The sequence below is a fragment of the Schistocerca gregaria genome, chromosome 5 (genome assembly GCF_023897955.1).
Source record: "Schistocerca gregaria isolate iqSchGreg1 chromosome 5, iqSchGreg1.2, whole genome shotgun sequence".
Classification (NCBI taxonomy): Eukaryota; Metazoa; Arthropoda; class Insecta; order Orthoptera; family Acrididae; genus Schistocerca; species Schistocerca gregaria.
Window position 1 is genome coordinate 148,065,267 of NC_064924.1, and position 136,129 is coordinate 148,201,395.

The window sequence follows — 136,129 nt, forward strand, 5'->3', positions numbered from 1 at the left end:
AAGGTTTCACGCGCAGATCTGTTACGGGGGTAGTGAAGTGCACGGTTATAATAGTCGACGGGACGATATTTCACAGAATATTGAACACATGAGACTCACGGGGACGGGAATGAGCGCACCCGCAACTGAAGACATGGGTTTCGACCACAAACATACGTATGAACGGAGTATCCCATGGAATGACAATGATGTCCTCTATTACTGTACCTAAGAATCGTCAGCCTAAGACCTGGTACGAGAAATCGTTGACTTCGCACCAAAAACCCGAGAACAGCACAAGAAGGTAGTAGAAGATGCACTGCGAAAGAAACAGATTGCAGCAAGAGGAGGAAGCAACGCTCTGACAGGAAAGCCTGAGAGCGAAATTTTCCATTATACGAAATATTTTGCCCAAACCGTTTCGCCTCTCCAACAAACAGAAGGAGTTGTGCCACAAATCCTCTACCGTCTACAGCGGACCAGTACGCGCCAAAAGAATTGCCCACCACAATGTGTTGAACTTGAAACATTAAAATCCAGGAAGTCGATCGGTGTCACCTTGTCAGCCACATAAAACATTTCATAGAATAAGGGAGAGTGTGAAAGATGGGATTTTTTTGCTATAATGGGAGCTTGTATGGTTTTAATGTGTATTGTAGTGTAGATTATCCTTTAACAAGCTAGTATGGGATACAAAGGAGAGGATTTTATCTAGTACATTATGGATGACAGTGTGTAATTGTGTCATTAATAAATTGGGTATTTGTCCAGTGCACCAATATCGCCACGGAAGTTTCAATTATGTTTAACTAGGTTGTTCACTGTATATACAGAAAACAAACAGTTAGGTTGCAGTAATCAGAATCAGATGTCATTGCTGTGACTTTTATGGACAGATGATTCAGGAAAGTGAGCTGGATCATTACAATGTACTCACACTGCGTATTACATGAGGGACTTTTGTTGTCGTGATCCATATTCCGTGTTACAAACTATTTACGTTCCGTGATTTGGTCATCTTTCCACTGAGAGACCGCATATTGCGTTCCTTTTGTCTCTTTGCATTTAGCCACTCCACTGAAGCGTTCTGCTTTAGATTTTCGTGGATGTCCTCAGATGTGTCTGCGCCAGGGATGCGTGTGTTATTCGAGATGAGCCCAAAGGGCTACACTTCGCCGTTTTTCGCTGATCGCTTGGTTGGTATTCCGTTTCCCGCCAATGTGTTTGGCCATGCTACTGACGCGATGTGTGGTTTTTTTCCACCGTGACTATTTTCATGTGTCCGTTCTATGGGAGTGTGTATTACTCGAGGTGAACCTAAAAGGCTTGGTCCCTGCAAGGATAGCGGTACGATACCGTCTTTTGTGATGTGCGAGAGATCTGCGAACGCCACGTGTCCCAGTAAGCGTACAAGGCGATCGCACTGTCGCTCTTCCCTCTCTAGCTACAGACGTCTTTTATCGCACACTGAATGCAGGTGCCATTAGTTATGATTCCACGAAACAAGGAACCAAAAAATAAGTCGACGAAGAGGTGAATTTCGACGATTTGGTTCCCATGGAAGGAGCAGCATTTACTATGTTTCACAAACGAACACCGTCATGCATGTACTCGTAATGTCAGATCACTGAACTTTGTCTTAGTGAATTATGAATGTGAATTATTTGGTTGACGTAGCTTTGTGAGTTTCAGAAACAAAACCATGACCGTCATCTTACATCCAAATGGGCGCTTCAGTCATATAGCCACAGGAAAATCAACCTGAGACACATGATATAGCCACCTTAATCGGTAGCTATGCACTGAAGGGTATGAGGGAGAAGCAGGATTTTAACCAGACCATTATAGGCGGATGTAACATGTGGATTTGCAGTTTTTTGCTCTGTCTTGTTCGAATTTCGGCGGTGGGCATATTGACAGCACAGGCCTATTAGCAATCTTTATCTGGAATTTAATCTTCACTACAGCGAGTCCATCTGTCCTACAGTCCTCCATTCCGACCGACCTATGTCGTAATTACATCCAGCTAGCGGTTCACAATGTCGCTCAGTATCACACATAGAAAGCGTTGTTGCTATTGCCTTGGTGGAGGCATCGTTTTAGGTTTACCCCTTCCCCTTTAGTAAAGTTAGCAGCCATCAATATTACTTGTCACTGCGTATTTAGTTCCGTGTTCTTTTTGGTAATTTGATTTGCATGCTCATTACGTGTTGATTTTGTACTAAATTAAGTCTAAGAAGAGCAATATTTCATTTCAGTACCCTATTCATCCTGACCATTTGTAGTATATTAAATGTTTGTGGCCAGAGAGTATATAATAAGGGTAGGAAGCGTTACACGTCTGCTGGGCTTACAATCTCATGAAGCATGTTCTCCTCCACCCTTTCCACTACATTGCCCATTCTGAGTTGTTAATTTGTCCTAACACTCCTAAGTAGTATACCCCTATACATATACTACACAAATATTGGTTACTTCTCACGTCTGAGGTCAAATCCGAATTACTTCAAGTTTCATTGCTCTCTAGACGAAGTAGCTCGTAGAAGAATACACCGACACTGCGGCCAACCATTGGAATCCATGCCTCGGCGTGTGTGCCTCAAGCACACCCTCTCTATGCCACTGCCACGGACTCCGTCCCACATGCTTCTTATGCGCAGCGATTCTTCCTCTGGTTGCGTGGCGTCCTCGTCATGCTTGTCACCGATGTCTTTCTTCTTCTTCCTCGCGACGTCTTCTTGTTGACTGTTTGGTAAACCTTTCTTGGATCTTCGTAATAGGCACGACAGATTTCCTGTTCTACGTAGATCTCTCCTTGACGTTGTCCCTCGAAGCTGTTCTTGTAGCACGTTGGATTCCTTAGAAGATGAAAGCAAGCGACCTCTGATTATAAGCAGTGCTACAGTGTAGCTAATCTATTTGAAATAAGTCCCAGGATGCCATTAGGATGCATTTGTTAGTAAACAACGTAAAATAGTTTACAATGAACTAGTGGAAACATTTTGTTGCAAAAAGTTACTAAAAATAGAGAGCGTGGTTAAGACAACTAGTACTGAGAACAGATTCGTATTGCATGCACATTCCACAGCCAGCCGACGCTGAAGAACAGGCTCCGAGTACTTCTTATCGGCGAGTGACTCGTCTGGCACGCTGCCAAAATGTCCTGCGTCATTCTTCATACTTCGTAGCTATTCGTACATTCCGTAAGATAACAATACTCATTTGCATACTGGTTTAACTCGTTTGCTGCATAGTGATATACTTCATGCTCAGATAACATGTAACGTCATCCTAGTATTTGATCTGCCAAAAGTGGAGTTCGGTAACTAACATTTAACTGAGGAAATTCTGAGGTTTGCACCGTAGTGGTTCCCTCTCGTACAGATCAGTAAGCAAGATTGTTTCTCATGAACCACATACGCCCCCTACTCCAATTACTCGCCACAGCACCAGACCTTCCTCCTTCATCGATACCTACGTGAGAAAAAGCTTTCCCCACACTACTGCTGTAGTATGTAGTGCCACGTAAGGGAGTAATTACTCCTTCTAGGTGCAGCGTTCCAATAAAATGTCAAATTTAGAAAATAAGGTATTGTCCACAATAAGGCGAACCTCTTAAAGACCCTGTGCGTTTAGATCGTCCACACTGCAGCTCAAGAATTATACAGAGCACTTTTTCGTACAGTTATTAATCTCATAACAAAGCTTCCAGTTTATTTTAAATTTAATTGATCCAGAATAGATTCAGATATAAATATCCTATCCAAAATTATTGTCTGAGTTCCTGATAAACAGCAATTCATAGGCCTAGTTATACTGAGGTAACATTTCATCAGTTTCTATCCACGTCTACTTATATATTACGTCTGTCATTTACAAATTTTCGTGCTGATATTAGAACGAAAGAAATAAAAAGAAAAAACCGATAAATCACGAGATAAAGAAATTAATATTCAAAGATTGTTACACATAATAATATACATCGTGAGACAGTTTTGGCCCGAGATACGTTTGCGTCCAAGAAGGGTTGAAATAAACGTTTGTTTACAATCATCACTTGTTCTCACATTACTAAATTCATACATTAGTTTCATTGGCAGGGTACTGGGAAAATGCAACCACTCTACAAAGCAGATTTCTCACAAAACATTCATACGACCTGGTCCCAGAAAATATTTCACAATTGTGTGGAATCCACACCAAACAAGACACTGAAGATATACAACGAAGGGTAGCACCATGGTCACGTGTTTGTTTGACGATGAGAAAGCATTACGAAAATGCAGAAAAACCTGAGCTGCAAGACACCTGAAATTAAACACAAAGATCTCTCAAACTAGGTATTACGACGTTTCACGTATCAGCATTAAGTGAGGAATCTAGGAATATACTACAATCCCCGACATACTGATCTTGCACTGATCGCAAAGATGCATCTAATTAGACCTTGCACAGTGGTGTTTAAGAAATCATTTTCCCCGTACTCCATACTGTAATGGTACTTAAATTACGCAACCATTACGGCACCTCAATTCAACCTCTCGATACGATCAATATTCTAATGTGTTTCTGTAAAGTAGTTGACATATTTCTGGGACAACATTCAGATCTGATTTCATTAATGTAGAGGTAGTTTGATACATCGACATGTTTGTATTGCAATGATATTATTGATGTGTGTATTCTTTCTTTTGTCACTATGATCTTTGTCGTACTTGTAACTCTCATTTTTGGGTGTTTGAGTTAGAGAGTCGGACCTTGAGAAGGTCAAGTCTTGGAAGTCGATATGAAAAGACGCATATAGTAGTCAGCTTATAAAATATGAACTTTAACAGCGAGGAAGATGTTTTCTAGTATGTTTTGTATTGTGAAGTGATGTTTTGTGTGTTACGTGATATTGCAGCAAAAGTAATAAAAAAGAAGTGTAACTTAAATTCGGAGTGCTTATTATTTTTTTTACATCACCATTGTGCTAACTTTCAAAGGTTTAATCTTCGAGAACGGTTTGTGAAACACTTTTGAATATAGCAGAATAAAAGCTAGACCTCTTTACATCCGAGCTTGGAATCATCACCACCTAGAATTTCGACGATTGATCCGTGATTTTACAACGAGATAAGCGTGGGAAACACGAAAAGATGAGTGCCTAGTTTATTTACTGTTACGTGAAATGACTTTATTAACTGTGCTCTAATGGCACCTGTCACATAATAACTTTGTTGTTGCCCGAAAATGCAGTATTTAGCAGCGTGAGCAACACCACAATCATTATAAAATTTTGACCTTTGTTGTGGTAGGGTTGTTAAAATACCTAAATATCTGTTACAGTGTGCTATGCACTTCACAGTATAGTCCGTTCACTGTGACCTGCAACGAAACAGATACATTCCCACGTGATCGACCGCCACCTGTTCCAGTGGTGTCGAAAATCCTCGGTGCACGCTGTGCAGTTGGCAGGCCGGACTCCGCTGGACGCCACACAGACGTCACACCGAAGCGTGCGTCACTCGTCAGAAAACCTGTATTATGAGCTAGGGCTGCAATGTGATGAAAGAAAGCGTAAAAAACCGACATGTGGCAGTGCATATTCAAACACAAACGATTCTGATAACAATACCTGTTGTAATAATGTTAAAGGAACAGTAAAACTAAGTTCATTCTGTCTAATTTCATTCTGTCTAATTTCATTCTGGTTCGTAACAAAGCGTTATTCTCTCACGTCTATAATGCAGTCTGATTTCCATATTTTAGTTCCAACTTTTTACCCAACATGTAGCAAACACTTGTTCCACTCTTCTGTAGTCATTGTTCTTGCTGCTGGTTCTAGGAGTTCTTTAGCTACCGAAATTTTGTATGCTCTTTTCTTTTGCTGCTGCGTAGCCTTTGAATCTCTCCCAAATTAACACGATGGCGTTCAATTCGCAGTGGTACGGTGGGAATCGAATAACAATTTTCCCTGTGTTATTAGCCATTTAATCTACTGTTTATTCGTTGTGCGCTGTTCTGGATGTTTTAACGATTTCTAATATTTATTTTTTCAGTATACCCAGTCCCATGTCCGCACATCCTGATTTAAGTTTTCCTTAATTTCCCAAAATAGCTTAAAGCAAACCCGGAATGATTCCTTCGAAAGGGCACGGTCATTTTCCTTCTCCGTTCTTCCCTAATCCGAGCTTGTGCTCTGTCTCTAACGGCATCGTTGTCGACGGGACGTTAAACACTTATCTCTTCCTATTCCGTTTCAATATATCGACTTCAAGAGCGATATTTCTAGATTTTTAGCCAGTTTCAGACAACTTGCTTAAAGTAATTCGGATTAGGAACTTTTTCTTCCAGAATGAATGGTGCGCTCATCTTGAAATCATTTAAAGAAAGTATCGACACACATCTCCTCATGAGAATCTCCACTTTTCTTGCAATGGAAAGTTCACAAACAGCCTTCGTCGTAACCTGCTTTGCTCCTGCTGCGTGCGATAATAAGGCGTTTTCCTTTGCTCTGTGGGCCCTTCTTTCCGGTGGAAAATTCTGATCGAGTATAAGAATTTAATAGAGTGTTGGAGGACTTAAGATCAAATAAGGCAGGAGCATAGATAACAGTCCATCAGAATTTCTAAAATCATTTGGGGAAGTGCCAACAAAACGGCTTTTTACTGGCAATATACGAGTAGCATCTTACTTTCGGAAAAATATCATCTAAACAATTCCGAAAGCTGAAAGAGCTAACAAGTGCTAGAATTCTTGGAGAATCAGCTTAACAGCCCATGCATCCAAGTTGCTGACAAGAATGATATACAGAAGAATGGAAAAGAAAACTGAGGATGTGTTAGATGACGATCAGTTTGGCTTTAGGAAAGGTAAAGGCTCCAGAAAGGCAATTCTGACGTTGCAGTTCATAGTGGCAGCAAGACTAAAGTAAAATCAAGAGATATTCAAAAGGTTTCTTGACCTGGAAAAATCGTTCGACAGTAAAATGGTGCAAGATACTAGAAAATCTGGTAAGCTATAGGGAGAGACGGGTAATACACAACATGTACAAGAGCCAAGAGGGAATAAAATGAACGGACGACAACAACGAAGTGTCCAGATTAAGAAAGGTGTAAGACAGGGAAGTAGTCTTTCGCCTCTACTGTTCAATCTATACATCGAAGAAGCAATGATAGAAATAAAAGAAAGGTTCTGGAGTGGAATTAAAATTTTGGATGAAAGGATATCACTCATAGGATTCGCTGATGACATTGCTATGCTCATTGAAAGTGTAAGAGAACGACGTGTCCTGCTGAATGGAATGAACAGTCTAATGAGTAGAGAATATAGATTGAGGGTAAATCGAAGAAAGGTGAAAGTAATGAGAAATAGCAGAAATGAGAATAACGATAAATTTAACATTAGGATTGATGGTCACGAACTAGATGAAGTTAAGGAAATCAACGACCTAGGCAGCAAAATAATCAATAACATTCCTGGCCAACAAAAGACCACTGGTACCAAGTCTTAATTTGAGGAACAACTTTCTGAGGACGTACATTTGGGCCACAGTACCGTAAGGTAGTGAAACATGGACTGTAGGAAAACCGGCACAGAAGAGAACCGAAGCATTTGAGATGTGGTGCAACAGACTAATGTTGAAAGTTAGAGGAAAGGAATATGTGGAATACATACATAGATACAGGAACCATTGGTATAACAGATGTAAACTGCCGTAGATGTGTTGGGAAAGTAACAGAGCTCCAAGCGCTAATAGAAACCACTGATGCTCAAATCGTTATGGGCACTGGAAGCTTGCTAAAGCCGGATATAAGCTCAGCCGAAATTTTTGCGAAGAACCTAACGGTGTTCCGAAAAGATAGGCTAAACACGGTTGACGGTGGAGTTTTTGTTGCTGTTAGAAGTAGCTTAACTTGTCGCAAAATTGAAGTAGATACTTCCTGTGAGTTAGTATGAGCAGAGGTCATTGTTAGCAGCCGGAATAAAATAATAATTGGATCCTTTTACCGACCTCCCAGTTCAGATGATACAGTTGCTGAAAGGTTCAAAGAAAACTTGAGTTTGATTTCCAACACGTACCTGACTCATACGATAATAGTTGGTGGTGACTTTAATTCACAATCGATATGTTAGCGAAAACACAGGTTTAATTCCAGAGGTGCTGAACACATTCTCTGAAATCTATTTTGAGCAGTTAGTTCATGAGCCCACACGAATAGCAAACGTTTGTGTAAACACACTTGACTTCTTAGCAACAAATAGTACTGAGTTAACAACCAGCATCAAAACCGATATGGTGATTAGTGAACACAGGGATTTCGTAGCTAGATTGAATACTGTAAGACCCAAATCCTCAAAAAATAGGCGAAAAATATACCTATTCAAAGAAGCAGATAAAAATTCATTTGACGCCTTCCTAAGAGACAACCCCCCTCACTCCAAATTAATACACTCCTGGAAATGGAAAAAAGAACACATTGACACCGGTGTGTCAGACCCACCATACTTGCTCCGGATACTGTGAGAGGGCTGTACAAGCAATGATCACACGCACGGCACAGCGGACACACCTGGAACCGCGGTGTTGGCCGTCGAATGGCGCTAGCTGCGCAGCATTTGTGCACAGCCGCCGTCAGTGTCAGCCAGTTTGCCGTGGCATACGGAGCTCCATCGCACTCTTTAACACTGGTAGCATGCCGCAACAGCGTGGACGTGAACCGTATGTGCAGTTGACGGACATTGAGCGAAAGCGTATAGTGGGCATGCGGGAGGCCGGGTGGACGTACCGCCGAATTGCTCAACACATGGGGCGTGAGGTCTCCACGGTACATCGATGTTGTTGCCAGTGGTCGGCGGAAGGTGCACGTGCCCGTCGACCTGGGACCGGACCGCACCGACGCACGGATGCACGCCAACACCGTAGGATCCTACGCAGTGCCGTAGGGGACCGCACCGCCACTTTCCAGCAAATTAGGGACACTGTTGCTCCTGGGGTATCGGCGAGGACCATTCGCTACCGTCTCCATGAAGCTGGGCTACGATCCCGCACACCGTTAGGCCGTCTTCCGCTCACGCCCCAACATCGTGCAGCCAGCCTCCAGTGGTGTCGCGACAGGCGTGAATGGAGGGACGAATGGAGACGTGTCGCTTCTGCCTTGGTGCCAATGATGGTCGTATGCGTGTTTGGCGCCGTGCAGGTGAGCGCCACAATCAGGACTGCATACGACCGAGGCACACAGGGCCAACACCCGGCATCATGGTGTGGGGAGCGATCTCCTACACTGGCCGTACACCTCTGGTGATCGTCGAGGGGACACTCAATAGTGCACGGTACATCCAAACCGTCATCGAACCCATCGTTCTACCATTCCTAGACCGGCAAGGGAACTTGCTGTTCCAACAGGACAATGCAAGTCCGCATGTATCCCGTGCCACCCAACGTGCTCTAGAAGGTGTAAGTCAACTACCCTAGCCAGCAAGATCTCCGGATCTGTCCCCCATTGAGGATGTTTGGGACTGGATGAAGTGTCGTCTCACGCGGTCTGCACGTCCAGCACGAACGCTGGTCCAACTGAGGCGCCAGGTGGAAATGGCATGGCAAGCCGTTCCACAGGACTACATCCAGCATCTCTACGATCGTCTCCATGGGAGAATAGCAGCCTGCATTGCTGCGAAAGGTGGATATACACTGTACTAGTGCCGACATTGTGCATGCTCTGTTGCCTGTGTCTATGTGTCTGTGGTTCTGTCAGTGTGATCATGTGATGTATCTGACCCCAGGAATGTGTCAATAAAGTTTCCCCTTCCTGGGACAATGAATTCACGGTGTTCTTATTTCAATTTCCAGGAGTGTAATATAAGTGTAGACCAGACGTGGCTTAAAATCAAAGAAATAGTATCGGCAGCAATTGAGAGGATTATAGCAAATAAACTAACAAACAACGTAGCTAATCCTTCTTGGTACACAAAACAGGTTAGAACACTGTTGCAGAAACAAACATGCCAAATTTAAACAGAAGCAAAATCCCCAAGATTGGCGATCCTTTACTGAAGCTCGAAACTTAGCGTGGAATTCAATGCGAGACGCCTATAACAGTTACCAAGACGAAACTTTGTCTCGAAACCTAGCAGAAAATCCGAAGAGATTCTGGTCATAAGTGAAGTACGTTAGCGGCAAGAAACAATCAATGCCTTCTCTGCGCAATAACAATGGAGATACTAACGAAGACAGTGCTGCCAAAGTAGATTTACTAAACACAGCCTTCCGAAATGCCTCCACAAAGGAAGAAGAAGTAAATATTCCAGAATTCGAATCGAGATCAGTTGCCAACTTGAGTAACGTAGAAATAAATATCCTCGGAGTAGTGAAGCAACTCAAACCACTTAATAAAAGCAAGTCTTCGGGTCCAGACTGTATACCAATTGGGTTCCTTTCGGAATATGCTGACGCATTAGCTCCATACTTAATAATCATATACAACCGTTCGCTCGACGAAAGATCCGTACCCAAAGACTGGAAAGTTGCACAGGTCACACCAATATTCATGAAAGGTAGTAGGAGCAATCCACTAAATTACAGGCCCATATCGTTAACGTCGATATTCAGCAGGATTTTAGAACATATATTGTGTTCGAACTTTATGAATCAAATCGAAGGAAACGGTCTATTCACACACAGTCAACATGGATTTAGAAAACATCGTTTCTGTGAAACACAACTAGCTCTTTATTCACGTGAAGTGCTGAGTGCTATTGACCAGAGATTTCAGATCGGTTTCGTATTCCTGAATTTCCGGAAGGCTATCGACCACACAACCACACATCCGGCTCGTAGTAAAATTGCGTGCTTATGGAGTATCGTCTCAGTTATGTGACTGGATTTGCGATTTCCCATCCGAGAGGTCACAGTTCGTAGCAACTGACGGAAAGTCATCGAGTAAAACATAAGTGATATCAGGCGTTCTCCAAGGTAGTGGTATAGGCCCTTTGCTCTTCCTTATCTATATAAACGATTTGGGAGACAATCTGAGCTGCCGTCATCGGCTGACGTTTATGGACTAATAACAAACTGCAAAACGATTTAGAAAAAATATCTGAATGGTGCAAAAAGTGGCATTTGACCCTAAATAAAGAAAGGTGTGTGGTCATCCACGTGAGTGCGAAAAGAGCTCGTTAAACTTCGGTTACACGATAAATCAGTCTAATCTAAAAGCCGTAAATTCAACTAAATATCTAGGTATTACAATTACGAACAACTTAAATTGGAAAGAACACATATCAAATGTTGTGGGGGAAGACTAACCAAAGACTGTGTTTTATTTGCAGGACACTTAGAAAATGTAACAGACCTACTAAGGAGACTGCCTACCCTACGCTTGTCCGTCCTCTTTTACGATACTGTTGCGCAGTGTGGGATCCTTACCAGGTAGGACTGACAGAGTACATCGAAAAAGTTCAAAGAAGAGCATCACGTTTTGTATTATCGTGAAATATGGGAGTGTCACAGAAATGATACAGGATTTGGGCTGGAAATTATTAAAAGAAAGGCGTTTTTCGTTGCGACGGAATCTTTTCACGAAATTGCAATCAGCATCTTTCTCCTCCGAAAACGAAAATATTTTGTTGACACCGACATACATAGGGCGGAACGATCAGCACGATAAAAGAAGGGAAATCAGAGTTCGTACGGAAAGATATAGATGTTCATTCTTTCCGCGTGCTATACGAGATTGGAATAATAGAGAATTGTGAAGGTGGTTCGATGAACCCTCTGCCAGGCACATAAATGTGATTTGCAGAGTATCCATCTAGATGTAGATGTAGATGTAGATGTAGAAAATACTGACAAGAAGAAGGTGCAGGATACTAGAAAGTTTGTTAAAACCTTATGGAATTATTTCCAAGTAGGTATCTGTAAAGGGTAAAAATTGCGGAGAAATCCAGTGGTTTGAATACACCCAGAAAATAACTGAGGACGTAGGTTGCAAGTGCTACTGTGGGATGAAGAGGTTGGCGCAGGACACGAATTCGTGATCCCTGGCATCAAACCAATTAGAAGATTAATCACTCATAAAAAGAAAAAAAAAAGCTTTACAGAAACCTCGTTTAGAGAATTTTATGGCGTTATCGACCAGACTTTACTGCGGGTATGTCTGGTCTGAGTATTAAAAGAGTCTCCCTTCATCTCCCAAAAATTTAATGGTTCGTAGATAACGTCGGCTCCATAAACAGATCTCGTCCCTATCTCTTAGCATGCTGTCACGTCCACGTCAAACTCGAACAACGCGAGCATCTTCGGAACTCCGCTGTGCATACAGTGCGTTGCACGATGCGAGATGTATTCTGGATCTGTATTCTGACATATTCTGACACCAAATTACAATCTCCGTTAAGTCTGATCTTCATGGTGGTCTGCATCATATTCAACTTCAGTATTGAATATCTGTACAAATGGCTACGCACGAACAAGGAGTGTAGGCGTCGTATGCAGGGAACAACGACCGCTAGAAATTAAAATTTTATAAACCACAAGTCGGGGGCCTGTACACAAATATTTGAAGTTGGAACTCAAGCGGACCTCCACTAAGATCAAGATTAACCGAGATTGCCTACTATTTTTTGTCATCCGAAAGCATGCAAGAATACAAATCGGAATACACCTCGCCCCACAAACCGCATCAAGCTGGCAGCGGAGTTCTGAAGATGTTTGCTTTGATAGTGTGAAACATATCAATAAAGGAAAGTTACATGCGACTTGTTGCTGCCCTTCAAATTTAATTTCAAGCGGTAGGTGTATCCTTGCAGGTGATATACCTGCAAACGCTTTATTGTTTAAAATTGTGGTACTATAGTCTCCCACAAATACGACAGCGAAAATTTCAAACAGGATAATTTTGTAAATCTCTTTCGTCGCAGAAAAATGTATAGGCATATACTCGGGCATGCAGCTGCGTAAATACCACTTCTTCAACTGATTTCGGTCGCGTATACTCTGCCCATCTTTAAAGAGTAACAAGTTGGGCAAGGCTGACGACGAGTGTGTGTGTGTGTGTGTGTGTGTGTGTGTGTGTGTGTGTGTATGTGTGTGTGTGTGCGCTTGTGTCTGGTGGTGGTGGAGCCTTATCACCCTTGGCGATTTTTCTGCCTGTGTGTCAGATAAGGGTGAGGTTACACACTACATTTATTGTTCTTCATTGACATATGTTGGGGACAAGGAGAGGTCCTTTCACGTACATGAATAGTGGGTGCACTTACTTGAGGTTATTTAGTGACTTGCTGGCGCCATGCCATCGAGGATTTGTCGTGGCAGTTTTATATTTGTATCGTTGTCGGGGAAGAATTGTGCATACTATCGCTAACTAATGAGTCCTATGACGTGGAGCGTCGATGATTTCGGCTTTTAAGCCTTTTCCTGAACTTTTGGGAGGAGGTATCTTTTTCCAGTGCATCGTGCAGAGCCCTTATGCTCAGTGTGTTCCTAAGGTCCATCGGAGAAACTGGTGTCGCGCGTTGTGACCCAGGAGGTCGCTCCATAGAGCAAACTGCTCCACCATGGCTCGGCATAGTCTCATTTTCGAGGCAACGTTCAATTCCTCACTCTTGAAGAAACGGGTGAGAGGTCTCAACGTTCTTAGCCCTCTTTTCTTCTAAGTGATGGGCAAAGAGTAGTTTCGTGTGTATTTTACCACAGGGGTACCAGCGAATAGATTGGTTTCCGATGTGGAGCCTAGTACGAAAGACCGGTCGGCGTCTTTCGAAAATAATGGTCACTATTTTGTCTGGGTTGATAGTAATCTTGTGTAGTTTCGCCATCGCTCCATTAGATCCTGCTGTCGCTGCATCCTCGCAATCTAATTTTCTGTCTCTTGTTAAAATGCTTTTTCGTCAGCATTGAGGCCAACTAACGCATGCGGAACTGTAGGTATGTCATTGATATAGATGTTGAAAAGTGCGGGCGAGGTTACGGATCCCTGATGGATACCGATATGGACTGGTTGCTTGGCAGAGTTATTGTCGTCGATGCGTTCACATAATTTCCTATCTGGAAGGAAGTCATCAAGTAGTTTTACATAGCAGTCGTTTATCGTGGTGTGTGGGAGCAGCTTGACTATTAAGCTCTCACGCCATACTTTTTTATCCCAAGCTTTCTCGAGGTCCTAGAACACTCCAATTGTCGAATATCGTTTATTAAAGTTGTCTTGTATGGTGTCGGTAATTTGGAGGAGTTGAAGTTTGGCGGAGAGTTTACTTTGGATATCGATCTGTCCCAGTCGGATCACGTTGCCCCATACCGTAGTGACCTGTAGTCTTTTGAGTAAAACGCGTTCGAGGAGCTTCCCCAACGTTGGTAGAATACTGACTGGGTGGTAATTGTTCGAGAGCAAGACATTCTTGTCGGGTTTAGGCAGCAGTACCACTCTTGCTGTCTTCCACACCTCTGGGAAATGTCTATGGTGAACATAACTATCGGCAGTTCTTGTGATTAGGAGCAGCAGCCTGCTGGAAAGATATTTTGACTCTTCATTGGTGACGAAGTCGTGTCCAGGCGAGTTCTTGGACTTTTTACGAAATTGTTTAATTACCTGGAATGGCAAAATGTGGCTAGAATTGCACAGGGGCGTTCTGGAAGATCATAAGTGCTGCTGTGTGAACCTGCTCCTCTTAGCGTAGGGTTTCATCATATTGTGTCGTTGGAGGTGGCGTTGTGATATGCTGCTGTGTGCGTCGACATACAGGTCCACTTCTGTCAATGGGTCTTATATCAGACCACCTGCGCCACGTACTGCTCATTTTGGTTGTTTTTGGTGACGAAGGTTCTTCACCACTTGCCACTCGCCACGCATTCGTAGCAAGAAGTCGAACATCTGGGATTCCCAGACATCCTAGCATCATTCTATGACACATTTGGGGAGTTTCCTGTTGGTATATCTATCATCAGGATTTCTTAAACTGATCCACCGTCACCGAAAATAATTACGTTATGTTTTGATAGCTTGAGTATTATGGAAAGAGGCCTCAACGTTGTCGTTTGTTAAAAAAATTTTTGTTGCCGGCCTGCGTTTCACGATTTGGATTTAGGACCTTAACGTCCGAACCGCTAAATCGATGAAGGCCCTCGACGAACAGTCTTGTGTTGCACAAACGTTGTTGCCCACAAAACCCTGAAACTGTGCCAGTCGGTCTGACTTCAGCTATGGGGCGGCAGTGGGATGTGTGCGCTCTCCATTATTCCTATTACCAGCAGGTAATCTGACGGTAAGTCGCTGATCATCCGGAGCTGGAGTTTGACGTTGACTTTCTTGACAACCGATGTATCAAAGACGTCTGCTTCCTGGTAGACAATAGGTGACACTCTCTAAGGGTCCTTTGGACTTTCACAGTTATGTGCGTGCTTGACACTGTGGATTCGTTTTTATCGCGTTCCATGCAGTGTGCTTGCCGTTTGAATTTGCCTCCAAGCATTACACTCGGACGAAGAATTCAGTAGGTCTTTAGGTAATAAGTGCCTGTTTGGACTGAAGTACGCACAACATACACGGTTTCCAGAATGAGATTTTCACCCTGCAGTGGAGTGTGCGCTGATATGAAACTTCCTGATAGATTGAAACTGTGTGCCGCACAGAGACTCGAACTCGGGACTTTTGGCTTTCGCGGGCAAGTGCTCTAATATGTGAGATACCCAAGCACGTCTCACGCCCCGTCCTCACAACTTTATTTCTGCCAGAACCTCGTCTCCTACCTCCCAAACTTTACAGAAGCCTTCCTGCGAACCTTGCAGAACTAGCACTCCTGAAAAAAAGGATATTGTGGAGACATGGTTTAGCCACAGCCTGGGGAATGTTCCCAGAATGAGATTTTCTCTCTGCAGCGGAGTGTGTGCTGATATGAAACTAGTGCACTAGAGCACTTGGCGGCGAAAGGCAAACGTCGCGAGTTCGAGTCTCGGTCAGGCACACAGTTTTAATCTGCCAGGAAGTTTCATGTGGCAGTGGTGAAGGTCACCCCCGTAGCTACCAATTGTCGTAGCTAGGAAGTTGTTCTTCGTGACGTCGAATTTCTGTTTTGACTAGGATGGCAGCCCCAACTCATGTTTCACCGACCCGATATGTACGGTACACGGTATAGGTGCGTGTTCCGAATGCGGGTGTCCAATCCTTTAAATGCGTCTCCGAAATGAGTCCTTGAGGCATCCGTGGTCCATTCTAAGACGAAATCTTGTAAGATTCTCTACCAGAGAGAGAATGGTGCTCAGTTTTTGACACAGTGAAGCCTGTAGTGAGGCTATATGCCTGATGACTGTTGTGAAGGAGTCATTGGCGGACGACGTTGGTTCTTTGGAGGGTCGTAGAAGATGTGCATCAGCGTGATTGCGTGAACGTTATACAAGTCGCAAACCTGGCCGAAGCGTTGTTGTCACCTGTGTATCCAGGAGCGGTGTCACCGTTTCTGTCACTGTCGACGCGTGTTGCTGTCCAGTGTTGTGTTGCTCTTCCTGAGTCGTGTTTTGATGACGTGGTGGCTCATTTTGTACACATTTTGGAATGTGTCGCACACGCCGTAGGTCGCGGGATGATCCGTTATGCAATTGCACATTTAGGTTTCTCCGTTTTTGGTACCTGGCAGTCCTCCGTTTTATGATGGTCATCCCATCGGACATATATTGGTGTGGGGACTTGTAATTGGCAGCGTGTACCCAACGTTAAAAACAGTTTGCGCTAGACTGGCTCTTCTTGGAGTTGTATGTTTCTACAGCATTTCCGTGCAGAGGAAATAGTTCAGTTCGTAGAGCTTATGGTTATTCTTTCACTTCGGTAGCCGTACGTAGTACGGCGATTGCGAGACGAGTTTCTTTGTTCTCGTCTCTCTACCCATTTATCGGCGACCAGGGCAATAATAGGAGCACCCTTCAGAACGACAATACCAGCGACGACTGGTTTTTGAGTGGCATTCGAAACAGCTACCTGCGGCTGACGGCGGTGCCCGCAACGCCACTTCTCACCAACAACACAACAACAACACCTACAGAGCTACACGAAGCCGATGCGGGGGGGTAGACAACTCGGCCACTAGCCGCCGTGTCGTCGAACTAAACCACCGCATGGAGGAGGTGAAAGCGTTCAGACATTCGTTTCGCTTATGTGCATTCGGCAGCAATTTAATAACACCAAGAGCCGGCTTTCGTGCCTTATATAAATTAAAACCATTCTCTCTACTTATTAAGTTATCGATTAATCTGATTTCTGTGGCTTCGTTGAAAATCCCAAAAAGAACAAACGGGCTTTAAAACCTTCACCTCACTGTGGTTCATCGCGTGATCCGTGTCTATAGAATATTCTGCCATAGTTGACTTTCCTGGCCGTAGTAAGCGTGTATATCTTCGGTGTTCGATACATCTCTCATGAACGGTATGTTTTGTCTGACTTACATACGACTTACCACAATTTCCGTACGAACGCTGAATCACAGCCCTCTTACGAAGCAATAAATCATGCTTTGCTGAACCGAGTATTGCTGTAATCTTCGTATGAGGCCGGAAGATCACCTTAACACGATGTTTCTCTAGAATACGGCTTATCGTCGAGGAAAGAGGATGGACATAAGGAAAAATGCTCTTGATCTTAAAGTATTATTTTCGTCTTCCACATCACGTACTCGCATTCAAGAACTCTCATTGAAGGTACTGTGAATTTGTTGCTGAAAAATCCGTTCGCTTTAAAAATGCCATTGAGGTGTATGAGCTCTTCTTGTACGCTATCGCATATACAGTGTGCTCTGTGCAGTAAGGTCTTAAGGACACCTTAGGTTTATGAAGGGTGAGGGCATATACTGGCAGGTAAATAAAGATTCGTATGCCTTAATTTAAAATATAGAGCATATCATAATGTGTCATAAACTTTACCACGAACGAAAACATCCAAAACCGGAATGCATACTTCCATATTAAAATTAGTACTAGCATGGATAGTATCCAAATGATCAATAATTGGATGTATTTTGTCCTTCTCTTGAGGTAATATCACCAGTTTCCTGGACGTCTCTGAAGGTAAGTTAGCGAGACATTTGTGGTATGGCCTCATGAGAAGGATGAATTACATCGATTTCTTGGGGACCTGAATTCTGTCCACGCTGGTATTAATTTTACTATGGAAACAGGAATGAAATGGCTGTTGCTTTTCCCACGATTTCGTTAGTTGTAAAGTTGATGGCACATTAGCATTTGCTGCGTAACGTAAACCAAAGCATACCAGTCTATGTTTAGATGCCAGTAGCTGCCATCGCCTTCATAGATCGTAGATGTTCTTAACACCTTGGTGCACAGAGCAAACGATACATCAGACAATGATAATTTGCCCGATAATGATAATTTGCGAGAAGAGGTAACGCATCTCGACAGAATTTTTAAAACGAATGGATATTTCCAGCAACAAATTTGCAGCACAATCGATATGAGTTCTAGAATGTGAGTACGTGATCTGGAAGAAGAAAATAAAACTTTCAGATTAGCAGTGTTTTTTGCCTTATGTGGATGCTCTTTCCCTGAAAGTAAGCCTTATTCTCGAGAAACATCGTGTTTAGATGATCCCCCGACTTCCTACGAAGATTGCAGTCTTACTCTGTTCTGCGGATGATGATTTATTGCTTCGTAAGGTGGATGTGATTCATCGTCCTTGCGGAAATTGTGATAAGTCGTATGCAGATCAGACAACATGCACCATTCATGAGAGGTGCGTGGAATACCGAAGGCACATAAGCTTACTATAGCCAGACAAGTCAGCTGAGGCAGATTATTGTATAGATACGGGAAATTCGATGAACTAGAGTGACATGAAGATTTTAACATTCACCTTTTTATTTTGGGATTCTGTTTTCAACTAAGACATAGAAATTAGATTAGCAAATAACTTAATAAAGAGAGACAATAGTTTTAATTTAGATAATGCATAGAATCCGGCTCTTGGTGTAATTAAATTGCTGCCGAATATACGTCGACAAGCGAGTGTCTGAACGCTTTCACCACAGGTGGCTCGTGTGTAGTTCCATCGCTTTGCCGCCGATCAGTACCTATGATCCTCATACGCAGTTCCGCCGCGGTGCAGCATATAAGGCTGCGCTTGGCACCTTGTATTGCGCAACTGTTCACCCTCTCTGAGGATGGAGGGACGATAGTGGGTCGAAATATTTATTGAAGAAGTAATATTTATGCGAATACACGCCCAACATTTAATGTGTTATTCATTGAGCCGCAAGAAGTTGAAAATGCTCATCTACAAATGCACTTCTATTTTTGGTATCGTCCTTTTCTCATCTACAACTAGAAACCAACTAAACTAAATATTGCAAGCTTTCGTTATAGACCATCCACAGCAAAGTCTCGTCTTATATCAATTTATTCATCTCTTCTACTTTCAAGTACGAAACATACATTCCATTCAATAGTAAGATATGGACAAGAAATCACTCCTTAGCTTTAGTTAAAAAAACAAGCGAGCTACCAGAGCAGGTGATTGTTCTGTGTGATCAGTCGCCACTGAGGGAATGTTGATGTAAGCAGGGTGTCTCAAGAAGTACACTATAACTTCAATGACGTATAGCACCCAAAATAATTAAGGTACTTTCACCACTTTTGGTTTAACTGACACACTATCTCGCAATTTTTTTTTTTTTTTTTGTGGGTGATCCCGGTTTGCGTGAGTGAATAATAACGACAACGGTTCGAAAAACGTATTAGAGCGCTAAATGGTTTATTCTGATCGAATCGAACCCACAAGTTCTACGGACTTCCAAACACAGTGTTGGAAGAGAAACTTAATAGTCTTTTACTTAAACTGAAATAACTGAGAAGGTGAAACTTCTAAATTTAATTCTGAAACTGCTGAATGAAATCGACGTACTGAACCTACGGTATCTTTGCTATTTTATTACTTCAACACTGACCTACTGAATTTGACCTGACAAACAGAATTCAGACTTTTCCTATTCATTAATTACTCACAATATTCAAGGATAAGGCGATCTGACTGCTTTAAAATTACCCCAAACGAATGGCCCTGAATTAGCAGAAATTCTGACAATAACCTCTACATCTCATACGTCACTTACCTTACAAATATTTTCGTTACATGAACTACAGCAATGGCGCAAGCACCAATACTGCCAGCTAAATAAAGATTCCAACTACTGACGGCTCGAGCTACTGATAGGCATGTGGTTAGCAAACGTAAGATTTTGTTGCAAAGCAAACAATATATTTTTACCTTAGTAATGCGACATCCAGTTCAAAAAAATATGTAATCATCAGTTAAAAATCTCAATGACGTATATACATTCAGACCGTCCGCTTGCGCTAAGACAGCAAACCTTCAACACTGCTAATTATTAACCTCTAACCTCCATCGCTGCTAACTACTCATTCCAAACTTCCATCATTGCCGGCTGTTCACCTCCAACTGTCATCGCCGCTGACTGTTAACTTCCAACTGCGAGTCCAACCAGCCACAGAGTCTCTTTCAGAGTGCGCACAGCGCTGTCATAGTTATTAATGCAAAGCGTTACAAAGCGCTGCCAACATACAAACACATAAACAGCCTACTTACAAAAGTTACCACCTCTGCGGACGTGGATACGTAGGTGGTAGGAATTTAATGCAGACAGGAAGCGTTGATGTGAAGCTTTATACTGGAGAACTTGGATCAAGTGAAGCCGACACAGAATGATATTCACCTCAGAAGTCTTTAAGGTTGGCGTCATAGGAACTGAAAGTCCCTAGGGGAACAGTACACCGGATCTTTCTGAAACATTTACAGATGGATCCATACCGACTGCTACTGTTGCACACATTGAAACCAGGAGACTAGCCACAACATCTGCAGTTCGTTGTGGACGTTCTTCACAGTTTATAGGAGGATGGAAAACTTCCAAACAACCTAGCAATTTATGACGGAGCAACACTGGTAAACAAGCACAATGTTCGAACCTAAGGCACAACCAATCCACGTACTGTGATGGAAGAAGTACATTACAGATTCAAAAGGAATGTGTGGTTTTTATTGATGGTTCATCGCTTTATGGGAACATTTTTCCCCAGAAAAAAGAGTTAATTCTAACTATTACCAGAAATGTGATATGTGTCTCGCTTATAATCGCATCAAAATGTGTAAAACCATTGACAAATTTAACACACGTAAGCCTAAACGCAAAAAAATAATTTAAATCAAATATAAGATTCGAATAAAACATGTTCTTAAATCTGATTAAAACTACAAAATAATTTCTCTTCGCCCTATACAGTTCTGATCCATGACCAAGTAGTACATAAAATTTTTGATCGCTCAGAAAGTACTTGTAAGACTTATAATTTAAAAGTGGGGCACTTGCATTAGATGACAGGCTGTGAACTATTCCTTTAATTACGTACTGCATGTGGCCCACGTTTTTCGTTACAATTCTTAGAAGTGGTTTCAGAGCTATTAAACATTCGCAACCACAAGTGTCTAGAATTATCTATTCCCACCGTCTGTTTCTGTTTAGATGTACTTTCTTGTTTATTAGATCAACCTGTAATTCCTTCACAACGACTTTACTTTGCTAAGTCCCTCACTGTAACAAACCGATTTAAAAAATCCTCAGATTTAAAAAAATTCTCAGTTTAGCAGCGATTCTGTAGAAAGTGATGTTGGTGACATACACTACAGATGGTCATGGCTTCCCTCCCGAGAATGCACTCGTTAAGCTAATCTTTTCATGCATTATCTTAATGAACCAGCAAACAGGACTGAAGACCACAACAACATCTATTTACATTCATTTCCTCCTTTTTTATTTACTACCAACTTTCCAGATGAATAGGTTCAGTCAGTACCGTTACAATTAATTCGATGTAAATTTGGGTATAAATAATAGCATAGTCACACATAAGCAAATCCAGATTACACCACCATGTCAGCCTCATGGATAAAATATTCCGTATGCGTCAACAAACACGAGGCTGCCAGAGTTGAACAGCGTGTGGATAAGGAAGCGAGAGATGTTTTTAAACGTAGGTAATATTAGAATTGAGAAGCAAGTATTAATAGAAATGGCAATCAAGGAAATAGTATTGAGGATTACTGACATGATGATACAAGACGGATTTATTAATTTTTGTACACGAAAGGTCCTGATGGTCCACCACCCCGAAATCATGAGTCTTTAGAATGGCAGTATCGCCGTGCATTCTAAGCATGGTAGTTTCATTTCCATCGGTTCTGCTTATTTATGATATAGTTTAAAGGAAGAACACGATTTAATGTCGAAAGGGAGGAAAATCATTAATTAATTATCTTGGAAGTTCAAAAACTTTTATGTTCCATTTGGGTAGAGAAAGAAAATAGTTAATAATATACCAACAGTATTTTGGTGTCTTAAAGAAGTCACATGTTACATGTAACTATGATAAAAATTTATGATCCCTGGAGTAACGGCAAATTTGGAGCCATGATAACAAGATACGGGAGCGGAAAGCCAAAACGAAAGCCACAGTCATTAAAGAAAAAGACTCCTCAAAGCCTTATCAAAAATTTTTAATCTTTTTGTTAGTTTCCTGAATGTTTTCGTTTTTCTGTTCAAACTTTTGATTAGTTTTCTATGAAAATTCACCCATTTTATTATTGGTTGCATCTTTCTTATAGTTAGTTGCCTCACATTCTTAGTTTGGCTAGAAGATTCTTCCTGTATGTTGTTGGTTTTTTTCTAACTGATTTATCAATGTTTCATTATTTGCCTCGATAATTTCTCTCAAAAATTTTTAAAATCTTGGAAGGATGTTGCTTAAAAAATATTCCCTATTTCATTTTTATTAGTTTCTTTCCCATTAATAACAACATGAGCACTTGTTTTAGCAGTATTTTCTGTTGAGTCATTCCATGCTCGTCATTTTCTGTAAATTACACATTGTACATTCATGAATTTCATTATATTCTGCCAACGAGTTTAAGTTAGTAATACTTTTTGCTGAATCAACTTTTCTTGAGAAATTTTAACCTCTACAATTTCCACTAAATTAATCATATTGAGTTTTTGCTTTGTCCTGTCGCTCCTAAGCATCATATCTTTTTAAAATTATTATTTATTTTTTCTTGTATATTATTTAAATTTCGACAAACTTTAGGAAGCGTTCATGCCTCTCTTGATGACATACTGTTTGCAGATTGTGCAGCGGATGCACTGTTGTGTCAAACTCTGACCTACCAAGTGCGCACCTCTAGCTCACCCCTTTTCTGCAGTGGTGATAGACCGATTCCTTTTACCTCCCTTTATGCAGCGAAGCGTCCTCCACCTATGTGACTGCCCACAGCGTACCTTGCAATTTCTCCTTGGTGTTGGTTTGTTATCTTCACATGTAGAATATTGCTAATCCTTGGACGTGATTGGCCATATCCAAAGCACGAACTTATTATATTTTATGACATGTTTTTCGCATTCCACAACGTGCACGATTTTAACTCGATATTGAACCCACAAACCAGAAATCTGAGCCACTTTCAAATCGCAGTTCACTTCGTGCACCTCTTTACACTGCACTTGATTTCAGACTCCAGTACCACTCGTAACACCGATTTTGGAACAGAATAGGTTCTCTCTGACACAAAGTTAACCACACAACCCATACCAAGTGCAAAATTCCCATGTTGTTTTAAACCAACATAAATGTTCTTCAGTTCAGCAACAAATCTGTAAAAAGAGGTATAGGTGACGTACGATATAATTCGTCTTGCCTTCCCATTCGAGACTGCGCTAGTTAAGCTAACACTTTCATGGACTATAGCAATGAACTGGCACATAGTATATCCTCCTACATGTTTTTGTGAATCTCTCTTACATGTTGTCCCTCTAAGCAGTTCTGTAGCGCACTGCATTTTTCAGAGGTTGCAAATAGGGTACCTATAATTATAAGTGGACATCCAGATAGCTAATTTACCTGAAATAAGTTCCAGGATGTCAGTACAATGTGTTTACTTTCAAACATCGTAAACCAGTAAAAATTTTACATTTTGAAACGATTCCTCTCAAAAAGTTAATAAAATCTGTCGCATAAGGGCAGGCTCCGAGTAAATCCAATTATAAACTTGCGAGAGTAATGCGTGGCTGAAATCTCTCTCTAACATTGTAAATCTTCGTAGCTTGTTGTATATCTACGGCAATTTAACAATATTCATTAGTCTACTGAACTGACTGATTCCTCCTAGTTTTGCTGTGTCAATGGTTTACTTTAACAACTAGTATTTAATAAAGGAAGTTTTGAGGTTTGTGCCAGAACACTAGCAGTTTCCCTACTTAGTGACTGCCGAACAAGATTATCTCCCAGAGCTCGCGTACTTCTCACCATACGCATGATTCACCACCATACCATATGAGTCATTGATCAGGAATACCTTCGTGGAAACCAGCTTCCTAGTCGCTGCTATCATACTCTGCAGCACTGGTTAAGGTAGAGGTTTACTTCACTTATCTGTCGAGCTCTAGTAAACGTAAATCTAGAAAATAAAATACTTCCAAAACAGGAACAACCACACAATTTTTGAAAATATTTCTCCTGGAACACCCTTTATCACTATGGTGAAATTTCATTTCTATAGGCTGGATCCCGCTCGTATCCTTTTTTATGGGAAACGAGGTTTCACATTCACAGAGCACAATAGGTACTGCCATGACTTTGTAAAACTTCAACTGTGTCTCTATTACGGCTTTTTTTGCAACTTTTAGTAATTATCACTCAGATTGGGTCATATTTTAAGATCTTGCTATTTATTTTATTGTCGAAATTTCATCTTATGTCGCAGGCGAGACACTCAAATTCCTTATCTGTTCCAGTATTAGATTATTTGTTATAATTTTAGATCTGACGGGTGATTTGCCCTTGAACGTCAAATGCTTCAAATGGCTCTAAGCACTATGGGACTCAACATCTGAGGTCATCATTTCCTTAGAGTTAGAACTATTTAAACTTAACTAACCTAAGGACATCACACACATTCAATAGCGAGGCAGGATTCGAACTTACGACCGTAGCGGCACCGAGGTTCCGGACCGAAGCGCCTAGAACCGGACGGCCCCTTGAATGTCATAACTTTGGTTTTGTCAGTGGAGATTTGTATAATACATTCATAGATCAACAAATTCAGAAGGCAGATGATGCTCTGAAGATTATCTTCATTTTCTTTGATTATTATTTGATCATCTGAATATACTAGTGTACTAAAACATTTCTCCCTGTTGGTCTTCATGCCATAGGTGATATTTTGTTTCCAGGCTGTGACTGGGTCACCTACGTAGATGTTGAAAATAATTATAGGCATTTCACAGCCTTATATGATTACATGTGGTGTTGTGAACTATTGAGACAAGTTATTTCAACTTCGATTATAATTTTAGTCTTTTCGTGAAGAGTTTTAACAAAGTTAATTAGATGCTTTGGGAAACCTCTTTCTTCCATAATGTGCCACAATACCTGTCTATCGACGTTTTCAAAAGCTTTTTAATACTTGACAAACACTATGTGCGTGTCTAAGTTAAAGCCTTTTCTTTTCTCTTCAAGTTGTTTTGTGCTAAAAATACAATCAGTGTAACAGTGTCCTTTTTTGCAACCATTCGCTCTTCTAATAAAATTGGATCAGAGATAGCGGACAGTTTATTATTTGTGATAGTGCTATAGATTCTATAGCCCGCGCCAGCGATGCTAATTCTGTTGTAGTTGTCTGAGTCGCTTATATTGCCTTTCTTGAAAATTTAGAAAATTTTTTCTGTATTCTACTCCTGAAGTATCTTACCGCAGTCCAAAATAGATCTATTGCCTTTCTTGAAAATTTAGAAAATTTTGTCTGTATTCTACTCCTGAAGTATCTTACCACAGTCCAAAATAGGTTAATGTGAAGCTTCCCCTATGTGTGTAAAGAATGACAGTGCTCGAAAAACTCTAACGTTATTTTATTTTCAAACAGCTAAGCAAAACTGAACGTACTCAGACCGTTCTCTCATAAATTTTTCTGATCATCACTAAACTGACACACAATATTTTTAGCGCAATGCAATCTGACTTTTAATAATCTCTACAAAGGAATGGCCCTGACTAACAATAACGTATATCTTTCCTGAATCCCTTACCTCACTAAAATGTTCGTTACTCGAACTACTGAAATACAGCGAGCGCCAATACTGCCAGCCAAATAAAAGATTCTAACTGCTAAAGTCACTAACTACTAATAGACATAGTTAGCCAATATAATATTTTGATAGAGAACCAGCAATGTATTTACCTTAATAGTGTTCAAAAGTCACAAATTTCCTTTTTCTGATGGACAGACGTCCAGATCGTCCGCTCATGGTAACCTCTCAAAACTCTGGCACCTCTCTCCCCGCATCCACCACTGCTGGCGGCTCACTTTCCACTGCCTGACACTACGTGCTGTTCACATCTTTATACCGAGTACTACGTGGCGTTACCAACATAAAAACCTAAACAGCCTACTTACAAATGTATGGTCTGAAACTTATCGAACTACAAGGCACACGCTATCACACTTTTTCAGCAAAAGATTTGTAAATCAAGTGCACGTATTTGAAGCCCTCATTTCGCAGTGAGTGCTGTGAATTATGAGAAGATAAATGGTTTATCAAGAAGCTAAGGTGTTACACTTTCACGTGTACAAAAATCAGATAAAAAGAAATCACGCGTAATAAAAGGGAAAGATTTTCTTTTTTCAGGGGGGTAACACAGTATTTACGGAAAAAAATAACGATGTGGCGCCGTCTCATGATCCGTCAAATGTTTTATAGTGTGAAAATCGGAGAAGTGGAGCTCTCCCCTTTCCCCGTCGCTACCCGGCGTGCTACGTGGGTACTGTGCACAGCAGTTTATAGCAGCTAGGCGCGGGTCGGACCAGTACGTTCCATCCCGGCACGCCCGGAGGTGCACTTTGAATGCAGCCTCACTATCGTGGTGCTTTTCGCGTGATTATCAAAATTCTGGATCTGAATGATAATTACAAATAAGAGAGAAGGTTAATAAATTTTACTTTGGGAATATAGAAAAGGAAGAAATAAGTTCGTGTTCTTATCAACCGTCAGGCTATATCACTGAACTGGTGTACTGCATCCGAATAACGACGTATTTTTAAGTGGTCCGGGGTAGAGTACATTGGTCCATGTCAGATGAGTTGACTCCTAACTAAAATAACAACATTACGGATAACATACATGCTGTGGACCTATTTAGAAATGTTAACTGCATGTACAATGGCTTGATAATACTTGGACAACACTTGAGAAGAAGTGCTACAATTTATAAGGGGCTATCAAAATGTTTCCATATGAGGACGTTGCTACAGCGCACATGCAACGCAGTGTGACTCCGATGTGAGTATTTAAGCATGGATATGTAGGTAAAGGATTAGTGTGGCATTCGTGTCTTTCCATCACGCGTGTGGTAAATGCGGGAACATTAACTATGGCAATGATACTAACTAATGCGTCCAAACAGGACCAACTTGATGTCTTGGGTTTGTTGGGTGTTCAGCCAGATATCAGTGTCGTACTTGGACGCTATTTCGGTAGCGTAGCTCGTTACCTCCATCAGGTGCTACCTGAGACTACTCCTCTAGTGGACATGGTCCAGTATTTATGCCTGTGACCTTCCCCCTTCACCAGGCGCTGCCCCTGCGGTCTGCGCCCGCTCGCTGCGATTTTATGGAGCATTGCCGTTCCTTTTACCGTCCCCTGCAGTCCTCAGTGTTCTCTTTGCGGTCCGCGCCCGCCAGACACTCTCCTGGGTGTTCCATCTTCTGTCTGGTTCGTTTGGAATCCCGTCTGTGGTATCAGGCATACCCATTGTGTCATCCCCGCTCACTGTGATCTGCTGGAGCGTTGCCGTTCCGTTTTCGGACTGCTGCGGTTCTAGATGTTCCCTCTGAGGCACGCGCCCCTCAGACCCGACGCTGGGCGTTCCATCTTCGGTCTGGTGCGCCTGAAACTCTGTACGGAGAAACCATAGCAGTCAATAACGAATATACGCCTAACATAGTGGACGATATCCTAAAAAATAAAAGTGCAAGAACTACCACGCTCAACACCTCATGCACTGAAATTAACCCAAAGAAACGTTTTTCTATTCCTTTCATAGGACCCATTTCCTATCAGATTCAGCGCATGCTTCGAAACAAATACAACTGCAATGTTGCATTCCCTACTAATAATAATCTAAAGAGAAACTTCATTCATAATTTGAAATCTATTCGCTCCCCTACAGAAAGTTCTGGCGTTTATAAGATCATCTGCGATACCTACTCCTCCTATTATATAGGGCAAACTGGACGTGCTTTCACCATCAGATGTAAAGAACATCTTTTGAGAAAGAACGGCACCAGTCCCCTAAATTCATCCTTTGCCGATAATCTTTTAATTACTGGACACGTGCCTACAGCCATAGGCGATAACAATACTCTGCATACCGAATAGAAGGGGCGTAGGTTAGATGTCTTAGAGGAATTGGAGATTTTCAAACATCTCACTCGTCGTAATGGCCTCATTCTCAACGAACAGCTGCAGCTGCGAAATAAAATCTTTTTTGACCGTATGAAGCCATTGCTTGATCTTTGATTCAGATTTCCGCATGCAGTTTATCGAAATGTTGTTTTCCTGTCACATCTTTGCTGTTTTCTTGTATGTCATAACTAAGGTTTTTTTACGTTACAAAATGTATCTTTATTTAAAGCAGATAAATATGTGACTTCATCCCGTTATTATTAATGCTTACGTTATGCCTGAATCAGCTGCACCAAAATTTCATGTGTCTAATTTTGAATGTACAGTGGCCTAGTTGTTTCTGCGGCCACTAGATGCGCTCGTAGGAACACCATGTTTACTTGCCCACACTATCTAAAGTCGGCACCTCAGTCTCGTTGCAACCCTGTTCACAGTACGAGCAGCCCTTAGCGGCTCGCCATCTCACAACTGTTCATGACGTCGCCTTTCCGGCTCAGATCTTTTTTAATATGTGAGTTGTAAGTACTGTATCTTTTCCAGTCAGTACAAACTTTAATTTTATTAATTTACTACATACCTAATATAGAACAGTTAGTCTAATTCTGAATACGACGCTCATAGTAGCGTCGAAATCAGATGGATTTTGACTTAATATTTGCGACCAAAGGCTTATTTGTTCCAATATAATATCTAATTTTCTGGCCAATGTAGGACATGCCACAGAGGCAAGGTATATTATAAATCCCTGGTATCCGTAAACCCAGGTCGTCCTTAACAATTCCCACCAGTCCCCCGATCTTACTGGATGGACAGAAAACACACTTGATATAGTATTTACTGAGGATCCTACTAATTCTGGCAGAAATAGAACCAGCATAGGGCAAATACGCCACCTTCTTCGTTTCATCTGGCTCTGCTTCTGGAACTTGTGGTGTAGTGGTTGGAGAGCCATCTCAATTTGTTTCGGTGTATATCCATTTTTGCAGAACACTGTTTTGAGATGTTCTATTTCTGTCCGTAGACTTTCTTGGTCTGACAGGGCGTTTGCTCTGTGGACCAATGTCTAAAGAACATCGCTCTTCTGTGCACGATGGTGATAGCTGCTGGCTTGCAGATATAAATCAGTGTGTGTGCGTTTTCGATACACTCTGTGGCCAGTTGATCCATCTTCTTTCCTTTTTACTAGTACATCCAGAAACGGCAGCTGGCCATTCTTCTCCTGTTCTACGGTGAATACGATATTGGGGGTGGCTGTCAAAGGACAAAGACCAGTAGACATCCACTGGTGAATTAAGAGTGTGTTAAGACGAAACATGTGGGAAGACCGAAACAACGGGTGCTGCGGCTTCGTTATAACGCACGCCCCACATCGCAAATGTCACTACGCAGAATTCACAACTCAAGTGGGAGACAGTCGAGCATCCGGACTTTAGCTCTCATCTCTCTCCATGAGATTACTACGTCTTCGGTTCCTTAAAAACTACCTTCAAGAGTTGATGATTCTTGTCACACGAGGATATGCAGCAGACAGTTATGGACCTCTTCAAGGAGCAGAAGACGGTGTTTTATCAAATGGGTAGCGTCAACCTGTTGCATCGGTGGAATGATTCTCTTAATTCCCACGGCGGTTCTACCTAATTGGCATGTCGACTCTGAGCTGTATGTGATTCCAACGGGAGCTTTTTAGTCACCTCTTACAGTACAGAAAGAAACATACAAAGAGACGAACAGCAATGACATTTTTATTCGAAGACAATAATTTCAGTGAAGTCACCGCGATACGTGATGGGCACCTTGACTTTGCCAAAGTCGTGACATGACTCCTTATAGTGTGTCTGATCACCACGGCGGCAATGGGTGCCCTACAACGTGCTCCCATGCAGGCCACAAGGTTAGGCCCTCGATTACTCCACCAGTACGGTTCACATCTGCTGGAGGGCGGTTGCTGCAAATGGGCGTGATGCAGTTCGTCTCCCCAACGCATCCCACACGTGTTCCATAGGACTGACGCCGGGAGGACGGGCATTCGTTTAACATCCTCTCGTTCCCAGCGCTCCCCCAACTGCTCAATTCGATGCGGTCGCACACTGTCACCCATAAAAATGAGGTTAGGGCAGAATGCATCCCTGAAAAGACGCATAAAGTACAGTGTCAGAATAACGTTGAACGGCGAGCGTATAGAGTTCAAGGCCTTGGAGATAACTACGTCAATGTAACAATATGATTCCTCACACGGTAACATATAGACCACCAAAAAGATGATGTTCATCAATGTTCCAGTGCGCATTAGGTGTTCCCACCTCTCCCCATGTAAGGATACTTGAAAGATCCAGGAATGTGTGGTTCGAGAAATAATGCAGGCATTTATTAATTTAATTGAAGTGTGGTGCAACGATCGCATTGCACTTTCACCTGCAAGACACGCCAGTATTGCCACGTGTGTTTTGTATCGTTACAGAAGAATAACGATCTTCATTAATAATACAGACAATTTTGTTTTGGTGTTAAGAATTAGTTTTCGTACCTCAAACTTTCCACGCTGTGGAATCTTGTCCATCAATGCCATTTACTTGGACGAACCGAGGTGCCACAATTTTTGTCGAAGTGTTGACGACGCTAACGCACTGTATTTGGTGTTATGAGAAGATATACCTGCTTGATGTAGTTTAAATGATACACTCCACTAAATATCTTAGCAAAGCACATCATTTTATCTGCGATTTGCTGTAGTAAAGTGTGGTGGATAAACATGCAGCAGATATTAGTACTATTTAGTAACTGAGCATCGAGATGAGTCTGCAAACTTTTTTAGACAGCCATGCCACCATAGTTCCGATCAATAAACGTCGGAGCCTTCCTTAAAAGTTCGTTTCTGTGTACCCGTGGTACTTAACCACTAGTAATTCCAAGGGCACAAGTAATAAGAGATGCTCTATTAGCTAGTCAGTACAATTATTTTTTTCTAGTGTAGAACATTATGTGTTATCCTCTGGCCTTAAAATGATGCTTGGTTAGGTCATGAAATTTCGTTTTCGAACCACCAGGGACCTAGCCTCATTATACACTCCTGGAAATTGAAATAAGAACACCGTGAATTCATTGTCCCAGGAAGGGGAAACTTTATTGACACATTCCTGGGGTCAGATATATCACATGATCACACTGACAGAACCACAGGCACATAGACACAGGCAACAGAGCAGGCACAATGTCGGCACTAGTACAGTGTATATCCACCTTTCGCAGCAATGCAGGCTGCTATTCTCCCATGGAGACGATCGTAGAGATGCTGGATGTAGTCCTGTGGAACGGCTTGCCATGCCATTTCCACCTGGCGCCTCAGTTGGACCAGTTGGACGTGCAGACCGCGTGAGACGACGCTTCAGCCAGTCCCAAACATGCTCAATGGGGGACAGATCTGGAGATCTTGCTGGCCAGGGTAGTTGACTTACACCTTCTAGAGCACGTTGGGTGGCACGGGATACATGCGGACGTGCATTGTCCCGTTGGAACAGCAAGTTCCCTTGCCGGTCTAGGAATGGTAGAACGATGGGTTCGATGACGGTTTGGATGTACCGTGCACTATTCAGTGTCCCCTCGACGATCACCAGAGGTGTACGGCCAGTGTAGGAGATCGCTTCCCACACCATGATGCCGGGTGTTGGCCCTGTGTGCCTCGGTCGTATGCAGTCCTGATTGTGGCGCTCACCTACACGGCGCCAAACACGCATACGACCATCATTGGCACCAAGGCAGAAGCGACTCTCATCGCTGAAGACGACACGTCTCCATTCGTGCCTCCATTCACGCCTGTCGCGACACCACTGGAGGCGGGCTGCACGATGTTGGGGCGTGAGCGGAAGACGGCCTAACGGTGTGCGGGACCGTAGCGCAGCTTCATGGAGACGGTTACGAATGGTCCTCGCCGATACCCCAGGAGCAACAGTGTCCCTAATTTGCTGGGAAGTTGCGTTGCGGTCCCCTACGGCACTGCGTAGGATCCTACGGTCTTGGCGTGCATCCGTGCGTCGCTGCGGTCCGGTCCCAGGTCGACGGGCACGTGCACCTTCCGCCGACCACTGGCGACAACATCGATGTACTGTGGAGACCTCACGCCCCACGTGTTGACCAATTCTGCGGTACGTCCACCCGGCCTCCCGCATGCCCACTATACGCCCTCGCTCAAAGTCCGTCAACTGCACATACGATTCACGTCCACGCTGTCGCGGCATGCTACCAGTGTTAAAGACTGCGATGGAGCTCCGTATGCCACGGCAAACTGGCTGACACTGACGGCGGCGGTGCACAAATGCTGCGCAGCTAGCGCCATTCGACGGCCAACACCGCGGTTCCTCGTGTGTCCGCTGTGCCGTGCGTGTGATCATTGCTTGTACAGCCCTCTCGCAGTGTCCGGAGCAAGTATGGTGGGTCTGACACACCGGTGTCAATGTGTTCTTTTTTCCATTTCCAGGAGTGTACCTAAGAGTAACTGTCATAGATTACTGAATTGCCTGTTTAGCTTAGCCACACGTGATTTATACTAGTATAGAACAGTAACAAAGACAGGTTAGACTTGGAAGTAGCATTGTGGCAATTAATTTGCGAGCCCATAGTCAGGTATTAGGCGAGATGTATATCAGTAGTGTAACATGTATTTTGATAAATAATGACGATAGCTTAGATGCGGAAATACTGTATTTTACATCAATATTGTCAATATCTTTATGTATTTTTGATAAGTAATTCAGCTCATGCGGATAATGTGGAATATATCGTTTATGCGGTTCAGGTCGTTCTGATACTTTTGAACATGCCGCCAGTTTTAGCAGTTCGTGTCGTTGAGGCATTTTTGAACATGTGCAAAATGGCGGCTCTGGAGCTACATGCTGTTTGGCTGGTTGAGAGAGAGAGAAGAAAGAGAGAGAGAGAAGGAAATATTTATTGACGAGGCAGAATTTTTGCTCACGAAACTGTTGTCTCGTTGAATTTGACGAAGCATCTGGCTGATTTCCTGCATCTGCAGGTAGGCAACCCACGTGTGTCGTGTCATGTGCAAGGTACTGGGTACGGGACAGTACCTAAAACTAGGCCACACATTAGCCTGATATAGTTCTTTCACCTATTTTAATGGGTTGAATATCTCATATTACCAACGATCTTGGTCCAGTGGTAACACTGGTTCCCCTCAGATCAGCGAAGTTAAGTGCTGTCGGGCTGGGTTAGCACCTGGATGGGTGACCATCCTGTCTGCCGAGCGCTGTTGGCAATCTGCGTGCACTCAGCTCTTGTAAGGCAAACTGAGGAGCTACTTGATTGAGAAGTCGTGGCTCCGGCCTCGTAAACCGACATACGGGCGGCAGAGCGGTGTGCTGACCACATGCCCCTACATATCCGCATCCAGTGACGCCTGTGAGCTGAGGATGACACGGCGGCCGATCGTTACCCTTAGACCTTCTGAGGGCTGTTCGCATGGAGTTTAGTTGAGTTTAGTTTAGTTTAAATGTATTATATTAATTTAGAAATTCTGTACAGTTCAGCACTTGTAGGGTGGCAACTTGACCACTAACAGTACGTAGAGTGAATGTTAAATAAACAAAAATTCGTCACACTGCAGCGTCGTGCAGTGCGTACATGTTTTTCTCCTATTGCAGTATTTTGTTCATAGTTAAGCAGGGTTACACCCGAGGTAGCCTTCGTGTGATGACAGAGCACTCCACAGATAGCAGCATATGTTGTAATTTTAACATTGCTTTCCCGATAGTTATCTATTTCTTCCACTTTGTGCTTTAACGTACGTTGTCTTTTTTTAAATATTCGTTATTGTAGAGACCATATATTTGAATAATGCAGTAACAGAGTCGATTCATCAAATAAAATCACACAAAAATAAACTTCCATCCCGAAGGCAAATCTGGAAAGGAATGTTGTAACCAAAATTGACAGGTGTTCTGTCTTCCTCGCTTGTAATTTCACTTAAGTTGTCTTTTCGTTATTACAAAGAGAATCTATGCGAACACTAAAGTTACATGCTAGACACGTTATAAAAAATCACATAAAAGTAAATAACCTTCAAGGAAGCATTGCCCAAAAATGATTATTATAATCAGAATTTAATAGTGAGCATGTGATCTGCGTTTGTCTCTTTTTGGGAATACAGCTGCTTATCTGCTCCGTTTTACGTCTTGCTTTCTTTACTTCGTTAATTTTTTCAACTCTCCGTCTTAAGGATGACTGTGGCAGCTTGGAATGTTTCAGAAAGTGTTTTAAGATTCTTTATATCATGCATATGAGCACGCAAGTCTAGCAGCATTGCTCTATAGGAAGAGAGTATTTTACTGACGTTACATGAACAAACTATGATTAATATTACCGCACAAATGGCCATCGTCAAGAAGGAGCACTACTGACGCACAGCCGACGTCTGCTTTGAAAATTCTTTTCCTTTTGTAAAACGTCCCAATGACGCTCACAGTACGAGAAACGAATCAGCTGTCTAAATTTACTTAGATGCAATGGTAAATTACATAAGAAACAATCTTGACAATTACTTCATTAGATCCATGCCAATTACAGAAAACCAAATCTAGCTGTAGTAGCGTTGGAGTTAAGATCCTGTGGGTTATAGGATCACTATAACACTACTACACAGCATCTGATCGAACGATGTGACGATGGAAGTTCTCATAAATTACAACAGGGCAAACATTCAAACACAATTTTTATTTTCAATATAAAAATGGTATATGATTCCTGCGGAGTAGGGTCTTACCTTTGAAAATAAATTATATGGTGTTGATTCTAACACAGTACTTAATGTTCCAGTAGTGCGATTTTCTTCCAAACAATACCGCCTTATTACCTGAGACAATACTTTTGTTGCAATAAGCATATCTTGCTGCAGTTGCGCTTTGTATAGTTATGAACTGAAAATTTTTTATCGAAAAATGAATATGAGAGTGATAACTATACACAGGTTTTTATCACAAGTAAGTGCAGGGTAAGTGTTCTTGCAGCTGTGCCCTATACAATATTTTTGGCTCTCTATATTATGTCAGAAGAACGGGCTTCGGAACACTGACTTACTCTCAATATGACAGGCCTCCTATGTAAAGAAATTCACGAATAAGTTACTGAGACCTTGGCCAAACAGAGACCATGTTTGTTTACCCGTAGTTCGCACAACTCAGTTCTTAAGCTCTATAATACACAGCACACGGAAATATCGCTAAGATTCATTACCGACTGTCGCTTCAGAACACAAATTTTTCAGGTACAACTTGTAACAGGTCTATATGACAGATCTCCTCTGAGTGCTTATGCTCTGGAATGTTCACAGTACTAGGAAAGAGATAATATTGTCACATGCTTTTCGCGATTCCAGTGTTCCCTGCGGACACCGCAGATAGTTAGTTAGTGACATGTTTCACACGGTAGCATATTGCACGCAACAGGAACACTGTCATGTATTGAAAGTCATGGCGATTATTAATCGAACTCTGATCAAACGTCAAATAGATTCTGACAGCTCAAATTCATCTCTTGCGGCGACACCAGTGCAGTACGCCTTCGATGAGCCAGGACAGCATCGCTACAGCCAGCAGGAGCGACAGCAGGTGCATACACAACGGGTAATCCTCCGTCTCGTCACGGACGTAGCCTGAAAGAAAGAGAAATGTCATACAAAGTAATAACAGAATGAGATTTTCACTCTGCAGCGGAGTGTGCACTGATATGAAACTTCCTGGCAGATTAAAACTGTGTGCCCGACCGAGACTCGAACACGGGAAAGGCAAAGGTCCCGAGTTCGAGTCTCGGTCGGGCACACAGTTTTAATCTGCCAGGAAGTTTCAAAGTAATAACAGATAAAATAAAATGTTTATGAACCCGAAACGCAGTCAACAATATAACATAAGAATGAGCTTAATTTTTACAGGAACTCCTCAACAGAATAGGAGGACAGACCCATGAGAAATCTCTTCAGTTTCGATTTGTAAGCGCGTGGTTTACTGCTAAGATTTTTGAATTCTTGTGGTAGCTTGTTTAAAATGCACGTAGCAGTATATTCCGCACCTTTCTGCACAACGGTAAAGGAAGTGCAATCCAAATACTGGTTGGATTTCGGCCTAGTATTCTCTGAGTGAAAGCTGCTAATTCTTGGGAATAAGCTGGTATTTTTAACAAGAAACGACAGTAAAGAAATATATATTGAGAAGGCAATGTCAAAATGCCCAAACTATTGAACAGGGGTCGACAAGAGGTTCGCGAACTTACACCATGTATTGCCCGAAATGTCCGTTTCTGAGCCAAAAATATCCTAGCAGAATGGGAAGAGTTACCCCAAATTATAATACCATATGACAGAAGCCAATGAAAATAAGCAAAGTAAACTAATTTCCGTGTGAACGATCTCTTACTTCAGATACCGTTCGAATAGTAAAAATGGCAGCAGTAAGTCTTTGAACGACATCCTGAACGTGGGCTTTCCACGACAGTGTACTATCTATCTGAACACATAGAAATTTGAACTGTTCAGTTTCAATAATATGGCTATTCTGTGAAAATTAAAATGTAAGGTTTTGTTGAATTGTGTGCCAGAAACGGTAAAAACTGAGTCTTAATGTGATTTAGCATTAGTTTATTTTCTACAAACCATGAACTATGCCACGAAGTGCACTATCTGAAACAGAGCCAATGATGCACACAACATCCTATACAATCAAGCTAGTTTCGTCAGCAAACAGAAATATTTTAGAATTCCCCGAAATACTAGAGGGCATATCGTATATATAGATAAGCAACAAGAGTGGCCCAAACACTCGTCCCTGGGGCACCCCCCCCCTTCCCCACATTTGATGATACCCCACTCAGACCCCACATTGTGGCCATTCTCAACACTGTGAATAACGACCTTTTGCAGTCTGACGTTAAAGTAAGAGCTGAACCAATTGTGAGGTACTCCCCGTATTCCGTAATGGTCCCACTTCTGGAGCAGTACTTTGCGATCAACATAATCAAACGACTTAGCTAAATCAATAAATGTGTCCAGCATCCGAAACGTTTTGTTTAATAAATCCAGTACCTCACAGAAAAAAGAAAATACAGCATTTGCAGTTGAAGTTTAGTGATGTTTATAGATATTAAAGCAGGGGTGTTCAATATGCGGCCGCGGGCTGGATGCCACCCAAAGCAAGTATCAATGCCGCCTAACACGTGAGCATCTATCACAGGATCGGTAAAGAAAAAAATTCCATAAAAATCCGTTTACGTAAATTTATAATAAACTGAATAATTTCAATCTAAGACTCCAGTCACACGATGCGATTCTCTCATAGGTCCATTCCACCTTCCTTTTCCTTGTTAGGGTTCCGTGACCCAATTCTAACAAAGTAGCCTTATAAAATAGCTTTGTTGTCTGTTTGTCTCTCCATCGGTCCGACTTTTGATAACTATTTTTTAAGGACCAAATAGGCGTATCAAGTCAAAATTTATATCAGCCTCTTAGTCAATTCAGTCAAAAGATACGGCCATTTATGTCACATATTTTTATACTCGAAAATTCGCTCATCATAATATATAGCGTACCTCCCGTTGGCCTAAAATCATCAAATTTATCAAGAAGCAAGGCTTTAAAGTAAAAGCAAAGGGAAAAATCCGAAATTGTTAATTTGTAATTATATCACACGAAAAAATATTTCTGTTGTCATTTGTTATCCGAATTCAAACTTGAAATTAAAAGTTCTAAAATGTCTTGGAATCCCTGCCAGTGACAATGACGGTAACATGAAAAAGTCATCAATATCCGCGAATGCCGGAAGAAATAAACTGTCTATATAGCCGCAGAGCACAGTCCTACTGGGAACTGGTCAGTTTTGAATACAAAATTTATGGCGTCGAATAAGCTTAATTTGAAGCGTTCTTTTGGGGCACCGAACTGGAAGACAAGCTGGCAAAAGACTCAGTCATTACGGACAGCCATGAACATATTACGTCCCGAATTTTGTTGCGAATTTGAAGGTATCGATAAAGAACCAGTGGGATAACCACTGGAGACCCTCTGCCATCTCTTGGGGGGTGGTAATATAACGAGCTTTATCCATACGTCCTAGCTACATGGTGATATTCCAAACAAAACATCCCACGCTGGGTTTATAGAACGGTAATACGTCTAAAATTTAGCCACGGACGCTACGACAAACATCTTCACCGACTCGAAGGAAACTGACAATACCTGCTGTGAATGTGGAGAGGAAGAAAATCTTAGCCACGTGACTAACTGGTACAAATAACGAAGGGATGAGTTTGATGCCTTACCCCTTCTGATGAGGAACATGGGACGTTGTGGACCATTTAGCGTGGAAACACTCCTGGCAATAACAGACACTAAAACTTTCAGGTGGAAGATCTTCCATAGAAGGGAGGTAAGACCTTAAAGGAACTTTAGTGTCTTAACTAATTTCTCACATGTGTGTTATTGTGCCTTATTTTAATAATTTGTATGTTTTGTCTTGTTTCTATAAGGTTTCATAACCAAGGCAGTGTTGCTCAATTGCTCCCGGTAAACTCGCCATACAAAACTGTGAAATGAATGAATCTGGCCGGCCGGAGTGACTGAGCGGTTCTAGGCGCTACAGTCAGGAATCCTGCCTCCAGCATGGATGTATGTGACGTCCTTAGGTTAGTTAGGTTTAAGCAGTTCTAAGTGCTAGGGGACACATGACCTCAGAAGGTAATTCGCATGGTGCTCAGAGCCATTTGAACTTGAATCGGCGATACCATTATTTCGTGAGTAAACAAGAACATTTTTGATGCACCGTGCATGGCTGTATGGTTGTAAAAATCGAAGTCAACTGAAAACAAAAAATTAAAAAAATATAATATGAGGTGACATTCACAGTTGCTTTCTGATAAACTAGTCATCAGTTCAGCGAACCCTTCCAATTTATTTATAATGCTATTGTTGTTATTACTAAAGTATTATATGGCTTTTCCCTCGATTTCTCCTCTTTCCAGCAACGTTGTTACAGAAAGGAAATCATGTGATGCATAATGATGCCTGAATGAAACAGATGTCACATAACTCTTAAAATAGCGAAATCTACGCATCCTTTCAGTAGCGAAGATTTAGTGAAAGAATGCTTTGTAACTGCAGCAAGATTTTTATATCCACTGCAAACTGCTCGTTTCAAAACAAATCATCTTTCAAGTGGAACGGATTGCAGGCATGTTGCAGAAATGTTGAAGAAGTGCTGTCTGAAATCATATTGATTTATTTATTCGATGGCTATATAACCAGTGTCCTCTTCTTCGCCATATGTACACGGTGGAGGTGATGTAAGAACCGTTTAGTGTAGATGTGTCTCTACGCAGCTGATTGCAGTGGTGCTACTGAAGATCCTTGAACGCTGGAACTTGCCATTCGATTCATTTACTGGTAGTGAAAGGTGTATTTCTGTGTTATCTCCATCTACACATCCCATAGACTCATTTAAATTTTTGTTTCGCATGTTCCAGATAGAAGCTCTAAGTAGTCGAACAAAATGTTTGGCTGTGATATCAAAATGGAGAAGTAAACCATCACATGTGACTTCCTCAGGTAAAACATTACTATTTTGTTTCTACTAGTCCTGCAATGTACCTTCATCCAGGTGTAGCGGACCATCTGTAGTTGGTTGTAGAATATGAGTAGCAGATCCTTTATTTCAGAGACGCGCATGAACTCTGATCCCGTATGGTGCACATGCACCTGTATCCATCTCTTTCACCCAGTGCACACCTCCCCCTGTATCACACCACGCTGTATGTGTGTTAAGGGGGCACGGAGGTTGGAGCTGTGAAAGCAGTACGTGGTGCATGGAGCTTCGTTTCATACTTCTCAACAACATAGAACACAAGCAAAACAAATTTTTAGCATGATTTATTTATTTTTTATGTGCTGAATCATAATAAAATTTATATCAGCCACAAAATGTTGGCATATAGTCGTACACAGATAGTTGCAGATTTTCATCAGTCAGATTTAAACGTAATAGTGACTTTCTTAATTTCGTAAACGATCTAAAACCTCTCGCACACCTATGTTGATGGATACATTGTGGCCTCGTTATGGAGGCGCAGATACTCTTCACGAGTGAAACAAGACAGAACTCCTGAAGAATTTGTCTTTAAACAGGATTTAAACTGCAGATCGACCATTTATATCTGCAGGTGAGCTGGGGTTTTAACTGAAATGGCAAACGGTCTCTAAAACAGCTCAAAAACATATGTGCGACTCGCAATGTTCTAAGACATTTAGAAAACTGTTACTATAATTATTTCGACGCCACAAAGAATTGTTCAAAATTCACCTTTTCTTTAATGCCACTGAGCTTTGGAAAATGGAAGTGTTCTTTGTCAGGAGTTGTTCCTTCCGTAATGCAATTTTCTTATTAAATGCAGCCAATTTCTCCACGAAATGATAAATAAGTCGCTTCTCGCCTTGGGTTATCTTGTATGCCGTCAACTCTGTTTAAAATGCGAGACCTGCCCTCCGCTCCAGATCTTCTAATTTTCGTTTCTGCTTTCCTTTCTCTTTCACAAATTCAGCGTCAGCGAGTCTGAAACCGAAAACTTGTTCCAGGCTTGTCCTTTGACTTAACCAACGTACTTTGCAGTAATCTACAGAGTAAACGTTAATAAAACTGATGAATTGCAGGGAAGGATTCCTGACTATAAATGGGGGAAATAGGTCCTATGAGCACGTAGCCGGAAATGCATCGTTGCCGTTTTAGATGGCACTGACGAACAGAAGGTCCTCTGACCACGTGCCGTGTGTTCCTTGTGTTTTGCAGGCTGCGTGATTGACGCACAGTACTGTAAGCAGCAGAATGGTCTGATATTCATGTCGGGAACAAGCCGAGATGGTGTTTGTGTACGGCCAAGCAGCTGGAAACGCTCGGTTGTATGAAACCAAGCACTGTCACAGACACCAACGACATCCGATAACATTTGAAGCCCTTCTTGTGCGTATGTGTGAGCATGAGTCCTTTCACACAGACGAACGTGAAGGGAGGCGGCGCATTGTGAGTAAACCAGATTTACACTAGAGGATTCTACAGGATCTTGAGCTCCAAATAGTCCGCAACATGGAGTAAGCCAAAGAACGATTACGTGTAGCCTACATGACAAGCGCTAGTATAGCTATCACCTGCTACGAGAGCAAGGATTATCAGCAGCGGCTAACCCTCTACGAGAAGGATTCTGATTCTGTCGATAGTTGTTGGTCCATACCATGAAAATTAGGGTATTCCTGTCGTCAGTCCTCTCTGCCAATGAGGCGACATCAATTTGCATAATCGTCATCTATTGGCTACAGACAGTCCTCGGGCAATGTTTGATGCTTCAGAAGCGGTTCAGCATCAATACGTGGGCAGCGATTCTGGGCGATCTCAAACTTGGACCGGTTATTTTTCCACAACAGCTCGACAAGGAACGTATCTTTACTTGCTGCGGAATTCTCGTACTCCGCCTGGGCTGGTTGAGAACGTGCCTTTGGCAATATCACCAGATGGTTTCTTCATGACGGAGCACCACCGCACTGCTGCATTACTGTTCGCCAACACCTCAACAACATCTTCCGCTGACGTTGCATAGAACGGGGGGCCCTGTAGCAAGGACTGCTAGATCACCGGTTTTAAAACCGCTTGATTTTTACCTGTGGGGGCATCTGAAAAGCGTTGGGTATGCTGAACCACTTCCTGATGTGCAGACCCTTCAATAGCGTGTTCACGACGCCTGTGACGCTATTCGGAGAACTGAAGGAACCTACTAAACGGTGCATCCTTGCGATATGCGAACGGTTGCATTGAATCCCTTGGAGACTACTTTCAGCGTCTGGTGTGACGCGGCTGCGATGTAGCTCTGTACTGTTTTCGTGGACCGTCCATTTCCGGCCACCTGTTCATTGGACCTTCTTTCCTCCACTTCCAGCCACAAATACGTTCCTGTAGAACGTCTCCATACACTTCTTTCAATTCCATCGAAAACTATTGCAACAAGTAATGTAATAACGCGTACGACTTCAGAAAATTCACTACTCCCATCACAAATGCCGTCGTATGTCCCACGCCTGCATGCATGTTTTATGTACAAAATAACTAATCCCGCACAAATCGTCTTTGATCGGTATATTTTTTGACTTTCCTCCTGGTCTTTTAACGTCGTTTCATAGCAAATTTGCGACACCCATCGATATTCAAACTGCATAATAGATATTGAGAACTCTCATCCTTTTCGTTTGTGATTCCCTTTCGCTTTTAGAGGATTACAGAGATACATTGGCAGACTGCTTCTGTTTGTGCTAACAGTCACTGAACTTCCTTTAGGCGACTAATAGTGAATGATAAACAGCGATTAAAAAATGATTCCACCGAACTCAAGAAAGTTCTGCCAGTCAAAATAAGCCGCACCAAATGCTGGGAGAAAGCGTCTCATCGTACTGCTAAATGAAACGTCGCGCTATACCGAGAAGGACGGAGCAAAGCCAAGATGTACCGCGTAGTGCCGAGAGAGGACGATTATCGGACCTCACGTTGGCAATACACTGTGGCGCGTGCAGCGTAACACGCCGTCGCCGGCCCTGCTTTATGTCATGCGCTACAGGATTACAGAGTGAGGTGAATCTTTCGACAAAGGCTCAGAAGTTGAAATAAAAGTGGGGTCATCACCTCATCACCTAAACAATGGTTTTTAAGATCTTTTAATGAGAAATTACGTTGCTGGGTGCTTCGCTAGAAGACCAAGAGTTGAATATGAGTCACTCTGTAGTCGTAAGACACAACGTACCCCTATAGTATCAGGGGCGTTCAAGAAGAAACGAGCCGGAGTCTGGAATGCGCAAACCTGTGACAAGAGGGTAATATCGTGGCGTGCGTAACAAGGTGTGGTTCCGAGCAGAGCGTGGAAGTCCACTGCCCGTTGCTAGAGGACACGCGTGCACGTCACCTGATTAGGCAGAGCTACACTCCTGGAAATGGAAAAAAGAACACATTGACACCGGTGTGTCAGACCCACCATACTTGCTCCGGACACTGCGAGAGGGCTGTACAAGCAATGATCACACGCACGGCACAGCGGACACAGCAGGAACCGCGGTGTTGGCCGTCGAATGGCGCTAGCTGCGCAGCATTTGTGCACCGCCGCCGTCAGTGTCAGCCAGTTTGCCGTGGCATACGGAGCTCCATCGCAGTATTTAACACTGGTAGCATGCCGCGACAGCGTGGACGTGAACCGTATGTGCAGTTGACGGACTTTGAGAGAGGGCGTATAGTGGGCATGCGGGAGGCCGGATGGACGTACCGCCGAATTGCTCAACACGTGGGGCGTGAGGTCTCCACAATACATCGATGTTGTCGCCAGTGGTCGGCGGAAGGTGCACGTGCCCGTTGACCTAGGAACGGACCGCAGCGACGCACGGATGCACGCCAAGACCGTAGGATCCTACGCAGTGCCGTAGGAGACCGCACCGCCACTTCCCAGCAAATTAGCGACACTGTTGCTCCTGGGGTATCGGCGAGGACCATTCGCAACCGTCTCCATGAAGCTGGGCTACGGTCCCGCACACCGTTAGGCCGTCTTCCGCTCACGCCCCTACATCGTGCAGCCCGCCTCGAGTGGTGTCGCGACAGGCGTGAATGGAGGGACGAATGGAGACGTGTCGTCTTCAGCGATGAGAGTCGCTTCTGCCTTGGTGCCAATGATGGTCGTATGTGTGTTTGTCGCCGTGCAGGTGAGCGCCACAATCAGGACTGCATACGACCGAGGCACACAGGGCCAACACCCGGCATCATGGTGTGGGGAGCGATCACCTACACTGGCCGTACACCTCTGGTGATCGTCGAGGGGACACTGAATAGTGCACGGTACATCCAAACCGTCATAAAACCTATCGTTCTACCATTCCTAGACCGGCAAGGGAACTTGCTGTTCCAACAGGAAAATGCACGTCCGCATGTATCCCGTGCCACCCAACGTGCTCTAGAAGTTGTAAGTCAACTACCCTGGCCAGCAAGATCTCCGGATCTGTCCCCCATTGAGCATGTTTGGGACTGGATGAAGTGTCGTCTCACGCGGTCTGCACGTCCAGCACGAACGCTGGTCCAACTGTGGCGCCAGGTGGAAATGGCATGGCAAGCCGTTCCACAGGACTACCTCCAGCATCTCTACGATCGTCTCCATGGGAGAATAGCAGCCTGCATTGCTGCGAAAGGTACTGTACTAGTGCCGACATTGTGCATGCTCTGATGCCTGTGTCTATGTGCCTGTGGCTCTGTCAGTGTGATCATGTGACGTATCTGACCCCAGGAATGTGTCAATAAAGTTTCCCCTTCCTGGGACAATGAATTCACGGTGTTCTTATTTTAATTTCCAGGAGTGTAGAAGCAACATGCATCAATCTTCCAACGTTGCCAGTCTCATTGCATACAGTGACGTGGAGGCGTCAACAAAAAAGCAAAGAGGTATTGTTCGTTTTCTGACAGCGGAAGGAGTAGGAGGAACGGATATTCATAGAATGTCACAAGAGTAGGGCGAACACTGCATGTCCATTGCAATGGTCAAGGAGTGGTACAAGCGCTTCAGGGAAGCACTGGTCTCGTTAGCCTCTGATGCACGTTCTGGAGCACCACACGACATTACCGATGACATCGTCCAGCTGGTGGAAGTACTCATTACACACGACTGCTGATTGACAGTGAAAGCCATAGCCGGCGTGGTCGGTGTGTGCCCAATGGGTACTCCACAGTCTTCAAGCACACCACGAAGCATGTCGAATCGCTCACTTCTTGCTCATGAGCAAGCTGGAAGGGAATGCGTTCCTGGCAGAAGTGGTGGCTGGAGATGAGTCATGCTGCCATGTCTTCGAAGCGTCCTGGACCACCATCACCAGAAAAAGCCAAGGCCACCCACACGAGAGCTGGAAAGGTTATGCTGACGTTCTTCTGTGACCAAAATGGCCCCCTTCTGATTCACTTCCTGCACCACGGGGCAAAAGTGAATGCCCAGCGTTACTCGAAAACCTTGACAATCATTCGCCAAGCGATCAAATCAAAGTGACCAGGCAATCTCACCCGAGGGGTCATTCTGCCTCACGACAATGCAAACCCTCATAAGGCCAACACAGTCGCGGCATTCCTGAAGAAATTCAAGTGACAGGCCTTGGCCACAATCCATGCAGTCCGGATCTCTCTCCCTGTGATTACGCCACTTTTGCTCCCCTTAAAAAGGCTCTGAGGGGCAAACGATTCATCTCGGAAGACGATGCCCAGCTGTGCGTTCGGACCTGGCTAACATCACAGCCCCGGTAATTTTATGACACAGTCATTCGCCGCCTTGCATCACAGTAGGACAAGCATCTTAACAGCCAGGGGCAATTCTTCTAACATACAGGAACTGGTTTGTGTAATTATGCCTCCTGCTCGTTTCTTTTTCAACGTCCCATACATAAGATTGAGTACTGGGATATGTCGGGCATCCAGTGTGTGGCCCCTTACCTATGATGGGCCCCACGGCGAGCAGCATGAAGCCGGTGCAGACCATGTTGAGGCCCACGGCGGCCGGCAGCTTCTCCTCGGGACACACGTCGGCGACGCACAGGTTGTTGTTGACGACGGCGGCGCCGCGAGAGAAGCCGCAGAGCGCGTTCCACACGCACAGTGGCACCATCCCGGTGCTCATCGCGATTGCTGAGAACAAGCCGTCATGACTTATTATATGGTGCAGTCAACAACTGCTATGCTACTTACAATCATGTGCTCCTTTTGTAAGTAAGACGTTAAGGTGTATATGAGTGATGTTCAATAAATATTGCAACATTTTTTTTCTGCCAATTTAGGTTCAACAAATGCGCAATTTGTTGTGAACATCGTGAATTATTCCCGATCCAGTCATTATAAAACAAGCAAACCCCAACGGCACAGACCGGCCGCATTGTCATCTTGAGCATTGAGGCATCATCGGTTGCGGATACGGAGGAGCATGTGGTCAGCACACCAGTCTCCCGGCCGTTATCAATTTTCGTGACACGTGTCGCTACTTCTCAGTCAAGCAGCTCCTCAATTGGCCTCACAAAGACAGCGCGCCCCTATAGCTACATGCTAACGGAGATACGTTCAAAGAAGAAAGCTCCCACTGAGTTTATTTCCACGCAAACCCAGAGCCTTGCAGATGTTCACAGACGCTTGAAGGATATCTACGGAGACTTTACAGTGCACAAAAGCACGGTGAGACATCGGGCTCGGTGTCTCTCCTCGTCGCAGCAAGATCGCGACATGTCCCATCTCACGCGTGCCGCCCGGCCGCATGCAGCTGTCACTCCTGCAATGTTGAATCGCGTCACAAAAATGCACACGAACTTCTCCTTTTCTATTACACCTCAAGACCTCAAACAAGGCTGAGCAATCGAGAGGAGCTTACTAAACGTAACTGGACTATTTGTTTCATCCACCCTAAACCACGGATCTCGGACCCTTCGACTTTCATCTACATGGCCCAAGGAAGGCTGCATTCCGCAGGAAGCAGTATGTGGATGATGGGGAGCGGAGGAGCGGATAGATACAGCAAGATATTGGCTGTGACGTTGACCGGTAGAGTGATGGCATGAGGGCATACAGGACGTACCAGTAACGTGGCGTAAGGTAGTTTCACTGAACGGACATTACATTTGAAAATTAGAGTTTTAGAGCCAAAAGAGTGGGAAGTAGAAGTACTGAACAAAACCAACCCTCTTTCAGAAAAAAATATGTTGCATTGCTTATTGAGCGCCCGTCGTACCTTAGTAACGACACTATTATACGTTGTCATTTTCCTTTTGTTCAGTAGAGCGCATGAGATCTAAGATTAAACGAGAACTACAGAGCGAGGCTACGCAGTGGTTAAAATAATGGACTCGCATTCTGAAGGGTGACGGTTCAAACACGCATCCGGCCATTCTGATTTCGGTTTTCCGTTGTTTACCTAAACCAGGCAAATGCGGGAATGGTTCATTTGAAAGGACAAGGTCGATTTCCTTCCCCATCCTTCAAACCATCCGAGCTTGTGCTTCGTCTCTAATGACCTCGATGTCGACGGGACGTTAAACCTGCTATTCCTTTCTTCTTTAAATGATGACTTACTGGTGAAAGCATCTTAAGCACATCTCATTTTTGCTTACAATTCCAATATTAGTAAGTTTAAATAGACATTAGCGTTCAGCATCGGATAAAGGCCCGGTACATGATTTCATGGGAGAAGACGACGGAGAAATCTACTTGTACTCCATGGCACATAAGAAAAGAATTTTTCTCTGAGAAAGACTGTGCAACAGGCCTTCAAACATAGGAACAGCTCGCACTCCTAAGGAACTAAGTTCGTGACACTAAATATTAGTCACCCCCATAAAAGAGCTTTAACGGTCCCTCTGGAGCGCTGTAATTTCTGCACTACGTCAACCTCCAACACTCGCGTAGGTTGTATTGCTGCAGGGCAATAAAATCGGTCGACATGGAGACGCGACAGCCAGCCGTTGTGGCCGAGCGCTTCTAGACGCTTCAGTCTGGAACTGCGCGATTGCTACGGTTCAGGTTTCAATCCTGCCTCGGGCATGGATGTGTGTCATGTCCATAGGTTAGTTAGGTTTAAGTAGTTATAAGTTGTAGTGGAGTGATGACCTGAGATGTTAAGTCCAATAGTGCTCACTCAGAGCAATTAGAAACTTTTTTTTTTGGGGGGGGGGGGGGATGCGACGCGACATAATTCCAGAAAGGAGCATCGTATGCCATGTCCACATTACCGTACGGTGTGAATGAAGTAGCCTGGTTTGTCGTCTTCCCAGTTCCGTTCAAAGTGTCTACAAGGAATGCCTTACCACTTGATAGCGTACAACAAAATTAACTGCAGGGGTCGTAAGGATATGCTAACCGACAATGACCACAGACGAGTGTCATGTGTTGTCAGTGAGAATCGGTTCCAGCGCCAGCAGGAATTCCTGCTGTCATTGGAGGCAGCTCCACATCAAATATTTCCATAGCCAACGCCGCGATATGAACTAGTGGCAATAACCATTTTGCGTATGCTATGTCGCAAAAGAGAATAGAAGCTTTATAATGTGGTGCTACAGAAGAATGCTGAAGATTAGATGGGTAGGTCACATAACAAATGAGGAGGTATTGAATAGAATTGGAGGGTAGACAGATTTGTGGCACAACTTGACTAGAAGAAGGGCTCGGATGGTAGGGCATGTTCTGAAGCATCAAGGGATCACCAGTTTAGTATTGGAGGGCAGCGTGGAGGGTAAAAATCGTAGAGGGAGACCAAGAGATGAACACACTAAACAGCTTCAGAAGGGTGTAGATACTGGGAGATGAAGAAGCTTGCACAGGGTAGAGTAGCATGGAGAGCTGCATGAAACCAGTCTCAGGACTGAAGACCACCACAACAACGACATGTCGCAAAACTCCACTGCTCACGGTGGCACATAAGGCTGCACGCCTTAGATGGAGCAAGCAACACAGAAACCAGGCAGTGGCTCACTGGATACGTGGACTGCTGCCCAACGAGTCGCAATTTTGCATCTTTTAAAATAATGGACCGTATCGAGTCAATCGAGTCTCCAAGGCGTTTGTGTACGGAACCGTTATTACTAGTGGACGTGCCCTCTACAGTCATAACGAAACTTGGCCAGACATTGAACTCAGTATTTTCCGTGGCGCCTAAGGTTATACTTAAACTGGTATGTAGAGGATATTTCACATTATATCTACATATACCAACGTGCTACTACTGAACGGACTCTCGTACACTGATACGTACTACTACTGAATTGACTCTCGTACACTGATACTCTTTCATCAATGTTTCCGCAATCACATGGAAGTTTACGTTTGAGATTTGTTTTGTGATTCCGAAAATTGAGTAACTCGTTGTATATCTTTTCAGCCACATACATATTTTTAATTTGGTCTCATTTTCTGCATTTGTCATGGGATTTATAAAGCGGCACACCCACATATTGTGGGTAAGGGGGGAGGATAACTAAACGGAAAGCAGTTTCAGAGAATTTACTGGCCTCATATAGATACGATTTTATGCATTTGGACTTAAGCAGCGAGTGGACATTGGTATCAAGGCCGGGGTCGAACCCAGTTCTCCTGCTTACTAAGCAGGTGCGTTGGCCCAAAATTGCTGCAATTGAACTAAGCAATCAGATGTTTTTCACATGACCAACTGAATGTGGCTCTGTCACGAGTGACGTCAGAACGTAACACATTCATCTGTACACATCCTGAAAACGTTATAAACGTAGTATACAATGACATATTTTAAATAGACAGATCTGCTGGACCCTCACTTCCTCAAACTGGTAGGACACTTGTGGTTGTTCAACACCTCCTGTAATCTCGAATCTCAGCACCACATTGTACCTCCTCCCACCCCCTCCGCAATCCTTAAAACCCCTTCACCGTCCGCCACGATAAAACCAGCACGTACCACCATTTTTCATCTTTTAACCTCCTCCCAGAACATGTGTGAACTCCTGATTGGTTCAAATGGCTCTGAGCACTATGGGACTTAACATCTATGGTCATCAGTCCCCTAGAACTTAGAACTACTTAAACCTAACTAACCTAAGGACATCACACAACACCCAGCCATCACGAGGCAGAGAAAATCCCTTACCCCGCCGGGAATCGAACTCGGGAATCCGGGCGTGGGAAGCGAGAGCGCTACAGCACGACCACGAGATGCGGGCGAACTCCTGATAGACAGTCGTACTACGTCTGTTATACTCGTCGTGAAAGATCCAGTCCAACTTCTTCCAGCGTAACAGACATGTAGCATACGATGTTTTTTTAAGAATTCCTTCCTCGTATACATATTTCACACATTTTCACACAACATCGTAGCTATTTCTATCCTCATTTTGGTTCCTTGGTTACCAGGGGCCATTAACATCACCATCGTTATATCGTATCTGGATAAATAACAAATTAATTGACGAGAAAAAGAACCCCTCGCACCCAGTGCCTTGACAATGATACCTAGGTACCAGCCCAATTATGGATTGATTTTGACCGTTCCATTTAGCAGTAGCCACGTATATAACACTAACAGTGTATACTCTGGGAAGTGCTTACGTTCCACACAGCACCTGGTACGATTTCAGACGAAACCTTTTGCATGAAATTCCTTTGACTGTTATCTGCTGACTGCAGTTCACGGCTCGCCAGTTTCTGTTTTTTTTTTTTTTTTTTAATGTTAAGACTTCAATTGGATTTTTTGTGCCCAAGCCTCGTTTTCCATATGGGCGATCGTATCCAGCACAGTAAGAGGCAGATCGCTGAGTTTCTTATGATATCGGTGAGAAGTTTTTACTGATAGTTTGTGGCAGGAAACCTCCAATCACCCGCCATAAGTGATCCATATTTACGAAATTCAGATACGTAAATTTCACTCTTTGCTCACTTGTTCGCTATGTTTGGCCCCAACGTACCCCTAGGATTGGAGATGCACTCATGAACTAATGATATTAAAACAGTACGATATCATGTGTACGTTAAAGAAAAAGTTAAGGTTTTTTCGAAGATATGAGCTCAAATTACATTTTCATAATGTCAACTCTCATTACACTTGAGTTTGGTGGAAGGCCGGCAAGTCACAAGCTGGGTTCTGCGTTTGAGAGTACTCGCACTAACTGCTAATATACGAGTAGCACATCACTTTAGTCTCATAAGGTTACGTGGCACGTTTCTGTTACAAGGTGTTTCCCTGGGAGTTATGCAGAATTGTGTATGTGGCTTGTCTGCTGGAGTAAATTATCGCTAAGCGTGTCCCCTGTTTAGTGTTGCCTTTCTACCAGATACTGCAGCTATTATTACGTGCGTAACCTGTTGATCGAGAGTGGAATTTTGACTGCTTCAAGCGTTCTTTATAGTTGCTGTCTTACTCCCTGCTACCAGCAATAGAAAGTTCTCATTTTAGCTCTTACTTCTTTGTATATGAAATTATTTTGCCGTATATTTCTTAACATTTAAGCAGTACAGCCTATTTCCTTGTGTTAGAAGTATCTATGATTTTTGAAAAGAAATTTATCTGATACGTCGTCAGAAAATATAAGCACCAACCGGATCAGGGCGCACCTTCTTTCTCTCGGCAGCGTTGGCTGCACTCAAATTTCCAAGGCTGCTTAGAGTAATTTATCGTAAACATTGTTGGCATGGTGTGTCCTGTTATTAAAAAAATAAACTCTACTCGAAAAGCCTCTGAAAGCCGAACGGTACCGACCGGCCGCCGTCTCGTCCTCAGCCCAAACCCGTCATTGGATGCGGGCGTAGAGGTGTGTGGGTTTAGCATACCGCTCTCCCGGCAGCTACCAGTTTCCGTGAGCTGGAGCCGCTACTTTTGAATGACGCAGCTCCTCAGTTGGCCTCACAGGAACAGAGAACACCACTTTTGTCAACAGCTCACGGCAGACCTGGATGGCAAGCTATCCAAAGGCTAACCATGCGCGACAAGGCTTAACTTCAATGATTTGACGGGAACCTGTGTATCCACCGCAGCAAAGCTGTTGGCCGTTTCTTGATACTATTTACTACGATTCCAGAAACACTATTGACAACTACTACTTCTGTAAGTCATAAAGTTAACCCAACACCCAACATCTCCCTTGCTAAAAGTATAAATTCACCCGAAAAATATTTGAGACACTCTTATAAGGAGACATTGGTTACTTTCCTTTGCTGTAGTTTATGTAGAAATGGTACCAGATGGACATGCGATAATCCGTCACTGATTTAAGTCATGGCTATCAAGTGGTGCGTTTATACCAGTTGCTTTTATAGAAACAACGCATTAAGACGGGGCGACAAAGAAACAGAATGGCATAAAGGAGCAATCGTGCCTGCTTGTACCCGCGATCACACCTTTGGTTAAGTTGCTCAATTTGTTGGGTTATCAGTGGCGACTCTCCGACCTGTCTACAAGGAATGATGTGCCGCTCGCACAAATCTAACACATCATAACAATAGTTGTCTTAGAAAGTTCCTAACCGACAGTAATCAGAGACGAGCCTCACGCCTTTCAGCGACAATGGGTTTCACAGATGTAGTCAATCGTAATCTGAACCGGGCAACGTTAGTGGCAAAATTTCAGGATGTTAAACGAAAACAACAGCAATAAGCTACTCGGAGAAAGCTTCTTCTAGTAGCATGAAAGCTATTCCCACTTGTATTACCACACATCTATCACCCTGTCTCTTCTTCTAGTAAATTTCTTTCACGCATTCTTTACTTGTTGATTTTGCCAACAACGTCCCTGTTAGTTGTCATTCCACTTCCTTTTTTGCCTTCTTCCCTTTTCTTGAGATATTTCTTATTCTCGTGAGGTCTATTTATGGTAGTAGGAGGCTTGTGTTGGCTAGGAAAGCTCTCCTTACCTCGTACCGTCAGCATTATAAGTTCCCTTCGCTTCACCTGTCACGCATTATTTTGCTTGAGAGGTAGCGAAGTTCACCTTTGCGCGCCGAAGATTGTGGACGGTCGTTGTTTGCTCAATCTATCCGTGAATGATTTAGGACAGAAAATCACTGAAATTATTACAAAACGGCCTCCACCAGGGAATTTACAGTGGCTTGCAACATTAAGTATATACATTTTGTGGTAGACTCAAATGGCTCAAATGGCTCTGAGCACTATGGGACTTAACATCTGAGATCATCAGTCTCGTAGAACTTAGAACTACTTAAACCTAATCAACCTAAGGACATCACACAGATCCTAGCCCAAGGCAGCATTCGAACGCCTTGTGTCCTCATGAAACACATTGTGGTGCCAGTGTTCAACAGTTTAGTGTTGCTCTACACATGGCACGTGTCTCTATGAGCTGTGTACGTGATGTTTGATCATTTATGTTGCTAGCAAGATCCGCAAGTCTGTCCCGAAAAACATGGTTGGGACCATCCTGGGGGTCAACTTCGTCCCAGTGTCTGTATCCAGAATATCAAGAACCAGTTCTAACAGTTGTTGTCGAGGTTGCCTCATGAGAGGATGCAACAGCTTTATACACTCTTCCCAACCGAATCGGAGCTTGCATCTAGGCCAGAGAGCACCCACCGTGACAATGGGCTCAAACTGCTAAGTTCTTCATGAATTTGACTAGGTTTTGCAGTCACTGACATAACATCACTAACCTTCTCAACCTAAATTTCATTTCGCTTCCTACTCCCCTTCTGGATACGTCACCTTTTTGTCAGGCAGGGATGGTAAAATAAAACAGGCCCAGAAAATATTTATAAGACTGACACTCATATGACCGTCGTTAATGAAAAGAATGCCCATTACAAAAAATACTGGTAACCATGGTTTCGAAGTCCCAGTCCACATGCTCAATCGAGGACTTTACTATGTCATTCCGTCTGGACAAGTGAGAAGAACAGGCGTACATTCCTTGTCGTCTGTTACACTGAGCACAATTCGTCGAAAACATTTAGGAAGTATTTATGCAAGAGTTTAAGCCTTGAGGTGCTTTGGCAAACCCTCCAGCACAGTCTGTAATGCACAACGTAGAGGCAATATTACGCTAAGTGGACTCTGTGGGGAATAAAAGCATCTGAAAAGAGTCGGACAACAGTAAACAATACACGAACGGAGGAAAGCCCGGAACAACGTGCAACGTAATTCCGGTGTCATTTATCTTTGGAAGTGGGAGTTAACATGTGGTCGCGTCGAAACATTATCAAGTGCATCTGCATCGTTACAAATATATTATTTTGTGCCAGTTACCGCATCCAAACGATTTTTCGCTTGTTGAGTTCTACCGATTGTTTTTGACGACTGTGAATTGAGGCTTCTGGAATCTCAGATGAGACGTGGTTCAGCCTGTCAGGATGTGAACTGTCAGAACATGTGCCATTACGCATCAGAAAATTCCCGTCAGTACTTTTAAGAGGCTGTTATTCACACTATAACAAAATTCTCTTCGCAAAATGTAAATGCCATCCAGTAAGTCTAAAAACTGTTTAATCCATATATTTGTCAACCCGCAGTAGATACACGACTGTGTGGAATTTTAAGAAAGTTGATGCAACAACAATTGCCGCCCTGACAACCTTGCCAAGTGAATGTAGATAGAGAGGTACAAATTGACACACTTGCTTAGAATGACATGGGGCTTTATTAGAACAAAAAAAAAAAAAAAACACACAAAATGTCCGACAGATGGCGCTGGACAGCAAAACGTCAGTGACTGCGCATGACAATCGTGTATAAAAGGAGCTGTAATGAGAGAGAGAATCAGATGCACCAGCAGTCGCAGAATGTTGACGTTACCTGAAATGTCGCTTTTAGTGGAGCTGTATTATCAGAATGGGGAATGTGCTAGTTCAGCGTTACGATCCTATCGTCATAGGAAGTGGATTCGAACGGGGAAAGGTCCATTGACAAATGCAGCTGTGGCGAGAATGATTTCGAAGTTCGAAGTCAATTGTTGTTTAGACCCCGTAGTGGCCGACCTAGCACAAGGCGTAACGTTGCTGAGACAGTTCAGGAAGAAATGGAGACTGTGAAACTCCATTGCACGACGAGAAAGTCACGGAATGGGTTGGACTTACTACTTTTACCGTTATCAGGCCTTTTTTCTTCAAGGAAATGCGTTATTCTGGTTTTCTAACTGCTACCGTGACGGGTGAGAGGTACGCCGAAATGTTACAGAATCGCATCATCCCCAGCCTGGCTGATAAACACCTGTTGGAACGTACGATGTTTATGCAAGATGGCGCTCCACCTCATATTGCTAGACGAGTGAAAGACCTCTTGCGCGCGTCGTTTGGTGATGATCGTGTGTTCAGAAGCCACTTTCGTCATGCTTGGCCTCCCAGATCCCCATACCTCAGTACGTGCGATTATTGGCTTTGGGGTTACCTGAAGTCGCAAGTGTATCTTGATCGACCGACATCTCTAGGGATGTTGAAAGACAACATCCGACGCCAATGCCTCACCATAATTCCGGACATGCTTTATAGTGCTGTTCACAACATTATTCCTCGACTACAACTACTGTTGAGGGATGATGGTGGACATGTTGAACACTTCCTGTAAAGAACATCATTTTTGCTTTGCCTTACTTTGTTATACTAATTTTGCTATTCTGATCAGATGAAACGCCATCTGTAGGACATTTTTTGAACTTTTGTATTTTTTTGGTTCTAATAAAACCCCATGTCATTCCAAGCATGTGTGTCAATTTGTACCTCTCTATCTATTTATTCCGTGATTTATTCAGCTTTCAAATTGATACTGACTTTTTGATCACCCGGTATACAGAGTGAACACACAAATAAAGAAAAGATGTTATGTGGACATGTGTCCGGAACGCTTAATTTCCATGTTAGAGCTCATTTTAGTTTTGTCAGTGTGTACTGTACTTCCTCGATTCACCGCCAGTTGGCCCAATTGAAGGAAGGTAATGTTGACTTCGGTGCTTGTGTTGACATGCTCTACAGTGCTAGCATCAAGCACATCAGTACGTAGCATCAACAGGTTAGTGTTCATCACGAACGTGGTTTTGCAGTCAGTGCAATGTTTACAAATGTGTAGTTGGCAGATGTCTATTTGATGTATGGATTAGTACGGGGCAATAGCCATGCGCGGTACGTTTGTATCGAGACAGATTTCTAGAACGAAAGTGTCACGACAGGAAGGCGTTCGAAGCAATTGATCGGCGTCTTAGGGAGCATGGAACATTCCAGCCTATGACTCACGACTTTGGAAGACCTAGAACGACGAGGACACCTACAATGGCGAAGCAATTCTTGGTGCAGTTGACGATGACCCTAATGTCAGCGTCAGAGAAGTTGCTGCTGTACAAGGTAACGTTGACCACGTCATTGTATGGAGAGTGCTACGGGAGAACCAGTTGTTTCCGTACCATGTACAGCGTGTGCAGGCACTATCAGCAGCTGATTGGCCTCCACGAGTACACTTCGGCGAATGGCTCATCCAACAATGTGTCAGTCCTCATTTAAGTGCAAATGTTCTCTTTACGGATGAGGCTTCATTCCAACGTAATCAAATTGTAAATTTTCACAATCAACATGTGTGGACTGGCGAAAATCCGTACGCAATTGTGCAATCACGTCATCAACACAGATTTTCTGTGAACGTTTGGGCAGGCATTGTTGGTGATGTCTTGATTGGGCCCCATGTCCTTCCACCTACGCTCAATGGAGCACGTTATCATGATTTCATACGGGATACTCTACCAGTGCTGCTAGGGCATGTGCCTTACAAAAGTACGACACAACATGTGGTTCATGCACGATGGAGCTCTTGCACATTTCAGTCGAGGTGTTCGTACGCTTCTCAGCAACAGATTCAGTGACCGATGGATTTTTAGAGGCGGACCAATTCCATGGCCTCCACGCTCCCCTGACCTCAACCCCCTCGACTTTCATTTATGGGGGCGTTTGAAAGCTCTTGTCTACGCAGCCCCGGTGCCAAATGTAGAGACTCTTCGTGCTCGTATTGAGGACGGCTGTGATACAATACGCCATTCCCCAGGGCTGCATCAGCGCCTCAGGGATTCCATGCGACGGAGGGTGGATGCATGTATCCTCGCTAACAGAGGACATTTTGAACATTTCCTGTAACAAAGTGTTTGAAGTCAAGCTGTTACGTTGTGTTGCTGTGTGTTTCCATTCCATGGTTAATGTGACTTGAAGAGAAGTAATAATATGAGGTCTAACATGAAAAGTAAGCGTTTCCGGACACTTGTCCATATAACATATTTTCTTTCTCTTTGTGTGTGAGGAATGTTTCCTGAAAGTTTGTTCGTACCTTTTTGTAACACCCTGTATATATAAAGTCCGGGACCAATTTCTATTACTTATCTCACAAGAACAAAACATTGTACAGATGTCATACATATTGCATTTTGAAGAAACTATGAAAGTTTTTTTTTTTTTTTTTTACAAACATTCGATATACGAACCTTGAGTGACCCGGTAGACATCAATACGCTAATCGAATTCTTGCCATACACTGTGGCAGTCGCTTCCCGTATTCTCTCCCGGAGCTCTGCTACATCACTTGGTAGAGGCGGTACATACACCATATCTGTAATGTGTTCCCACAGAAAAAGTCACACGGAGTGAGATCTGGTGACCGGAGAGGCCATTACATGAACTCCAACACACAAAAAGATCGCTTCGCACCTGAACTCACCATGTTTGCGACTACCGCTGACTATCGGTAAATTACCAAATAACGGAGTGGCGGTGTAGATGAAGAAAACATTCGGGGTTTCTCTTCAAAATGACATACGTATGATATCTCTACAATGTTTGGAAATTGAAATAAAAACACCGTGAATTCATTGTCCCAGGAAGGGGAAACTTTATTGACACACTCCTGTGGTCAGATACATCACATGATCACACTGACAGAACCACAGGCACATAGACACAGGCAACAGAGCTTGCACAATGTCGGCACTAGTACAGTGTATATCCACCTTTCGCAGCAATGCAGGCTGCTATTCTCCCATGGAGACGATCGTAGAGATGCTGGATGTAGTCCTGTGGAACGGCTTGCCATGCCATTTCCACCTGCCGCCTCAGCTGGACCAGCGTTCGTGCTGGACGTGCAGACCGCGTGAGACGACGCTTCATCCAGTCCCAAACATGCTCAATGGGGAACAGATCCGGAGATCTTGCTGGCCAGGGTAGTTGACTTACACCTTCTAGAGTACGTTGAGTGGATCGGGATACATGCGGACGTGCATTGTCCTGTTGGAACAGCAAGTTCCCTTGCCGGTCTAGGAATGGTAGAACGATGGGTTCGATGACCGTTTGGATGTACCGTGCACTATTCAGTGTCCCCTCGACGATCACCAGAGGTGTACGGCCAGTGTAGGAGATCGCTCCCTACACCATGATGCCGGGTGTTGTCCCTGTGTGCCTCGGTCGTATGCAGTCCTGATTGTGGCGCTCACCTGCACGCCGCCAAACACGCATACGACCATCATTGGCACCAAGGCAGAAGCGACTCTCATCGCTGAAGACGACACGTCTCCATTCGTCCCTCCATTCACGCCTGTCGCGACACCACTGGAGGCGGGCTGCACGATGTTGGGGCGTGAGCGGAAGACTGCCTAACGGTGTGCGGGACCGAAGCCCAGCTTCATGGAGGCGGTTGCGAATGGTCCTCGCCGATACCCCAGGAGCAACAGTGTCCCTAATTTGCTGGGAAGTGGCGTTGCGGTCCCCTATGGCACTTTGTAGGATCCTACGGACGGTCTTGGCGTGCATCCGTGCGTCGCTGCGGTCCGGTCCCAGGTCGACGGGAACGTGCACCTTCCGCCGACCACTGGCGACAACATCGATGTACCGTGGCGACCTCACGCCCCACGTGTTGAGCAATTCGGTGGTACGTCCACCCGGCCTCCCGCATGCCCACTATATGCCCTCGCTCAAAGTCCGTCAGCTGCACATACGGTTCACGTCCACGCTGTCGCGGCATGCTACCAGTGTTAAAGACTGCGATGGAGCTCCGTATGCCACGGTAAACTGGCTGACACTGACGGCGGCGGTGCACAAATGCTGCACAGCTAGCGCCATTCGACGGCCAACACCGCGGTTCCTGGTGTGTCCGCTGTGCCGTGCGTGTGATCATTGCTTGTACAGCCCTCTCGCAGTGTCCGGAGCAAGTATGGTGGGTCTGACACACCGGTGTCAATGTGTTCTTTTTTCCATTTCCAGGAGTGTATATATATCCTGTAAAGATTGGAAGGTAGAAGACGAGGTACTGGCTGAAGTAAACCTGTGATTACTGGTCGTGAGTCATGCTTGGGTAGCTCAGGTTGTACAGCAATTTGCCGCGAAAGGCAAATGTTCCTAGTTAGAGTTTCCGTCCGACACACAGTTTTAATCTGCCAGGAAGTTTCATATCAGCGCACACTCCGCTGCAGGATGAAAATTTCTTTGTGAAATAATTTTACAGGTGTATGGCGCATGGCGCACTGCATAAGAGAGCTTGGAGACGATGTTTGTTTGTATTAGCATAACAATTCTCCCCATCATAAAGCAGCACTTGTGACGCAGTAGTTTGTGAACAATAAAATTTTGCATTGGACCGCACAATGCCCCAACGTGAACTCAATGGGAAACCTCTAGAATGAGTTACAATGTCGACATCACTCAAGACTCCAGTGTCAAACGTCGCTAACTGCTCTGCCTTCGGCAGTTGAGGGAGAATGAGCTCCCATTCCTCCACATACAATGAGACACCTCGTTGAATGTGTCCCCAGCAGAGCGCAATCTGTCGTAAGGCGTATGGTGGACCCACCCCATACTAACAACCCGCAGTACACGTCCGGCCGCTTTTGATCATAACATATACATACATTTCGTCTGTGGGCTTATCATTTTGCGTTTCAGAATCTCCTCACTATGATATGCTGGACAAGGAAGACAGTGGGAATGTAAGTTGTATTCTTTTTTCACATAGATGAAAGGAAATTGAACGTACTACGTTCACAATATCTGCAGTTATTGCAGGCAAATGTAAGGATGTAGAAGCTTATCTCACTAGGGGTAAGATAGATACTGCCTACAGGAAAATTCAGGAGACCTTTAGAGAGAAGAGAACCACGTGTATGAATATCAAGAGCTCAGATGGCAACCCAGTTCTAAGCAAAGAAGGGAAGGCAGAAAGGTGGAAGGAGTATATAGAAGGTTTATACAAGGACGATGTACTTGAGGACAATATTATGGAAATGGAAGAGGATGTAGATGAAGACGAAATGGGAGATACGATACTGCGTGAAGAGTTTGACAGAGCACTGAAAGACATGAGTCGAAACAAGGCCCCCGGAGTAGACAACATTCCATTAGAACTACTGACGGCCTTGGGAGAGCCAGTCATGACAAAACTACTAGCTGGTGAGCAAGATGTATGAGACAGGCGAAATACCCTCAGACTTCAAGAAGAATATAATAATTCCAATCCCAAAGAAAGCAGGTGCTGACAGATGTGAAAATTACCGAACTATCAGTTTAATAAGTCACAGCTGCAAAATACTAACGCGAATTCTTTACAGACGAATGGAATAACTGGTAGATGCGGACCTCGGGGAGGATCAGTTTGGATTCCGTAGAAATGTTGGAACACGTGAGGCAATACTGACCTTACGACTTATCTTAGAAAAAAGATTAAGAAAAGGCAAACCTACGTTTCTAGCATTTGTACACTTAGAGACAGCTTTTGACAATGTTGACTGGAATACTCTTTTTCAAATTCTAAAGGTGGCAGGGGTAAAATACAGGGAGCGAAAGGCTATTTACAATTTGTACAGAAACCAGATGGCAGTCAAAAGAGTCGAGGGGCATGAAAGGGAAGCAGTGGTTGGGAAAGGAGTGAGACAGGGCTGTAGTCTCTCCCCGATGTTATTCAATCAGTAAATTGAGCAAGCAGTAAAGGAAACAAAAGAAAAATTTGGAGTAGGTATTAAAATTCATGGAGACGAAGTAAAAACTTTGAGGTTCGCCGATGACATTGTAATTCTATCAGAGACGGCAAAGGACTTGGAAGAGCAGTTGAACGGAATGGACAGTGTCTTGAAAGGAGGATATAAGATGAACATCAACAAAAGCAAAACGAGGATCATGGAATGTAGTCAAATTAAATCGGGTGATGCTGAGGGAATTAAATTAGGAAACGAGACACTTAAAGTAGTAAAGGAGTTTTGCTATTTAGGAAGTAAAATAACTGATGATGGTCGAAGTAGAGAGGATATAAAATGTAGACTGGCAATGCCAAGGAAAGTGTTTCTGAAGAAGAGAAATTTGTTAACATCGAATATAGATTTATGTATCAGGAAGTCGTTTCTGAAAGTATTTGTTTGGAGTGTAGGCATGTATGGAAGTGAAACATGGACGATAACTAGTTTGGACAAGAAGAGAATAGAAGCTTTCGAAATGTGGTGCTACAGAAGAATACTGAAGATAAGGTGGATAGATCACGTAACTAATGAGGAGGTATTGAATAGGATTGGGGAGAAGAGAAGTTTGTGGCACAACTTGACTAGAAGAAGGGATCGGTTGGTAGGACATGTTTTGAGGCATCAAGGGATCACAAATTTAGCATTGGAGGGCAGCGTGGAGGGTAAAAATCGTAGAGGGAGACCGAGAGATGAGTACACTAAGCAGATTCAGAAGGATGTAGGTTGCAGTCGGTACTGGGAGATGAAGAAGCTTGTGCAGGATAGAGTAGCATGAAGAGCTGCATCAAACCAGTCTCAGGACTGAAGACAACAACAACAACAACATTGCAGGCATTATACAGGGTGGTCCAAAAGTCCGGAAACACCATAATAAAACCCAAATGAAGTAGCAAACAAGGAAACAGAGCCCCTACACACGAGGAACGGTAAGGGGGCGGCCATATTGAAAGCCGCCATCTTGGATTCAGCTCCAAAATTTCAAATGGGAATGTGGTCATGTGACATATCAAACAGATAGAGAATTTCACAAGAAAAACAATACCGTTGTTATTCTAAACATAGCTTTATTCATTCTTAGGTTATAGCCAGCTACATGTGGCAGCAGTGGGATGCTCGGCAGCGTGAGTGTTAGGTACTGAGAAGTCATAAAATGGAGTCTGAAACGGTGCAAAGTGACTGTCCCATGCCTGATATGTTACATTATTAGCTATCATTTACGAATGCTAACGTTTTAATCATTGATTCCTTATTTACATGTTTCAAAACGTCCTTAACACATGAAGAAAGCATCGAAATCTTCTTGATATCAGGAGAAAGAAGCACACGGGTCATTGCTGAGGACCTCAACAGTCGTCACCCAACCAGACAGACCACCACTCACAGCGCAGTTGCCAAGCTTTTGGCCAAATTCTTAACAACAGGTTCTGTCGCAGATGAACCTAAGGCTGGAAGACCAAGATCCGCCACCGATGAAGCAACAACAGTGAGCTTGTTGGCATCATTTAGCAAGATTCCGCAACTGAATACTCGTCGCCTGTCACAAGAATGTGTGGTTAGCCATACCTCCATACTGCGAACTTTATCGCAGCACAAATGGCACCCATACAAAATTCAGCTGCTCCAACACTTGAACGGAGATGACCCAGACCGTCGGGTACAGTTCGCAGAATGGGTGACACAGCAGCTGCAGGTAACCCCTATCAGATGCTGTTCAGTGATGAAGCCAATTTCTTTATCAATGGTGAAGTGAACAAGCAGAATCATAGATACTGGTCCGACACAAATCCGCACTGGATTGATGCTTCCAAAATGGTCGACTCACAAAAAGTGGTGGTGTGGTATGGTGTGTGGGGTACCAAAGTCGTTGGACCTTTTTTTAATTGATGGTACGTTAACAGCCAATGGTTACCTGAAGTTATTGGATAAAGAAGTGTTTCCGTCGTTGTTAACGGAGGATTGGACATTTACGGAATTCTTCCACCATGGTGGAGCCCCAGCACATTATGGGCACAATATGCGAGCATGCCTGGATGGGCAGTTCCCGCAAAAGTGGATTGGTCGTAGGAGTGCTGTGGAGTGGCCATCACGTTCATCAGATTTGACTACTTTGGATTTTTACCTTTGGCGTCATGTCAAAGCACTGGTTTATTCTGTGAAAATACGGGATTTGCATTATCTCAAGCAGCGTACTGCCGATGCGTGTGGTCAAATTCAGCCAGATGTGTTGGCCAATTTTCATCAGGACTGGGTTCGGAGGATAGTATTGACAATCCAACATAATGGACAACATATAGAACCATTCCTATGGCTGTTGGTGTTCTCTCGGGACTGTGTAACATCAGCGTAATGTCTCTTAGGCACATAACACACATACTGTCCAGTGTCCCACTGCTGCCACATGTAGCTGGCTATAACCTAAGAATGAATAAAGCTATGTTTAAAATAACAACGGCATTGTTTTTCTTGTGAAATTCTCTATCTGTTTGATATGTCACATGACCACATTCCTATTTGAAATTTTTGAGTTGAATCCAAGATGGCGGCTTTCAAGATGGCCGCCATGTCGGTGGCATAGCTTATAAAGTTTCCCCCTTCCCGTTACTCGTGTATAGGGACTCTGGTTCCTTGTTTGCTACTCCATTTGAATTTTATGAGGGTGTTTCCGGACTTTTGGACCATCTTATATATAGTGCTAGAGTGGGCTCGTGGATTGTTGTCCCCTCAAGCAAGTACTTGGCATTGTTATCCTAGACTCAACGCACGCAGACGATCTTAAATAAGAATATAAATAAGTAGACAGGAGTTACTTAGAGATTAATAGAAGCACTGAAAATCAGACTACCAAGTATTCTAGCCGTTTATTTCTTGTACTACCACAACGTTAAACATGAGAACCGCGTGTGCAGATCGAGAAACAAAGTCAAGCGAATCATATTTAGCACAGATCTGCGTAAGAGTGGTGAAACTGCACCAGTGGAAAGCGCGTCGTACGGAATAGCAGCAGGTCAGATCTCAACCCGAATTCAGGAATGGAGACCACGAGTTCTACCGACCAGAATAATTAAGTATCAAGAACAAAAACATATCACCAAATTGATTGAGGAATCTCCTTCTGTGTCTCTCTGTGGTGTGAGGTACCTCCCACTCAACTGTCTGTGGTCTCAGTATTTCTGAAGTCAATACACATATCACAAATTTTAAAAATAACTCAAATGGCTCTGAGCACTATGGGACTTAACTTCTGAGGTCATCAGTCCCCTAGAACGTAGAACTACTTAAACCTAAATAACCGAAAAACATCACACACATCCATGCCCGAGGCAGGACTCGAACCTGCGTCCGTAGCGGTCACGCAGTTCCAGACTGTAGCGCCTAGAACCGCTGGGCCACACCGGCCGGCTAACAAATTTTAGAATAGTTGACTAAATAAAGTTTAGATTGCAGTATGAGCGCTTGAAAGCAACAACACGAACAAAATTTATCAGCTGTGCCTGATCCCAATGAAGTCTTAAAATCAACCGTGCAAAGTTCACACACAACAGTACCCAAATAGTCGATGGCTATCATGATGCAAAGATCACAAACATGAAGGACACTCCTAATGCAAGAGTGGGCTTTTTCCTTCATTTCATTCATCAGCACTCCTATCCTGCCATAATGTGCGTAATGAAGCTTGATGAATTTCCACCTCTCAAAGCTTGTGGCAGCTAGATCGCAGATACACTGAAAAGTATCAGCGATCTAGCAGCCACATTCTTAGAGAGGCGGAAATTCATCAAGCTTCATTTCGCATACCATATCAGGATACCAGTGCTGATGAATGAAGGGAAGGAAACGGACTCCTTCGCCACTGTAACGCTATTTCCTCTGTCAACGCTCTTAGCACTTCATTAAGGGGACGACCTCAGTTGGTACTAGCTGGTTAGTCGTACACTCACCTGATCGCGTGAGGGCCATGAAGCAGGCTCCGAGGAAGAAGGTGTACCTCGCCCTGGCCTTGATGCGGTCCGTGATGGGAGGCACGGTGAGACGCGACACGAAGTCGCCGGCGGCCATCATGGTGAGGCAGAGCGCCGTGTCGGTCATCGAGAGACCGACGTGGCGCTGCAGGTAGAACGGCAGCAGCAGCGAGTAGTTCACCGTCGACGTCATCATGCTCGCCGTACCCAGCAGCACGTTCAGGTATACACGGTTCCGCAGCAGGTCCAGATCCATGAAGGCCACCACGCGCCGCCATATCGGTTGCGGCTCTACAACAACGCAAAAACACTGTCAGATTCTGCAAGCCTTCATCTCCTTACAGCGCCTATAGACGTTAGTGAAACCTACATTGTCAGTGAGGAGACGGCACATTTAAGGTACTTATCTAATAAAACTTCTTTTTTAAAATTTAATGCCTATACTACAACTTTCCTATTACAGTTAAAGTACGATTATTAGTTGCTATCTGCAAACATCTTCAGACCTTACAATGTAAAACAGCGGTGAATATGCGTTGGAAACTAACATTAACCGTAGTTACACATTGACATCCACTCGTAAATACGAAGACTGGCGCCACCGTAGGGCACCACACTGGCTAGGTTGTAGGCTTCAAATCGGCCGCGGTCCGTCAGTACACATCGGACCCACGAGTCGCCACTGTAGACGCTAGCAGACCGAGCGCCGCAACTCAGCTGGTCTTACGAGACGAGTTAGCGCACTGCCCAGTTCTACTGCCGACTTACAGCTTCAGGGATCTCATTTGCAGAGACGCTTGTTAGCATAGCCTCAGCTAAGTCAGTAGCTTACGACCTAGTCAGGCACCACATACAGTCTATGCATTGCCCTATTGATCTATATGTGTGAAGCAATCAGAATTGTAAAGATGTATTCATAGTTCCGTCTGTAACTGCACTTGTAAATATTATTTTACAAAGTCAGGATAGACGTTCACCGCTGATGCTCAATTACGGCTAAGTATTTAATTGTATTCCTGTCTACTAACTTTCTAATCGCCTAAGAAGTTCCAGACACATCCTGTAAAGTATAGTTCATTGATCCTCACGTCAGCCTACGTGAACAACTCGTGTAATTAATGGCCACACCTCGTGATCAGACTAAGCGTCAAATTGCGTGACTCAGCCGGGTCACCCTTTCTCTACGTGGCCCGTAGTTTCGTCTCATATATAACAAAGACAATGAAAGTACATAGTTTAATAAACATCGCCGTGAGCAAGACAGATTGCAGACTAATCTCGCAGAACGACGCTAAAAATGAAAGAAAACGGCCGAAAACTGAAAATTCAGTCAACCGACATCGACAGACGGATCAAAACCACCCGCTAACAGGCAGTAAAACAATCGAGATGTGAGTGTGTGGATTGGGGGAGAGATAAAACGGTGCGCTGAACAAGTATCACGGATGATTTCCTTTGAGTATCGGAAAGCGTCACGCCCCTGAAGGGACCCCATGCGCTAACACCGCGTATTGTAATCCAAAACTGTGACATTTCCATGTAAGGGAACTAGGCAGCTGTTTCAATTCCCTAACCGTCATTATGTGAAGGAGAAAGATCTGAGCAATGTGCGAGTAATATAATTTACACAAAATGTAGGTATCTGAGATCTGAATTTTCTGGAGCAGACTGTGAGAACGTCATGGATGTTTCCAGGTTTACACCTTTTATCTTCCCCGTAGCCAGTTTCCAATTAAGTGTAGCCATTTTAAGTGGGAAATGATAATTTATAGCTCCCAAAGACTTAAGCTGGTTGACCACTGCCGCCTGCGAAAAGATGGCATTATCAAAACCCTGTAAATTCATCAACCGACGTTTGCCTTCATTGATGCAGGTACCAGATACAAGGAAGGCATCCACGATAGCTTTGAGCAATAGAATTTCAGCAGGAGAATGGAGTCAATCATCACATCGTTCACACATACGCGTACTAACACCGTCTCGCCCGAGAGTGTCCCTGCTTGTAAATGAACAGCCATCCTTCGAAGGAGGAGCTCAAGTGGTAGAAGAAACAATGACATTGAAAACGGATTTTCCTGTGGAAAATCCATGTAGATGTTGATGTGGGCGTCAGCTGGCCATTGACACCCACTGTAGCTTGGATATGCGTAAAAATTTATGCAAGATCCTTCACGCTTCAATAGCGAACCCAACGACTTCCGGTATTTGCAAGAGGAATCCATGGCTTGAACAGTGAAACGCCTTATCAAATTCCCTCAAAAGTCAGAGTGCAATGAATTGAGGTAAAAGCGGCCACCAATACGACATCCCGGCGTTGAGCTACTGCAATTGCAATATAATGACCAGGGATACAACTTCGACGGTCAGCAACAACTTTCTCCAGCAACACAAACAGCGGCTATTCACCGCCGTCGCCACGGTGTTATAATCTAAATTTAATTGAGTAATCAGGCGAAATTTATCAGCTGCAGCCTTAGAAGTGTCGGGCACCAACCACCTCTTAACATTTCGTTCACAACCAACGTAAATAACACATAAAACTCTTTTGGCGGACAATCCCACTCCGGAAATTTACGAGAAGGCGATGTGACATTCAGATCGTAAACATCTTCACACTTAAAAACATCTAAAAACGCAGCATTAAGTGCAGTAGTAAGACTACGATCCAGAGACCGAACAAGCAAATCGGATGCCATATCGACAGAATACCTTATACAGCCTAACTTAAAACTGATGGAGAACATGCAACACTTTCGTCTGTGCCGTCACAATATTGCCCTCCTTCATCTTGAGAGACGTAATATGTGTAAATCTACGTCGAATATGATGATTTAGAGATGTCATTTCATCCACTACTAAGGAATGTTGTTTGGATCGCATCCTTAACTCTTCCACATGACGTTGCTTCAACCGTAATAATTTCGCCTTTACGTGTCTGATGTCCGAAATCCGTGGGGGAGCCCAATGAGCACCATTAAAAAGACAATAGTAAAATTCTTGCTTCCTACGAAATTAACGCATCAGCCCAAAATTGTATCAAAGCTTTTCGGAGCCTCGCCTTTGCCAGTTGAATCCACAATTTCACAATGGAGGCGTATCGCATCGATGAACGAAGACCACTGTCCCACACTTTCTGAATCACCTCATCTAGTGAAAGATGCAACAAGTGCACTACAAACAGCATCCAAGCCGATAGAAACAATTTCAGCGACTGTCGCTTGTGATTTAAAATACATAGTGGTCAGCGAAGCTGGCGGGGATACATCAACAACCAAAATCATGTCTCGCTGCCAGTCAGATAAATAAAATCTGTCATGTCTACTGCTAGAAGTACCAATAAAAATTTCTCAGGAGTTGAATATTTATAGACGTGAAAGTCTTGCTGTCTCAAGGAACGAACTAGATGTTGCTATTCACGACAGAAATAGTAACAGAGAAAGTGATCCAGAGGGCTTAAGATCACCACTTACCTGAATACTCTGAGGACTTTTCCATAATAAATAAACCACTTCTTCCTTATAAAACCGGTAAAGGTCCAAAGTGCATCTGGAACCGAGATGCATAAAGGAGAATAAAGGCAGGTGAAGAGAAGTATATCAGCGTTAGCAAGAAGTACCGTACCATACTTATGCAACCATCGTTACGCTAAAAGGAAGTTAAGAACCAAGACGCAAAACCTATTTGTCTACTTGTAGGAGATCAAAAACTTAGAGAGACAGTTATCAGAGTCAAAATAGACAGTATGAATCTGATCACATGTTACACGAAGTATCGACAAGCCAATTATGAATCTCCAAAGATCCTGGCTGCACGGAACGCCTGAATTTGTGAGAGCTAAGATTACTGTAGCTCTTCTTGGAACAAACCTGTAAACCATATTCGACATTATGGAGACGAATAGTCCACTACCAGTTGACACACACAAAAATTGACAATGTTGACCAAACGGTGAAGTGATGTGGTAAACACAAAGACACGAACAACACTGAGGAACAACTGTCCAGGTACTCGTAACGCTGCGGTGAGGTGGAAAACAAGAAAGCCCCCACGCTAGGCGCTCAAGGCGGAACTACAACTCGGTTAAGGAGGCCAAGAGAAAGAAATGGCATAATACTGAAACTTTTATCAGAAATCGTTAATTAAATAAATGGTCGTTATCAAGAACTAAACAAAAATAGGTAACAACCGAACAAAATAATAGAGTACCAACATCAAGAGCTGAGAATGGATCTGAGAAACGATCTTACGCGAATAACAATCACTTTTTCATACTCAGAGCGATAAATTTATTATTAAGGGAAAGATGCTGAGGTGGCAGAAGTCTCTGTTAGGCCACAACATCATGAAATCACACTATTGAACCGAGCGCAGTATTCATGATGTCATTGTTGACATGCAAAGGTCATGTGACAGAACCAATTTTGATGTCAAATTGATTCCTCATATGCAATGACGTTCTTCTGATCTTAAACTTATTGTTAGTGAGCTGGATCAATTTGTCAAGGCCGAACGTAACTGCAATGCTGACGTTGATCGAAGTATAAAATAAGATAATATTGATTCGCTACTGCAGAAAAGCTATAATTATATCTCCCACTTGAACGCAATGAACAGCAATTCTTCTACCAACAGATAAATTAAAATTTAATGTTTTTAGAGATTCCTAATGAGGCAAACAAGATTGATAGTTGTGCACAACACTTTTATGTTGGCGACTGCATATGGGGTAAGTGCAGTGCAGAAAAGTTTACATCTGCAGAGTTAGACACAACACATCCAGCTGAATAAGAATCGCGATTGGAAATACACAACAGTTTTGCAAAAAATGTTAAGGTGGTACAGTAGATCGCACGAGACGAAGAAGATTGTTCGCTAATTACGGAAATAAGAGCAGAAAAAGTGACGGGAAAGGGAAGAGGAGGAATCTTCTTACTTACTGTCAAATGATAACAATTCGTGATGACTTTCAAAACTCTTATGACAATTTATGATAGACCGATTGAGAACCCTTCTAGTGCGTCTTTGTACTATTTCGAACTACGCTTGGTCCACTGAAACATGTCATTAACAGCTCGCGTGTGTCTGGCTATACTGTGACTGCGAGGTTGCAGTAGCTGGCACCACACATGCCCACATCTGAGAGTTCCGAAATATGTTTTGTAAATGTAGGTAAGAATCATCGTGTGCATGAGCCATTGGGTAATATTGTATTCATAAGTATAATAAACAACGTATATCTGACAATGGAAAATAGAACTACGAGGAAAAAGCATTTGATAACAGACAACAACCGAAGTTAATGGCACTATTTATAAGTCGTTCCGGACTGTTACCGTAATAGTTGCATATTAAACGTGGTATAGTAACGTAAAGCTAAGCAAAACAATGAACACTCTACCGAAAATAGTAGAACGAAATACAGAAACAGGCTCATACTCAGTTGCAGCAAAAGATTTGTTGTTATTTCGAATGTAAGTCTTGACGTCACTCCAAACCATCTCAACTGGGTTGAAATTGGAGTGATTAGGCGGTAGCGTAATTATTATATGACACTGTTCTTTTGCAGCTTCATCTGCAAAGTGCACAGGCGTTTTATGAAGAATTTTAGAGGAGCTTTGTCTTCCGAATGACCGCTATAGTGTCTTTCGTTAGCACCACTGCACCATAGTTTCATTGCGGTCAATAGTTGTTAGAGTTTTGTCCAATATCACTGAAAGATAAGGTGCATTATACATTAGAAACACTAACCGAAAACTAAAATTGAGTGACTATGTTTTTAACCACTGCAGAAACCGTGACTGGTCCATATTCTTATGGCAGTCACAAGTTCCTCTCGGTCGAAAAATTGAAAATACTTCATGCATAAAACCGTTTGAAGAAAATGGATGGACCACAATTAATATGGCAGGTCTTCCCGTTGGCCGATGAGCGCTGCACTCCGGAATATTAACTGTGCAGCATTTATCAACTCCTTCTCCAGCATTCACCCAGATTTCATCTAACCACATAACTGAATGTATATCCTTCCCTATAATTTTATGCAAAAACAAACTACGGACCGCAACAACGCGAGCTTTTTAGAACAACAGATTTCATTCGCCCAAGAAGGAGAAACCAATACTTTTTAACATAATTTTGAGTTATGTTGCCCCTCCCTCCGAGAAACGTTCTCCACTGTTTTCAGGACATTAGCAACCTCGCTGTTGTGAGGTAATCTTTCCCACTGTAACATCTGTAAACGTGCCGACGATGGCTGAGATGCAGTATTGCACCATAAAGTGTGTTCACATCTGGATATACCAAATTTTGAGGTATTAATGTAGAAACATGTACTCTTTTATGTAAACTAGGTGTCAGAAACCTATTTCCGTTCGCTTTTATTTTCTTTATTCATTTATGAGTTTTACTTGTGTTAATAATTTAAAATACTGTACCTTAATGTGTGTACTTCATGCTTTACGTAAGTAATAACGCCATCTGGCTATGTAATTAGCTAATATTTGTTCATGATGATGATACTAATGAGAGGATGATCCTTTTTAAATATTCATTCTTGAGAATATAATGAATTTTGTTTAATAATCAAGAACGGAATTTACAGCTTTATAATATACTAATTTCTTCTGTGAAAACAAATTTGAAGAGTATCTTGAAAGAGGCATTCTATGTGACACTGTAATTAGTAGCTAATGGATTAATTTCTAGTATACCTTCACTCATTTTATTAACTAATTTACATAAATAACAATATTTATTAAAATTATAATTAAGTAATGGCATTTGTTTCTGTGGGAGACAGTCCAAGATTTTGCCACTAAAATGTGGCTTTTAATTAACAGTTACCTTCATTATAAATTGCTAATGACACAGAAATAAACTCATAAAGTCTGTGATCAACCATTAACTGTTTTTCAAATGAGGGCGTCACAGTGTGTCAATTGCTAATGACACAGAAATTCTGTAAATAGCTGTTAGTTCTTTTTCGATTGACATTTTTCTTGAACACCACATTATTAAGATTTATTTCACTGATGCCTTCTTGTACATGTTTTTTGAAGTTACTTTTTCCTGTAATGATATTTGTTTTTGTACATAATTTGTGTGTCCATCGATTTATCATTGTGTAGTACCCAACTGACGTTCCTTTCCTACAACTGGGTTAATTTCATTTCGAAAATTTAAGTTGCCGTAAATTTTGTGAGAAAAATATTTTTTGACGTAGGGGATTCTTTACCCTCCTACATCAGAAGATTTCTTATATTTTGTGGAACGTTTTCTAAGGTAGTGGCTTAGCCACAGAACTGAATGAGAGATACATTGCTGCAGCTACCACTGGTTAAGCCCTGACCAGAACTTTAAAACTAATCTTTTCTCACTGACATCGTTCTTTGAACTGTGATAGTAGTGTCATGCACGAACTTGGCGTAGCACAGTAGCAGCAAGTTAAAAGTTAGTCAGTCGTTATTGCCGTCGGGCACACTCATTACATCCAGGAGCACGAGATGAACGTTGGGACTATTTTATTGAGTCTACCTATGGTAACAGTTTCAGTGAGAAGCGATTAAAGTTTTATTATGTAATATGGGAGGTTGTTAAAATTCATTGTAGTTAAATTGGTTTGCAAAGAGTAATAAGTTATGTAGGAACTCATAAAGTCTGTGGTGCACCATTAACTGTATTTCAAATGAGCCCCTCACAGTACATTTCTTAAAATTACCGGTAAAAGAAAGAATATAACTGATTGTTAGGAAATGAAGATTTAACACAGATACATTCCAAAGATATTTAAAGTATGTGTCGAAGTCCCTAGTGTGGTCCATGAAGATCGACGTAGAAAGTAAACTACCTTTAAAACTGCTGTTCCAAGCAGAAATTCGGCTTGCTCACACAGTTATGGGGCTGCACACCTCTTTATTAAAAAGATGAATTTAATTCGCTTAGTTATGTAAGGAAAGTAATTTTATGAAGTCATCTATAACTAAAAATAGCTTGCCCGAGAGCTGGTCTATCAAATGGTGGGAAAAGAGAAATTAGTAAATTCACGAATCAGTTAATTGATGAATTCGTCAAATGGCGTAGGACTCCAGAAGATTCAGCGACCGTTCGTTTCAAAAATCCACGCTAAGGAGACGGTTGCGCAGAGGGAAAACGGCATCTCCGACGGTCAGACGAGACGCCTGGTTCCACCCCAGTAATACCATCCTCTGCGCCCACATCTCGTGGTCGTGCGGTAGCGTTCTCGCTTCCCACGCCCGGGTTCCCGGGTTCGATTCCCGGCGGGGTCAGGGATTTTCTCTTCCTCGTGATGGCTGGGTGGTGTTGTGTGATGTCCTTAGTTAGGTTTAAGCAGTTCTAAGTTCTAGGGGACTGATGACCATAGATGTTAAGTCCCATAGTGCTCAGAGCCATTTGAACCATGGTCTGCGTGGGCTGGCCGAACGGCCCGTCGACAGGAAGTCTAAGCGACAGTCGGCCTTCCCGGGTTCGCTCATGTTTGTTGCAGGGACTTATGGCTGCCGCAAGAAGCATACAGTGTGCGACGGCCCGCAGTTTTAAAAACTGCTGAGAGTCGCCCTTTTCTCCCCTCTGTTCGTGGCAGTGCTCAGGAGGGTCAGTTTGTGGTAGTACGCCGAGGGCTTCATTTAGTGACCAGCAGTCATGCTGCAGTCTACGCCATTTTGCGCTGCATGTGCTCGCTTCCACCGCCATGGGAGCAACTAGGCATCATTACGCCCAGTTTTGATATAGCCATTCACGGCAAAATTCTCATAGAGAAGCCGACTTTCTTTAAGATGTAAACATTCGGATTGGACGGACAGAGATTGGCCTTCCGGTTCGATCACCGTTAGTTTGGTAGTCTCCGTCGTGATGCCCCTGTCCGTAAACTCAAAGCATGTTTCCATTGATGGCTCTTTATCATAAATTGTGATTCGAATCCTGGAGGCCATCTTTGTTAAACTGCATCAAAACTCTCCCTAGTCACTGGAATAGCTATACTTGTCTTTGTTCACATTTTGTGTCTTTCCATGTAATTCTGGCTTGGCCGACAGCAACACTGCGTATCCTTCGTGTTGTCCGAAATCGTGGATTGGCTGGTTGGCACCTACTTGTGTCAAGACTGCGTCTCATTTCAATGTGTTTACGAGAATATGTGTGCTTTTCTTTTAGCTATCTGTTAAATGGTTCAAAGGACTCTGAACACTATGGGACTAACATCTGAGGTCATCAGTCCCGTAGAACTTAGAACTACTTAAACCTAACTAACCTCAGGACATCACACACATCCATGCCCGAGGCAGGATTCGAAGCTGAGACCGAAGCATTCGTGCGGTTCCGAACTGAAACGCCTAGAACCGCTCGGCCACCGCGGCCGGCAGCTGTCTGTTACTAATCGGTAATTTCGCCCTGTTACCTGGAATCAGTAATCGATATCCTTGATGTACATGAAGAAGAATCTGACGGCATCACAGCCCGGACAACAGCAGATCATCTCCTGAGATTCTTCCAGTTTCACTTGGTGGTGGTGGGGGAGAGGGGATAGGCAGAACTAATTTATCTCTTTCATTTAGATCCTTCCAAAGCCAAAAGAAGCGAGCAAATTACAAAGACCAGTAATATATCACGACTGTTAATCCATGCCATTGACGGTCATTTTATATTTTATTTGAAAGAACTAAAAATGTTTTCAGAAAATAAAGTTCTTAGCGGAATTAAAACGCTTCCTGGGAAAAATTTAATAAACCTTTCTTAGGAATGTAGTAATAACTTCTCTTGGTAAACTGCTAGAACATTTCTTTAGTATGTAATCAGGTCATATGAGAACAGTCCGCACCCGGCAGCTGGGTGGTTGCCGGCACCGTAGCTCAGAATGTTCAGCCAGAGAGCTGGATGGCCTCTGTAATAAAAAGACAAAAACAAAAAAACAAAAAAAAGTGAGTGAAGAATCAACAAACGAACTTTCACGGATGTCATGTGACGTCCGCGACGACCAAACACAGCGATAAAAAAAGAAAAGACAGACTGTCCCTCCTAAGGGCCCGGGATCGGTTCCCGGATGGGTCGGACATTTTCCTCGCTCAGGGACTGGGTGTTGTGTTGTCTTAATCATCGTCATTTCATCCCCATCGACGCGCAAGTAGCCGAAGTGGCGTCAAGTCGAAAGACTTGCACCTGGCGAACATTGTACCCGACGGGAGGCCTTAGTCACACGACATTTTTTTTATATGTGAACAAAAAAAATTCTCTTATACCTGCAACTGCTCAGATGAGGTGTTGAGGGTAAATTTTTGGTTTCTGGAAACATTTTGGTCAGCTAGCCATGTGCTGCAGCGGCTACTCACTCAGCTCGGTGGCGTCCCCATGCTCTTCCTCATCCTTCTCTTTGGTGGGCCACAAGCGGATGCGGCGGTCCTCGGGCACGACGTCGGCCATGTCGCCCACCTCTGAGCTGGCCAGCGACGCCATGGAGGCGTTCCTCCTGGGCCGGCGCGGCCGCACCTCCTCGCCAGTGTCGGACTCGCCCTTGAGCAGCGCCAGCTCGTTGGCCACAGGGCGGCGCTCGGCGTGCCACTCCACGGGGTGGAAGAAGAGCGAGCCGAGCGGCCCGTGCATGGCCACCCCGCCCAGCACCAGCAGCGCGCCGCTGAAGCCGTACGTCTCCAGCAGCAGCCGCACCACGTGCGGCATCGCCATCTGGCCGCAGTTGGAGCCCGAAGTCGACAGGCCTACGGCGCGGCCTCGCGACTCCACGAAGTACGTCTTGACCGCCAGGAAGCCCGATGGCGTGGAGAGGCCCATTCCCAGACCTAAAATCACCAGTTCATCACACTGTATATATCCAAATCCCTCAAATAATAAACGAGTTATTACTGTTATCATTATTACTTCTTATTTTTATTGGTATAATATTGCCATATACACTCCTGGAAATTGAAATAAGAACACCGTGAATTCATTGTCCTAGAAAGGGGAAACTTTATTGACACATTCCTGGGGTCAGATACATCACATGATCACACTGACAGAACCACAGGCACATAGACACAGGCAACAGAACATGCACAATGTCGGCACTAGTACAGTGTATATCCACCTTTCGCAGCAATGCAGGCTGCTATTCTCCCATGGAGACGATCGTAGACATGCTGGATGTAGTCCTGTGGAACGGCTTGCCATACCATTTCCACCTGGCGCCTCAGTTGGACCAGCGTTCGTGCTGGACGTGCAGACCGCGTGAGACGACGCTTCATCCAGTCCCAAACATGCTCAATGGGGAACAGATCCGCAGATCTTGCTGGCCAGGGTAGTTGACTTACACCTTCTAGAGCACGTTGGGTGGCACGGGATACATGCGGACGTGCATTGTCCTGTTGGAACAGCAAGTTCCCTTGCCGGTCTAGGAATGGTAGAACGATGGGTTCGATGACGGTTTGGATGTACCGTGCACTATTCAGTGTCCCCTCGACGATCACCAGAGGTGTACGGCCAGTGGAGGAGATCGCTCCCCACACCATGATGCCGGGTGTTGGCCCTGTGTGCCTCGGTCGTATGCAGTCCTGATTGTGGTGCTCGCCTGCACGGCGCCAAACACGCATACGACCATCATTGGCACCAAGGCAGAAGCGACTCTCATCGCTGAAGACGACACGTCTCCATTCGTGCCTCCATTCACGCCTGTCGCGACACCACTGGAGGCGGGCTGTACGATGTTGGGGCGTGAGCAGAAGACGGCCTAACGGTGTGCGGGACCGTAGCCCAGCTTCCTGGAGACGGTTGCGAATGGTCCTCGCCGAGCAACAGTGTCCCTAATTTGCTGGGAAGTGGCGGTGCGGTCCCCTACGGCATTGCGTAGGATCCTACGGACGGTCTTGGCGTGCATCCGTGCGTCGCTGCGGTCCGGTCCCAGGTCGATGGGTACGTGCACCTTCCGCCGACCACTGGCGACAACATCGATGTACTGTGGAGACCTCACGCCCCACGTGTTGAGCAATTCGGCGGTACGTCCACCCTTCCTCCCGCATGCCCACTATACACCCCCGCTCAAAGTCCGGCAACTGCACACACGGTTCACGTCCACGCTGTCGCGGCATGCTACCAGTGTTAAAAACTGCGATGGAGCTCCGTATGCCACGGCAAACTGGCTGACACTGACGGCGGTGGTGCACAAATGCTGCGCAGCTAGCGCCATTTGACGGCCAACACCGCGGTTCCTGGTGTGTCCGCTGTGCCGTGCGTGTGATCATTGCTTGTACAGTCCTCTCGCAGTGTCCGGAGCAAGTATGGTGGGTCTGACACACCGGTGTCAATGTGTTCTTTTTTCCATTTCCAGGAGTGTAGAAGAAGATGTAATTAGATGAATGACGAACACTTTCACTTAACGAAGGTTTATTCAGCACCTGCACATACAAGAGCGCAGGTCGAACTGCCTCTGGCCAGAACACAGACAGTATATATACACCTACAGAACATTCCAGTAAAATGATTCTTGACATTTGTGGATTCTTTCTAGCCTGTACTTTGCTGTGGCCTTCTCCACCAGACATCATGGCGCCTACAGTGTCAGCAACCAAACTGATAACCTGCAGCAGCGGGTTGCCCGCCTCGCAGGCACACCGAAGCACTACACAACCGACAGGCAATATTGATGAACGGCCACAGCAACAACCACAACAACAACACCACAGCAAAGACACCAGTGGCCACCAGGGGCCACTACCTGCCCACATAAACATATGGAAGAGGTCGCTGCAGATCCCGAAACAATTTTTCACACGTCAAACCACGTGATGAAAAATAGTTCCGAGGTAATCATTCTCCAAAGCGCTATAATGGCCGGCGCTCGGCCGCACATCGGCAGTTTTTCGACCGCCAGCAGACTTGGATAGCTGCCGCCCCGGCAGCAAGGCTAGGATCTTCTCGCTGATCTCTGGATTAGGCTTGGTATATCGGAGAAGTCTCTGGCGGAGACTTGTAGGAAATTATTTCAGTTGTTTTCTATCTTATTCTCCTATGTAACTGTGATTCGAAGATGGATTACTGTTTTGTGTTGATGCTATAATTGGAGAATTTTTTTGGTTAATAGAACAGTCCAATAAATTGTTTTCGGACTTTGATCGTTAGTTTCTTCTGTTTACGCAGACGTATCATACACGAACCGAATATAGAAATTAAAACTGTACAGTTCAGTTGCGTTCCGAACTCAAGACTCCACGACTCTTGATACAACAGTTTAGTATCATACCCACTACACCACGGTGTTACTCGGCTTCTTCTGCGATCTTGCTCCCTCCTTAAGAGAACTGCGTCCTGGTGTTACATCGTCCTAGACCGGGAACGAATCGTCGCTCCTGCATACTCCGACACCCGATGACTGATTCTCGCCCTGGCAGTGATCTTCTTAGAACTTCTTTTGCCGCTTGGCTCTTCGTCACCTTTCACTTGTTGCCTGTTGCTGGAGCTTTGAATTTACCTTGGGTTGCAGGATCTTAATAGGGCTTCATTCGAAGGACGTTGACCGTATCTATGATCTTTCGTCGTCTTGTGTCGTGGTCGAAATCTTCAACTTCACAAGTAACATCAGACAACTGTGTTACAACCTTATAAGGTCTAGAGAAGCGCCTGACGATCTTCTCAGAGAGACCAACTTTCCGAACAGGAGTGAAGATCCTGACGAGGTCTCCAAGCTGGTAGAGGGCTAGCTAGGGTGGTGGCTATCGTCATACCTTCGTCGATCGTTTTCTTGAGCCTAAAGGGTGTAGAGTCGAGCTAACTGCCGAGCTTCCTCAGCTCTGGTTAACACCTCGCCGATGTAGTCGTCGTCCACGTCATCAGGATGTAACGGAAACACAGTGTCCATCGTCGTCGTCGCCTCACGCCCGTGCACCAGGAAAAATGGCATAAACCCTGAGTATCTTTTTTGGCGGTGTTGTAGGCAAACGTCACGAAAGGTAGTACTGTGTCCAGACTAAGCGCCTGTAACTCTCGCTTTCCGCGAAGCAGACCTGTACAGCGGCCCCGGAACGAGTAGGGGTCAGCCTGGCCGGTCGTCCCGGAAACAAAGATGTTTCCCAGAGACCACCAGGAGGCGTCCACGGCGCCGCAAGAGTTCGCTATAGCCGCGGACCTCTTTTCTACCTCTCGACACGTGACTGCAAATAGAGCCAGCCATATCCAGATCCAAGTAGTATTTAGGATGGCGCAGGAGCCTGTAGAGGCAGTTCACGCCGAGCGAGCCCACTGGTGTCATCGTAGACGACGCGTTATCATCCACCGCCGCCAGCGTACCGGAGCCATCCTCGGAGGGCCTCTACTCTTCGGACTCAGGTAACGGCAACGTGGACTCCACACCGCTCATCAAGAGACGCCCGGGGCTTGGTTTCGTGAAGTTGTATGGTTACTACAGACAGTTTATGTTTGGAGGAATCTTTGATTTAGTTATTGGTAGGCTTGAAGGATCAGTCCTACCTCATGAATATTGTTTTGTAATTTTTGAAGAAAGACTTTAGTTTAAATGAAAACGCTATAACTCACACTCTAAGATTTTCCTATCCACAGACGGCGGATATATTAGGTAGCACCTCATCTCAGTTGCTCTGCTCAACATTGATGAACACTGATGCCATGTCGGCCAGGGTCTTATGAAGGCGTTCAGTAAGCCCGTTAGTTTGCGGATGGTAGGCAGTCGTCATGTGATGGCTTCAACTCGGGTTTCTCGCCACGTAAACGGAGGCTCTGTCGTGGCCTGATGGGAGCTACTGTGCCGTCGATAATGTGCACTATCACAAGTTCCAATACCCAGCGTCTCCATTAGAATAATTTCATGTAGAAGAAGGTGTAATTAGATGAATGATGAACACTAACTTCACTTAACGAAGGTTTAGTCAACACTTGCACACACAAGAGCGCGGAGCGAACTGCCTCCGCCCAGAACACGTACAATATATATACAGCTACAGAACATTCCAGTGCAATGATGCTTGACATTTGGGGATACTTCTAGAATGTACTCGAACCGAATATAAAAATTAGAACTGTACAGCCCAGGTGAGTTTTGCACTCACGACCCTTAATGCAGCAGTTTAGTATCAAATCCACCACACCACAGTGTGTCAACTCCTTCTGTGACAATATGAAGTGTTATATTTAATCTTTCTTTGTGCTATTAAGAAAGAAAGATTAAATCGTGAAGTTAATTATGTTTAATCAATTGCTGTTTTAACATAATACATAACGCTATAAAATCAAACGTATATTGCTACACATTTGTTTCGCCAAAACAAATTAATTCTACGAAACGTATCAAGACAATAAATTCATTATATTATTTAGACTAAAAGATAACAAAAACAATAAATGCAACATAACAAATAAATGAAAAATACTACATATCTGGATTTCAATTTATGGTGTTTTTAAAAAGATTTGTGTACAGTAGAAAACTATTCCAAAAATCAGACTGTGCACTTGTAATACGTCTGCGCCAATGCCTCCACATACAGTTCAGAATGAAGTCTTTGAAACAGATTGTTACTTAGTGGCTGTCCTTGTGTCCAAGTGGAGCCGTAAGAGGACATCTGTTAAGTATGTACAATAAATTTGAAATTTTCGAAAACATTCTCTCTAATTCCTTTCACTGCTATGCAGTAAGTATCTGCAGCCATTTTCAATTGCTACATTCACTTTGAATTGCTCTGTAATTTGCTTACAGGTTATATCGTGAATGTCCTTCTAGATGCAATTTCTAGTACATTGGTTTCTTCAGTTATATCACAAAAATTGTATCAAATGAAATATTTCAATCAAACTATATCTCCATGAATTTAATAGTATAGGCTACTACTGTATTTACTGTAATCACTATAGACAATACAATATTTCTAATTTAGAATACAATGTTAAAAATTAAGAAACAGTGATTACTTAATGGGGATTCACGAATGTAACTACAAAAAATTCTACCTAAAGTATGCTCATTGGAATACCGTGAAAAAAGACATCATGAATATCTGATCGTAATGCACTGGATGTGATGGCATCACAGCCCAAATGATGAAACTTAATGATTCGCTGCTGCCCCTGTAACTAACAGCTTTAACCACTGCTTAAGCCACTACTTAAGCCACTACCAAAAAACGACGTCTCTTTACCGACCTATTGGCCTTATTCCTTCACTGTCAGGAACCTTAGGATATATATACTTAACTAGAAACTACTTGCTAGAAGAAGCACGTTGTAGCACAATATCTGCCTTAATAAAGATAACAGATGACACCAAGTTTTCCATGCTTGGAGATGAGGTGACCATCGCGTGCTTCTTAGACTGCAGTGAAGCCTTTCACACTGTCGACATCGACATTTTCTTGTCAGACTAAGCAGCATAAATTTCTTGCCAAGTGCAGTGCAGTGGTTTCGCTGATACCTGTCGTCACGCCAGCAGTGCGTTGTGTCAGACAAAAACCCCTGTCTCCATCAGAGTAAAATCCTTTGTGTCCCACTTCATTGATCAGTCACTTTCTCGGATTTCTTTTCAGTAGCAGGAACTCAATTCTGGAATAGCCTCCTTTGTTGTATTCGAGAACTGAAAAACATCTCCAGTTGCAAAAGACAGCTAATGACATAGCTACTGAAGCAACAATAAAGACCACCGTCGTCCTTGTACGCACTTGCTACCCCTTCCTTCTTTCCAACCTGATATTCTTTATCTCCTAGCATTCTCTTCTCCTGCAGTCGTCTTAAATTTCCCTTCTCTAGAAGTTGTTCTATCAGAAAATATCTATTTTGTACACCTATAAACTCTCTCCGTATCTGCCACTACAATAATCATAGTGATACTAATAATAGTAATTGCGAGTTTTAAATTTATTAGCTCTTAAGAGGGCTATTTATTGACATTGTGTCTAGTGACACTAAAATCATGTTATTATCATTTGCTACATTAAAATTATAGTTATTCATTAGGCTACTGTGTTATAAAAATAGTCTGTATATGTCAAATTCTTGTTCAATGTAAGAAGGCGCTAACCTGATCAGGTTAAATAAATAAATATTAAATAATAGTAAAACTACCAAGAAAAAACAATAATCGAGCAGTGAATGTAATTTTCCTTCCTGATATAATTAAAGTAAACATAAAACCTGTGTCATTAATGTCGTAACTATCGTCGTTTCACAATCGCACTACTGTTATTTGTTCTTAATTATAGCTTGTTATTATATTTATATTAATTATTATTAATGGAACAGTATATTGTTCTTTAAAAGAACGGGTTCATAGACCAATAAAGGGTTGTGCTTAATTGGACAGTACCATTGGTACTTACTGACAGCCATTTTGTAACCTAGCTGATTTTTGAAAATATATGTATTTCAGTGCTATTTCATGAGTCAAATATCCAAATTTGAATGGGTACATCAGTTGTAAGGTGTCAGGCAAATCCAACATCTTCCATGAAAACCCTGACATGATAGCAAATCCGGCATTATGTCACATAGCTCCGCATAAATCCTGACATTAAATTAACTAAAGTAATATGATCAACAAGTGAGCAAATGGAATATCACAAACAAACACAAAAACGCCTAAATGCATGTCATATCTTCCCACCGTGAAACAGACGCAGTTCCAAGGGGAGAAACGAGAACAGAAGCTGAGAGCAGAGCCATGTAGGGTAGATGGCCCTACGATAAGGGACACCCACAACGACCGCCGACCGTCAAGAGCATCCCTCATCCCATGTTAAAAGATAGAGCCCTCCAGAAGAACAGTATAGATCTTACAATAACACTAAAAGAGCCACACCAGCTGCAAGTTTTGGCGTGAGACTATACGCATCTCTGTTACGTATCAAGCATTAAAAACATTGGCCCACCTCGAAAAGTGTAACATTACTCATTGGATAGACAGAATTTTTGTAGGCGGAGCTTAAGGTTAACATTGAGACCCTGACTTCTTAGTTGAAAACACAGCCACATACCTTTCCTTAAACCAACTTCGGTAAACTGTAGTAAGGGTAAGTTCGAGAGAGTTACTACCAAGACAGCGAGGTGTGTGGAGCTGCGCCGCCCGCCGCCCCCTGACGCTGCCTAAACACCGACAAGGTAATGAACGCACGCGATGCCGCATAACAGCGCATAAGGCTTCACTCAGAACTACAGGAGTCTCATGTGTTACATCCCCTTTTTACGTAATACTAGTTTCGATCGTAAATTAAAGCTCATGGTCTTCACATTTGCTACTTGAAGTTAAAATCTGAAACTCGATGATTTTTCTGTTATATAATTATTGAGAAGCCGCATCAGCCACTGTAATTTACGACAAGTTAAATAAGTAATTAAAAATAATTGTGGGTCACTGTAGATAATTTTTGATAGTTTTCTCTTTTATTAAACTTAATTTAAACCCAGATTATAGATGTGATATGGCCTAGGTCATCCTTCTATCCATTATATAACTTGGAAACCCATTGAGGGAATATTCGTTCACATTTTTGTCGAACGCAGTTGGTTTTTATCACGCTGTATTAAAATATTTCCTTTTATCAATAGTACAATTTATAAACAATGTTTTGTGAGTAGAATAAAATTTCCATTGGTAAACTTAACTGCTTTTTCGACGATATTTTACCAGCTAACTAAAAATAGGAAAGCCGTGAACCCTTTCCACTAAATTTAGTTAGCATTAAGATTCTTTTACAGGGAGTGCAGTGGAGCTGACGCTGAGATCATTTAGTATTTGGTTATATCATCGCTAGTCTCACTGCGCTCTTCTGAATTCTACATGTCATGTGTGGTCTGGCGTCTCCTTACCAGCAACAGGTCCCAGGTTCAAACTAGTCAATTCCCTAAAAAACACGCTCAGAGCGTCGTTGCGCGAAAGTGGTAGCGAGACACGACTTAGAGCAAACAGACACCAAGCAGAATGTTAAACAGTCACATGTAGTTTGAATTCAGTTAGTTACTCAAGATTAAACTTTCATTGATAACTTATGCAATATTTGTCAATATGATGTAGATCTTACTTCATTAATCAACAATTTTAAAATATCTGATGAAGTTAATACACTACAAAATTCTGTACAGAACTGAAATACGTTACATAAAATCATAATTATATACAATTTTTTAACATAAAATAAATAATAAATTATTTACTAGACTAAGAGAAAAGCCACAGTGTAATCTGACTCTGCTTAGCTTGAACTTCGTGGATACACAAAAATTCAAGTTTTAACTACTAATATCTAGTATGACAGGACTCGAATCCATAAGTGCAAAACACGCAACACAGCTGGTAGTCACGGCATATGCTTGGAACATATAAAATTTCAGTGTCGCAACCAAAAAATGATGTGTTTTTCATGTTGCTGGATTTCGATAGCCTTCTCATAGCCCCCATAGTGGGATGTCTTGTGCAGAATTTTTGTATCATCGTATTTCATTCTGTGGGTTTCGAGGCAGTGTTCAGCAGCTGCTGCTTTTGTGGGCTGTTCGGTTTTTCGTGCAACTTTTTTCAGTTGTATGAATAATTTCTCCGACAAATGCTTCCCCGTATTTGCGTGATATGTAATGCAGTCCAGATTTACGGAGTCCCGGCTCCCGTTTTACCGTCCCTAAATGGGATTTGATATTTTCTTTTTGGTGGTACACATATTTGATAGTTTCTCGTAGTAATGTTCTACAGATTTTTCCATACACATTGCTTGCATATGGAATGTAGACTACCTTTTGCAGTAGGACTTCATCGGGTGTTGGCTATGGTATGACTCTTTGCTTGAAGACTGCTCGGATTTGGCGGTCGCTATTGCTGTTTGTCTAGAACACTTCACCGAAGCGGACCAGTTCCACACACAGGGTCAGTAGAGGGGAGTGAACACTGGTATATATATTTCACATTCAGTGGTCCAGGACATCAATCAGCAGGAATAACCTGTTGATGAGGGCACTTTGCGCTGTCGAAAATTCTTTCCGCAACGATCAATCCGGAATCATCCCCGAGATACTTTGAAACATTATATTTTTCCTTGTGAAAAATATTTTAATTTTTATTTGAACATACCATGAATTACGAGGGTGGCGTTAGTCAGAAAAATGGAGAACGTGGTAAACAATGCTGAGGGTTTAAAATCCAAAGTTATACATAAATTCTGCAGTAGAAAACAGCGATGTATAGACTTCATTTCTCGTCACTGAGTAACAATAACTTTTTATTTTAATACATATTTTGTCAATCTGATTTCTTGTTATTTTTGTAAATTCAGCACTAGCCGCCATTGGGCGCCTGTTACACAACAGAGATACTGAAGCTAACATAACTGATCGAGCATGGATTCGAGGAAAGAAAAATCACCGGGGCTGTGTTTATGGATGTACCAGCTGCTGACAACACAGTTAGACACCGTCTGTTGTTATGGAAAGTGTATGTATTAAGTAAATATTATGACATGTCACAAATGCTTAGAAATCTCATCGAAAACAGATGATTCTTTACCGATTTTGAAGGGCAAATAAACCGACGAAAAACACAGGAGAATGCCTTTCCGGACCTTAGTGTCCTGCGCCGTTGCTGTTCAATATCTACACCACTGAGCGGCCGGAAGTTTTACATACACCCACATCCAAACTATATTCCGCGATCAACCTAGTGGTGTGTGGAGGAGTGTACTTTCGGAACCACTCTCTGATCCCTCCAAACCTGTTCCACTCGGAAATGGTGCGTGGGAAGAATGATCGTCGGTATGCCTCTGTACTGGCGTTAATTTATCGAATTTTCTCCTCGTGGTCAATATGCGGCATATATGTGTGAGGGGAAGTTATATGTTTCCCGACTCCTGAAAAGTGCAGTCCCGAAATTTCAGTTCTAAATCTCTCCATGAAGCACAACGCCTCCCTTGTAACATCTGCCAGTGGAGCTTGTTTAGCATCTCCGTGACGCTCTCTCGCCAGCTAAACGATCCCGTGACGAAACGCACCGCTCTTCGTTGGATCTTCTCTACCTCCTCTACCAGTGCTACCTGATAGGGATCTCAGATAGATGAACAATACTCAAGAATGGGGGGAACAAGCACCTTATAAGTCACTTCTTTTGCGGATGAGTCACATTTCCTTAAGATTCTTCCGATGGATCGGGTGTCTGCTTTTCCCACTATCTGTTTTATATGGTGATTCCACTTAAGGACCCTATGGATAGTGACGGCTATTTATTTTACGGCAGACGCTGTCTCCAGCTGTATATCATCAATAGTGTATGTAACTGTACACTAGTGGATTTCTTTTCCTGTGTATGTGTAATACGTTGTATTTATTTACGTTCAACGTCAACTGCCAGAGTCTGCACCAGTCATCAATTCTCTGCAGGTCGTTCTGCAAATTCTTTCTATCTTCTGAGGTTGCTACTTTGTTATAGACAACTGTGTTGAGTTCTATCTGCAGCAGCCTGGAATCCAATCGCAGTTCTGTTCTGATACTCCGTAAGCTCGTATTTGTTTTTCATTAAAAGGCAATGCCGGACGGTGTCAAATGGCTTACTGAAATCAAGGCACACTGCATCAAGCTGAGCGCCTTTGTCCACTGCGCTGTGGATCTCATGGAGGAATAGAGCGATTGAGTTTCGAAGGATCTGTTTGTGGAATCCATGTTGATTTTTATAGAGGAGATGTTCATTTTTCCAAAAACGTCTAATTTTTGAGCATAAACACGTTCCACAATTCTACAACAGATTGACGTCAGCGATATAGGTCTATCATTGTGTGGATCTGTCTTACGGCCTTTCTTAAAAACGGGAACGACCTGCGCTTTTTTTCCAGTCGTTAGGCACCTTTCGTTGCTCAAACGATCTACGATAAATTATTGCTAGAAGGCTGTGCCGTTAAGCTCATGCAAATAACTTTGAGACTATGGAGAAGAAATGATCAGAAACTCTTGGCCACCTGGCTGGCTACTACAAGGACACCCAACTCAAACCGAATCTCTCGATGAGCCAAACGTATGTTTTTCACTTAACAAGTGGTTCAAATGGCTCTGAGCACTTTGGGACTCAACATCTGAGGTCATCAGTCCCCTAGAACTAAGAACTACTTAAACCTAACGAACCTAAGGACATCACACACATCCAAGGCCGAGAGAGGATTCGAACCTGCGACTGTAGCGGTCGCGCAGTTCCAGACTGCAGCGCCTACAACCGCTCGGCCACACCGGCCGGCTTTTCACTTAACAGACTGTTGACAAGGACACTACAAGTATCACGGGGGATGAGCACTCACTTAAGTAAACGCTATATGAACACAAACAAGTAAGTAGCTGCTAGAAACAACATAGTGCCCAGAGTATCAGGCATTACATGAGTTGCACAACTCGGGACAGAAAGGACTACACCATTCTGATCGTGTTAGTCAGTTGTGGAGTATGCATATCGCGTACAGTATAACTCCGTGCCAAACAAGTGAACATAACACTCAACGTACCATGCCCCATCATCACAGACTGTTTGAGACCAACAAAGACTGACAAGCTATACTGCCTAGCCGGTATCGCTCATCCCAGCATCAGACGCGAAGACGCGGTCAAGAAATAAAAAATTGAAGCACTTATTTCTACGGCCCAACCCCTCTTTGTATACCAACTGGCCCTCTGCCAACCTGAATCTATGAGTAGTTTCCTGCTCGCAATAGAAAATTTCACTAATTCATTGCAGAAAAACAGAGTAGAAGCGTAGCAATAAAATAATTTCCAATACCAATACAAACCGATTGAAGAACGTCTCCCAGGTCAAGAGGAGTGGAACACACGGATATCTTTAAAAAGATTACATTCCGTTATTACAAGAACCAGAAGCAGCTTGAGTAGATGCGGACTGTAAGACGAACTGCTGCTGTGCAGTCGTGGACAAGAGCAGTCTACTACCCACCTCATCAAGTGTGAACTCTGCGCAAGCACCTACACTATTCAGGATTTCATGAAGGCTAAACCAGATGTGTTAGACGTACCCGGCGTTTGGTCCAATACATTTTAGTCCCATTATATTAAATGTTATACGTTTTCTTATACGCAGTCTGCAACCAGATGCGTTTAGATGTGGCCGGCTTGTGGTCAAATGTTTCTGAGCCCCATAATACTACATGTTATACCTTTCCCTATATGCGTTTCCAGTTCTACATATTTTATCTTTACCATTTCGTAAGTTGTTTGTTTGTTGGGTGTACCCGTGGTCTAGGGATTGAATAATCAACGAAAGGATAGCCGGCACGGTAGCTCAGCGTGTTCGGTCAGAGGGTTAGCTGCCTCTGTAATTAAAAGAAAAAACTGAGTGACTGGATCAGTAACGAACTTCAATGGGCGTCAGGTAACGTCCGCCACAAACAATTGTAACGAACAATAACGAACAAAATGAGATTACAAAAAAAAAATGTAGCGTCTTTGATTCATAATCAAAACGTCTTCGGTCCCGGCTTCGATCCCCGCCACTGATTAAATTTTGATAAATAATCAGCATTGGCGGCCGAAGACTTCTGGCATAAGAAGTCAGCCTCATTCTGCCAACGTTCTTGTCAAAGAGGGCGGAGGAGCGGATAGAGGTTCAGGGCACTCTCTTGTCCTAGGGGTGGGAAATTGCCCCTAAAGGCGGAAGAATCAGCAATGATCAACGACATGAGGATGCAGAAGGCAATGGAAACCACTGCATTAAAGACATGTAACGTGTATCCACAGGACATGTGGCCTGCAGTTGAAGAAGAGTCATGATGATCTCTCCATTAGCAAAAGATTCCAGAATAGTCCCATATTCGGATCTCCGGGAGGGGACTGCCAAGGCGGAGGTTACCATGAGAAAAAGATTGAATAATCAACGAAAGGATAATGTTCTACGAGTCGGGGCGTGGAATGTCAGAAGCTTGAACGTGATAGGGAAACTAGAAAATCTGAAAATGGAAATGCAAAGGCTCAATCTAGATATAGTAGGGGTCAGTGAAGTGAAGTGGAAGGAAGACAAGGATTTCTGGTCAGACGAGTATCGGGTAATATCAACAGCAGCAGAAAATGGTGTAACAGGTGTAGGATTCGTTATGAATAGGAAGGTAGGGCAGAGGGTCCGTTACTGTGAACTATTCAGTGACCGGGTTGCTCTAATCAGAATCGACAGCAGACCAACACCGACAACGATAGTTCAGGTATACACGCAGACGTCGCAAGCTGAAGATGAACAGATAGAGAAAGTGTATGAGGATACTGAAAGGGTAATGCAGTATGCAATGGGGGACGAAAATCTAATAGTCATGAGCGACTGGAATGCAGTTGTAGAGGAAGGAGTAGAAGAAAAGGTTACAGAAGAATATGGGCTTGGGACAAGGAATGAAAGAGGAGAAAGACTAATTGGGTTCTGTAACAAGTTTCAGCTAGTAATAGCGAATACCCTGTTCAAGAATCACAAGAGGAGGAGGTATACCTGGAAAAGGGGGGAGAAACGGGAAGATTTCAATTAGATTACATCATGGTCAGACAGAGATTCCGAAATCAGATACTGGATTGTAAGGCGTCCCCAAGAGCAGATATAGACTCAGATCACAATATACTAGTGATGAAGAGTAGGCTGAAGTTCAAAGCATTAGTCAGGAAGAATCAATACGCTAATAAGTGGGATACGGAAGTTCTAAGGAATGACGAGATACGTTTGAAGTTCTCAAACGCTATAGATATTGCAATAAGGAATAGCGCTGTAGGCAACACAGTTGAAGAGGAATGGACGTCTCTAAAAAGGGCCATCACAGAAGTTGGGAAGGAAAACATAGGTACAAAGACGGTAGCTGCGAAGAAACTATGGGTAACAGAAGAAATACTTCAGTTGAGTAATGACAAGAGGAAGTACAAACATGTTCCGGGAAAATCAGGAATACAGAAATACAAGTCGCTGAGGAATGAAATAAATAGGAAGTGCAGGGAAGCTAAGACGAAATGGCTGCAGGAAAATGTGAAGAGATGATTGTCGGAAGGACAGACTCAGCATACAGGAAAGTCAAAACAACCTTTGGTGACATTAAAAGCAACGGTGGTAACATTAAGAGTGCAACGGGAATTCCACTGTTAAATGCAGAGGAGAGAGCAGATAGGTGGAAAGAATACATTGAAAGCCTCTACGAAGGTGAAGATTTGTCTGATGTGATATAAGAAGAAACAGGAGTCGATTTAGAAGAGATAGGGGATCCAGTATTAGAATCGGAATTTAAAAGAGCTTTGGAGGACTTACGGTCAAATAGGGAGAAGGGATAGATAACATTCCATCATAATTTCTAAAATCATTAGGGGAAGTGTTAACAAAACGACTATTCACGTTGGTGTGTAGAATCTATGAGTCTGACTTTCGGAAAAGCATCATCCATACAATTCCGAAGACGGCAAGAGCTGACAAATGTGAGAATTATAGCACAATCAGCTTAACAGCTCATGCATCGAAGCTGCTTACAAGAATAATATTCAGAAGAATGGAAAAGAAAATTGAGAATGCGCTAGGTGACGACCAATTTGGCTTTAGGAAAAGTAAAGGCACGAGAGAGGCAATTCTGACGTTACGGCTAATAATGGAAGCAAGGCTAAAGAAAAATCAAGACACGATCATAGGATTTGTCAACCTGGAAAAAGCGTTCGACAGTATAAAATGGTGCAAGCTGTTAGAGATTCTGAAAAAAGTAGGGGTAAGCTATAGGGAGAGACGGATCATGTACGATATGTACAACAACCAAGAGGGAATAATAAGAGTGGACGATCAAGAACGGTGTGCTCGTATTAAGAAGGGTGTAAGACAAGGCTGTAGCCTTTCGCCCCTATTCTTCATTCTGTACATCGAGGAAGCAATGATGGAAATAAAAGAAAGGTTCAGGACTGGAATTAAAATACAAGGTGGAAGGATATCAATGATACGATTCGCTGATGACATAGCTATCCTGAATGAAAGTGAAGAAGAATTAAATAATCTGCTGAACGGAATGAACAGTCTAATGAGTACACAGTATGGTTTGAGAGTAAATCGGAGAAAGACGAAGGTAATAAGAAGTAGTAGAAATGAGAACAGCGAGAAACTTAACATCAGGATTGATGGTCACGACGTCAATGAATTTAAGGAATTCTGCTACCTAGGCAGTAAAATAACCAATGACAGACGGAGCAAGGAGGACATCAAAAGCAGACTCGCTATGGCAAAAAAGGCATTTCTGGCCAAGAGAAGTCTACTAATATCAGATACCGGCCTTAATTTGAGGAAGAAATTTCTGAGGATATACGTCTGGAGTACAGCGTTGTATGGTAGTGAAACATGGACTGTGGGAAAACCGGAACAGAAGAGAATCGAAGCATTTGAGATGTGGTGTTACAGACGAATGTGGAAAATTAGGTGGGCTGATAAGGTAAGGAATGAGGAGGTTCTACGCAGAATCGGAGAGGAAAGGAATATGTGGAAAACACTGATAAGGAGAAGGGACAGGATGATAGGACATCTGCTAAGACATAAGGGTACTAGAGGGAGCTGTAGAGGGCAAAAACTGTAGAGGAAGACAGAGACTGGAATACGTCAAGCAAATAATTGAGGACGTAGGTTGCAGGTGCTACTCTGAGATGGAGAGGTTAGCACGCATAGGAAAGGAATTCGTGGCGGCCCGCATCAAACCAGGCAGTAGACTGATGACAAAAAAAAGGTTGTTTATTGCTGTATAGAGTGCTCGATGCTTCCGAAGCGATTAAATAAATAAATGGCGTACTTAATAGTGTTACTCTCTGTGAATCCACGTAGTTAAAGTTATGCACTCTCTGGTACTTCCACAGTTTTGTATAAGCATGTAATATGTTTTCTTCAAAGACCTGAACACAGGAATATCTGAGGGGCGTAGATATGAGACTTATTTTCGTAATGATAATTTTGATACAAATTGAACCTTTTTGCTAATGTAGGTGTCGTTACGATATAATGATAAGTAACTTTGCACTGGAAAGGAAAATAAAAGAGACAACCTCGCCGCAACACAATACCTAAAGCGTAGAGTGTATGCAGATGTGACAACTATTTTCGGGCACTCTCTGATTTCGAAGTAACACAATGAAACATTACATTGTAAGTAGTACACTATCAATAAATGTGTAAATAAAAAGGCAAACATTGAACAAAAAGAAACAAAAGACGGGACGTCACTGTGATTTGCAAACACAGAGAGGAACTTGAGAATGAACGAACTCGATGAAAGCATTGGAAAAATAAGAACGTCAGTGCAGTTACAGCAGCAGGTCTTGAGTTAACATCTGGATCTAGGTTTCCTGAAATGGCGGAATGGTTTAAAGTCTGAGTACTGTGAAGTCGATTGTGTCATTGATACATGAGTGTATTGATCACGATGAATATCTCTTACCTACGAAGACACTGTAGGTGATGATGATGTGGATGATGGAATTGGCGAAGCTGGTGAGCACCAGCCCGGTCACCACAAAGCACCCTCCGGTGACAGCCACCTGCCGCATCGAGAACTTCTTCAGCAGCGGTCCGGTGAACAGACCTGGAAAGGCACGTATTTTCCAGTCAGATCAAACAATTATACGAGGGCTATCCACAAAGTGCATTACGTTTTGGAATTAAAAAGGAAATAAATTATTTGAATTTTTTTAATTATGTACAAATGAAAGCTACACTTAAATACTACTTTTCTACATAGTTGCCATTTAAATTAAGGCGCTTATCGTAGCGATGGACGACCTTGGAAATTCCTTCGTCGTAAAATTCGGCCGCCTGCGCCTTCAACCACGCGGTTACCCCTTCTTGAAGCTGTGCGTCGTCATCAAAACGCTGCATAGCCAACCACTTCTTCATTGCTGAGAATAAGTGGAAGTCGCTCAGTGCCAGGTCGGGATCGTATTGCGGATGAGAAAACAACTCCCACTTAAAAGATTCGAGAACTTCACGAGTGGCATCTACCTTGTGGGCCCGGGCGTTGTCGTGAATCAGCAAGACCTTTGAGCCCAACTTTCCCCTGCACTTGTTTTATATTGCTCTTCTGAGGTTGTGCACAGTTTGGCAATACCTTTGAGTGTTTATTGTAATGCCTTTTTCCAGGAAATCCACAAAAATCACACCTTTTCTGTCCCAAAAGAGGTAACCACGTGGTTGAAGGCGCAGGCGGACGAATTTTACGACGAAGGAATTTCCAAGCTCGTCCATCACTACGATAAGTGCCTTAATTTAAATGGCAACTATGTAGAAAAATAGTATTTAAGTGTGGCTTTCGTCTTTATATAATAAAACAAATTCCAATACCTTATTTATTTTTATTTCCAAAACGTTAAGTTCTTTGTGGATAGCCCTCGTAGTTACAGAGAAATCGTGTTCCAACATGAAATTGTATCGTTCATAGCTCTTAAGCAATAGAAATTTGAAATTTACAGAAAATATAGGTTATGGTAGAACAGACACTAAGATGTACTAGCTTTCGGTATTATATGATTGTCTTTATTCCCATCGCTGAGGTAATGTCATACTAGAACACTCCATCGAAAATAGGTGGCGAGGATAGCTTGTCTATATATGCTCCGCAAGTCAACGTAATCCATACCCTGTTACTTTAGCATATGGTGCGAGGAAAAATTGTTACTTTTGTTGGTGTCTAGATGCGATATTCTCTCTTATCCGATTCACGGGACTTATAATGACGAAGGCTACCGAAATGCCCCACAATCTACTTTTAATATCGATCTCTGAATTACTCAATTTTATTATCCAATTGGCCGACAGTCTTGAAGATATCTCTTATAGACAGTATGTAAAGAAATCCAAATTACTGTTATACCAGTTTAACGCTTTTATTGTGATGGATCGATTTCGGTTAGTTAGAATATTGGTTATTTCAGGAATACAAATTTGGTTACTGTAACCATATATATCAGCAGTGGTCGCTATCACTCTGTATTGTATTACAATGTCGTATAGATTTAGAATTCTTACGCTATAAGCTGTCTTGTAGTTTACTGCTGATGTTAATTCAATTTCTTGTAATAATTGTAATAATGATGCACAGTTAATAGAAATAAACAATACAGAATCTCAAATCCGTGAGGCAGATTCATACAAAGCAGTGAGGCTTATTTCTGAGAATGGAGTACAGTGCTTTAAGTTAAAAGATGTGGTATGGAATGAGGTATACACAGAAAGAGAAGCCAATGTCATTGCTGGGGAGAAATCGCAAAGGCAGTCCCACAAGTTTCCATTTTGGATATACCGCTATTCTTTACACAGGGTTGCTTCTCCCAGCAATTGTCACCCGCATGTCAAGGTCAAACATTACTTTCATGCTACAAATTATACTGTGGTATTTTAAGGAAAGTTATTAACATGTCAAGAAGTCTGTAGGATGTGACAGAAATTAATAATCTAGATAATAAAATAAAAATTACCTTTGATATTGTCAGATCTAAGAGAGGACAACAAGCCAATACACAAGATATATCCTAACAATTATACTAAATAACAATGTGGTGAATGATAATTCACAAGTTGCGAATAGTTATAACTATCGCTTTATAAATTTAGCTTCAAAAATAGTGTTAAAAGGTTCAGTAGAAGAAGCAGCAGAATAAAGTAAAAATATAATTTCACTGAACTTCAAGCAACTAGAAGTACCACCAACATCCTTCACTGAAATTAATACAATTACAAAAATTGATCATATGGTGGTGATGGGACTCAAAACACAATTATAAAAGGTTATTCTAATAATTAAAGTCTTTAATGATATATGTGGATGAGCGAATTTTCCGAGACAGATTAAAATATGCATTTGTTAAACCTCCTTCTAAAAAAAGTCAAATTTTCTTACTCAGATATTTTTCCAGAATGTCCTAAAAAGTAATGTAGTCAAGAGTAGTCTCACATTTGGATTTCAGAAAGGTTACTCGACTGAGTTTGCCATTATACATTTACTCAGCATACATTACATGCCTTAAATAATAAAATATCCCCAGTTAGTATTCACTGTGATCTTTCCAAGGCAAGTAGATTATGTTACACTCTTAGAAAAACTCAAGTGTTGTGGAATGGACTGTTTTTACAGAGAACTGGTGTGAATCTTACTTAGCAAACCGAATGCAGAAAGTTATGCTAAATAATTCAGACAGTGCTGGAAAGGTAGAAAATTTAAGTGGTTGGGGAGATATCGCAAAAGGAGTCCCACAAGTTTCAATTTTGAATACACCCCTATTCCTTACACAGGGTTATTTCTCTCAGTAATCGTCACTCGCATTTTCCTCACCGATTAGGCAGGTAATTGCCATTTTCTTTTTGCATTGTGTAGCTGGAGTCAGTCCAAACAAATTCTGCTCATCAAGTCTTTCTTGCACGCCCAGTGTCAGTGCAAAGTGCCGGTTTGTTTCCCGTCAGAAATAAAATTATTTTTAAAGTGGAATTGTACTTGTGCATTAGACAGCGGGGACTCAGATTAGTGCAGAGCGATTTTTTTTTTCGGACGGTATTAACAGGAAGTAAACTCGAAGAATAACCGGTACTCCAACAGTGAAAGCCGGCCCGCGATGAATGCTACGACTATGCATGCAAAGCTGCTGAGTCGCTGCGGGTTTGCTGTTTAATCTTCGTGTTTTACTGTTCCTGTTAATCACATTGATGAAACAAATATCGGATTAGATTAATTTTGGAGCGCTCTACCAACGGGCACGTAAAATTCCGACTGAATTTTGTTTTTTAACGGGAAACAAATAGAAGCTTTTTGTTGACAATGTGCGTCAAGTGGACGACGTGAGGAGCAGTAACTGTTTGAGATGACTGCAGCTGGACAACGCAAAAACAAAACTGAAAAGATCTGCCGAAACGCCAGAGAAAATGCACGTGCCAACTCTTTGGAGAGACACCCGGTGTATGTGAAACACTTTCCACTCAACATTCAACTAGCTGAAGTGGTACTTTTTGGAGACTATACTGCTATTACAATGAATCCCATTACAGAGAAAGCAACAGAAGAGATCGTGAATGCTGTTTTTCAAAGAATTACGAATTGCTAATTTGAAAATGGACTCTCCCTAAATTATGAAAAAACACACTTATGGAATTTTGTACAACAGATAAAGTCATACGAACATTTGATGCACCTCATTAAAAGGAATTATTAAATAGGGTAGAATTCCCCAAATTTTTTAGTGTATGTATATATGATAACTTGAAATGGAGGAAGCATATTTAAACAGTTAAGTTCAGCTACTTTTGCTCTTCATATAATAAGTCGCCTTGGAAACAAACGAATTATCCTCCTCTTTTGCACATTTCCACTCAGTGATGGCTTTTGAGATAATTGTCTGGATTAACACACCACTTTGAAAGAAAGCACTGATTTCACAAAAGCCAGCAGTAAAATTAGCATGTGGTGTTCACCTGCAATTATCATGTAGCTACCCCTACAAGGAGTTAGGCATTTTAACTGCACCATCACAATACATAATTCGCTACTCAAATTCTTCATAAATGCACTCCGTGTGGAGGCCACAAGTGGTCCATCGGGACCATCCTACCGCCGTGTAATCCTCAGCTGAGGATGTGGATAGGAGGGGCGTGTGGTCACCACACCGCTCTCCTGGTCGATATGATGGTTTTCTTTGACTGGAGCCGCTACTAATCGGTCGAGTTGCTCCTCAATTGTCATAACGAGGCTGAGTGCACCCCGAAAAATGGCAACAGCGTATGGCGGCTGGATGGTCACCCATCCAAGTGCCAGACACGCCCGACAGCGCTTAACTTCGGTGATCTCACGAGAACGTGTGTATCTACTGCGGCAAGGCCGTTGCTCCAAATGCGTCAAAAATAATCTATCATAATTTGAGAAGAACAGTAATGTCCATATCTACAACACTGCAGAAAAATATGAACTTTATTGTCCGTTATCAGAACTGTCAACGGTTCAGAAAGGAATTCAGTATGTAGCAACACAAGTCTATGATTATTTGCTCACTATAATAAAACAGGTAGAAAAGGAACGATTTGACATATTTAATCCCAAATTCTGGATTGTCTAAGCTGCTGCAGTGACTGCACGGCATTTCACTTGGAGAAATTCCAAATTTTTACTTACTCAAGTAGACAGAGCTCGTAGATCAACTATGGTCACATAGCTTTGACTGAGACACAAGTAACTCAACACCAAATTGAATTACATCAAACACTCAGATTTGACCTGAGGTATGCATGGAGATTCCCTTGGTTTTAAGACAAAACTGTCATATTCTGTTAAGAAACTTCGATTCACCCCACTCTCAGTTCAGTGTGATATAGCTAAGATCCGAGAAATAGCTGAACCTATACCTGCGTACAGCATATGAAGCGACAAAAGAAAGCAACTCATAGAGAACAAAAGAGTAACGCGATCATCTCTCGTACTCACCAGAGAAGTTCATGACTGCCATCATGACGTTCATTATGACGGCTGCACTTGTAGTCTTGTGCCCCATCGAGATCAGCTTGTCTCCAAACAACACGCTGAACACGGAGATGAGGGCCTGGCTAGTCATCTGCAGAGAAACAATAAAACATAAATAGTGGCATCACAAAATTGTCCATTTCCCGACCACGATATTACTGCTCTTGGCCTCCCGTGGCCGTTACCAGAAACAGGCGGGGACGCTACCGTAAACAAGTAGGGTGGTGTCAAAACAAAACGCGTCGGACTGTGATTCGCGTCAAAAATTACAACACAAACAAGTGATGCTCCGATCGAACCGCCTGAACTACCAAACGCAATAATACTGCGGTCGACTAATGCAATGACTGTTGAACGTTACAGTAACGCCAGCCTTTACTTACCATGTATCGATACAGTATTTTTGCTATTCTATCTTCTCTTACAACTCTTTCAAAAGGAAAAAAAGAAAAGAATACAGGCAGTAGTTGGTTGCATACACTTTTGGAGCTTGGTGATAGTTGCCGCCTTTCAAGAGACTATGTATAATGACAGATCTGTATTTAAATTTAACAGCCATAGATTGGGAGACGTAAGCAACGAGCAAACGGTGATTTTCTCTCGAGTGTCGAACATTTGATAAATCGCTGTGCTATTGGTACAGTGTGTCGCAAATGCGAAGCTCGCTTCCCATTAATCACGTGTTGTCAGTTAACTTGCATATGGAAAAGCGGAATGAATTTATTTCAGGAACAATTTCACAATAATTTGCGGAGGGCGATTATTTTGTGAATGCAAGATTCGCCGCACTGTGTATAATGTAGAAATAACGCAACATTTTTCGGAAATATTGAATATCTTGGTTATTAAAGAATAATTGTTTTCGTAACAGGCAGCTGGGAGTGGCATTAACTACCACGCCCCGATCGTTGTATCGTTTAGTTTCATAATTAATTGTTATTGATCCTCTGTAATTAAGAGAGGCGTCCGCTGGAAAATCATTCGATATAAAAAAGATGCAGATTTTTTTTTTTTAATTCCTAAACTTTCGTGGCAGTTACATTGGTCAAGTGTCAATGTCAATGACATCGAGTCACCTAGATTGTATTGAGATTCACACACAGGAGAATGAAGTAAATTGACCGATGTCACAAAGAAACAGTGACGCCTAGAAAATAAATTTGTAGCTTTAGATAAGATTTTTTCGGAACGATCATCAACATTGGAAAAATTTATGTGGAAATTACTCCTATTGCAAGTCACCTTGGATTTAAATTCTTTTACGTCGGTGTTATCTTCAGTGGGTTTGTATTTTATTTACATATCTGCAAAATTTTGTAAAATTAAACATTTTTACACCATCATATAGGTAACATACGAATATCATTATACGAGTAAATTCTGTGACACACATAGAGGTGATAAGTGCCAAATTCAGTGTATGTTTCTACTTTTTGCTACGGCAGTCAGGCTGGAAACCCACAATGAGGGGTTTTCAGTGGATGGCGTAATGGTGTAATTTAACTGTCGGCGTGCCGCAGAGGGAAAGATATGTCGGAAGTCATCTGCAAAGTGGCGTTGTAGAAATATCTGAGCCAAGAGTTGACTATGATTTCAATGCCGCTGGCTCAATTGATGACAACCGTATAAAGAATTCTGTAAAACTGCCATTTTTCCTTCATGTACGATTATTTGGAAACATTCATAAACACTGGAGAAATTTATGCGTAAATTCCGCCTCTCGCAAGGCACCTTTCATTTAAATCCGTTTGCGTTATTTGTTGCCCTCAGTGAGTTTGTTGTTTATTCTAATGTCTGCAACATTTTCCCAAACAATAAACCCTTTTAAAGGGAAGTCATATAAATACACTACTGGACATTAAAATTGCTTCACCAAGAAGGACTGCAGATGATAAACGGGTATTCATTGGACAAATTTATTATACTGGAACTGACATGAGATTACATTTTTACGCAATTTGGGTGCGTAGATCCTGAGAAATCAGTACCCAGAACAACCAACTCTGACCGTAATAACGGCCTTGGTGCGCCTGGGCATTGAGGCAAACACAGTTTGGATGGCGTGTACAGGTACAGCTACACATGCAGCTTCAACACGATACCACAGTTCATCAAGAGTAGTGACTGGCGTATTGTGACGAGCCAGTTTCTCGGCCACCATTGACCAGACGTTTTCAATTGGTGAGAGATCTGGAGAATGTGCTGGCTAGGGCAGTAGTCGAACATTTTCTGTATCCAGAAAGGCCCGTACAGGACCTGCAACATGCGGTCGTGCATTAGCCTGCTGAAGGGATCGAATGAAGGGTAGAGCCACGGGTCGTAACACATCTGAAATTTAACGTTCACTGTTCAAAGTGCCGTCAATGCGAAAAAGAGGAGACCGAGACGTGTAACCAATGGCACCCCATACCATCACACCAGGTGATACGCCAGTATGGTGATGACGAATACACGCTTCCAATGTGGGTTCACCGCGATGTCGCCAAACACGGATGCGACCATCATGATGCTGTAAACAGAACCTGGATTCATCCGAAGAAATTACGTTTTGCCATTCGTGCACCCAGGTTCGTCGTTGAGTACACCAGCGCAGGCGCTCCTATCTGTGATGCAACATCAAAGGTAACCGCAGCCATGGTCTCCGAGCTGATAGTCCAAGCTGCTGCAAACGTCGTCGAACTGTTCGTGCAGATGGTTGTTGTCTTGCAAACGTCCCCATCTGTTGACTCAGGGATCGGGACGTGGCTGCACGATCTGTTACAGCCATGCGGATAAGATGCCTGTCATCTCGACTGCTAGTGATACGGGGCCGTTGGGATCCAGCACGGCGTTCCGTATTACCCTCCTGAACCCACCGATCCCATATTCTCCTAACAGTCATTAGATCTCGATCAACGCGAGCAGTAATGTCGCGATACGATAAACCGCAATCGCAATAGGCTACAATCCGATCTTTATCAGAGTCGGAAACGTGATGTTACTCATTTCCCCTCCTTACACGAGGCATCGCAACAACGTTTCAACAGGCAACGCCGGTCAATTGCGCGGAACTGTATCGAACGCCTTCCGGAAGTCAAGGAAAATGGCATCTACCTGGGAGCCTGTATCTAATATTTTTTGGATCTCATGAACAAATAAAGCGAGTACGGTCTCATACGATTGCTGTTTCCGGAATCCATGTTGATTCCTATGGAGTAGATTCTGGGTTTCCAGAAATGACATGATACGCGACCAAAAAAGATGTTCTAAAATTCTGCTGTTGATTTTACATTAGGTTGAAGATAATACAGCGGGTGGCCACTTGGCAAACCTGGAGCTGCACCCATTGTCTTTAGGGCAAGATGTCGATGTGCGTTGCTATTACCTTATTCTTTTAAATCGTGTGTGCCTAGAGCCTCAGTGTAGTTAAAGATATTTTGCCGGATTCATTAAGAATCTTCTAAGTGGCTTAGTGCCGCCAATCAGTATCGTTAACTCTCTTTTTATTTGAGTAAAACATGTCAGGATTTGGAACCGCGATATAAGTAATCCTGGTGAATGCTCTAAGCGCCAATATGTTCCATAGTTTATGTTAATAAATGTTTTGTAAATGTATCTTCCAATGGATTTCCACTGAAGGATCACTGTATCCAAGTTATCCCGCTCTATAAAATTTTAAAAGTAATTCCATCTACCTTTACCGATTCCGACACCTCCCTCCAGCCTTCCTATCAGTGTGTGTGTGGTAAATGCAGAAACAAGAACTATGGCAACATTGTTACCAAATACGTCCAAAGGGGATCAATGTGCTACTACTTTTTCATAGCTGCTGATAGACGAACACCGGTAGACATCCACTGGAGAATGGAGAATGCGTACAGGTCCGAAAAACGCCGTAGCGGAATGTTGCTCCAAGTTTCGTGCTGGTCGCGATTCGACACAAGAATCGGTCGATCCCAGAGGCCAGCCTTATCGAAATGGGAGACACTCTAGCATCCGCCCTATAGTCCTGATACCTCATCATACGATTATTACACCTTGCGTCCTTTAAAAGAGTCCTTGAAGGGTCGACGATTCCTGTCGGAAGAGGATGACCGGCAGGCAGTTATGAATTTGTTCACACAGTAGTACAGGGTATTTTACCATACGGGTATCTTCAGCCTGGTGCGTCAACGGGGTGATTGCGTCAGTGCTCACGGTGATTTTTGCTAAGGGGCGTACCGATTCTAGACTGTACGGCCTATGAACTGAAGCTTTCCGATCGTCCCTTACACATTTTGTTACAGCAGTCGGGGCCAGAAACATGATATGAAGGATTTTCAGTGGACGGTATAATGCTGAGCCTTCATGGTCGTACGGTGTGTCAAACACAGAATGATTTCTCGTTGTATCTAACCAGTACTTGACAATGACTGTAATGCTCCTCTCTCTGTTCATAAAAATTGTATAAAGATTTCCGAAAAGTTACCTTTAGATGTTACACAAAACAGCCTTAAAGAATAAACGCATTTGCCCTAGAATGAATAGACATAGATGGTCAGTGAAACGATGGCAACATAGGTCTACTGAGATTAAAAATAATACGATGTAGTGTCGCTTGTCTAGCAGCTGTTTTTGTTAACTCGTATGAAAGTGTCATTTCTTATTTATTTTTTTCATGTCTTCACTTTTGCAGGAAACTGTATTTAGTTGCATATCTTCCATGAAAGCACTAATAAGTAATTCCGAGCGGGAAGGCGTGCCGGTCCTCGGTACGACTCCGCCCGGCGGATTAGTGTCGGGGACTAGTGCGCCGCCCAGCCTGTGGATGGTTTTTGGGCGGTTTTCCATCTGCCTCGGCGAATGCGGCCTGATTCCGATTATTCCGCCTCAGTTAAACTATGTCGGCGATTACTGCGCAAACAATGTCTCCACGTACGCGTAAATCATAATCACTCTAGCACGCAAACCTTTGTGGTTACACTGGTCTGGTATGAGACGTTCAAAGGAGAATCGACTGGGGGCCGAACTGCACATAACCCTGGGCTCAGTGACGGGCTGCGGCGGGTTGGGTGGACTACTGTGGCCCATTGTAGGGCTGTGAACGAGTGAGGCCTATGGTGGGATGCAGCCTCTCCGTCGTTTCTGGGTCCCCGGTTCAATACACACACAATACACTAATAAGTGAAAGGTACTCAGCGTTATTTCGGTTGATTTTCAGTGTGTATAACATAAAAATTGAAAATAAATAAACATCTAACATTCTGCGTGGTTTCTGTTGGTTCTAAGTCGTGTCTCTCTACCACTTTCACGCAACGACTCTCTGAGCGTGTTTTTTTTTTAAGAGAATTGACTAGTTTGAACCTGGGACCTGTTGCTTGTAAGGAGACGCCTGACCACACATGACATGTACAGTTCAAAAGAGTTCAGTGAGACTAGCGATAATATAATCAAATACTTAATCATTTCAGCGTTAGCTGCACTGCACTCCCTGTAAAAGAACCTTAATACTAACTCAATTTAGTGGAAGAGGTTCAAGGCTTTCCTATTTTTAGTTAGCTGGTAAAATAACGTCGAAAAAGCAGTTAACGTTACCATTCGAATTTTTATTCTACTCACAAAACATTGTTTATAAATTGCACTATTGATAAAAGAAAAGGATGATGAAAACCAACTGCGTTCAACAAAAATGTGAAATAATATTCCCTGAATGGGTTTCCAAGCTCTACAATGGATCGAACGATGACCTATGCCATGTCACATCTATAATCTAGGTTTAGTTAAGTTTCATAAAAGAGAAAACTATCAAAATAGTCTAGAGTGACCCTCAATTATCTTTAATTACTTATTTAACTTGTCGTAAATTACAGTGGCTGATGTGGCATCTCAATAATTATATAACAGAAAAATAATCGCGTTTAACATTTTAACTTCTAGTAGCAAATGTGAATACCACGAAGTTTAATTGACGATCGACACTAGTATTACGCAAAAAAGGGGGTGTAACAGATGGGACTTCTGCAGTTCTCAGTGAAGCCTTACGCGCTGTTATGCAGCATCGCGTGCGTTCATTACCTTGTCTGTGGTTAGGCAGCGTCAGGGGGCGGCGCGTGGCGCAGCTCCACACACCTCGCCATCTCGTTAGCAACTCTCTAACCTCTCTTTACTACAATTTACTGAAGTTGGTTTAAGAAAATGGTATCTGGCTGTGTTTTCAACTGACCAATCAGGATCTCAATGTTAACCTTAAGCTACGCCTACAAAAATACTGTCTATCCAATGGGAAACGTTATACTTTTCGTGGCGGGGCAATGTTTTTGAAGTTTGCAACGTAACAGAGACGCGAAAAAGTCTCACGCTAAAACTTGCAGCAGGTGTGGTCCTTTTAGTGTTATCGTAAGATCTATACTGTTCTTCTGGAGGGCTTTATCTTTTAACATGGGCCGGGGGCTGCTCTTGGCAGTTGACAGGCGATGTGGGTGTCCTTCCCTTATCATAGGGTCTCCCAGCCTACACGACTCTGCTCTCGGCTTCTGTTTTCGTTTCTCTCCTTGGAAGAGCGTCTGTTTCACTGTGGGAGGGTATGACATGCATTTAGGCGTTCTTGTGTTAGTCTGTGGTATTCCATTTGCTCACTCGTTCATCGTATTACTTTGGTTAATTGTATGTCAGGATTTATTCGGAGCTATGTGACATACTGCCGGATTTGCTATCAGGTCAGGTTTTTAATGGAAGGTGTTGGATTGTCTGACACCTTACAAACAAAACGTATCCGCGCAGAAACTCGACAGCACGGTTATTGGATTACCGTTCTGTACTTTTTCCTCCTGTGCCAACCGCTACCTGGAAACTACGGTGACATAAATGGCTCATGCCTTGCGACCATCTGGAGCTTCCTCTTCTGTCACTATTTTCCACCCAAGCCACAATTTTGTAAATCTGTGATGACGAGCAGGCGCGGTTCCCTTTCCAGCCTGGATTGTTGCAGCGTTTTCCCCTTCAAACGAAGAAAACGAATTACTTGACTTTATAACCGAGCTTTGGCTCCTTTTTTTCTCGTCTAGCTACGCGCTGCGGCACTGTGGCGCGAGAATTTAGATGGGTACCAGGACTGCACACTTGTACCAACATAATATTAATTACTTCACTTTCGTCGACACGACAAATAAAGTTTTGTGACTACCTCTCGTCTATAGTGAGCTAAAAAATGGTTCAAATGGCTCTGAGCTCTATGGGACTTAACATCTTTCGTCATCAGTCCCCTAGAACTTACAACTTCTTAGATCTAACTAACCTAAGGACATCACACAATCCATGCCCGAGGCAGGATTCGAACCTGCGACCGTAGCAGTCTCGCGGTTCCGGACTGAAGCGCCTAGAACCGCATGGCCACCGCCGCCGGCAGTGAGCTAAGATAATTAATAAATAGATTCTCATTTTGGAACTGGTATGGGCAAAAATTTTAATTCACTGTTTGACTATCGTAAAGTTATGTCTGATTTCCACTTCATTAACCACTAAATGTTCTCCACCTATCCCATAACGAACCATAATTGTCCTGATTTCAGAAGTGGATACTAGTTAGCTAAAGTGTTCAGGTGTCAGGATGTACTTACGTAATTTAGGGCGACCCCCAAGACAATCATCCAGCCCCACCCTCCATCGGGTGGAACGATTTCGTACTCAGCTGTTTCCATTGCAGTCATCTTCGCATCTGAAAAAAATAACAATAACCGTTACTGTTGAATGATTAATAGTTTCCGGATAACTTCCGTAGTGCGTTCAGTAAGGAAATCTGCAGCTACTCATAAAATTATTATATGGTATTTTCAGTTCCACATGCTTTGTTACATACTACTTAAAACTAAATATTGAATATTAAACTACTGTTAGCATGTGTTAGACAAATTTAAATCTCTGATCTAAGATATACATTGTCACTGAAACTTGTAAAAAAGGTTCAGGCAATTGTCACGTTGGAGAGGCAGCATTCATTTAACACCAAACAATGAAACACGTGGCTGCTCTTGAATACCTCCTGGGTTTCAGAAGACGACTACATGAAATTAGACACACGTCAGTGGCTAGAACATCTCTATAATTTTTAACGCACATTACAGATACTCAGTATGGCCACCGTTCGTGACGCAGCAGACGCGAACTAATTAAATCTGACAATATGGAGTGAATGATTCGTCTATATATTCAAACGCGCTTTCCCCTAATAACGTATTCTGGAATTACCCCACGACACGACGCGCATTACGAATCTCTCCAGTGACAGCTGTCTTTTTCTGCATGTCTTGTAGGTTCTGCGCAATCGTCATCTGAGAACTTGGAGGTACTAATGAATAGCCCTGCAGTTGTAGGCACAACGCGCTCATTTAATTGCCAGACCTTGTACTGGCACAAAATGGGTTAGAACGAGGATTAAAAATAATTTGACTACAGTCAAATCGTAAAGAGTTCTCGCATGGGTCAAACAGAAGATCAGTCAAGATTTTTGCTCATAGAAAAAGAAACAGTCAAACACCCTCCGAACAGCCCTTGGAGGCCCAACTGAACCTACCGGCTGCCGAGTCATTCTCAGCCCTTAGGCTTCGCTGGATGCGGATACAGAGGGACATACGGTCAGTACATTGCACTACCTGCTGTTGTCACTTTTCGTGACCGCTGCCGCTACTCCTCTACCAAGTACTCAATTGGGCTCACAAGGGCTGAGTGCACGTCGTTTGTCAACAGTACTCGGCACACACGGAAGGTAACCCATCTAAGTACTAGCCAGCCCATCCGGTTAGCCGTGCAGTCTAACTTACGGCTTTCCGGAGTGGCAAGGAGCGCCTGATCCCCGGCACGAATTCACCCGGCGACCTTGTGTCGAGGTCCGATGAGTCGGCCAGTCTGTGGATGGTTTTTAGGCGCTTTTCCATCTGCCTCGGCGAATGCGGGCTGGTTCCCCTTATTCCGCCTCAGCTACACTATGTAGCAAACAAGTTCTCCTTGTACCCGTACACCACCATTGCTCTACAACGCAAACATAGGGGTTACACTCGTCTTGTGTGAGACGTTCCCTGGGTTGGGGGGACGTCCACTAGGGGCCGAAACGCACAATAACCCTGGGTTAGGTGTGGGCCGGCTTAGTGGTGGACAGGTGGACTGCGGTAGTCGTCGTGGGGTTGTGGACCCCCTCCGTCGTTTCTAGGTCCCCGGTTAACATACATACAACGTCCAACACGTACTAGCCAAGCCCGATTGTGTTTAACTTGTGATGTGACGGGAACCGGTATTACCACTGCATCAAGCTCGTTGGCATTTCTTATAAGAAAATGAAGAAGAAAAAGCGGGAGACGTAAGAGTAGGACTCGCCTTTGAGGGTTCCACAGGCACTTGATTATGTATATAGACAGTTCATGTATAGATTTTGAGGAGTCATTTTGTAACCATCAAAATATGTGACGAACATAGCCAAATTTTTTCACTGCAATGACGTACAGGCTTAAAGTTTTTACGTCGTGAAGGACTGTAGACCATCGTGTTTGACACAAATTTCAACTTTACAACGCTTCCGTTCATCAGGAAAAGGGGTCTTAACAGACAACCAAACAAAGATGGACAATAAATGACAAAACATATTTTTTATGTGATATAATTACAAAAAATGTTTTGGGAATTTTTCTTTTCTTGCTTCTTGTCAAATCTCGTGATTCTCAGTCACGGGAAACACCAATAGTGAGATTGAAGGTATCAAAATATGTGACAGAAATGCCGTAATCTTTTCTATTCATTGACTCACAAGCTCAAATTTTGTATTACCTAAGGAACCGTGCACTCGTATTTGAGAAATTTCAGCCTGATACCTCTACCCCTTCCTGAGAAAAAGGGACCTTAATAGACCGACAGACAGACGGACAGCAAAGGTTCCGTTTTCACGTATTGAGGTACCGATCCCTAAAAACGAAAAGAAGTGCACCGACGAGTCACAATCGTTGTGATTATCTGTTCGCTTTTCAATACAATCTCTACCGATTTTAATTTGTAATTCATCTTAGTAAACAATGCGTTAAATTTGGAGGTTTCCACAACTTCAAGGCGATCACCATGTGGAGTTTCCTAAAGTGGCAGCAACGGACTTGCTACAAGATAAACTCGGTAAAACATCGTATTTAAGTTTCGCATTGACATAGCTGTTAACGTTTCGGTACATAGTCTTTTATTGTCATGCAAGCGCATGGATGAACTCGTCAAAGACATGATTTCTTCACGATGCTGTACATTGCACAGTCGAAACGTCCATATGATTCCAAAAGACACTCGATATACCTTCCCATATTGGTGCCACAGTTTTGAATATTTTACTGAATAGTGATCTGCGTGATGCCATTCCATCAACAGTTTTTCAGATTCATGATAAGTTAGTCGCCATCTCCCACAAATCAAGGCATCAGCTACGAAGAGTACAGAATTTATAATTGGCGGATGCTGGATCAGCCATCCTACCCCTATATCGATTGTGGCGAATACCAGGTTGCTTCCTTTGAAAAGAATGAGGCTGATTTACTCGTATACTTTTGTTCAACATGGAATGGTGTTCCACCTCTATGCTCTCGAATTCATGGAACGATAAGACACGAACTTCATTCATTTTCTGCACTATCGTAACAAACTTTGTGCAAAGATATTTTCTCCTTTCAAGTGCTGAACCATTTTAATGAATATTAAAGTCCTTGCGTTGGTCAACATATGACGTCCCCAGTGAGCATGAAGCTTCACATCAATATAGTGTCTGTGATAAGCCAGTGAAAGCCGCCACACAGATAGCTTACAACGCCCACAATAAGATACACAAAACTATTTTTCGTACTTTCATCAATGTACATATGACTTTTACGTTTCAGGTTTAGAGGTAATGATTCCATCAAAGTCCAATGTTTGACATGCTCGTTAAATCCATTTTCCCAAACAGTATACTGCTGGAACAAGGTGATCATACTGATGTTCCCGAAAAGTGTAGCAGAAGGTTAGAAATTCGACGACAAAAACAAATTAAATACTGAATAGTCTATAATATGGTTTACAAGATAAAGTATAGGATATGCTACATTCTGGCAGACTCTTGATCATCATCTAAGCTGTGCTGACAATTCTTTTGAGGAAAAACGTCTACCTCCATAAGCACGTAGAGGAATCATGTGGCGACAGAGGGCGCCGTCAGCCAGTTCATGTCGTAGCTGCGGACATATAAACTACAGTGCAGCTTACCAGTCTGTAGTTAATTTTCCCAGAAGACCAAAAATTGATCGTTGTACGATATGGAACCATATTTTGGAAGTGTCAGCAGAAGACATCATTTAAAATCATTCTCATTTCTTCTGTTGTGCTTTAATGAAAGTTATGTGTCATGGAAACGTGGGTAGATGTCAAAGAACTTCAGAAGTTAATAATAGCGGTGATATCGTGGTCAATAAAAACGGAGCACTTGTTCAGATGGAACATGCAGACTTATTGAATCACCAATCGAGGCATTCACCTCAACTGATTTATGTAAGCATGGAAGACGTAAACTACAATTTGTAGTAGATTCTTTGATCACACTTGCAAACTAAGAATCTAGAGTCCTCGTAACTGCTCCAACTGAAAGTTACATCCATCCTAATGTTCACTATTGTGCCCATAATTCAGTAGCAGCCTAACACAACATGGGGTGATGCTACTCAGAACCAGAACCACTAGTGTCTTGCAGGAATCAGAACCATCGGATGGTAAAAGTGTTCTCGGCCTGGTTAAGCCTGTAAGAGTATGTGAAATCAAAAACTCTCGACACTATAAACCATAAATTCCTTATTATTTTGCTGGACAATAGCTCCATAATGTTGAGATTAATACATTTATCACTGAATCTACTTCACCATTTTAGGGATCAGCTAACAGAAGGCGACAGACTATGCGAATATACTCATTCATTAACTATTGTAACTTGTTTACTTACAGTCGTGTTAAGTGAGTCTTCTTTTGCCTCCTGGTATAATAACACGATAAACACGTGAAGCACGTATCTTACGTTTTTTATGCAGGATTTGTTACAATCTGGTACATATTTTCTGGACCAGCTTCAGTTTGGCGACCCAGTAGTTCCAAATATGAGGTGTCTGGTAGGCCACATCCCTCATCCGGTGCTTAAATGTCCAGTGTACCCATGGAAAATCAGAATTAGTTCTTTGTATTAAATTTTTTAATAGTTTACTGCAATGATGACACACATGAGTGAAACGAAATTTTCTAGGCGCGCAGTCCGGAACCGTGCGACTGCTAGGGTCGCAGGTTCGAATCCTGCCTCGGGCATGGATATGTGTGATGTCCTTAGATTAGTTAGGTTTAATTAGTTCTAAGTTCTAGGGACCACAGCAGTTGAGTCCCATAGTGCTCAGAGCCATTTGAACAATTTTTTTGAAACGAAATTTGTTTACATCCGATTAGTTCCTTTGACCAACATTGTGTTACATTCACGGCAACATTCAGGCTGTACTTTTTCATAAGAGTTTCACCCATACATCAATGTATTACATTTCGTTTCATGACCATATTTTTGTTGACTAGCTGATATAACTTTTTCCAATCTCTCTCCGAGTTTATAAGGATGATTACATTACTGAAGGTGTGACGCATGAAACTAATTTTAATTGCACCTTTCTTGATACAGTTTTGGAAATGATGAACCATAAATGCTTCGCTTTCTTCGCAGATTTATTTTTAAAATGTAGTAGTCGGTTAGAGTTTTACGAATTATGTAGCTGAATTGGGATAATCAGATGTGGAAAACATAGTGTTCGAAAAGGATATGAAACAAAAAGTATCTACACACATTACCGGAGGAGGTGGGGGGGGGGGGGTTGGAGGGGCTATGTTGTTTTGAGAAACAAATCGTCAGTTACTTCTGGCCTTGAAGTGAAATAGTAAATTAATTGTTAATAAGTAATTACAAGAGGAGACAAACGATAAATGCTGGAAAATTGCAATTAAACTTGCGATCAAATAAAGAGCATAATAACCAAGTGTAATAAAACATTAGCCGAGGTGTATTTCCGAAGATGCTTCTCAAAGATAAAATGGACACAGGCATAAGTTTTTTCAAGGAAGCGACGAAGAAAGAACATTCAGGAATTAAAAATGAGTTCGTATATCATGTGTCACGCGGCAGTATGCTAGAAAGAGAGTTACTAGGAAAAACACGACGGAGAAAGACCTTGATTGACATCTTAAATAAAATAAAACAAAGTGCAATTACTGTGCAGAAATAAAAGTGTTTCCTTGTAACGTATCCACGTAGAGACCCGGCAACTAATGGGAAGAATGATGATGAAGAACAAGTTCATGGAAAATCTGTCATTAGTGCTGGAAGAAGAATCTAGAAAAAAAAAAATATACACTCCTGGAAATTGAAATAAGAACACCGTGAATTCATTGTCCCTGGAAGGGGAAACTTTATTGACACATTCCCGGGGTCAGATACATCACATGATCACACTGACAGAACCACAGGCACATAGACACAGGCAACAGAGCATGCACAATGTCGGCACTAGTACAGTGTATATCCACCTTTCGCAGCAATGCAGGCTGCTATTCTCCCATGGAGACGATCGTATAGATGCTGGACGTAGTCCTGTGGAACGGCTTGCCATGCCATTTCCACCTGGCGCCTCAGTTGGACCAGCGTTCGTGCTGGACGTGCAGACCGCGTGAGACGACGCTTCATCCAGTCCCAAACATGCTCAATGGGGGACAGATCCGGAGATCTTGCTGGCCAGGGTAGTTGACTTACACCTTCTAGAGCACGTTGGGTGGCACGGGATACATTCGGACGTGCATTGTCCTGTTGGAACAGCAAGTTCCCTTGCCGGTCTAGGAATGGTAGAACGATGGGTTCGATGACGGTTTGGATGTACCGTGCACTATTCAGTGTCCCCTCGACGATCACCAGAGGTGTACGGCCAGTGTAGGAGATCGCTCCCCACACCATGATGCCGGGTGTTGGCCCTGTGTGCCTCGGTCGTATGCAGTCCTGATTGTGGCGCTCACCTGCACGGCGCCAAACACGCATACGACCATCATTGGCACCAAGGCAGAAGCGACTCTCATCGCTGAAGACGACACGTCTCCATTCGTCCCTCCATTCACGCCTGTCGCGACACCACTGGAGACGGGCTGCACGATGTTGGGGCGTGAGCGGAAGACGGCCTAACGGTGTGCGGGACCGTAGCCCAGCTTCATGGAGACGGTTGCGAATGGTCCTTGCCGATACCACAGGAGCAACAGTGTCCCTAATTTGCTGGGAAGTGGCGGTGCGGTCCCCTACGGCACTGCGTAGGATCCTACGGTCTTGGCGTGCATCCGTGCGTCGCTGCGGTCCGGTCCCAGGTCGACGGGCACGTGCACCTTCCGCCGACCACTGGCGACAACATCGATGTACTGTGGAGACCTCACGCCCCACGTGTTGAGCAATTCGGCGGTACGTCCAGCAGGCCTCCCGCATGCCCACTATACGCCCTCGCTCAAAGTCCGTCAGCTGCACATACGGTTCACGTCCACGCTGTCGCGGCATGCTACCAGTGTTAAAGACTGCGATGGAGCTCCGTATGCCACGGCAAACTGGCTGACACTGACGGCGGCGGTGCACAAATGCTGCGCAGCTAGCGTCATTCGACGGCCAACATCGCGGTTCCTGGTGTGTCCGCTGTGCCGTGCGTGTGATCATTGCTTGTACAGTCCTCTCGCAGTGTCCGGAGCCGGTATGGTGGGTCTGACACACCGGTGTCAATGTGTTCTTTTTTCCATTTCCAGGAGTGTAGATTTGGTAATTACTCAAGACGTTCCGAAAGTCACATTACGGTAAACGTGAGGATATTTCAGCTGACATAGTCCTGTATGTTCTTGTGCTCATAAACAGTGTGTTAAGTCACTACTGTTCAGGAAACACTTTCTGTCATCTTGTTAGTTTTAATGTTCGACCATTCCGCTACAATTTATGAGAAGACCGTTTTGAGTGAAACCCAAATTCCTTGGTTGACAAGTTATACTATTATTTATTTCACTGCTGCCATTGTCTTTGATCTACTGCCTACGTAGTGGAGCATGTAGTATTACACCTGTCATTACAATTTTTAACTAGTTGTAAACGTAACCTACACTGAAAGGTGAAGAAGCGATCCAACTACCTTATACCGATGTGTATTAAACTGCAACTATCTACCGCGTGGTAATATGTTGGTGCTTTATATACTACTAGTAAACTGCCGATTCTTTAAAGACTAGAAATCTAGGCTTCAAACATCTGACTACAAATGGGTTAACGTGCTAAATATTACCTTTTAAGAGCTTAAGCGAGAAAGAGTTTAGCAAAGGTTTGAAATTATGCATAAAGTTCGTTGAATGGCGCTAAGTGCTCTCATTATGAAGCACCAGCGGAATGTAAACGGGGTAATTGGCGCTCTATTTAGATCAAAAGCAAGTCCGTCCCGTATCTGAATGACGTCATATTTCCTGAGCAATGTGCCGTACCGTGACATAATTTTACAAGTACATTGAGTGGTATATGTCGATACTGTCTGCAAACTGCGAATAGAGTTAGTAGTAAAGAAGTAATAAATTAATACGTACGTTAATTCATGCCTGAGGCTGAAGTTAATCTGCTTGAACAGCGAAAATGTAGTGAGTGGTAAGCCTTTTTTCTTTCATCATTTCAGGGAGAAGAAGTTTCCCAAACGTTTCATATTAGCGAGTCATCTTAGTTGGAAATAGCTAGGTGCAGTAATTCTCAAATGATGGATGAATGAAGTACGTGTATTTACGTGCTCTGTTCACTGTCTCAAGACATACAATTTCTGATTGTAGTACTTGTATTATTGTGTTAAAATTTAAACATAAGATTATAGCTCGTAATGAATAGATTGTGATGGCATTTCAGATTTTTAAATTCGGCCAATAACTGAGCGAAATATCAACAACCGACTTTTTGTTGTTTCTACGCTGAAACTGGTACCGTGTCCCGTGTTACCGGTTGAGGGATAGCGCTTTAGTAATACAGACAACAGATTGCCCCAAGCTGCGTCCCCTTGCGGACGGGTTGTATGAGATGCGTTTTTAAACTAAGTACCTTTTAGGAATATGACCGTTGGAGTTCCACTGACATAACACTGCAGATGCTCGGAATGTACCGTCAACAATCAACTATCAAGAAACACCTCTGCAGTAGCTTTTGATTGCCTGAATATTTTTCTATGCGTGATTCAAATGGCTCAGCCGTCTGAAAATTCCGCCTATTGGGAAATACGCACTGTTAATCGCTTCTTAAATGCAACCGAAGCGTTAGTTGCTGAAATTCTTCAGAAGAATTGTGAATTGTGTTGGGAGAAATCTATGAGCATCTCGATGGTTAGAAAACGGTGTAGAGCATTTAAAGATGACCGCATAAATATGTGCGATGAGGAACAAATTGGGTGACCGGCTGTCATTACTGATGACCATTTCTTGGAATGGAGGAATTAAATACAACCCCCCATCCCCACTCCAAAACTGAAGTTCCAGTACACGATTTCAGCCTGAAAAATGAGGTGCACTATGTTATGGGATAGGGAAGGTGTTTTTCTTCTCGATTTTGTGCCTTGGGGCGGCACAGCCAATGCAGGCAGTTTTTGTGGCGTCGAATCCTCTCTACACGACAATGCCCGTCCTCGTTTTCCTCGTTGCCCCCGAGACAATACAGCGCGTTGTGTTTGAGAACAATTTGATCACCCTCCGTATAACCGCATAACTCTGACCTAAAACCTAATCACTATCATTTATTCTTCCATCTTGTCGGTCAGCTCTACGAGTAAGACGAAAACGATGTCAAAATGTCAGTACAGGACTGGTTAAAAGAAATAAGGCTGCTTATATCTATGCTGGATTGCGGAAGCTGGTCATGCGATACAGTAAGTGCCTTAATACAGCTGAATATTGTTCTGAAACAAATGTTAAAGACCAGGTTTGCATGTAAACGTAAAGTTGTTGTACTATTGTATCATTTTCTATTTTCTTTTAAAATTGTACTTATTTTAAGATCGCGGTTCGTAATAAACTCACTTGTTAACGCCTATACCGCTGAATCTGTGCTGTAGTGGCGAATCCAAAATAAAATATATCTGTCCGACTAACAACATCGACGTCATTGAGAAATAAGTAACCGTAGGTAGTTTGTCCGAACAGTGTGAGCGCACGCAGAGTACTGAGCGACGGAGTCCTCGTTTCGTGGCTTAGCGTCCCTGGTGCTAAGTTATCACGTGAAAGTCTCGCTGTCTGGTGAGGAGAAGCGGCGTGTACGGCTATAATTGAGGACGTGAAGAGCAGATTATAGCCAGCAGTCTCTGACAAACAACGCAGATCGCTCCCGATAATGCAGACTCATCATTCACTGACAAGAGTAATTCGTCGTAATTCACCGTGGAAGAACTGTTGTTCCCATTTCTCATTTCTTATTTCCCGATAGGTACACCAGTAGTCATAAAGACTGAAAGCGAGTAAACGTGAAGTATTTTTAAGTTACGAATGACGTACGTTCTATTTTCTCTGGGAATAACAATGTTGTTCGACTTTTCTTATCCTTTTGTTGTTTTGTATGGCACATTTGGTGGCAATGCTTGATTAATACTTTCTGTTAATGTACCTTCTGTCGTGGGGAATGTCACTGCTGCCAGTATCACACTATTTGCATATGTACACTGGAAACTGGTCAGCCGGACACTATTATGAATATCGAAATGTATGAACTATGTCGCTTCTATTCAGAAAGAGTGAGTAAAGAGGACAACATTTAAGTTCTACAAACAAACGGTGGAGGATACATCCGAACTTCACCTCCTCTCCCCCTTCCCCTCAACCACCATGCACTCTCCGTATCTCTGCCTACGGAATACATGTTCACAAACTAGTAACATCGAATTTCTCTCATGGTAATTACGCTAGATGCTTGTGAGTCGAATAAGTATCTTTAAACTCCTTTTTCCAGTATTTTAAGAATAAACGTCACGGTGAGGCACAGCGTCTTATTTGCAGCGTCTTACACTACAACATTCTGATTTTTCAGTAAACAAAGTTGTGTCAAATGGAGCAATCATTCTTTGAAATATCATTGTCTCTGTTTCTCTCTCTCTCTCTTCCCTTAATCGACTGTGAAAGGATCGCTCAAGAGGGCTCTGTAAAGAAGATATATATTCGTTCGATGAGTGAAACACATTTCAGTATTTTCTTCCAATGAACCAGACCCTAGCGCCTGTCTTCTACACTGTAAGATTTAAAGCAGTTCTTCTTGAAGTCGGTATGGGTGCATACTGATTGAGTATTTGACACTCATGGTCAACTTAAATAACGTGTTTTAAAATGAGTGCATTTTGGATTCCAAATAACTTATTTTGCTTGTTTCACATATTGCTAATCGTTGGCGTTTTCCGTCGTCATATCATTGCTACTTCACATCTGAGGATCTGAAGAAGGCAAACGTGGTCACTAAAAATGTGTGGAACAAATTATTTGCGATACAGACGGAACTCATTAGTACTGGTGTCACAAAGATCCTTGTCGGTTACATAGACATTACATCCTTCTGTGCAAAAGTCTAGTCCTGAAACTATTCTTTCAGTTTCGTTACCTGTAACGGTGATTTGAAGTTTATTCATAACAACACTTAGTGAGGGAATTAATCGCAAGAGAGACACAAATACGAATAGCATATATCCAGTTCGTATTCATCTACTATACACATAGCGTGTACGCGATGTTTGGAACGAGCGTGGATACTGGTGACGTAAATATAATCTAAAATTAACAGACACGCCACTAAAGATATATGACGATTAACGTACGCCAACTTATATGATAAATTATGTATTGCTTGATTTCGTATATAGAATTTTTCAGCGAGCACTTTGGTCGGTAACGTCTTAGTTTGTCTTTCTTCTACCGCCCTCGTTTACGTTTTCTGTACAAAAGTGATATAATACTAACACATTTTACTTAATTTGTTTCTCGTTAGGCTGTTAGCTACAAGCCAGTGATAAAAGAGAATGCTGAATGGTTTTTGAATATTCTAAAGAACTTTCTCGTCTTCAGATATATTTTCGAAAACTTGACGATGGACATGACGACTTAGAAGTTGAGAAAAATCTTTCTTCAAATACTATGACGGTAAATGTTTCCTTACACACTGTCTTACAACACATCAGTAGTGTCTGAAAAAATGTCTTAATCTTGCCCCAAGGCAAAGTCACTGAAGTTTTTCGGTGTTCTGATAGTAAAAAAAAAAAATTGTTCAAATACCTCTGTGCATTATGGGACTCATCATCTGAGGTCATCAGTCCCCTAGACTACTTAAGCCTAAGGACATCACAAAAATCCATGCCCGAGGCGGGATTCGAATCTGCGACCGTAGCAGTAGCGCGGTTCCGCACTGAAGCGCCTAGAACAGCTCGGTCACAACGGCCGGCCTATACCTGACACTACGGTAGCGTGTTCCAGCCCTACGTGTGTAAAAAATATCCGGCAGGAGTATACTGCTGAACAAGGAGTCTCAAATCACTGTGGAAAAAGCAGTTACTATTTATAAGAATGCAAATTCCGCAGCTCATTGGTACTATATAAGAGAACTGCGCTGCTTCCATTATGTTGTCAGTGCCTCTTCCGTAGTCGTTACCATCCGTAACGAATTATCGCTACACAGTAACTACTAATTCTTGCGACGCCTATATACATTTGAATACGGTTAAGAAGGTCCTACCTAATTTTTTCAGCAGGTCCCATAAACGCCTGTCATAAAGCATTACAACGTTTGGAGTCGAACTGATGGCTAATGAAGTTCTTTCTTACCTGCAGAATTTTCGTCGAGGCCACGGTGTCCAAACGATAAAGTTGAGTAGCGTCCCACTGTTCTGAAACACTTCAGGAATGCCACTCAGAGTCTTGTTCGAAGTGGGGCTGGTCGCTATCGCCTCGTATCTGACATTAGCTCGTCATCTTGTTAATTACCCCCTCCCCGCGCCACGGACTTTTACCGTGATATCTGATGACGCAGCGAACGAGAGGCCTTGTTGGACTGCGTGTTGCCACATGGATACGGAAAAGACATTTATCGCAGAACTGCATTCCACGTGATTGTCACGTGATCTATCTAATGCGGTGGTATTAGTCATCCACCAGCCACATCATCAGCTAAGGCAGTTGACTTAGTACTTCCCGGTTTGCCACGCCGGCGTTTGTAATTCCTTGTGTGTTTATGAGGTAATTTTACTCTAGTGCCAATAAAGCATCTATTAAACACGGTTTTCCGAAACTCCTTCACCAAAGAAGACGAAATAAATATTCCTGAATTCCAGTCAAGAAAAACTGCTAAGATGAGAGACATAGAAGTAGATGTCCTCGGAGTAACGAAGTAACTTAAATCACTTAATAAAGGCAAGGCATCCGGTCCAGATTGTATACCAGTCAGGTTCCTCTCAGGGTATGCTGACAAAATAGCTCCATAATAGCAATTATATACAACCACACACTGACAGGAAGATCAGTACCTAAAGACTCGAAAAGTGCTCTAGTCACACCAATACCCAAACAGGGAAGTTGGAGTATTCCGCTGAATTACGGGCCTGTATCACTAACGTCGATTTGCTGTAGGGTTTTGGAACATATACAGCATTCTAACGTTATGAAGTACCGCGAAGAAACCGATTTATTGACACATAGCACGGCTTCAGAAAATATCGTTCTTGGGAAACACAACTAGATATTTATACTCATGAAATAATAAGTGTTATTGACAGGGTAAGTCAAATTGATTCCATATTTTTAGATTTCCAGAAGGCTTTCGACACCGCTCCTCACAAGCGTCTTCTAACCAAACTGCGGGCCTTTGGAGTATCGCCTCAGTTGTGCGACTGGATTCGTGATTACCTGTCAGAAAGGTCACAGTTCGTAGTAATAGACGGAAAGTCATCGAGTAAAACAGAAGTAATATCCGGCGTTCCCCAACGAAGTGTTATAGGCCCTCTATAGTTCCTGATCTATACTAAGGACACAAGAGACAATCTGAGTAGCCGTCTTAGATTGTCTGCAGGCGATACTGTCATTTCCCGTGATCTAAAGTTATCAGATGATCAGAACGAATTGCAAAATGATTTAGATAAGACATCTGAATGGTGCGAAACGTGGCAATTGAGGCTGAATAAGGAAAAGTGTGAAGTTATTCACATGAGTACTAAAAGAAATCCGCTAAATTTCGATTACGTGATAACTCACACAAATCTGAAGACTGTAAATTCAACTAATTCTTAGGGATTACAATTACAAATAACCTAAATTTGAACGATCACATGTTGTGAGTAGAGCAAACCAAATACTGCGATTCATAGGCAGAACACTTAGAAGGTGCAAATGGTCTTCTAAAGAGACTGCTTACACCACGTTTTTCCGCCCTATTCTGGAGTATTGCTGTGCGGTGTGGGATCCGCATCAGGTGGGACTGACGGATGGCATCGAAAAAGTTCAAAGGAGGATAGGTCGTTTTCTATTGTCGCGAAATAGGGGAGATAGTGTCACAGACATCATACGTGAATTGGAGTGGCAATCATTACAACAAAGGCGTTTTTCGTTGCAACGGGATCTTGTCATGAAACTTCAATCACCAGTTTTCTCCTCTGATTCCGAAAACATTCTGTTGGCACCCACCTACATCGGGAGAAATAATCATCGCGATAATATAAGAGAAAGCAGGGCCCGGACAGAAAAATTTAAGAGCTCGTTTTTCCCGCGAGCTGATCGAGAGTGGAACGGTAGAGAGACATCTTGAAGGTGGTTCATTGAACCCTCTGCCGACACTTAATTGTGATTAGCAGAGTAATCACGTAGGTGTAGATGTACATGTAGCAGTGTTTGTGTACATTACAGTCAATGTTGTAAGAAATTCTTATCCAAATATACAGGGCAGCCAACACATTTACAGCCAAGTAATTAACAAATTTAGTGAAATAAAACTGTTTTAAGACGCTGTTGTACATATTGCTATAATCTGTAGTTGCAAGACTGGTTTGATACAAATTTCCACGGTACTCTGCACCTCTGCCAAGGCCCATTCCTAGGATTCGGGTGCGCAGTGCGAAGATACCAATTCCTCTTCCTCCCCAAACTCCACCACCCCACCCACGCCCCTGTCTGCAATCCTCTCCTTAAACTTACAGGCGTAGTCAACCTTTTCCACAATGTCATTGTCTGTCATCCATGGCATATCCCACTTACTTACATGAATAAGTCTTTAAAACAGGGTAAGAGACACCACTCAGCAGAACAGAGGTGAAACCTTTGTACTGAGATACACTGAGATGGCAAGTCATGCGATACCTCCTAATATCGTATCGGACCTCCTTTTGCCCCGCGTTGTGGGGCAACTCGACATGGCAAGGACTCGACAACTCGTTGGAAGTCCCCTGCAGAAATAATGAGCCATATGGCCTTTACAGGCTTAAGTAACTGCGAAAGCGTTGCCGGTGCTGCATTTTGTCCACCATCTGACCTCTTCATTGCACCCCATACATGTTCGATGGGATTCATGTTGGGCGATCCGGGTGGCCAAACTGTCCGGAATGTTCTTGAAAAGAATCGCGATCAATTCTGGCCTGGTGACATGGCGCATTGTCGTCCACAATAATACCGTAGTTGTTTGGAAATATGAAGTCCACGAAAGGCGGCTAATGGTCTCCAGGTAGCCGACCATAAAGATTTACACTCAATGATCGATGCGGTTGGACCAGAGGACCCGGTCCATTCCTTGTAAACACAGCCCACACGATTATGGAACCACCACTAGCTTGCACAGTACCTTGTTGACAACCTGTGTGCATGGCTTCCTGGAGTCTACGCCGCACTCGAATCCTACTATCAGCTCCAACCAACTGAAATTGGGATTCATATGACCAAGGTATTCAAATTGTCTAAGGTACAACCGACATTGACACGTGGCCAGGAGATCTATTGTGGCCTGGTGACATGGCGGATTGTCGTCCATAATAATTCCTCATTCGTTTGGGAACATAAAGTCCACGAATGGTGGCGACTGGTCTCCAGCTAGCCGAACATAACCATTTCCATTCAATGATCGATTCAGTTGGACCAGAGGATCCGGTCCATTCCTTGTCAACATATCTCACACGATTATGGAACCACCACTAGCTTGCACATTACCATGTTGACAACCTGTGTGCATGGCTTCCTGAAGTCTGCGCCGCACTCGAACCCTACTATCAGCTCTTACCAACTGAAATCGGGATTCAACCAGGCCATGGTATTCAAATTGTCTAGGGTCCAACCAATATTGACACGAGCGCAGGAGAGGTGCTACAGGCGGTGTTGTGTTGTTAGCAAAGGTACTCGTGTCCGTCGCCTACTGCCATAATTCATTATCGCGACATTTCGTCGCTCTCTCCTAAGGGCTATGTTCGTCGTACGTCCACATTCACTTCTGTCGTTATTACACGCAGTATTGTTTGCCTGTTAGCACTGACAAGTCTACGCAAACGCCGCTGTTCTCGTCGTTACGAAAAGGCCACCGGCCACTGCGTTGTCCATGATGAGAAGTAATATGGTACACTCATAACACTCCTGACCCAGTGGATTTCGGAATACTGAATTCTCTAACAATTTCCAAGATCGAATGTTCAATGCGTCTAGTCCAACAAGCATTCCTCGTTCAAAGTCCGTTAATTCCCATCGTGTGGCCACAATCATGTCTGAAACATCTTCACATGAATCAGCTAAATACAAATGACAGCTCCGCCAATGCAGTGCCCTTTTATACACCACTAGCCTATAAAATTGCTATACCAAGAAGAAGTGCTGATTTTAAACGTGTATTCATTGGACAAATATATTATACTAGAACTGACATGTGATTACATTTTCACGCAATTTGGGTGCATAGATCCTGAGAAACCAGTACCCAGAACAACTATCTCTGGCCGTAATAATGCCCTTGATATAGCTGGGCATTGAGTCCAACAGATCTTGGATGGCGTGTACAGGTACAGCTGCCCATGCAGCTTCAACACGATACCACAGTTCATCAAGAGTAGTGACGCGTATTGTGACGAGCCAGCTGCTCGGCCACCACTGACCAGACGTTTTCAGTTGAGAGAGATCTGGAGTATGTACTGGCCAGGACAGCAGTCGAACATTTCCTGTATACAGAAAGGCCCGTACAGGACATGCAACGTGCGGTCGTGCATTATCCAGGGTAGAACCACGGGGCGTAACACATCTGAAATGTAACGTCCCCTGTTCAAAGTGCCGTCAATGCAAACAAGAGATGACCGAGACGTGTAACCAATGGCACCCCATACAATCACGTCTGGTGATACGACAGTATGGCGATGACAAATACATGCTTCCAATGTACGCTCACCGCGATGTCACCAAACACGGATGTGACCATCATGATGCTGTAAACAGAACCTAGATTACCCGAAAAAATGACGTTTTACCATTGGTGCACCCAGGTTTGTCGTTGAGTACACCATCGCAGGCGCTCATGGCTGGATGCAGTGTCAAGGGTAACCGCAGACACGGTCTCCGAGCTGATAATTTATGCTCCTGCAAACGTCGTCGAAATGTTCGGGCCATGCGGATAAGATGCCTGTCATCTCGACTGCTAGTGATACGGGGCCGTTGGGATCTAGCACGGCTTTTCATATTACCCTGTTGAACCGAGCGATTCCATATTCTGCTAACAGTCATTGGACCTCGACCAACGTGAGGAGCAATCTCGCGACACGATAAACCGCAATCGCGACACGCTACAATCCGACGTTTATCAAAGTCGGAAACGTGATGGCACGCATTTCTCCTCTTTACACGAAGCATCACAACAACGTTTCACCCGGCAACGCCGGTCGACTGCTATTTGTGTATGAGAAACTTTCCTCATGTCAGCATGTTGTAGGTGTCGTCACCGGCGCCAGCCTTGTGTAAATGCTCTGAAGAGCTAATCATTTGCATATCACAGCATCTTCTTCCTGTCGGTTAAATTTGGCGTCTGTAGCAAGTCATCTTCGCTTTGTAGCAATTTTAATGGCCAGTAGGGTACCTTGTGTAATCTATCGCCATATGTACAGTCGTATGTGAATACCGCTATCCCATGACATCTGTGCACTTACTGTACATTTGGAGTTATAACTACAAAATTATGTCAACCAAAATTCAGTTATGCAGATTGCAGAATATATCAGATCTGGTCAACTTCTCTTGTTCTTCGAACAGAGAACAGCGTGCGTGGCAGAGGCAGGAGCATTATAACCACGGCAGGTAAGCAACAAGCGCAGAGTAGAGGCGAATTATGTTCTCGCATTACTTTCAACGCTCAGGGTTTGCTCTTCGTACGGACTGCCTGCTGTGTCGTAAATGAAGTGCGGGAGAGACCGGTTTCGTGAAAGCGCGTATTTACATAAACGTCTATTTCCACACGTGGTCCTTACTTGTAGCACACTACAAAGAGAAATAAGCAATCTCACGCCTACTCACCGCACACTGAACTCTTTTTTCACTGAAGTCGGTGATGCCAACTCGGGAGTTTTTCCTCCATGTTTAGGGAAGAAATGTGTTCCTTTGATGAAGAAATGGTTCAAATGGCTCTGGCCACTATGGGACTTAACATCTGCGGTCATTAGTCCCCTAGAACCTAGAACTACTTAAACCTAACTAACCTAAGGACATCACACACATCCATGACCGAGGCAGGATTCGAACCTGCGACCGTAGCAGTCGCGCGGCTCCGGACTGAGCGTCTGAACCGCGAGACCACCGCGGCCGGCCCTTTGATGAAGAAATGAATGAAACACTCACAGTAGAGCAGTTACTTACCGTAGTCGCTATTTTAAATTACGTAAGACGCGTGATAGTTTCACGGAAAGTGAATCGACGGTAAGAATAGAATAGCAATACAAATATAGGGGAAAACGACACTCGATTCTATATGACATCATCTAGTAACTTGCCATTCAAACTACACTTAATGATGTCACCTATCGCGATCAGCATTTTGGTCCATTGGCTATCATCGTGTTAATGATCTAACGTAATGAACGTTTTTACCTTAGTGACGAGTTCAAGTTGCACGCAAGTGTTGTTTGTTGGAAACGTACCGTTTCACTAAACGCAGTGGCTACTACAGATACCACGAAATTGGGAAAAATATATTCGAGGAATAGGAAGTGAAACCTCTGTTGAAATGCATGTATTTTGCACATATTACTTGTTATAGCTTACTTTTCGATACAGCAGCACTAATTTCGTATGCAGAGGCACTGTTAGATTTTACAAGGCTCAGAGGGAGGTTAGAATTTAGATCTCCTTCTAGATTTTAGCCTGTGAATGCTACATTTCAGCTTAGGGTTATTTTTCCAAAACCATAGCTTTTAAAGACGCATTGAAATTGTGGTTCGTGGTATGAAGTATCCTATTAATTGTATAGAGCCAAGCATAAACACATTTTAAAATGCATCCGACATGTTTTAAAGAAAGTACTGTGAATATTCTTATGTTGTTGTGGTCTTCAGTCCTGAGACCGGTTTGATGCAGCTCTCCATGCTACTCTATCCTGTGCAAGCGTTTTCATCTCCCAGTATCTACTGCAACCTACATCCTTCTGAATCTGTTTAGTTTATCCATCTCTTGGTCTCCCTCTAAGATTTTTACCCTCCACGCTGCCCTCCAATACTAAATTGGTGATCCCTCGATGTCTCAGAACATGTCCTACCAACCGATACCTTCTTCTAGTCAAGTTGTTCCACAAGCTCCTCTTCTCCCCAATTCTACTCAAAACCTCCTCATTAGTTATGTGATCAACCCATCTAATCGTCATATTTCTTCAGTAGCTCCATATTTCGAGAGCTTCTATTCTCTTCTTGTCTAAACTATTTATCGTCCACGTTTCACTTCCATACATGACTACACTCCATACAAATACTTTCAGAAACGACTTCCTGACACTTAAATCAATACTCGATGTTAACAAATTTCTCTTCTTCCGAAACGCTTTCCTTGCCATTGCCAGTCTACATTTTATATCCTCTCTACTTCGACCATCACCCGTTATTTTGCTCCTTAAATAGCAAAACTCCTTTACTACTTTAAGTGTCTCATTTCCTAATCTAATTCCCTCAGCATCACCCAACTTAATTCGACTGCATTCCATTATCCTCATTTTGCTTTTGTTGATGTTCTTCTTATACCCTCCTTTCAATACACTGTCCATTCCGTTCAACTGCTCTTCCAAGGCCTTTGCTGTCTGTGACAGAATTACAGTGTCATCGGTGAACCTAAAAGTTTTTATTTCTTCTCCATGGATTTTAATACCTACTCCGAATTTTTCTTTTGTTTCCTTTACTGCTTGCTCAATATACAGATTGAATAACATCGGGGAGAGGCTACAACCCTTTCTCACTCCCTTCCCAACCACTGCTTCCCTTTCATACTCCTCGACTCTTATAACTGCCATCTGGTTTCTGCACAAATTGTAAATAACGTTTCGCTCTCTGTATTTTACCCCTGCCATCTTCACGATTTGAAAGAGAATATTCCAATCAACATTGTCAAAAGTTTTCTCTAAGTCTACAAAAGCTAGAAACGTAGGTTTGCCTTTCCTTAATCTTTCTTCTAAGATAAGTCGTAGGGTCAGTATTGCGCCACATGTTGCAACATTTCTACGGAATCCAAACTGATCTTCCCCGAGGTCGGCTTCTATCAGTTTTTCCATTTGTCTGTAAAGAATTCGCGTTAGTATTTTGCAGCTGTGACTTATTAAACTGAGAGTTCGGTAATTTTCACATCTGTCAACACCTGCTTTCTTTGGGATTGGGATTATTATATTCTTCTTGAAGTCTGAGGGTATTTCGCCTGTCTCATACATTTTGCTCACCAGATGGTAGAGGTTTGTCAGGACTGGCTCTCCCAAGGCCGTCAGTAGTTCTAATGGAATGTTGTCTACTCCGGGGGCCTTGTTTCGACTCAGGTCTTTCAGTGCTCTGTCAATCTCTTCACGCAATATCATATCTCCCATTTCATCATCATCTACATCCTCTTCCATTTCCATAATATTGTCCTCAAGTACATCGCCCTTGTATAGGCTCTCTATATACTCCTTCCACCTTTCTGCTTTCCCTTCTTTGCTTAGAACTGGGTTTCCATCTGAGCTCTTGATATTCATACAAGTGGTTCTCTTTTCTCTTTATTCTTATATGAAAAGTAAAATTAAAAATTTTTTAGGTATTTGTAATTACACAAACATTTGTAAAAGCTAGTTTACTTTTTCATTCATTCTCAGATTGGTTAGCACCAAATCCATCTGGCCAGAACAGTAAGGAATTGGTAGATGCTGTCATACTTCCGTCAGTGCCTGTAAGAAAGATTTAATTGATTATGAAAAAACAAATATGCCTGGTGAGAAAGTGAAAATGGAATGAAGTGAAAAATCTTCCCAAAACTAATAATGTGAAAATCTCTATACCCAAAATTGCAGTTTTGTTACTCATCACTATTCCATAAAGCTATTGTCACTTGGGGGAGTTTAAACTAAGTTTGATTGTACACTTTCGTTCTAAAAATCTAGAAGTCCACCGCACTAAATGCACAAGGTTAATAAAACATGTCGTCCGTTCCAGTTTGAATGAGGATTTGATTTTAGAAACAAGAAATTATCCTTATTCTATAATTATTAGTGAAAGTACTGACCTTACTACTACAAAACAACTGTGTACTATGACCGGTCATGTTTCCATAGGCAATAATGAATTTGTGACAATATTTTGTTGCCTGTCGCAAGTGACCTGGTCTGCACCCGAGACACGATACAATAAAAAATAAACTAGAAACTGACGTTCTGGTACTTGAACATCTGATAGGAACTGGAGTGTGTGGTGGAAGTATGATGGTTGGCGTGGCTAATTTTTTTCAGATCTGTTGAAACGTGGCCTTCCAAATATAACTGAGGTTAAACATCTTTGTCATTCCGTCCATCTCTGTGCTGAAACGTCCTCTGAAGTGTGATGTATTGTAGCAATTCTAGATAACTTGAGGAAGAAATCGAACAGATACTATAACACAAAAACAAACTCTTAGTAACTTATTGAAACATGAGTATAATAAATACTTCCCTCTGGAAACACTTAGAGATGAAATGTACACTACGTAATCAAAAGTATCCGGACACCCACAAAAACGTACGTTTTTCATGTTATGTACATTGTACTGACACCTACTGCCAGGTACTCCATATCAGCGACCTCAGTAGTCAGTAGACATCACGAGAGCAGAATGGGGCGCTCCGCGGAACTTCAAAAATGGTTCAAATGGCTCTGAGCACTATGGGACTTAACTTCTGAGGTCACCAGTCCCTTAGAACTACTTAAACCTAACTAACCTAATGACATCACCCACATCCATGCCCGAGGCAGGATTCGAACTTGCGACCGTAGCGGTCGCGCGGTTCCAGACTGTAGCGCCTAGAACCGCTCGGCTACTCCGGCTGGCGCTCCGCGGAACTCACGGACTTCAAACGTGGTCGGGTGATTAGGTGTCGCTTGTGTCTTGTGTCTGTACGCGAGATTTCCACACTCCTAAACATCAATATGTCCACTGTTTCCGATGTGATGGTGAAGTGGAAACGTGAAGGTACACGTAAAGTACAAAAGCGTACATTCCGACCTCGTCTGTTGACTGATAGAGACCGCCGACAGTGGAAGAGGATCGTAATGTGTAATAGGTAGACATCTATCCAGACCATCACATAGGAATTTCAAACTGCACCAGGATCCACTGCAAGTACTATGACAGTTCGACGAGAGGTGAGAAAACTTGGATTTCATGGTCGAGCGGCTGTTCATAAGCCATATATCACGCCGGTAAATGTCAAACAACGCCTTGCTTGGTGTGAACATTGCACGATTGAGCGGTGGAAAAGCGTTGTGTAGAGTGACGAAACACGGTACACAATGTGGCGATCCGACGGCAGCGTCTTGTTTTGACTCGGTTCGATGGTGATGGCTGTACCAGTCGAGATGACGTGGAACCGCGTCAGTCGATCACGACAACGCCAATCTGTAACAATTATAAAGACAAACTTCTCGCACGGTTTGGCTATTTTTCAGATACTGTCTCTCAAAACTGATATCAACGTCTCGATGGAGCAGCACGCCGAAGTGTGTGCGCCGGCCTTGCTTGTAATTAAAGCAATGGTGTTCGATGTCTATCGATCTTCTCCACTTATCAATATAGCGACTGCACCACTTTACAACGCGATTATTCCCTTGATCTGAAATGATAACCAAAATTCCTTTGGGTGTTTGCGACAGACTTTTCAGATTACGTGAACTTGCTGACTGAAGTTCTTATGCCCGATTTGAGAATGGGTATTCAAACGCTGAAAATATAATGTCTTGAATAATCAATCCATCACCCAAGCCGATGTCACATCATGATTTTTGCGAGGATATTGAGTTGTTAATTATTATTCCGTCGTCAAGGTGTCGCTACGTCGAGTATCCAACAACTACACGACGTAATTCCACAGATAACACACCCTTTAGCAATGGTCAGAATGCTTTGTATTTCGGTGTAAACTTATTGCTGTTTACAGTTAAATTGTCACTAAATCACTTTTCACTTTTATGTTATCCGAAAAATCAGTTAATTCCACAAATACACATTTAAATGTTTATTAAATGATGCATGCGTCACGCAGAATTAAAGTTGAATTATAGTTTATTGTTCTTCGTAATTACTAGTCCCTACACTGATCACACACACCGATTTTTCATTCAGGGAATTGCGACTGTTAGCATAAGCAATACATTCACGATAGCTTCTGACAACACGGCGCAACTGTTAGTTCTTCGTGATTGCGTTTACCTGTTGCCGACTCAAGTCTAATAACTGAGTTTATGTCGGCGATCAGTCTCTTTCTGTGTCCTTTGATGTTCGTGACTATTAAGTATCACGAAAACTAAGTTCCATTATCAATCAGCAATCACACGAGTTATTTTTCTGTCACATATATCAACTATCCCGTTATGTTTCTAAACGGTAAAGATGATTTTTACTTCAGTCCGAATTCTGACTAATACATCCAACCCCAAAACTTTTAAACTTCAGATCGGTTTTAAAACAAACTAGTAGCGCTTAACTATTGCAAGAGTACAAGAGAGAAGCGAAGTTAACATCTCCATTGCCGAATTACATTGTTACATTGTAGTCACTGCGAACTTACAGCTCGATGCGGCTACAACTCTCTTAGAGGACAAATGGTCAATTTATGGTCTGGGCTTTAACCTTTGTAAATAATAATTTTTTGAATTATTTCTTTAAAGTTTGTTTGGTATCATATGGTATTCTTTCGTTCAGTCCTTTCTTTATGATCAGCGTTATTATTTACATAACATTCTTGTTACTCAAACTGTCGAGAGTGCAAATATTTGTCAGTAGCTGTCGTCACTGTCAGGATGACTGTTTTTCTATTCCTTTTTGCAACAATAGTTCCATAGTTGGAGTGTTACAAGCTGAAGCATTTACAAATGGTAGTCAATGAAACGGGAGCCAACGTAGGTGCATGTTGATCACAAAATATCTCTTGGACTGACCATAAAGTGCGCCCCACGTAAATCAGTCTTGGCAAAGGATCTGCGCTGTCCGAGTCTGTCCATTAATTCCTCCTTTCATGGGACAGGAAATAAATCCACGGTAGTCTGTGGATTTGCTGTGGTTTTGAAATCAGTACGCAGACGTAAACCTCCTGATAGCTTTTTCTGAACGACTTAAGAAAGGATACCCCTCGACTTGCAGACACGGGTTGTATAACCGCAGTGTCTTTTTATCGTTGTAATTTCCGAACAACCCGCTCATGAATTACTTAACAGACAGGCCGAGCATGAAAAAATCGTGACTGCGCAGGGTCTTTAACAATAATGAGTGTTTAAAAATCATGAGTCCTTCCTAATCCTGGTTGAAACAGTTCACTATACTTATTGCACAAGTCAGAAACATTTATATGAGGCACTGAGACATGGATTTATAACACATTACAACAAATCAAACAAGTCTAAACCAAAAGTGTCTGCACTGCTTTTAGAATATAACACATAAAATGATACACTGTTTGTAATGTCACGAAAAGTTACTGGTAAACTGTACATAGAACAGAAGTAGGCTTCTGTGGATGTGGGCCACCGATGATTTCTTAGTTGTCTTTATTGATTCGAGAAGCAGACGCACCTGTGAGTAATATAAACTTTATAACTTTATTCTCTTTTGAGTAACTCGTAACTGCACAAGAATTTCGTTTTTCTTCCTGTGGACTACAGCAGAAATCCTCTGCGAAGCGGAAACGTCTGCCGGAGTATGTGCTTGTAGTATTTGCCTGGGCGCGATAACATGTACCCTCTGCGAGCTACACGGTCGCCTTGTGATAGATTGACGATGTGGATACCATCTGGATATGACCTTGCTTACCACAGTGGAAACTTTGCGTTACGTCTAGAAAAAACACTGAGCACAAGATTATCTCACATTGTTCTGAAGTACACCGTGAGCACTATTAGACTGAAAAGACCTACTTCTTCTTTTGCTATTGATTTGATATTTTTTTTAAATTCATTCTTACATTCACTTTACATTGAGTACCTGGCGTACTATGAACAAGAGAAATAAATGGAGACTGAAAATCAACTTCAGATGTTTCCGCAATACTTTGAGACTTCACAATAGAAAAAACTGTTGTTGCTGATCACATAGAAACTGAGCCTGAGTGGCACTAGACTTGGACATAAATAACTCGCCCTGCCACGGCATAAATAAACACATGGGAGGGTGTCTACATCGACGTCTCCTATTTTTGATACACCTGGCGGCGACCGTCTTTATCGTCCATCCCGTCATGAGACACGAGCTTTTGCAGAGTTTGTTACAAAGCAGGTAAATACTCGGTTGTCGTAAAGACCCAAAAATTTAGCTCAGCACAGGGAATTGTACAAAACTATTAATGAAAATCATACACGAAAGTAAAATCAGCGTCATTGTGGTACTTGTTGGCTTGCTGGATTTACAGCTAATGAGACAAATCTGGAAAAGTGGGATGAATTGAAACTTCTCTCTAGCATTACAAAAAGTGAAGATATATGTTATACAGATGCGTAGTTGTATAACATAATGGAGTGCCCAGCTTACAAATACCTCTTATTTTTCTACGAAATGAGCTACAGTGCATTCTGCTGAGTGAATTTTGTTTTCAGAAGTTACGGAACTCAGCCACTTAAAGCATTGAAAGATCTGTTTCTGTTGCTCAAATCTGTACTTAAAACATTGTTGTCCCTTCTGAATTAGCAGAGGTTGAACATATCGATGGATGTAAATTACTTTATTTTCACACGACCGGTTTCGGCCTGCTACAAGCCCATCCTCAGGTGTCGTATCTGTGATATGGTCTCCGAGCGCCTCGTGTAACAGGCGTCGTGTGGTGCTATGAGCGCAGAACAGCAGATCAGCAAAAAGATTTCTAACCCACTCTTACTAACTTTCAGAACTATATAATACATACTTCTGCCTTTTACTTGGATTATGGCTTCGAATTATACCAACGAGTTTTTAAAACCAGAAGAATCTGCTCATGTACATGAACAATGCAAGTAATTTTGGTTGTACTGTGCAGTAAGTTGCAAAACCGCACACCAGAAATTACTTGTGTCATGAACATGATAATCGTTTCTCATCCTTCTTCTGCAGCAACACAGCCCTAACCAGACATGGTTGCCTCAGATTTCAGTACATACAAGTTAAATGCGTCAGTTGGCGACGCTGTGTCAGAATAGGATAACCTGCAAAATCAGCTGAGCTCATGTTCTGAATGATAAAAATGCGGCTCGGAATGGTCGGTTTGGTGACATTGTAAACTTTACAATTGGAATGTTATCAAATCCTAATCACATTTCCACAGTGGAACGTGTCTTCTAACTTCATGAAAATGAACTTCCATGTTCGTGCCATCTATTATGTAAGATCTTTTACCGTACGGCCGCCTCGTCATTTTAAATTGCAATTACTGGTGTCACTGAATTACTGTCTTGTCTTCCCGTGAGTGGCAGCAGCAGTAGCGCGTATCGACATTTGCTCTGCCGTATTATCTTTGCTGGACGGCTATTATTTCCCGGTTGTCGTGTGTCGTAGAGGCGAGTTCGAACCTGACAGTCCTTGAGTTCGAACGCGGTAGAAGTGTCGGGTTGGAGCTGCAGTGAGCTCCGGATAGTCTAGACTCGCCCGACCGTTGCTGACACGCATGGTTTGAGTGGCAACGACCTTGGTTGGATGTTGATCGGTCGTCTGGTCAGACGACTTGTGTTTCGTCACCGACCGTCTTTCGGTTTGGTGTGTGTGTGTGTCCATCTGTGATTTGTTCGAGCTGTTCATCAGTGATTCGTTTTACGAGTGTACCCTGTGTCAGTTCATCTGAGCAATGCTTTAAATGCTGTAACGCTGTCTGCGTACTGAAGTAGCCAGTTGGTCGGTTGCGACAGAGCAGCGAGTGAGTGTTTTCTTACCGTGTTGGTGCTGTCCCCCACGGCGTGTAGTTTAACAGCCGTTGCCATGTTCATGTATGTCATTCGTTATTGTGCCATGGCTTGTTAACCAGTGTTACTGGTCTCTTCACCTCCCTGCCATTTTAGTTGTAGTGCTTTCGGTCTGATGAACGAAATCAGGTAGTTGTTTGGTTCGTCGGCTGTCTGTCGGTTGGGTCAGCTCCCGACTTAGAGATTGTTGCTCAGGCTGGGTGCCTCGCCAAAACGGGCGTTGGTTTTACAATTCCAGGCCACTCATCAAAGGAGGTCGATTAAAATTTTGAGTGTTTGGCACCCTTGGTGTAATATTGTGTGTTGATAAATGAAGCTTGTATGATGAGTCCAACTGAGAGCAACTCATTTGGCCCCTTTCCACAACCTAATCCGTTCAGGCCTGCTAGCCCAGGCATTTCAAGTTTGTTAACTACGCGTCTCAGAGAACAAGACCAAGTAAGCAGGCTATGGCAAGTGAAACATCACCTCCAACAACGGTTTGCACAGGCGGGTGACGTTTTGTAATCTCTCTGGCCGTTGACAAAAAACAAAACAAAAATTTAAAAAACTGTAGTAGTACCCTAAACAAATCTAATTTGAATAAATGAATGAAGAATAATGGCGAACATAAATAAATCGAAAGTAAAGTTAATGTTAAATATTGAACCGTAAAATTACTACTGGCTCACGAAAGGTTATTAATCACAATTAATACACAAAATGTAAAGTGGAAGTAGATGCCAAGGAATAACTGGTGATATTACACACAATTTTCAGTAACACTCTTTATTCAAATCTGGTGCAAGCCTATACGATATTTTTTTTAAAAAAGCAACAATCATTTAACGAATAAGCCACAATTTACGATAGGGCTTTTAAATAATTAAATTAGTATAAAAAATTTCACGCCAGTGAAAGGCAAGTACAGGCAAGCCATTTAACGTATACAACGCGACGCTGTATAATATTTAAAGCTCAGCTAAACTAGAGGTGAATTTTACTCCATTAATAAATGATTACACTTTGAATATATGACTTCACTTTTGGGCAGAGAAATTTCCCATTCGGTTACAACAGCCGTAGCTACGGCCGCCCACAACAGCCTAACTCAGACTCATTAAATGGCGCAGAACCTAACTTTTCTGCAACATATAGAGACAATCCTGTTTACAAAAGTTCTCAAAATAGAAAAACCAAAACTCAGGAGTCATGCACACGGGACACGGAGGGGGGGGGGGGGGGGGCGGCGGGGGCACTCTCATAGTTAATAACACATTTTCAAAATATATAAAGAACAAATTTTACAAATTTATGCCAGTTAACTTACGGCAAACACACACGCTTATAACGTAGGACTTGCGACCTTTTACAACATTCTACTTTCAAGGCAACCATTTCTACCCGTAATGAAATGGCAAACTTTTTCATGGCAAGAAGACACACTAATAACCAACTACCTGTGTAAAACACATAAGCACGTTCAGCGAAAGCCTTAAAAGATATTGCACTGAAAAAAAAACACACAACAATATTTGCCGACTAGAAACAATATAAAAAATCCACTACTTACGTCCACAACCTTGCTTGATTATAACCAAATATACATAAAGACAAATTTACGTAAGTTACAGCTTACAGATGAGCAGGAATTCGTTATGCAATTGATTAGTTCTTACCACGAGGCTAAAGGAATTTTTCTTCTTTCTTAGAGTACCTTTTACACGTGAGTCTATTAATATTAGTTATGGCAGGCGAGAGAATGGATCAGGTCTTAGTGCCTTGCGGTTTAAACAGTACAGCCGTTGGTGCCTTAGACCTCCACAGACATCGCAGAGGCTAACAGTCGAATAACCCGTAGGTAAGCTGGGAGGGTAAAGAAGCAATTCGAACCACAGATTTACTCCGACTCCCCCTGCTCCCCTTTTGAATTCAAAAGGGGACAAACGGACCACCCTTTCTAATATTACCACCTTCCCGCAAGTGGGCAGACGAGAATGGATGGCGGGTAACCCCCAAAATATACGGCTAGTATAATTAACAAGAATAAGTAAATTGAATTCAATTAAACTTCATAAAATCTGTTAACAATCAATACTTAACTTCTGGTACGTTACGACTCCCAGGACTGAACTACCGCAACACCTGCAAATGATCTGCCAAGCCGCCGGCTGCTAGCCGTTTCAACGGACGCAGAAAGGCGCGCCGATTTTCAGAACCTCTTCGCCGGTCGACAACATACGGCCGAACTTCAAATTAGGCGTCTTGCGGATCCAGGCTCAGGAAGATTCCTTTCGCGACGAGCAGTTAACGCCCCATACCAGCGAGCCGCTGCTCGCGTCACTTACGCTGATGCCGCGGTCTGCGTGCTGTCCCTCCAGCACCGGCAGAGAAGTAGCTTCTTGATGCCCCGACTGCCAACTCTCTACGAGAGCCCATACAGCTACTTCTTAAACCCACGCGAACCGCCCACTTTTCCCCTTTCCCGCTAGAGGGAGACACCGAAGCCTTCAATTGCGACAACGGCGCCACCGCCAGAAAATGGAGGGCACTGCTTCACGCTACGCGCTGCGGCGCGCTTTTCAAAGCTAACTTTACTACGGTTCAAATATACCTTTACACATTTACCTTATGTTACATTTATTTTTCTTGCTTTGGCATCACCGAATTCCTGTATGACTTCCTTGTAATCGAAAAGTCAACCATACTTTCTTCATTATAAGAACAAACATGATGTAAACAATTACAGACGCGATGATTGATCTGCAGCCTTAGCACACGTACACTGGTGCTGTTACGCTCTTGCAAGTAGGTCCTACCTATATGTTCGATGTCTTACAACTCTGTTACAATAAATGAAACTTTAAGATGTCCTGACATATTAACAGCCATTAACGTTTTTCTTGGACACACTTTAGGTACGTAGTTTTTATTTCAAAATTCGTGATCAGTCTCACACATTGTGCTGTCATGCTCTGTAGAGCTGTTAATACGTACTGTGGAAATGGCGGACTCTGCTTTGTGCTCCATACTGTTACATCCTCTTGAAACACCGTTAGCGGCGAGACTCGAACTCGGGGCCATTGCCTCTCACGGACAAGTGCTCTACCGACTGAGCTAACCAAGCACGACTCGCGATCTTTCCTCACAACTTAATTCTGCTAGTACCTCGGCTCCTATCGTCCTAACTTCACAGAAGCTCTCTTGCGAACCCTGCGGAAATAGCACTCCTGGCAGAAAGGATACTGCGGTGTCATGGCTTAGCCACAGCCTGGGGGAAGTCTGCATGAATTCTTCCGAACCGAGCGAGGTGGTGCATTCGGGACGACGACGGTTCAATCCCGCGTCCGGCCATCCTGATTTAGGTTTTCCGTGATTTCCCTGCATCCGTCCAGGCAAATGCCGGGATGGTTCCTTGGAAAGGCCGACTTCCTTACCCGTCCTTCCGTAATCTGATGAGTCCGATGACCTCGCTGTCTGGTCTGCTCCCCCAAACAACCCAACCCATCTACCGAACTATCATTCTTGTACAGTGATAGTTCGGTAGAATTCATGAATCGATGGTATAAATATTGCTTTGCTGGCCCATTTTTTTGTTCATTTCGGAATTCCTAAATCTTTTAAGTGCAAAATTCATGAAATATATGCTAATTAACACATCTAATCATCATTTTAATGAAAAATGCAAGTGTTCTTGTTTCTAATAACATATTGTGTGCAACATTACCGTACAACTGAAATATGAACCCAGCATGATACAGCTGATCTGGGACCAAATTAAGGGATTTGTCGCGATAAATAACAAGACATTTATGTTGGCAGACAAACTGAGACTACTGCGCTGGCGAACGCTGGGGCGATCCAGAACGGCACATGATAAAAGAAGAAATGATGATGTGACCCTTGGAGGGCTTCGTACATACTGTTAATTATGTACACGTTAGCAATGTAGTAGATGACAGTTCCAGTACTGAAACGTATTTCTCGGATTTAGGTGTGGAAGGAGTTCAAAAATTACCGGACGATTGACTATAGATAATATGTTCAGTGATTTGAGTCACACATAACGCACGCAGAAAAATTACCCTGTGTTTTAGTTAGGAATTTTCATCACCATTGTTTTTAATTACATTACTACGTCAGCTAA

At 42.9% G+C, this 136,129-nt stretch overlaps 1 protein-coding gene across 2 annotated transcripts; it reads right to left on the reverse strand.

Moving 5' to 3' along the window:
* Window positions 1-35,143: 35,143 nt before the first annotated feature.
* Window positions 35,144-117,315, reverse strand: LOC126273047 (monocarboxylate transporter 2-like). Of its 2 annotated transcripts, none has more exons than XM_049976443.1 (8): window positions 117,224-117,315; window positions 104,947-105,044; window positions 97,337-97,463; window positions 92,318-92,461; window positions 75,281-75,745; window positions 64,920-65,231; window positions 46,005-46,196; window positions 35,144-36,136 (listed from the first exon to the last, which is right to left on the reverse strand). In XM_049976443.1, the coding sequence occupies exons 2-8, from the start codon at window positions 105,034-105,036 to the stop codon at window positions 36,012-36,014; spliced, it is 1,455 nt and encodes a 484-aa protein (XP_049832400.1). In that variant the 5' UTR covers window positions 105,037-105,044; window positions 117,224-117,315; the 3' UTR covers window positions 35,144-36,011. The 2 variants fall into 2 exon arrangements, with proteins under 2 accessions (XP_049832400.1, XP_049832401.1); XM_049976444.1 differs by lacking the exon at window positions 117,224-117,315 and adding an exon at window positions 114,449-114,517.
* Between the last annotated feature and the right edge of the window lie 18,814 nt (window positions 117,316-136,129).

What these genes read in the sequence shown, in the direction of transcription:
- LOC126273047 (XM_049976443.1), bottom strand. Translation starts at nt 105,036, where the DNA reads ATGACTGCAATGGAAACAGCTGAGTACGAAATCGTTCCACCCGATGGA. An exon ending in GGCAGTCATGAACTTCTCTG is followed by an intron (nt 92,462 to 97,336) that starts GTGAGTACGAGA and finishes GTGCCTTTCCAG; the next exon opens with GTCTGTTCACCGGACCGCTG. An exon ending in CACCTACAGTGTCTTCGTAG is followed by an intron (nt 75,746 to 92,317) that starts GTAAGAGATATT and finishes TGGTGATTTTAG; the next exon opens with GTCTGGGAATGGGCCTCTCC.